Below are 144179 nucleotides of genomic sequence, written 5' to 3' on the forward strand. Positions count from 1 at the left end.
TAGAGGATCCTCCATGCTGGGCTGGCAGGGACCATGACACCTCACTCACTTAACTAAGTAGAGAACCCATCATTTTTAGGCAATCTATGTGCCAAGGAAACATCAGACCCACCTGCTACGTGATCTACTGAATCCAGTCTTCACCAATCTAAAGGCAGCTGTCATCTGGAATGGCTGGTTCTCTGAAGTGCCGCAGTTGGAAACTGATGTAGGGCACAGGACAAACCACTCAGCATAACAATTAGTGTAAGAAAACATATGCTAGGCCTAAGAAATTCACTTGTATAAAGACAATAATTGCATGATATAATTTAATTTCTTTAAAAACACTGGACCAGACATGGTGGTACACGCCTGCAATCACAGCACTTAGGAGGCAGAAGCAGGAGGATTAGGAGTTTGGGGCCAGCCTGGACTATATGAGACCCCATGTCAAAGGAAAAAAAAAAAAGATGTGGGGGAGGGAACGCTGGAGAGATAGTTTGGTCTGCCAAGTGTCTAGCATACAAGCAGGATCTGAGTCTTGTAGCTAGAGTTTTCCCGCCTGGCCCACAGTCAGGACAAATCTCTCTCACCTGCCAGTCCCACAGACGCTCAGACCCGACCAAGTAAACACAGAGACTTATATTGGTTACAAACTGTATGGCCGTGGCAGGCTTCTTGCTAACTGTTCTTACAGCTTAAACTAATCCATTTCCATAAATCTATACCTTGCCACATGGCTCGTAGCTTATCAGCATCTTCACATGCTGTTTCTCATCATGGCGGCTGGCAGTGTCTCCCTTTCCCTTCCTGTTCCCTTAATTCTCCTGTTAGTCCCGCCTATACTTCCTGCCTGGCCACTGGCCAATCAGTGTTTTATTTATTGACCAATCAGAGCAATTTGACATACAGACCATCCCACAGCAGAGTCTGGATCTCCAGACCATATGCAAAAAGCCAGAGGTGGCTGCACACATCTGTAACCCCAACAGTGAGGGAGAGGACAGGGGTAAAGCCCTGATATTCACTGGCCGGCCAGCCAGCCTAGCTGAACTGGTGACTTTAAGGTTCTCCTCTGTTTCAAACAGAGCAGGGAGAAATCAAGGTTGACTCCTACCTCCAGGTGCATCCACACTAACAAGTAGACATAAAACACACACAAACCCACCAGGGAGCAAACGAACTAAAAGCAACTTTGGAACTAGTTCTTAATGTAGAGAAACAAAGGCCTGGATTCTAGAGACCAAGAAAACTTTGGATTAAGTTCAAAATACTTTCTTGCCAGGGTGGTGGTGACTCACATCTGTAAGAATAGCATTTAGGAAGATCATCATCAATCTGAGGCCAGCCTGGGCTACAGTGAATCTTTGCCTCAAAATACATACAAGCATGTATGAGCTTTCTAGCCATCAACTCACATGTCTACAAAAAAATACTTCAGAGGATATTACACCACTGATTACTGAAGTGATTAGCATCAAGAAAGACCTAGACAAAACAGGCTAAGTCTGCACTCCCCTATAATCCTCCACACAGCCTCCATGCCTTGTCCTGCCCTCCTCTGCAAAGGAGGGAGAAAAGGACTATTAGTAACAAAATAACAACAAAAAACTCAAAGGCAAGCTATCAGCAAGGCCCTTCCTAAGGATCTACTCATGTCTCGTTAGTGTCAAATGTTTTTATCCACAGGTTCTAGCTGCACCAAGAGAAAAGAAAGGAGAACAAGGCTCCAAGTCTCCTACAGCTTACTTAAATACAGACCCGATTCACTGGCCATCAGCGCCCAACCTTCAGACTAAACTCTGTTATTTTTTCCAGAAAATATTTACCGAGTTGTACCTTCAGTACACAGCACAGTGAGTCATGTGCCTTCAGCAAGGGAAGTTATGAGAGCCAGACTGAGTCCCAGGGCCCATTCCTTTCCCTCACTGCAGTCCACCCTCCCCAGAGCCTGACAGGCCTGACCCTCAGCCACTCAAGTAAGCACTGTGGCTCCAGCAGCATCAATCCCTGAAGCCACCAAGTACCAACTATTCTAACAGCAGAGGAATGCATGAATTTCCCTGACTGAGCCTTAAGCACAAGTTACATTTGTCATAATAAATAGCATAGAGACATAAAAAAAAATCTATTTAAGAACATTATTAATTCTCTACTTACTACGTGGATTAAAATTACCAAGAGACAAACACAGGTAGCAATGACATCTTGCACTATTGAGTCTCACTGACTGGTATTTAAGTATGAATGAAAGTATATAGGCAACATTCAAAGGATGGGTAGGTATAAAAATATTCAACACACACTATTGAGTTCTACACACAGTAAAAGAGTTAAAAGTCACAATTAACTAACATTTCTCATTAATATCAAACCAGAAACCCACAGTTAAGATACGTTGAATGGGCGGGCGGTGGTGGCGCACGCCTTTAATCCCAGCACTCGCGAGGCAGAGCCAGGCGGATCTCTGTGAGTTCGAGGCCAGCCTGGGCTACCAAGCGAGTCCCAGGAAAGGCGCAAAGCTACACAGAGAAACCCTGTCTCGAAAAACCAAAAAAAAAAAAAAAAAAAAAAAAAAAAAAAAAAAAAGATACGTTGAATGGGGACAACTGTGCCTTCCTGTCACCATTCAAGCACATGTACATTTTCTTCTGTTTCTATCAAACCATGTGTGGAAATGTCATCTGACTTCAGGACCCCTTTCAGAAAGAGATTCAACACATCAGCACAAAGTTCAGTCAGAAGTTGCACATAAAGGGTTTATTTTGAATGTTTTAAGGAAGGATAGAGTTACATCATAATTATAAAAATTACTTACAGAATTAACAGAGTTGTACTGTGTATACTTCTAAATGCAGAGAACAGGGAACTGTCTACACGTTGTATAAAATAAAGTTAAAATTAAAAATGAATTCAAGCTCAAAAAATGAGGTCGTTTCTCTAGTTTTAAATGTGAACACGAAGACCTCTGAACTCTACTCATCCATTCGACCTGCACCGATGATGGAGAAGAATACAGAGAGCGCAGCATTCCCAAGGAACACACAAGTTCCAACCACGGTTATTTTGTGAGTAATTTTTCCTGTGTCATCTTTGGAGGACTTTCATCTCTTAGACAATCAATGTTTTCAGGCACTACAATCTGTGACAATCAGAGCAGTCTTCTTTCTAATGGGTCTACAGTGTTCAAAGATTCAGGCCCAATGCACTTCGGGGTTTGGCACATAAAACAAAAGAAATGAAATCTGGCTTAGAAGCAACTGTGATTTTTAGAGCGTGCACAGTCCCTTCGAATGCTGCGTGACATATACAACTGGAATCACCTTCTGTCGGCGCTACGACTGCTTCACCAGTGCGTCTTTACCCTACAACCACTAGAACAGCACAGTAAGCAAATATACAGGAAACCAAAAGCAAATTTAAAGAAAGAAAGAAAGAAAGAACCTAAGTCTCTTTAACATGCAATTTTACTTAGTTACATTGAACATTCTACTTAGAAGAGAGCATGCAAAAAAGGATGGTCTGCTTTAAGGTTCTTCTCTGAAGTTTACGTGGCAGCCTGACGTCACACACGCACGCACACACGATACGATACTAGAGCAGGTAAGTGAGGAAGGCCAATAAATTTTATACACAGATCCACGTCTTGTGTTGCCACAAGCCCCATGATAATTTTGGAAATTAATGTTGAATCCAAAATGAGGAATCAACATTCAGATACCAGAACAATGCAAGCAATGCATGCAGATCTGAACTGTGAGCCTAAGGGAAGCCCAAGGTGGCAGGCTCAGGAGGAGAGTCCGTCACCATTAAGGGTGGTGGAAGCCACCAAAAGAAAAGAGTGGGGGAGGGATGGAAAAACAATAAAAATACAAACAAACAAACATAAACCTTCCCCTTCCCTCAGCCTTATGTAAAGGCAATAAATGGAACAGTGATCAAAGTCATCACCATCATCATGTTGCATTCCTCTGGACCAGGAGTTCACGGGTAACCAAAGTAATGTGGGCTGCTTGCAGAAAACCACAATGCAAGTCATCAGATAATGGCAGACACGTCTTAACACATCCAGCCCTTGGGACATTGCAGCAGGAGCTTTACTTCCTAGTCCCCATGCCATGTTCTGCACTGTCAGTCTGTAGGACACACTTGCCCACCTGTGCTACAGATGTCAGTATGGGCTACCCGAGTCAGGCTCGGCTCTGAGATTTACATGTAGGACGATACCTGGTCAGATACGCTAGAAGCACCGAAGACTAGGGTATATCACACTGCATTGAGAAGCTTGTCCCCGGGTCCCTTTGGGAAAACTTAGCACAGGGTGATTGCAGCAAGGGACAGAACTGAGGTACTGTGTTCACATGGTGAGCAGTTGTGACCATCCAGAAGCATGAGGCAGTCAGCCTCTGTGAAGACTAAATGGGTATCCAATAACCATGCTCCCTGAACCACGGAATGATTTCTTGTATCAGGAAGAGCCCCAACAAGACAAGCAGACCTAAATTAGGCCAAAGCTCTGGTGTATGCTCGACAGAATCCAAATCTGTCCAGCCCCAGAGAGGATTTCCAATCTCTACAAGAGATTGGTTTTACAAACCATCTTTTTTCCCAGCTGACAGGCCGCCAGGGCTCTTCCAAAACCAAGTGTGAGCAAGCAGACAGATGTTTGGCTAGTCAACCAAGCACATTTTCAGTTCCATCTTAGCTTCAAACAACCTTACAGAACAAACCACAGCTGCACCCAGTGGCCAAGAGCTGCTAGCCACCCACAAGCCAGACAGCTTGACAGCCTTCCACAGTGACACATAATGTACATGCAAAGCCCAGGGCCACGGAGGGAATAAACCCGCATGAACAGCACAGCTGGAGCAAGAACACACTGCCACATCAGGGTCAAGGCAAGAAGCCCTATTTGTTCAACATTCACTGTGGGGGAAAAAGCCAGGAGGAGAGGGAGCAGGTAGGGAAGGGGAGAAGAGGCCTTCTGACCATAATCATTTATCAACAATAATAGTAATAAAAATTAAAAGCCCCAGAGAACGTAATTGAAGGCAACAATGCCATACTTAAAACTTACATTTCTAATACCAATGCACTGTTCTTGCAGGAATTTACCACATATACAAACCACTGATATATTGTTGCCTTTTAAATCCATGTACTAAAATCCTGATGACTGGATGCATAAAAATGGACCAATGTGCCATCCAAAAGCACATCTACATTATTCCATGTGAACCAAGAACCTGGGCTTTATTTTAAAAGTACTTAAGATTAAAGAGTAAACAACAACAACCATCAAAATAAAAAAGAAGAAACAAACAAAACACAGAAAACAAAGCTTAGAATTGAAGGCAGCCTTTTACCCAGATTTCTCAACAGTTTACTAAATTCTACTGTGGGTCGTTGACTGTTTATGGCTAATTTATACCTGGACTCATAACTAAAAGCCTCCAGATTGAAACGGTACTCTGAATTCTGACCTTTGAAACAACCTAAATGTCCCTGTGTGCTTCCCGTGCCCAAATTTAATTTTAAACAAAGAGCAGGCATATTATAAATATGACTGACTTGGGTCAAGCACTCCTGTTGAACTGGAGAAAACATTATTACCCCCCACCCCACTCCACAAGGAAAGGAGTGCCAGTGGTGAGTGCCTGTGTGTGTGTATAATATATACATAGGCACACAGATGCAGATCTAGACAGGTAGCTATAGATACATAATCTCTCAAAAAAGGCAGTAACAAAAATAACAAACTATGCTTGCATTGTGGCAGCAGAATAAGACAGTGTGTCAAAGTGATGGGGAAAATGGTTACACCTTATCCAGATTTAAGTGACTATGATACTAGCTTAACTTTTACCACCTTGCTTGTAACCCCCAACAGACAGCCTTCTTGTAAGAGGGAGGACCCCCTCACACAGATGCTTTGAAGAGGGAGGACTCCCCTCACAGATGCCTTGTGTTCGAATCAGTCTGCACTATTCAGAACAACACCAGCTCCGCTGGTGGAGATTGTGGGTTCGCAGGGACATCTAAGCTTTCATTAAACTGGAAAGCAATCAAGTCTTTAGTCTACAAATTATACATTTAATAGTTCCACAAATTTGGCAAAGTTTGTGATGACATCTAGGATGTTTTCACCAAATCGTAGACGTAAATATGGAAGTCATCATCAAACTTGATGAAATAGACAGAGGGTTTGGCCTCTACTTGGTGGATGACCATGCCAGTCCTTTTCGAGCCATCTTCTTTGGCATATTCCACTTGTTTGCCTACCAGGCTGTCCACAACTTCTCCTGGTTCCCTTTCTGCTGGAGGAGAATCATCTGTATTTAAAAGAAAAAAGAAAAAGAAAAAAAAAATCAAGTCAATATTGAGATATATCACTATCACATTTAGCAGCAAATACAAAGACTTTAAGATATCCTGAGTTCATCATGATCTGGTCAACACTTTCTTTATTTTTTTTTGGTTTTTCGAGACAGGGTTTCTCTGTGTAGTTTTGCGCCTTTCCTGGGACTCACTTGGTAGCCCAGGCTGGCCTCGAACTCACAGAGATCCGCCTGGCTCTGCCTCCCGAGTGCTGGGATTAAAGGCGTGCGCCACCACCGCCCGGCTGGTCAACACTTTCTTAAAGGGCCACTCTGTAAATATTTTAGGCACATGGTCAATGTCCCAATTAGTCATCTATGAGAACGCAGCACCAAAATAGCCAAGGGCAATCCAGAAATTAATAGTCAAGATGTACTTCAGCAAAGCAGCACTCACGTGGTTTGCCGAACCTCATCCAGACAGATGTATGAATGACTTAAAAATTATAACCTGAACTTCTAGGGATCATATTAAATTCTAACTGCAATGATCTAAAATTAAGTTTAAATGCCTCTGAAATACTTTCCTACAGGGCTTCCCGAGAACATGCTGCTCACTTAAAAATGCTGAGGCATCACTGGGGTTTACCTGTGAGTCTGAGAGCTCCTCCTCCTCAACTGCAATGTATTCCAACCATCTTCTACCCAGTTTCAGAATAAAAGAAATAAATTCTTCACACTTTACAAGTAAGCACTAGGTGAACTCCACCCAGACCAGGAAAACAGATCCCTGAGGAGAGCCCAGGTATCTGTACCATCCATCCACAAGAGCCTCAGGTTGCAGTTACCTCTGGGAAAACACAGAATGACAACAAGCCACCACTAACCAAAACAAAACTAAGTGGGGTGGGGGCACGAAGCAGTCACAAGACTACTTTAAAGCATTCCTTGGAGGTTCAGAAGAGCGCCAAGCTTTTAGAGGAACAGATGGCTTCAGGCTGGCCAGATGTCTCAGGTGTACAAACAGCCTCTGTGACTACAGCGTAACTAGAAGCACAGGAGTTTACTAGCACAGCTTCCTAGTGTGGCTCACGTAACATGTCTACATGAACATGTTTGCTCCCAATTATAGCAAGCCTCTAACTGAATGACAATCGGAGACCCACTACGGTGATCTCTGGTACAAACACACAACAGAAACTGAACCCCTGCACATGATCAGTTCTTTTAAACCCAAAAGTGAAAAAAAGAAGTACTTCTTCCTCAAAAATCCTCTTCCTTCAGGTGGCACTGTCCTATTACACACACTTCCACAGAAACTTCCAAGTTTATCAAGGAGTACCAAAGCATCATGCCAGCTGGTGACAAGCTCTGTGAGTTTAAATGTCTACCGGGGCTTACTCAGCCAGCAAAGGCTCTGGACTCAAACCACAAGTGATGGGGCTGCTTCAGAACGTACCAGAATGCCAGCACTATTCTAATGGGAGATCAACTTCCACACAACTGACAGGAAATTAAGAAGCTTGGAAAGGCATGAGAAGATCAAGGAGTGGTTGGAAAAGTTGCAGCGTTATGTGTGAAGGACTTGCACGTCTATTCTTAGCTCAACAGCACTTGCTCTGATGGACCTTTACCTACAGTTGGGGAATGCTTTTAAAGAATACTCTTTGGAACATAAGCCCTAGAGTATACAAATAATTTTCTTTGTAAAAAATTAACACAAACTTAAAAAAAAAAAAAGTAGTCATTCCAGGCCAGATAAGCTTATCAGTAAGTTCCTTAACTGGCTTGGCTTCTTCATAGGAAGAACTTTTAAAAAAAGGTTTTTTAAAAGAAGAAGAAATGACCGTCACACCACTAACAGTGTTTGCTAGTCACAATGTCTCAGGCCAAGGGTCCATGTGTCTGAGGAAACAGTCCTTTAGAACAGGTTTAGCTTGATGTGGAGGTTTATGCTTATGGTCCTAGCTCTCAAGAGGTTGGGGTAAGGAATCTTGAGTTTGAAGTCTTGGTTAAATATCAACACACTGTTTCAAAACAAAACAAAAACTAATTAGTAAATGATTAGGCTTATCCAAAAGTCACATTAAGAAAACAATTCCATTTATAGGAGCTTAAAATATTCTTAGGGGCAAAAGAAAGGAAATGTTTAGACTCTTAAAATTATAAAACTTGATTGAAAACCATCACAGAGCTCAAAGTTTTAAAAAGCATCCTCACTCACAGACTGGAAGGCTTGCTACTTATTTGCGAACATGAGAGGGCAGTATATTCTGCAGACACAACACCAATGCTGTCAAAATCCCAGCAGACTTCTTTATGAAATTAGCAAATTGATTTTAAAATGCATATGCAATTGCAAGACACCCAGAACAGCCAAGACATCCTGGGATGCACAAGGGAAGGCCTCATACTTCTGATTTCAATACTTCCTACAAAGCAACGGAATAAGACAGTGTGGGAGCTGCAAGGACAGACACGGAAACGGGTCAACAGAACCGGGGTCCAGACACGTGCACAGATCCACGGCCAACTGACTTCAACAAGGCCAAACCATTCTAGGCAGCAAAGACCAGTCTTTTCAACAAACGGTGCTTAGTGCAAGCAGGGCTACATGAAAAAGAGTGAGCTGACTCTTCTATACTCACTTCACGCTATACCTTGGCATGTTAATAATAATAAAAAAATCCAATATAAAACCGTAATTCTTGAGACACCAAAAGCACAAGAAACAAAGAAACTGATGAATTGAGCCTAAAAGTTTAAAACTCAGGTGTCAAAACTCAAAGAAGTGAAAAGACGGATGAAATGGCAGCGCACACCTGTAATCCTAACACCCCAGGGGCCAATGTAGAAAGATAGAGAGTTTGAGACCTGTTTAGACTATATAGTAAACTGCAGGTCAGCCTAAGCAAAAAAGCAAGACTCTGCCGCAACTCCCGGCACACTGCCAAGTGAAAAGACAGCCCAGAGAAGAACACCAGCAAATCTGATTTCTAATAAAAGATTAGTATCTAGAATGCTGACTCTAAACAATCACTTCACCAGAGATACACAAATGTCCGGTAGGCACACAAAAAGATCCCTGTGACATCAACAGTCACCAGGGAAACAAAGCAAACCACATGGGAAACTACCTCATCCTCACTAGAAGAACTGTATGACTAAATTTTAAAAACAAGAGAGTGCTGGTGAGGATGTTAGGAAAGCAGAGCCTCACCCGTTGCTGAAGGCAATGTAAAGGGGTACAGCAGAACAATACAACCTGGAGTTGCCACCAAGACCCGGCAATTCCACTTCAAGGTACACACCAAGGAAAAATGAAAACAAACACCACAGAGAATCACAGATACATATGCTTATAAAGCATCAATATCCATAGTAACCAAAACATAGTAACAACCCAAATGTGAATCAACAGCTAAACAAATGAAATATGGTATAATCTATACAATGAATTATACCTGAACATTATTTATAAAGGATAAAAAATCTTCAAGCATGTTCCAACATGAGGAAACACTGGAATCATGTGAAGCAAAGTCACAAAAGGCCCCATGAAATACATTCACATGTAAGTCCACAACAGGAAGATGTATACAGAAGTAAAATTATTGACTGCTTAGGGCTGTGAGTAAAGGATAGGGAGATCAGAAATTAAAAAAAAAAAAAAAAAAGCTGGGCACAGTAGAAGCAGGGAGAGCAGGAATTCAAGGTCATCTTGCAATTAAGAAAAATCAAGATGTACCTCTCAAAAAGCAGGGGTAGGGATGAGGGGTGGTAAGCAGCATGGGCCTTTCTGATGTAACAGTACTCTGAAGCTAAGTGCCTCAATGAGTACTCATATCTATGAATACAGTAAAGAGCACTGGGTTGACTTTCGGGTACAAAAATGACAGCACAATGAAACGGCTCTGTTTAAAGCAAAACCTGCCTGGGCACAGGGTGTACTCCTGTTAATCCCACAGCTCTGGCGCCTGAGGCAGAAGGCCAGTTTGAGTTATAAAGTAAGTTCTGGGCCAACCTCTGCTACATGAGACTTTCTCAAAGAACAAACCCAAGCTTCATAAAACCAGGTCATCCTCTGCACCACCACCACCATTTTCTACTTTGTGATCTAGCTGCTACTCAAAGTTCTCTCCTCAGTTCAGGTGTCTTGTTTGTGGGGCTAGGGATTCAACTCAGGGCCCCATCTGTGCTCAGCAAGTCCCATCTCTAGCACTGAGTTGTATCTCCAGCCTTCAATTAAGTTTTCTGAAACTAGTATTCTCTGAAGTCCAATTCACAGATTAAATTATCACCATAGATGGCCAGCTTCAAAATAAATGAGGAAAAAGTAGGTAAAAGTGTGGTGACATATTGTTTACCCTAATAAAATCTGCCTGAACATGAACATCAGAGAACTCAACAAGCCACTAGATTAAACACAGAGGCCAGGCAGTGGATGGTACACACCTTTAATACCAGTACTGGGAAGTACGCATGCCTTTAGTCCCAGGAAGTGATATGGTGGGCAGAGAAAGCTATAGAAGGTGTGAGGAGACAGGAACTAAAGTAGGCTGAGGAAGCCCTTTCGGCTGGAGCCCTTTCAGGCTGAGGAGTTGGTGAGTAAGAAGTGGTGGCTGTGGCTTGCTCTGCTTCTCTGATCTTCAGGCAAATTTTATTACGGTATACAATATAGCACCATATAAAAGCAGACTGACAATGAGAAAACAGCTGCTAAAAACAATAGAATGAACTTACTTTATTCCCTACACGATCACATACTTCCATTTATAAAAAATTCCATTGTAATATTTCTAAAAATTTAAAATAACCTTTCCAAGTAATCTAACATTTTATCATCTAAAATTCACAAGGAAAAGTTTGACTATGTTTGTACACACACACACACACAAAAAAAAACCCAACCAAACAAACAAAAAAACAAATACCCCAAAACACACCTGCAAACCCATTACTCAAATACTTTAGTTAAAATACTAATTCCTTTCAAATCACCAAAACCAAAAGCTGCTGATGGGTTAGACTTACTGGAATCGGGCATGATGCGGAGGTCGCCTTCTTTGTAGTCATCTAGGAGCTGGTACATGTACAAGACAGGGTCTTTCTCATAGGTGATGTAAAACCATGTGTTCATGACAGGTGCCCGTGCCAAGACCATCCCCCTCCACTCATCTTTAGAGCCATCTTCTGTTTCAAACATATGCTCCACTGCTTTGCCAATCATTGTGTCCGCTAAGTGTGCGTCGCTGATCCGAGATGTGGCTGGAATTGAAAGAGCAAAACACTTGAGCAAGTGTTTACTAACAGAGACAAGCTTTGCCCATGTAATACATTAGTGAACATGAGAGTGACCAAGAGATCTAAGGCGAGCAACTACCAAACCAAATGCAAAGGCTGGCACAGAGGTGAGCTAAAAAGGAAGAAATCTGGCCCAAGGTGAGTAACAATCTGTTTTGTTCTTGTTTTCTAGACTCAGTTGCTCAGTATTACAACTAAACACAGGTCTTCAGTGGTTTTGTTATTGCTTATTTAGCAGTTACTTTAAGCTATGAGTAGGTATTAGACTCACAAACAGGAAAGAACAGCAGAGTTCTCACACACAGCACATGGTGCCAGCCCCTTCCTAGTAACATCTGGTGAAGTCTTATGACTCTCCATAAGCCCACCCACCCTCACATAAATAATGCAAAGAAAATAACCTTAACATATGTGTTATTGTTTCAAGAGAAGCTAGAGTTTCACTTCTCATTCTTTTCATGTTCTGAGAGCAGTTTTTTACTCTTATGTCTGCAATCTATTCTCCGAATGATCACTATCCTATCTTAGAGAAAACTGTCATTTAAAATATTCCCACCTCGTCACCATCCTTCAGCCCCACCCCCATCCCCAAGTCCCTCCTCTCTTCAAAGCATGCCCCACCTGCCCAGACAAACTTCCTTCCCTCTTCAGGGGACAGGCTATTTCCACAAGTTCCCCAGAGAGCGCCAGGATAATGGCACCACCAGCCTCATCATGTGCTGTTCTGTTCTTAGTTAACAGTCCTTGTTACCTAAAGCTGTCTTATTTTATGGATTTGAGGACATTTCCCTGTTTCTAGCACTTAGAGCAGTTTCAGGCTGCCTGTGTGGTGTCAAGAGACAGCCCATTCGTATAAAAAAAACGGGTGAAGAATTGCCAGCCTTTCTGTGTGCTGTGTTTAATACTAGACAGGTTATAAGGAGTCCTACTGACGTTAAGGTCTCTTCAGTCCTCACATTCTGGACAACTGTCTTTCAAAATAATCAGATCTCTTTCTGGTCACTCACCCAGTTTCTCTAGTAATATCAAAAGGAAAAGAAATATAGATTTTCCAGGCAAGTATACTGTTATTCAATTTAGTTAGGACACACAACCTGTCTGTGGTGTTACATATGCAACGGCAATCAGAAACAGCACAAAATCTCCCCTGCAGGACACTTAAAACATATAGGAGCACATACTTCTTCAAGCCAGAAATCAACAAAAATTTATTAAAAGTAAAAAAATTTCTCATTTTTGCAAACCTTAATATCTAGTTCAAATGTTTTTTAAAGATATTATATATGAGCACAAGTATGTTTGAGTGTGTACAGAGGCCAGAGAAGGGTGATCCCTTGGAGCTGTTGTGATGGGCATTTGCTGGATGCCTGTCCTGTTCAATGGCTGAGGTCTCTTGACAAGCATTCTAAGTGCTAAGCCATCTCCTCTCTAGTTTCCTTAATGTGTAGTTTTTAAAAGCAATTTCATTCACACTATTGTGTTTCCAGTTATGGGAGATCCAGCCTCACAATGATGTGACAGAGTTTCCCCCCAGATAATTCTAGATACTCCCCGAGCACTACAAAGTATACAAGTGGTAGCTCCCTAATGGTCAGGTGCAACACAGTCTGAAACAATTACCATTAAGTTCTTCAAAGGGTTACACTACAGCAACTCAACAACAAGTACCGCCACAACAAAATTCTTTGGACTAAAAAACCAAACTTGAAGGAACATTTCTCCAAAGATGATACACAAATGGCAACAAGCATGCAGGGACACACAGCCTTATTAACTGTCATCCTTACACCTACAGATGGTCACTACCAAAACAGAAATCACCAGGTAATGCTGGCAGAGTTGGGGCACTGAGGCCCCTGGGCACTGCGGGGCTGTAAGACCTCAACAACACAGGGAACACGGTGGCAGTGCCATTAAGAAAGCGTGACTTAGAAGACCCCAGGGTCAGACAAAACCATTTCGGGGGGATCACCCAGAAGAACAGGAAGGTTTCAGAGAAGCCACAGACAGCCACATCCACAGCAGCTTCCAACATGAAAGGGGTCATGGATAAACAAAATGGAGTACATATGTATGTACCAGAGTATGACTTCCAGTATTCAAAGGAAAGCACTCCTGCCATGTGCTACTCTGTGGATGAACGTTGAGTACATGACACTAGATGAAATAAGTCACAGAAAAACCAATTCTCTACGACTCCATTTACGGAGTATGTATCCAAAGTAGCCAAATCCCCAAAGACAGGAAAGGAGATCACATGTACAAAATGATCCAGACAATAAATTCTGCAGTCTTTTTCTGTAATGTTTCACACTGTCCATCTTGCCCTCTGAGTGGATCTTTATCTAACTTGGTTCATGTGTGTTTGTGTGTGTGCATGCTGAGTTATGCAGACTTTTCCAATAGAAGAGGGAACTCCACACAGCACTGTGAATAAATGAGGGTGAGGGGAACAAATCTTTTCTTAATGTTAGGAAACTAACAGGCGTAGGGACCTTAAGGGTCCACAGATCTTGCCTTGAGAACCACTGACATCACAGGCTCTTCAGCTGGTTTTTTCTCCATTCCCAGTATCGCTATAACTAACATTCAACGTACACACTGAAGTGGGCTAGAAGACTTTCCTCCTACACAGAACACAAAAGGCAAGTAACTTTCTAGATTCTACTCTCATAGTGAACACTAAAGTTAAGAGTTACGTGTCTAGCCAAGTATGGCCGTCCGTACCTATAATCCCAGCCCTCCAGAGCCTGAAGCAGGAGAATGGCAGTGAGCTCCGGGTCAGCCAAAATAAAGAGCACTGAACTACTTACTAAGCATACTGGATGCACAATATCTTGCTGATCTGAACCATCATTTGGACTCCTCTCTTCAAAGTGCTTTAGTTTACAACTATAATCCATGTCCTCTGATGAACTAGACCACACAAAACTATAAAGAACACACGCCACCCTTGATGACGTACAGCCATGGTGCTCACGAGGTTTGCTCCTGTCCTATGAATATTCAGGTGAGAAGCCTTTGTCCTGGAGAGCAGACAGACTGCAATCCTGATCAGAAGATGCATCCACCACATTAACACAACGGAAGCATGCAGTTAACTGTTTTCTATGGTGCCAATAAGACATTTAACATCCACATTTCCAGTAGGAGGCCTGACCACAGTCACACGAGGAAGAGCCATCGGCCAGATGTGTGGTACATCCGCCATCCCAGCTAATTAGGAGCATCCGCCATCCCAGCTAGTTAGTCAGGAGGCCGAGACAGGAGGATTCACTTGAGCTCATGCATTGGAGACCATCCTGGGTAAGGCTCAAGTGAGCTAGTACTTCTGCTCTAGGTGTTATAGCCTTAGATCCTGTCTCAAAAAGTTGAAAACAGAGGATTAAAATGTAAAACTCTGTGAAAATGGAACAGTGCGTCACAGGAATTGGAAGACTTTCCATATCTGTGGGGCCTAATTTTCAAATGACGCAAAGCCTTAAAGGCAACTTTGAAAGAATATATACATCAGTATTTTAAGAAGTGGCAGTTACAACAGGAAAACATTTTGAAACATATATTTTAAGTAACATTAACTCGTGAAATGTCTGACTTAAAACTGCCATCAATAATCATTACCTTTTTTAAGGGACATTTACAAGGAGAAACTACAGGACATAGTATCAAAGCTTTCCACTTCCAAAATGTCCTGAAGAATGGACAGAGCGTCATCCCGGATGCTTCCACTGCAGTTCCAAGTACAATTACCATTTGTAATAGACAACAAGCTGAAACCACCTACAATCCTGAGGTGTCAATATGCCATGTCAGTGAGCCAATGACAATCACAGACAACAACAAGCAACTGGAAGACCGGAAACCTCTAGAACAAAGATCCATCTTTATATCCTTCATAAGGCCCTCAACTGTGGTTTCAGAACATCTTCTCTGGGTCAGCTTTTGTGTTTGTAAGTGGTAAATGTTTCAGAGGTGCTTGAGGTGTGATGTAAGTAAAAAATACTAATAACGAGAATCAAAAAGTATTCAATCCCCACTTTTTAAAATAATAAGGCTTTTAAAAATAATAAGTTTAAAAACTTACCAACTCTATCAGGGAGAACTTCAAGTGCAGAAACTCTTTCATCTTTATTAAGTTCTAGTCCATAAACACAGTCAAATCCATCATACTTTATAAGATACAGGGAAGGATTCACAGGCACCTGGTCCAGGACAGTCCCCTTCCACTGGGTGACAGGGCCGTTGCCCTCTCTCCACCCATGCTGAATCCTGCAGCCTACGATGTTCCGCCGGGGCTGGGACACAGGCTTGCTTGGTCCCACACTGGTCCGATGTTTTCTGTATTCACACATACAATGTATTATTCTCACAAGTATGCATATCTGGACCCAATACAGTTACTAGCTTGCATGTTCTTCATTACACATGACCCTAAGGCATGGGTAAACTCCTACTGATAAGCCAGAATGACTGTAAGTTTTAGGCCAGCCTGGGCTGCATAACAAAATCTGCTTTAAAAACAGAGTAATCTTACAGATGACCATTAGCTTTCCAGGACCCATATGGTATTTTATAACTGCCTGAACTCAGTTAAAACACCCTCTTCTGGCCTCCTCAGGCATCAGGCACGCATGGAGTGCACATACATACATGATGGAGGCACTCACAAACACACGCCTTTAATCCCAGCACTCCGGAGGCAGACAGAGGCAGGCAGATCTCTGTGAGTTCGAGGCCAGCCTGGTCTACAAAGTGAGTTCCAGGACAGGCACCAAAAGTACACAGAGAAACCCTGTCTCGATAAAAACCAAAAAAAACAAAAAATGAAAACAAAAACCCCCACAACTTGACATTTTACTCCTCTTTATGCCCTGGTAACCTTGAAAATAAACTAACCTTAAACAAGCTGAACTGTGTGTGTGCATGCAATAGAGTTCTCTCAGAAGCACAATTTTGTCACACACTTGAATAACTCACAAGCACTTTTTAACAGTTTGACAAATAATAATGTAATATTAAAAATATTGTAGCCACATCAGACTAGTGATTTAAATATTTACATGAGATGCTAATACTCTACCTATTTGTGTGTGCACACACATGCACATACAAGAATATATGTGTCCATGTAGAGGCTAGAAGTTGCTATCAAGTGTCTTCCTCTACTGCTCTCCACTTTATTTTCCAAAACAGTCTCTCACTGAATCTAGAACTTGCCATTTAGGCTAGACTGGCTGACCAATGAGTTCCCAGGATCCACCTATCTCTGCCCTGCCCCCAAATACTGGGGTTACAGACACATGCACAACCTGGGGACCCAAACTTAGCTCGTTATGTTTATTCACACAAGCATTTCACACACTCAGTCATCTCCCCAGTGCCCATCCTGGCTCCTGATATGGGGGGTGGGAGCGGCCATGACACTCTGAAATACAAAGACAAAGGATAGACTTGGCTTGGGTACAACCTGGTCTAAACCAACTTGACAGATGCTGCTGTGTGCCAAGAGCAAAACAGGGCTGAAGAGGTTTCCTTTCCACTTTAGGAGTATACAGGGCATTTCATAATTTCTTAAAAAAGTACTGTAGCTACAATAGCTCAAGCTGTAATTATATATACATATATAGTATAAACAGAAGGACATTCATTATTTACATGCACTTAGCCTTGTCAGAGGTCCTGGAAACAATGGTCTCTTGCAAACAGGAGGAAGGACAGACAGCAAAGCCAGTAAGCACTCAGCTCTGGTGGGGGGGGGGGGGGGGGGGGGGGAAGGGGGACGGGGACGGGACGACTAAAAGCTGAGGCAAAGTGGTGGAGCAAGTGAGGAACCTTGAAGCCAGGTATCCCCACACCTTCCTCCCAGGGAGGGACAGCCACGTCCCTTGGCCGCTAGAGTACAAAAGCCTAACTAAGCAGGTCTGACTAGAGCCAGCAAATGAAAGCCCAGAGGCAGATAGGGAACAGCAGATACAGGTGGCTAAAGGGAGTCTTGTTTTAAATAAGACACACAGCAGAGCTAAGGAAGCTCGGGAACTCTGAGGTCACCTCCTGTCCAGCCCTGGAATCCTGCTGGACAATATACAAAAGTAGTTTAAAGAGAAAAGAAAGAAATGTTCTTGATTGAGTTTTGATAGGTAGTAGAGGCTGGCCAGGAAAATACATCCACGTAGTAGATAAAACTGTTACTAGCATTAAGCAAGTTACACAAGCCAAGTAAGGGAAACTGTCCAGTTGATTGTGCCAAGGGGTGTCCAGATCAGATGCTTGTTTCTAGGTGTTGTCTGAGAATGCTCTGGAGAGAGATCAGTATGTGAACTGCCTGGTGAGGGAAAAGGATGTGGCCTCAGCAATGCGAACAGGCTTCACTCAATCTGCTGAGACTGAATACAACAGAGGGCAGGACCATGGCTTTCTCACACTCCTGGACTAATCTTCCACCAGCGGCTCCTGGTTCTCTGACTTTGCATCAGAACTGTACCAACAGCTACCCCAGGTCTCCAGCTCACAGACTGCAAGTTGAGGGGACTTCCTGTCTCAATACTCAACTTCTCATAATCTTGATGTTCTATCTCCTGTTGGTTCTCTTGCTCCAGAGAATCCCAATGAAGGATCATGTATCACAGAATGGAAAAGCTAAGAATGAGACAATGTGAAAAAAGCTAGGCGAGGTCAGAAACAAGACACCCTGAAGGTTTTGGTCACGTAGACAACCACAGAGGATTCTGAGGACACGGCAGCGTGGAGCGTATAGCGAAGTGAGCGGTGAAAGGCAGGGTGCAAAGCCTGAGGACTCAGCACATGCTAACAGGGGAGGGACTGCACCACAAGTGGTCTACAGCCTGCAGTCAAAGGCCACGGTACCAAAATCGAAACTCAGAAACTGTCCTAAATCAAAACACCTCAAAAACTATACCCCCTGGGAAGTCAGAAAAAGAATGGTTCCTGCTGAGACATACCCCAGTAAAACACAGTCTTTGCGCATCCAGGCAAAGGGACCAAACCACATATAAGGTCAAACAGTTAAATCTGGACAGCAACATGTTAAACCAGAAAACACCAGAACAATGAGCTTGGCACTCCTCTGGGAAACAAACCATGAGCCAGAAGGGCAGGCCGACTTCCAAGCAGAAAGACCACAACTGAAAGTTGTAAGCATGTCCAAAGGCAGGGAACACTCTTCTCATATGTATGTGTCCCTTAGATATAGCTCCCAAAGTGTCAAGTCACCAAAGGCTGACACACAGCTCAACTCAGGACTGACAGGGAGTAGTAGATAGTCACTGTAGAGCAAATGCGGAGGAAGAGACAAACCGGGACCACAGGAGATCCTTGAACAATGAAGGGATGCACATACCAACTGTGGCACAGCTGACAATCCCAAAGTCTCACCAACCTTTAATCCTAGCACTCAAAGAGGCTGAGACAGGAGGGTCAGGAGTTCTGGGATAGCCTGGACTACACAGTGAGACCCTGTCACCAAAAGAACCTTAGCCAGGAATGAAGGCACCCACTTGTAATCCTAGCATCCAGAAGGCCTAGACAGAGGAAGCCAAATCTGAGGCTAGTTTGGAGTACACATGGAGCTCCAGGCTACCCTGGAAGCTAGGCAAAGAAACTCCCACTGACTACGTTTCTAATAACACCAAAATAAACAGCATATATGCACACGAGCATGTGCATACCACAATACATTTATGGAGGTCAGAGCTGCTTCTGTCCTTACACATTACATGGGTTTAGGGACTTGAACTCAGACCACCAGGCTTTCATGGTAAGCACTTGTTCCCCCCTCTGAGCTACCTTACTAAGATCACTTTTTTACTGATATTGCTAACTCAGTGGAGACAACTACTCTCCCGGGGGGAGCAGCAACGGACTGTGGTGATTCTGGGAGAACTCACAAGATGTGAGCTCACGCCAAGAGCAAGAGGAAGGAGCTTCGATGACTGCAAGTGGCACTGCAGCTGGTCCCAACGCCATCACGATACGGTGCCACACCTTCTGGGTGTTTACACCGATCTGAAACAGCAATCCTGAAGCCCTAATCCTGATGTCCTCTGTGCAGTTTTAGTGCTGTAAGATTCATCCACAACCCCACCCCACCCCACCCCACCCCCGTCCCAAAAGTTCCCAGCTCAACTTCAGGTGTGACCCACGGGCCAGTCTCAGTATTTGAGAAGACATCAAAACGTGCACCTGTCATCTATTCTGACACAGATTTGGCACAATTCTCAATCTCTCTCTCACAACCAGCACAACAGAAGAGAAGAGAAGCTTCAATAAAGCTATCAAAAGCTTGTAACTACTAAACAACACTCAGACCCAAAAGAGGACCAGTCTAAACATGTGCAGTTTCTAGGAACAAACATCTGTCCCGTCCCACCCAACCCCCCCCACCACCAAGGCATTACACTTGTCTTAGAACACCAGAATCTTCTCAGTGATACTTTTTACCTTTGTCTTCAAGTATCAGTCAGTCACAAGCCTTCACTCAGTGTTTACAAAGCCCACATCCTAGTGAACTTCCCACATTGTATAGGAACAGGCCCACAACAAAGGCTGAGGGAGGCACCTCACTGAGGCAAGGATGCACAGGATTCTACCACACATACCACTTCTTAACTTCAAGAAGAGCCACTGGAACTTCCCAAATCCTAAGCAACAGCCATTGTTCTTTCTGTTAGGACTGCTTTGTCTACTCAGGACTCTGGTTCGCCACGTGAATCTTGAGGGTGTTTTTCCAGTTCAGCAAGGAACATCACTGGGATTTTGATGGGGATTGCTCTGAATCCGTAGACAGTTTTTATTTCTACAGTATGAATTTGTCAGTCCACACTTTAAGCAAATCACTAAATAAAACAGGAAGTCAGTATCTAAAGGTAGGCCTTTTCTACCTTATTCTATTTCACTCCAAATGTTGATTCTAATGCAAATCATGGTTGGGTACTAGTTTCTTTTCATTTTCATTAGCTTATTTTGTGTGCCCATGTGTGGGTGCATCTGTGCCATGGTTTGTGTGTAGAGGCCAGGGGACAGCTGGCAGCAATCAGTTCTCTCCTTCTACCATGTAAGTCCTGGGAACAAGACTCAAATCATCAGGTTTAGCAACAAGTGTCTCTTCTGGCTGTGCCATCTCACCTGCCCTTTTCATGTTTTTTGGAGGCAGGAGCTCACTCAATAGCCCAGGCTGACCTTGAACTCACAAAGTTCCTCATGCTTCAGAGTCTTGAGTGCTAGAGTACAGGTGTGCAATACAACTCTGTGGTCATCTGAATGAGAACAGCCCTATACACTCATATATTTGAATGTCTGGGTCCCAGTGGATTACTTGGGAAGGATTAGGAGGTGTGGCCTGGTTAAAGGAGAGGTGTCACTGGGAGTGGGTTTTGAGGTTTCAAAAGCCCGTGCCACACCCAGTCTCACTCTTTCTCTGTCTTATGCATGTGGATAAGATGTAAGTTCTCAGCTACCAGTGCACCTCCCTGCCACTACTCTAGCACATCCTTATCCACCTGCCACAACATTCCCCACTATGAAAACCATGAACCAATTCTCTGACGCTGCAAGCAAGCCCTGAAATAAATGCTTTCATTTTAAGTTGCCTTTGAAATGGTGTCTCTTCACAGCAACAGAACAGTAACTAAGACATATGCTGGATTTAGGGTACCATTTTTTTAATCTGTTTACAGAACAGAAATAATCCTTCTCCTGGACCAGTAAGGCACCACATGCCAAAGCTTCACCATGTAGAACAATTAATGCCTCAGGCAGTGCATGTCTAGGGCCTTACTGAAAGAAAATGTTCAGTAATACATCCTACTGACCAAGTAATTAAGATCTATCACTACACTGAAATAACTATATAGCTATTAAAATTATAGGAAAAGAAAGCTGGGATGGAGCTCATTGGTGGAGTGCTTACTGAGCATACCCAAGCCACAGGTTTGATCACCAACTCCATGAAAGAAAAGAAATCTAAAATTAGAAATAAGAATTTAAAGATTTTTTTTCCCCATTTGCTTGAATTATCCTTTTTTTTTTTTTTTGTCTTTTTAAATTTAAAGATGTTTTAAAAACGCAAATGTAAGCCAGGCTTCGCTGGTCACTCCAGGGTCTTTCTAGGGAAGGTGGAGATGTGTACAGCTGCTGCACGCCTTGCTTGAGAGCCACTGCCCTGCTCCAGCAATCCCATGCATCTCTGTGCTTTGTCAGCTATATAATGAACCCCAGACAAAGCAGAAACAAGGGATCCAAGAGGATGTTATATCCTGTCCCAAGAACTGAGCACGATTTAGCCATTAGATTTATTCAAAAGCCAACACTGTAAAAGAGGCTATCGCCGGGCGGTGGTGGCGCACGCCTTTAATCCCAGCACTCGGGAGGCAGAGCCAGGCGGATCTCTGTGAGTTCGAGGCCAGCCTGGACTACCAAGTAAGTTCCAGGAAAGGAGCAAAGCTACACAGAGAAATCCTGTCTCGAAAAACCAAAAAAAAAAAAGAGGCTATCAATCTGGGAGGGGTCAGAGGGAGATGGGATGGAGAGGAGATGGAAGGGGCTGGAAGAAGAAAAGGAAAAGGGGGAAGTGATGTAACTATATTTTAATTACAACTACATTGTATAAAATCCTCAAGTAATTAATAAAAATATTGTTTTAAAAAAGGAAAGACAGAAAAAACAAACAAATAAATAAATAAATAAATAGGAAAGACAGCCAGTCAGTGGTAGTGCATACCTTTAATCCCAGCACTTGGGAGGTGAAAGCAGGTGGATCTCTTGAGTTCGAGGCCAGCCTGGTCTACAGAGTTAGTTCCAGAACAGCTGGGGCTATTTCACAAACAAAATAAAAGAGGGTCAGAAAAGAAAAGGGGGGGGGGAGAGGGGAAAAACAAAGAACTCAAAATTTGGTGTGTAGGGAAGTGAGGGTAGAGAAGATAGATCTCTGGGAGGAGTAAATATGATCAAAATACATTGTATGAAATTCTCAAACAATTAATACAAACTAATAATTTTTAAAAAGTAAACACTGGAATGACAAGTTAACACTGAGATTTCCAGCTCTACAATTGTTCCAGAATCTAGTGAAATGAGAGATTACTTAGTGGGTGAGGAGCCTCCTAAGCAAGCAGGAGGAAAACGTGAGAACTAGTTGCCATTCCCAGCACTCATCCCTGGAGCCATTTGGCCAGACGAACTGAATTGGCAAGCTCTGGGTTCAAGAACTCTGTCTCAATATACAATATAAAATACCTGATGTCAAGCTCTGGCCTCTACATGCACACACACACACACACACACACACACACACACACACATGTGACTACACACACACACACACACATGTGACTACACACACACACACACACACATGTGACTACACACACACACACACACATGTGACTACACACACACACACACACACACATGTGACTACACACACACACACACAGAGCTAAAGGACCCATTAAAGGAAACTCTTTCAATACTGGAAATGAGTGGCAGAGAAACAGAGGGAAGCTCTATGAAGCTCTTAAAGGAGAAACTTTTGGGGAGAGAGTGTCTTCCAAGTGAGACAATGCGATGGCATAAAGGGGAAGGAAATACTGGGACAGGAAGGATTAAATGGGGTAAGGGATGGGAGGGCATGACAGAGAAAGGAATGTGGGTAGGAAGGGACAAGTAACATTAAAGGCCTTTAAAAAACATTTATCTTACGTGTCTGTGTGTGTGCATGCACCCTCGGGGATCAGCGGAGTAGTCAGACTCCTCAGAAACTGCAGTTAGAAGCGGTTGGTCCTAAGCTGCCACGTGGGTGCTGGGAGCTACACCTACTTTCCTGCAGGAGCATTTAGTGCTCTTAATTGCTGAGCCACCTTTCCAGCCCCCAAACCAGAACTAACTAGGAACAACTAACCCGGCAGGTGAAGACCTCTACAGCAAAAGCTTTACAAGACCAGAGAAAGAAGATACTAGAGAGTGGAAAGATCTTCTGTGCTCACCAACTGACAAAAATCACACTGTAAACAAAAGCTGTGTACTTCCCATCAAAATCCCAGTGACATTCCTTACAAAACTATAAAGAGCAATCCCAAAACTGGTATGGAAGCACCAAAGATCCCCAATAAACAGGGCAATACTAAGCAGAATAGTAAAGGACCCCAGACCACACTCTCTTTCATATGCGGTCCCTAGATTTGAAGTTTTGCATCTCTAAGGTGTACAGCTAATGCCAGGAAGTGGACAGTGAGGGGGCAAAAAAGGGTTTTGAGAGTAGGTTGGGGAGAAGAAAAAACTATACATATGTTATAAAAGCTGAAGGAGGGTTTCTGAGGGGAACGTAGTAGGGAAAGGAGGGAAAGAATCAACAAAATGAAGTATATATGAAAAGCCCACAATGAAACCCATTACTAATTCTAAAAGAAAAACAAAAAAAGAAGTCCAATTGGTAGCCAACATTTAATACACTATGTGTGTACACTAAGCCTGTCAATTATCACAGTTCCACCTGTGGAACTACACTGGTCCTACACTGAACCACCATTAGCAGTCGGTCCTACACTGAACCACCATTAGTCAGTCGGTCCTACACTGAACCACCATTAGCAGTCGGTCCTACACTGAACCACCATTAGTCAGTCGGTCCTACACTGAACCACCATTAGTCAGTCGGTCCTACACTGAACCACCATTAGCAGTCGGTCCTACACTGAACCACCATTAGTCAGTCGGTCCTACACTGAACCACCATTAGTCAGTCGGTCGGTCCTACACTGAACTTGGCTGCATGGATTAATTACTGGTGATTCTTCCCAGTCTAGTTGGTACTGTTAACATCAAAGCGATTCTTTTCCTTTGGATTCTACAAAATTTAGAAGAAAATAGTTAAATAAAAATCTTGGTCTTTTTTGCAAGATACAAACTAACATTAGAAACTTGCTTGGCTGGCAGTTTATAAAATTACTTTATAAAATTTCTAGGTGATGCTGTCATTTCCTGGTGTGAAATAACAACAAAAACCAAGATCAAATAGAACAGTATGTCCATGAAAGTCATCATCAGTTCATCTACACACTGTGGGTGGGTAGATGGTGCCTGAAGGAACACCACAGAACATTAGGGAGTTAATTCATTCAAGTATCTGTGGGCCTCTCAGATACTTTGGATACCTCTTGGAGACCTGTCCAACCTGAGCAGTTATGACTTTTAGCCCATTTTCAAGATGAGGCAAGAAAGCATGAAGCTCAGTGGACGTGGTGTGGTAGTTAGCCCACTTCTAGACCTAGTTCAATTATTGATTAGTTGTCAAACTTCAGGCAAGTTTCTTAATCTCTTTGGGCATCAGTTTTTGCATCTGTAATAAGAGCTCATGGCTCCAACTTGACAAGGGTACCATGAGAATGACGTGAGATCACACCAGAGACCAACAAGGAGGGGGAGAGACACTCTCCATCAGTGACTGGCATCTCTACCGTATTTACAGTTTACTCTTAAGAGTGTGTACATTCCTGTAGGCGATCTGCCTGTGCATGTACACGAATGTGTAGATGGAGGTCAGAAGCTGACATCTGGTGTCTTCCTCAGTCACGCTCCACCTTAATTTTTTGAGACAAGGTCTCTCATTGACCCTGGAACTCAGAAGATTCAGTGAGGTGACTGGTCAGGGAGTTCCAAGGATCTATCTGTCTCAGCACTCCCACCAGTAACCCAGCACTGGGTTACAGATGTGTACTACTGCAGCTGACTTCTAAGTTAAACTAGGGTCCTATGCTTGCATGCAAAGTAAACTTCAGTCTGTCAATCCCCAGCACTTACTCTTTATAAGCAAATTAGTGAATTGGGTGTGGCAGTGTGTGCCTTTCATCCCAGCACTTGGGAGGCAGAGGCAAAAGGATCTCTGTTGTAAGTTATGTCAGCCTGGTCTGCTTGAGTTCCAGGCTAGCTAAGGATGCATACTATCGAGACTTTGTATCTTTGAAGAAACAAAACAAAACAAAAAAAAAAACAAATAAAAAGTCCATGCAAATTAATAAAACATACGAAATCCCCCATTTTCAAGATAGTACCTTGAAATGGAGACCTATTCTCCATTCACCACTATACCTAAGTTCACTTGGATGCCGTCTCAACTATATTTTCACTCAAGACATACTTTAATCTTACAGCATCCCACACAACTTCATGGAACAAAATCCAGAAAGCCCTGTCTTGACGCCAGTCTCCCAAACCCAGCAGGTACCCAGCACACAGCAAGTACACAGATGATTTCCACTAAAAACAAAATCAAGGACATGGCTATAGCACTTGCCTGGCCTGTTAAGGCCCTGGACTAGACTCCCAACAGGGACAGTGATCAAAATTAACACATACCATTTCTCCGTGGTGAAGGTAACTCCTGAGTTCTCCTAGCACCTTTTAGGGATGGGTGTGTATGCTGACTGCAGCTCTCTTGACTACACCTCAGCATCTAACTGTAAGGGTCGCCCTGAGCCTACCCACTACTGTGGGCAACAACAGGACAGGTACTGTGGAGGATGGAGGGATGAGAGCTGAGGAGCTGAGGTTCTGTTTTATATTTGGTTTTCATTTAAAAAAAAAAAAAAAAGATCTGTTGTAGGAAGAAATCTGTGTTGAAAAGCAAAAGCTCACTGATATGGTCCAACATTTACTTCAGACATGGGCAAACTGCAACCAGAACACAAAGCAATCTGCAAAGCTCCTTAACCCTGCTCACTCCATTCAAGACCATACAAAATATTAATAGCCAGCACCCAACAAGGGAACTTCGGATTTCTTTCTCCTCAGCCCTCTGTCCACCTTCATATTTGCAGTGAAAATTCTCTCATTTCACCTTCTAGGGCACAGCAATGCACTCAAGACTCCAGACCTTAAACAAGTCTGTGAAAGCAACAGATGGAGTTCCCCATAACGTGGAACAAACAATATGAGCTCTTTTTGTTGCTTTGCCTGTGAACCCTGAACTGCTGGTTGTTTTGGTTTTTTTTTCATTTATTTTTTGACGATTTCATACATGTCTACTATATATCTCAATCAATAGATAGTTCAAGCAGTTGGTGTTTATTTCTTGTGCCTGAAGGGGTCAAACCCACGAGACAGTGAATGCTCAACATTACTCAGGAAAGGAAACAAGAAATCCCTTGCTCAAAATATATGCATAACACAACTATGGGATCAAATAAATGTAGGTGGACTTTCCTTTGGGCTGCCAGCTCACAAATAGTGACACAGAGACTTATTAATAAGTCTCTTATTAATAAGTAACTTATTAATTAGACAAGCTTAGGCTTGTCTCAACTAGCTCTTATAATGTAAATTAGCCCATTTATATTAATCTATGTTCAGGCACATGGCGTTACCTCTCTTTCATCTTGCACCTCCTGTTTCCTGTCCTGGCTGGTGACTCCACCCTTTTTTCCCAGTGTCCTGTCTCCAGAAGTCCTGCCTAACCTCTTTCTAGCTATTGGCCATTCAGCTCTTTTTTAAACCAATCACAGCAATTTATCTTCACATAGTACACAAATATCCCACAACAAATGTCTAACTTCTTAAGTCAATGAAATTTTAACCAATGGTAATCATTTAAAAATAGGTTTTTAAAAGGGAGTAGAGTGCTAAAACACTGCACCTTAATATTCTTAACTTCTTTTACATGGCAGAAATCTATTCTGAATGAGCTGCTTTGGTCTTAGAAAGGAGGTATTTCACTTGTCCCTTACCCACTGTCTAGTATCTGTGGTTTGTATTTCTGCCTTACTGTTACTCTCTATTTGAGACAAGAGACAGCTTACCATTCATGCCCCACTAATGAGTAGAGGCACCGCATAAATGGATATAGCATCACTGAATACAGCAAAAGCAGGAAGATGATGAAACAAGGTAAGGTTTATTCTGTTCTCAGGGAACAGCACACTTACCTAACTTTCAAATTTTTTGTTTTCTAGGTCACTTAAGGTGAGTATTATATTTACATCGTGCACTCATCTTAATGAGAGACAAGTCTCGTTCAATCATCAACCATTACTGAGGAAACTCTTGTTTACCAGACCTTCCATGACCAAGAGACTTCCTATTCTCTTCAGCTCCACTGAGGCAATGAAGGGACTCAAATCTCCCCTGTGAATTACTTGGGAAGAACTGCTGCAGGATGCTTATGCAGTGGCAGGAGGAGGAGAGCCTTCATGGATAACTTCCATCCTTACATTCTCAAGTCACGGTTAGAGTAGTATACCAATGACACTGGAGTACAGTCACCTCTGCATAGCAACTACAGGACTAGAACACACTTGTCACTTTAAATACATGACTATTGCCAGGCCTGGTGACATATGCTTGCACACATGTAATCTCAGCAGCTTGGAGGCTGAGTCAGGAGAATTACAAGTTTTAGGCAAGCTCAGACAATACAATGAGATGATGTTTCAAAAAAACAAAACAAAACTGTTTAAGTCTATTTTAAATGGGTATGCTTTCTATAAATTACAGGTACAGAGAGGAGCATGGCAACTGGCTAGGTGGACCCTAGCATCAGATATCTCTGTTCAGCCCTTGACTAAGGTTTTAACCTTAGCCCCACCCCCAAACACACACACACACACACACAGTTATTTTCCGCCATCCAGTGGGCTACCATTAAGACAGAGGATAGCCATGACTCAAAGGCTTTTACCAGCTGAAGTGCATACCTAACACACTTCATCCAGTCCAAGGAGAGGGAATGGACAGGGGGTGACCACACACAATTACTATGCATTAGTGGAGGTGAGCTAAGCAGCTCTGGCGTGAGAGGTGGTCCTGGTGCTGCTATCTAAAAACAGGGGTGAGCATTGCTTACTTGTGAGATGTCCTCTTCTTCATCATGCTTGCAGAGACTCCAGCATGGCCTACGAGAAAGGCAAGTTACAGTCAGCAAAAAGTGGGTTAAAACAAAACCGTACTTCACAAAGCCTGGAATAGATCATTAACCACCAACATGTTAGAGCCACTTGTTTGACTTCTGAAAAGGAGATATTCTGAGCAGACAAAAATGACAGCAAATGGCTCTTTGCTTCCAGATCAGCCATAAAAATAAAACCAGTCACACATACAAAATTAAGTAAGAAACACACCTGACCATAAAGCAGTAAACAGTACAGAACTCAACTCGTCTTCCCCTCATAATCTAGGAAACATGGGGACCATCTGGTTTGAGAGACCAGGAAGCAAAGGAGCTGAAAGCTGCCCAACAAATGAAGCAGCGCCCACCACTGGCCTTGAATTCATTTCTGAAAGCCATTTTTGGAGGATGGTATTTGAAGGGAGCAGGACCTTGCCAGGTGGAGTGTCACACTGGAGTTAGAGAGAACTGTTTGTCATTAATATGTAACAGTCAAGTGTATACAGGGAGAGCTACTTAGAAGAGAACTCCAAACCTCAGCAAGCTAGAGGTCAGCAAGGGTCCACACTCCGGCTAAACAGGAATCTGAATGTGAGTAAATTCTGAGAAATCACAAATCAATAAAGCTGTTCAAATTCCATCTAGCCACTTCTTGGACTAGTGAGGCAATCAGAAACAAAACAAAACAAAAATCTAAAAAACAAGACTCCTCAAGAAATCCACAGCAGCCTACATAAAACAGAATACCAAAAACCATCCTCAACACCTGCCTGACAAACTTAACACCTTTTAAAATGTCCAACTACTTCTCTTGAAAATTATTAGACAAGAAAGGTCTCACACACACACAGAGTAACCCAGCTTTGGTGCCATATGCCAGCATTAGGGGGAGCAGGACTGGCTTTGCAGACCAGACACCAATAACCAAATAGGTTATAATCTCAACAAAATATTTAGCACACAAGGACATTAAAAGGTAAGTAGACACATCCAACTAATCCCTAGACACAGGAAATATACAAGAAAACAAATCAAACCAGGAAACAGTAAGTCGCTAGCACTGAAGACCCACTGGGGTGACTAGTAGGCTATGTAGATCAGTAAGGTCAATCCACATCCACATCAACTCCCCAAACCTGCACAAAGACATAAATAACTGAGAATAAAACCAGCCCTAGAGACCCAGAGAGCAGCACCCACAGGCCTAACACGTGGGAAACTAGACTGTAATAAAGAGAAGAGGAGCAAGGGACAGTAACTGCCAAGTGGAAGTGTGACGAAGCGCATGAGGCACAGGTTGGTGAACAAGCACAGGGGCAGCTGTGCACAGTACCTCCTAAACTAACTGCTGAAAACCACAGGTAATGTTTTCACGAGTGCAAAACAAACAAAAACCACTTCTAAACACATAGATACAGGGAATCAAGATTTGCTGTAAGGAACAACTCAAACCAGGAGACCGTGATTCAATCTGCTACCCACCTGTTGACATGGTAGCTTTCAGTCCAGCTGCACCAAACCAGGACTGAGACAGACTTAACTTCAGGACAAATAATGTCACCATGGATCACAAAATACACTTCAAAATAGTATGGTTAATTAATCAAAAATCCACAATAACCTTAAATACACACAAGCCTAATTACAGAATACCGAAATCCATGAAAACGGGGAAAAAAAAATCACATCTACATTATGCACACTTAGTTACCTAAATGCTCTTCTCTTGGCAACTGGTATTAACAGGTGGGTAGAAAACTTTAGAAAAGACAGATACCTGAGCACCACAACAGACAGCTTGAAACCATGTCAAAACATTATTTCCTCTGGACCCCAGAGTAACACTCACCCAGATGTACCAGCCATATGCTTAGTCATAACACGAGTCTAATAATATACTTAAATATTCTGAAATCATACAAAATGTATTTGCTTACCAGGTCAGCATTTTAAATTGGGCATAGAAACAAGAAAGTTCTCCGAACAGTTAAACAGAATAAAAAACACCACCTATTGAGCTTAGAGGTTACAAAGGAAGCAGCACTTTTACCCATCAGGTACACACATAAAATGGCCAAGAATGAAGAAGTCTTCACCACAGGGCAGAATGGTTCTCTGGGAGGCAACAGGGCTGAGACTGGAAGGCTTCTTCACTGTGTGCAAACTCCCATTCCTTGTCCTTATATTAAGGTGCCTTTACAGCTTCTCAACACTAACTATAGGCACTAATCGGCCACTATAGCTCTCAACCAGAGACAAAGATGGCATGTTGGGGACCCGATTGCCAGGAGAGCCACCTGGACCCACTGAGGGAAGAACGAAGATAACAAGAAAAGGAAGTGTGTGACAGCTACAAGGTCAGCCAGAAGTGGGAGCAGTCATCCCTGATGTGTCCCTAGACACCTCTGACAGGTGCAAAGGAAGGATTCATCAAGGTATGCTAGAACTACATATAACGTACCAGGTGTTTCCACCCCCTCTCCCATCCCATAGTATCCCACTCCTCACAACCCCCACCCCATAAGCCTACTCTGGGCACACAGCCTGCTGGCTTCTAGAAACAGGTACCTCAAATGTAACAAAGCCAGGCCATTGTCTCTGATCCTTGAAGCAAAACTTCTGTAGCAGGCTTTCTTGGACTCCCAGCTCCCAAATCGTAACACAAAGACTTATTATTAATTATGAATGGTTGGTCTTAGCTTAGACTTGTTTCTATCTAGCTTTTTTTTAACTTAAATTAACCCATTTCTATTAATCTATGTGCTGCCCTGAGGCTTGTTTACCATCTATGTGCTGTCCATCCTGCTTTCCTGTTTCCTCCGTGTCTGTCTGTCCCCTTTTCATAACACCTTAACATAAACAAGTATTATGCAATACAAATATAAGAAATTTTTATTTAAACAAATATTCTATTCCAGAACACTTCACTGTGTACTAAGTATCATGTCAGTGTTGACTTTCTGACTGAGAACCTGCTATTTCACTGGGTAAGAAAAGGTAAGTAAGCATTATGCCAAAATAACTGTCTAATCCTAGATAAAAAGATAGAGTTCAAGCCATACGGTGAGACTGAGGCTCTGGAGACAAGCAACATGGCTGCCTGACATGATCTGAGGAATCAGTGGTGACTGGGAACACAGTGCAGTCAAGAGACTGATGAGACAGAGGCCATGCAAGGAGTCCCAAAGCTCCAGAAAATTAAATTGTAACCAGACAATCTCCAGTTTCTGACCCAGCTCGTCAAGAGTTTAAGTTGCTCCTCTGTCCTTATCACAAGCAAAACACTAAAAATCTCCACAGTGCTTCTTAGATTGAGCAGAGAATCAGTCACAAAACAGTAACTGCTCATAAATTAGAAAGCAGCATATAAACAGAGAGGATGGTACCGAGGCTGTCAGACCCCATCCAGGAAGCAGTGCAGAAGGAGCCTCAACTAGTGCTGCTGGAGTTCCTAGAGCCCAGTCAGACAGTGGGGTTGAGGCATACTCTTAAAAGAGGCCTACACTTTAGTTTACCTGCAAACGCTGATAATTTGGACAAGTTGTCCTGTGCCCCTAAGGCAGGGTGGCTGAGAATCACAAATGATATTCATGCCCAAGAGGTTGAGCCAATCATAGAACCAGAGAATGAGTTAATGGAAAGAGTGAGCAACAAAACCAGACAGGTAGGAGAGGAGATGAAATCATTTCAAACAAAGAAAGAAGCCAGGCATGGATGCACACCTCCAGTCCCAGAAGTGGGAAGCAGGGGCAGGAGGACCACATAAGACCACAGCCAGCACCGTCGACATGGCAAGTTCAAGGCTACCCATGGTGAGACCTAAAAAGCTGGGCTTCTTTAAACAGAAAACACTACACGCTGGCCATGGTGTCTGTGGCAAGAGAACCAAAGGCATAGGGCCAGCGTGGGCAACAAGTTCTGAAGCATTAATAATCTCACTTAAACTTTGTCACACACTTTTTCAATGTTCAAATGCCTAGAAGGTTACGTACTCAAAGGAGTTTTATTTATCAGTGTAGCTTGTTGGCAAATGCCTTGTGGTGATCCTAACATTGGGAGTCACAGACAGGAGGATCAACATGCTCAAGATCCTGTGGCCAAAAAAAAAGGAAGGAAAGAAAAGACAGGCTGGCTGGCTCATTCACTCATTTTATAAAACATTGTGTAAGGTTATTTGTTTGTTTGGGAGGAGAGGGTTTTAAAAATCAACACTTTTAAGGTGGGCAGTGGTGGCACACACCTTTAATCCCAGCACTTGGGAGGCAGAGAGGCAGATCTCCGAGTTTGGGGCCAGCCTAGTCTATAGAGCGAGTTCCAAGACAGCCAGGGCTACAGAGAAAAAAACATGTCTTACCCTCCTCCATAAAAAAAAAAAAAAAAAAAAAAAAAAAACAACGCTTTTATTCCTGTTACTTTTAGCCATGTGCCACAAAAAAATCAGAATGGGTTCCTGTTTCAGGGGGGGTGCAGGCTTGGTTTTTGGTTTAGTTTTGCTCCTGAGACAAGACTTCATGTAGCCCTGGCTGGTCTGGAACTGGCTATGTAATGGAAGATGGCCTCGAATTCCTGATCTTCTCGACTCCGCTTAGCGTGCTAGAATTACAGGTCCACAAGGCCTCCTTCAGTTCAGATCCACACTAGTAAAGCTGCTTCAAAACTAAGTAAGATTCTCCTTCTGCCCCAAAGCTACTCAATCTCCTAAATCTCTCTAAATCTTACATTCTAACATTTCAGCTTCTTCAAGTAAAAATAAAGCCTTGATTTATTATACTCTTAAACAGATACTTGGAATTCACTTATTTACCACTTACCTATAAATTGCTAGGTTATACAGAAAACAGTATTTAGCACGGGGGTTCCCTTTTCAAGAAACCAAAGCTCTTCTTTCACATGCAGCACTAGAAATGGAGAAGATCACACTGCCAGGTACTATGTGAAATCGCTGTTCTATGTTCTAAAATGTACGTCACACTGAAATACATGCAGAGCTGCAATGCTTACCTGCATCAGCTCTGGACCGCTGGCCAGGTGTCTTCCCGAATGGGGTCTTCATTCATCTGTATTTATGTGAGCAGCAGAGCTGCTGGACTAGGGTGAAAATCCAATATTTTTAGATATGAAGCTTCCTTCCCACAGATCAGTGTTCCTGTTAATCCACCATCCAGGTTGTCTCTTTCACAAGTTCAGCAAAAACATGTAGAATCCCAAGCACTCTGTAAAATGAACATCAAGACAACAAAATGCCAGTGAGCCTCTAAAGATGACACAAAATGTAAGCACAATTCTCAGCTAAAAGGCACTGATCCCTACAGCAATGCCGTGGTTCCCAGCAAAGACAACGTCTGACAGTGTGAAAGGGAAGTCTGGAACGGGTGCAGACCCAGTGGAGAGAAGAGGCTATGCAGAGACTAGAGAGCCCTTTCCTGTTACAGCCTAAAGCACCCTGCTGCTAAGCACCAGGGCCACGAACATCGGGACTGAAGAGAGCACAGCCTTTTTCCTGGGGGGAGGCAATGGTGCAGGTCACTCAGTAAGGGGAGATGCAGTTGGCATACCAAGGCTTCGGAAAACGATGACATTAATTTTGCTTCTCTCTTTCTGTTCCCAACCTCTCAGAAAAAGATTCCACTAACCCAAGAAAACTCCCAAAGAAACGTGCCCACCCATACAGATGCTAAATCGTTTCACAAAAGCAGAACCATTTATATCAAATTTGGTTCCAGGAACTCTACAGTCCAGGTAATAAAACATATCCATATACATCTCAATCAGACATTTTTCCAACTGCTATAGGGTAATAGTGTTACTGGCTTAGATAACTGCTCCTGTAGCCAGTCTTTTATTTCAGCTGGTTACTTGTAACAGCTAAATAAACAATTACAGAGATCTCTGTGCCATCACCCCTCCACGGTTTTACCATCTTCCCCTATTCAGTCTCTACCTAAGATTACAAGGAAGGTTCATCACAGCTCAATGGTCTTCCCCTGGCCCTTTCTGCTGTGCTTAGAGATAAAGCACTAAACATGAAGGTAAAACACGTAAGCTTTTATGTCAAACTTGATTCTCTTGTAACCTGAGCAGCATTCAGCACTGCCAGTCACAGCTCGGCAGACAGGCTTGCCATGTACACTACAAAGAACTTCCTACCACCCCAAGTGACAGCTGCCCAGGACCCCTTATAGGACAGAATGCACTGTCAATGGGTCAACCAATTCCAATCTTTCTCTGCATGAATTTTACCACTAGAGTATCAGTATCGGTGGCATACAATAAACATGATAGAGTGGTTCCCAACTTTGAAAGCTAACCCCTGGGGCTACAGAGATGGCTAGGCTCTGAAGAGATCTTGCTTCTTGTACAGAAGAGCCTAAATTTAGATCCCAACACCCACACAGAACCCACAATTCTAAGGAATGACACCCTCTTCTAACCTTGGGCCCCAGGTACACCCATGGTGCACATACAGGAAGGCAAAACATTCACTACACATAAAATGAAAGCAAATCTTTTTTGTTTGTTTGTTTGAAACAGCATCTTACTGTATAGTCAGCCCTGGCTGGATTCAAACTACAAAGGTACCCATAATTCCACCCCTCTTCTGCTGTGAGATGTCTTTCTGTACGCTGTAAATATGTGTTGCTCTGACTGGCTGATAAATAAAGCTGTTTGGCCTATGGCAAGGCAGCTTAGAGGCAGGCAGGAAATCCAGGAGAAAGACAGGAAGAAGAAAGGCAGAAGCAGAGCCACCATCCCACCATCCAGAGCAGCAGGTAATGGCACACAGGTAAAGCCACAGAACACACAGTGACATACAGATTAATAGAAATGGGTTAAGTTATAAGAGCTAGCTAGCAAGAAGCCTGAGCCATTAGGCCATACAGTTTGTAAGTAGTATAAGCCTCTGTGTGTTTAATTGGGTCCCAGCAGCTGCGGGACTGGGCCAGACACAGGAAAACTTCGACTACACTCTTCTCTGCTTTTATTTACAAAACTACGAAAAAAATTTAACTTGTATACATATCAACGCACTCAAGAGCCTCATTCCTGATTTGAAATTTTAGGTAACTAATATTCTGAAGTGTAGGTGTGCCCTTCTCACTAGGAGGTTTCAACTATCTTGGCAACATTTTCTGTTGCTATTTCAAGTTTAATTTAATAAGCCTTTAAGAGAAAGTGAGGAGTTGCAAACTTGGGGTCTTCTGCTTCCCCTTGTAATGTGCATGCATACACACATCACTTGTGAGCATGCAGCACCAGTATGCAGAGGCCCAAGGACAGCCTGAGGAGTCAGGCTGCACTCTGTCCTGTTCCAGTTTGTCTTTGCTGTTCTTCACTTGTGCCTGACCCATGAGCTTCCAGGGATTCTCCTGTCCCCATCTCTCTGTAGGACTGCTGGGATTACAGATAGCCAAGCTATGTCTGGTTTACATGCCAAGTACTTTTCACCACCGAGTCATTTCCCCAGGTCTACATGGGACTTTTCAAGCAAAATAATGTGCATTAAAGTTTCTAGAAAAAAGCCACGCCTATTGCTAATTAGAACTTCATGATTGTGGAATTAGCTGGAATGCTACAGATCCAATCTTAGCCTATCTTTAGTCTCTATTAACCATTCACCGTTTACCTAAGTGTCTGACCTAACACCCTTCTAACTATCAGATAAAACCCTTCTAAGAATGTATAAAACATCTTCATATAGCCTTTAACAGGCTCCTCCACTTTGCTGTTGTTTCCACTAAATATCTTTATGACTTCATTTTGTTCCCAAACTATAAAAATTCCATGAAACCATTTCCACGTTGATTTGGAGCACAGCATTCAGAATAGCCTTAATCTCAATTCCTAGGTCAGCCATAAGAATTAACTCATATTCCCTTTGAGATAAGAGTTGTATTTACTGTTAGTAACAATGCAACCAACATTTCTACATTCTTGAGTTACAATCAGTGAATACAGTCTAATTTTATTCCAACTCTTGTTTAAAACCATGAAGAAATCCAGCTGGCTTCCCAAGACACTGAGTATAGCTTCTGAGCTCTGTTTTTGTCCGAATAGATGCCACAGAGTGCTTTGAAGTCAGGTAAGGAAGAGCATTCTGAAAATGAATTGCTCTTTTGACTAGAACTAATTCAATTCATTCAAGTGTTCTAAAGACACAGATCATCTTTAAGTTTTGTATTATGTGGTTAGTTTAGTAAATAAAAGCTGAAGGAAAAATTAAACAAATCTAGTCTTTTCTAGGACAGCAGACACTATTGGTCTCCTCTCCTACCCCAGTGCTGTAGAAAACAATCCCCAAGCGGAACTTATAAGCCACTGAAAAAGAAGAGGAGGCTGGAGAAATGGCTCAGTGGTTAAGAGCACTGCTTGCTCTTTCGAGGTTAAATCCACAGTACCCACACATCACATACAGCTCACAGTCATCTGTAACTCCAGTTCCATGGGATCTGACTCCCTCTTCTAGTGTCCTCCAGCATGTGGTGTAAAGACAAGCAAAATATCCATACATATATTAAAGATAAAAGATGAGGAATGGGGAACAGACAATCCTGACACAGACAAGGGAAATGTTCTTAAGAGGTTACCTGCAGTATCTCTACCTACACACACACACACAGAGGGGTGGGGGTCAGAGAGAGGCTTTATAATGTAGACTGGGCCTTCATTTCTGGGAGACCAAATGATTATCCTTCAATAACGATCCCAAAGTCCCCTGTAAGATGTTGAAGAGATTTATAAAAACACACTGTACTGACTGGCCACACAGGGCAAACACTACTGTATGTGCTTTCCGTGGACTCTTTCAAGCCTTCTACACAACATGCTGCAGATACCACACCTCACTACTGCAAACTGAACAGGCCATCAAAGTACAATGACCTTGTCAAGGTCACACAGACTAAAGCAGACCTGCTGAAATGCTCTACTATAAAGAAAAAAGAGAGAAAGAAGCACGCACATAAGCAGGCATGGTGAAGCATGCCTGTGACCCCAGCACTGCGAGTGCTGAGGCAGGACGATGAGCCCTCAAGGCAAGCCTGGACTGCACAGCGATCATGTGGGTGGGATGGGCACAACAAAAGCCAAATGACATGTATTCTACCTTGGAGGTTAAGAAATGAGTATTTTCAGGGGAGGCTTTACCCTCTCTAAGGAGTGGATGGGGCGTTGTGGGGGGAGTGAGAGGAGGGGAGGGAGAGGGAACTGTGGCTGGTATGTAAAATAAAAAAGAAATTTAAATTAAAAAAAAGAAAGAGGTATTTCAATTTTTCAGACAGCAGGCACGATGGCTTGTGCCACCTATAATCTGAGCACTCAAGAGGCTGAGGCAGGAAGATCTCAAGTATTAGGCCAATCTGGGTTCAAATTAACAAGCAGTAATAGCCATGTGTGAAGAAGGGACATGAAAAGACTTCTGCCAGCTGCTATCACCAACACTATTCATTTATAAGAAATCTGATAATTGCTGAAGTCTTAACACCAGGTCCTCTAGTGGAGAAGCATACAGGCGTACTAACTGCCAAAAACACCACGTCAACTCAAGTTTGAGCAATCAACCACTTGCGTTAAAACATGACGTGGTAAAAGCCTTCTCACTAATGAGATAACTAAAGGCTGTAAGGCCTTGGGCAGCCTCAGGATGGGGCCTGGTTCCCAGAATGGCAACTACCAGGATGAGAGGCTTAAACCTTCAACTTCTAACCCAAACCTCCAGAGAGGGGAAAAGGGCTGAAGACTAAGTCAGTCAGCAATGCCCAACAATGTACCCAATCTCACCTAGATAATGAGGGTTTGCTAAAACTCAATAATCATTTCAGAGAGTTTCCATGTAGGTGAATACATATATCTGAAGCAGGTATCCCAAGGGTCTTTGTAATAAACCAGAAACCTAGCAAATTCACCTTTCCTGAGGCCCAAGCTATTCTAGCAAATTATTAAACTTAGTAAGGTACAGCCTATGGTTAGAAACAATGATGATAACCTAGACAGATAACACAACTTGGCACTGTGTGTGGTCTAAGGGATCCGACACTGCATCTCCATGGAGACGGTGTCAGAACTGAGTAAAACTATAAAACCAACCACCAGTCAATGTCCAGAGAACTTGTAGGTGTGAAGAAAAAGCACACACTCATTGACAGCACCATTCTATGCTGAGTGACAGAGAAAAACACACACACACACACACACACACACACATTTTTCTTTCTAGCATGGTGGGAGGAACATACATTATCAAAAACATTTACATGATAAGGGGCATGTGATTAAAAAATCTGAATACAAGATCTACCCAGACAAGAAGGAAGTTATTTTCTTAGGTCTGGCACTCATTAAAATGTCATGATGTCTGCAATCTAAGGCAACTTTCAAAATCTTTGATGAAGGTAAAGGTACACAGCAGCAAAATAAATCTTGATTAAGAGTATACAGCTTGGATCACTCATAATAATTCAACTCTTTCTGTGCAGAAAACTTCACTTTGACAGTTCTGAGTTCCAAGCCAGTCAGGGATACAGAGGCCCTACCTTAAAGACAAAATCAACACAGGTACTAATTGGGAAACACATGCTATTATTTTTGCAAAATTGCAAAAGCCTGATGATAATCTGATGACCTTTTAATAGCTGGTGTTAGCTTTGGTCAGAAGTTGCTTTTTGCAGTGGACTAGTTACCACAGAGATCCATAACTGGTCAAAGTGCTGAAATTAAGAGTACCGAACACTTACCCCTAAACAGGACATCTTTATCACTCCCTCTGCAGCTGAAAGAATGTAAAAGTGGAAGAGAGGAGTGTTATAGAACACTTCTAGGCATGACATGGGTGGTTCACTCTTGAATTTTAGTAGCTGTCTGCCTAAGATCTGAACAAGACGGAGCCAACCAGTTATGTCATAGAGGGGCAGAGGCTCATGAGGCTTGAGACGTGAGGCCTAAAGAATCTGAGTATCTACAGGCAGTTAATGTTGAAGAGGAGAAAATATTCTTCAGTGATACAGCCATTGGTAAGATGCCCATGCTCCTGTAAATATCCCTTCACCTCCTTTAAGTAACTTAACCCTCAATAAACTCAGTGAGTTGTTTTGTTTTGTTTTTTAAAAAAAGCTGGGCGGTGGTGGTGCACGCCTTTAATCCCAGCACTTGGGAGGCAGAGGCAGGCAGATCTCTGTGAGTTCGAGGCCAGCCTGGTCTACAAAGCGAGTTCCAAGAAAGGCACAAAGCTACACAGAGAAACCCTGTCTCGAAAAACCAAAAAAAAAAAAGACATGAAAGTAGAAAGGAAACTAGTTGTGAAAAGGAAGGGGGATTGAACAGAGTGGGAGAGACAAGAGAGGGTCATGGGGATGAATAAGATACCTCATATACAGATACAAAAATGTCATAATGAAGCTCCATTGTGTATAATTAACATATACTAATAAACTTTAAATACAAGAAAATTCAGTAAAGGGGGCCAGCAAGCCTGATGAAGAAATTCAGTGGTGGAAGGTTGAACACCCAGCCAAGTCTAGAACTGGCTTCAGCAACATAGGGGCTGTTTTAAAGTATGTAACTTACTCAGATTTTTTTTGAGACAGGGTCTCATGTAGCCCAGAATGCCTTTGAACTTTTGATTTTTGATCCTCCTGCCTCTCCGTCCAGAGCTGAGGTCACAGATATACACCATACCTGGTTTCATGAGAAGGAAGGAAGCCAGGGCCTCATGCATGCTGTGCGTGTGCGCTCTATTGAGTGAGCTGCATCTCCATTCCATCATTCCTAATACAGTGTTTTAAAACTGGGGCTGGCAAAGTGGTTCAGTGGGTACAGGCATGTGCTGCACAAGTGTAGCTAAAGTTTTCCTGCCTGGCCCACAGTCGGGACAAATCTCTGTCACCTGCCAGTCCCACAGCCGCTTAGACCCGACCAAGTAAACACAGAGACTTATATTGGTTACAAACTGTATGGCCGTGGCAGGCTTCTTGCTAACTGTTCTTATAGCTTAAATTAATCCATTTCTATAAATCTATACCTTGCCACATGGCTCGTGGCTTACCAGCATCTTCACATGCTGTTTCTCATCGTGGCGGCTGGCAGTGTCTCTCTGACTCAGCCTTCCACTTCCCAGCTTTATTCTCCACCTTGTCCCGCCTACACTTCCTGCCTAGCCAATGGCCAATCAGTGTTTTATTTATTGACCAATCAGCAACACATTTGCCATACAGAACATCCCACAGCACACAAGCCTGGCAATCTGATGTCCATTCCCACAACCAACATAAATATGGAAGAAGAGAACCAACTGCAAACTTGTCCTCTCACCTCCAGATGTGCACTATGACATGTGCCTCAACAGAATCTGGGGGGAGCATATACAGATATTCACCTGCTCATTTCAGTTTTCCCACATACTTGAACTCTCCCACCATAAAGACAAGTGCTCTGGAGATGGAGTTAAGAGGTCACCTAAGTCCAGGAGACTTGGATGAGAGTCCATCACTTTGGAGAACAGAAAAGTCAAGAGCAAAAGGGGTCAATGGGTCAATGGCTTTAGATTCTGTAATTCTGAGAATGAAATTCAGAACCTTCTTAGGAATTAACACTTACTAGAAAATCCAAGTAAAAATGTTCTGACAGATGCTCCCTAAGGCTAACTAAAAGCCCCTGTACATCAACTTCAAAGTTAACATGAATAGTCAAGGAAGGGATAAAGTACCTCAATGGGAGATCATTTGCATGTGCAAAACCCTGGGTTTGATCCCCAGCGCCACCAAAAAAAAAAAAAAAAAAAAAAAAAAGTAAAAAGGAGAAAAATGGTTCAATTATTTCAAGTTGCTGGAAAAAAATGTCCATACACTTTTAAGTAGTTATCCAAGTTCTTCAAAGTGCAAAACACTCCTACCAATTTAAAACAAAAATCATCATTCAGTCTAAAACCAGACACCAAATTTTAACAATGTAGCTCTTAAGCATGAACAAAAATCACAAGGACCAGGAACCCAGATAGGAGAAACTGCTACACTCATTTTAACCCCACTTCTGAAATGCAACACCTCTTCCATAAGATGACACTGTGCACCTGACTCTCAAAAGAAGCCAGATTTTACCAACCCTCTCTGCTGTAGACCTCAAAACACCTAAAACCCACAACTGTGACAGCTACCAATCTGCTTCTCCAGACAGACTAGCTCTGTGCCAGAAGCAGCAGGTGCCCAGGCACTGACCACAATCCAACGCTGGGCCTGGTCCCCGGCTACCTTGTAGAAGCGGAACTAGCGATCATAGGTAGTCAGCCTTTGTGTAGTCCTCAAGTACCCTCCACATCCTGAAACCTGACTGTCCTAGAGTCAAGATGAGCTCTCAGCTAATGAACGCTAACAAGATGATTGGGAAGGGAGGCTGACCACACCAGAAAGACCAACCAAGGGGTCAGAGGCTGGAGCTTTGAACCCTAGACAGCAGCCAAGCATCTAGGGAAAGGAAATACCAAGTATTCAACCAACCAAGATGACACATGAGCCATCAATAATCTGTGGACACACAGGCTCACGTGAGCTTTGCTGACTGACAGGTCTGTGTCAGGAGTCATCTGACGTGACTCCACAGGATGATGCCCTCACAACCTCGCCCTGAAGACCTCCTTTGGCTGTATTCTCTTCAGACACAAAGCTATAATCATGAATGACTGTGCTTTCTCTGCGGCTCCTTTGCGAATCATCAAACACAATGACACAAGGAGTATGGAGGCTGAGGATATTTCAGGACTTCTTCAACTTGTGCGGGAGAAAGTTTTCACACAACCCTGTGCATAAAGGTATAAGTACACAAATCACATTTATTAATAAATCATAAACAAATTTACTTTATAACAATTCTGATATACTCTATAATTTTATTAAAAATTAGAACAAATTTTCATACTAATGAGAATGTACTTCATTTTTACTCAAAGAATTAAATCTTAGCTGAAATGTTTGAGATTGCAGAATGAAGAATATCATCATGTTCTCACCAGTCATCACTGCTGAGAATGCAGCATCCCAGGAAAGCACAGTACAAAGAATAGGGCCATTTCAGAAATTTTTGAAGTTCTGTTCTAACCCTAAACCAAAATATGCTTAATGATTTTTTATAAAATAAAACAATTCAAACAATTTTAAAAATCAAATGCCAACACAATATAATCCAAAGCTACACTGATTTGATACTTGCAAGCTAAAAAATGATAGTAAGAAAATAGCGTCTGTTTTCTGCAAGAGCAGAAAATTTTTTTATGTACAGTGAAAACACTGTGTGATTCTTAACCTGTAGAATCTCTAATCTGTGTGGGATGACTCAAACCCAAGAGCAAAAGGGCAGTGTTCAGAACCAAGGCCACAGTGAAGCTGCAACACACAAAACAGGTAAGGACTGTCAAATGCCTCAGATTCACTCACTGTTTCACTCTGAATAGTTCTGGTCATAACACACTCAGAAATTCTTTGATGCTACTAAATTTTCCCACCCCCATGTTCAGTTATATGACCCTGTAGGAGAAGGAGTCAAACTTCTGGAACAGACGATCTTCAAAACTAATGAAGCATCTACTAGCTACTCTTCTCACATCTTGGGGGGGGGGGGGGGGGGGGGTGGTAAAAATCAGGTAAGATGAAGAAAGGCAAGATTCCATCCCTTTTAGTCCACACTTCATGGATGAAGAGGACACTAGGGCTCTGCCCCTGGCTATAGAAGCCGACATCACAGCTTGTTGCATTAAATTTCCACCAATCAGGAAACAGCTATAACTTCCCAGATCTGCCCTCTAGCAACCAACCCACTTTCCTCTAGCAAGGCCCTGCATCCTTAAAGATTCCATAGCCCCCCCCAAACAGTACCAGCTGTGGACAATGTTCAAATGCATGAGCCTCTGGGGACACTTCATACTCTAATAACCACAGATTCATTAAAAACAAAGAAATACAAGCAAGAAATTTTTTATTTATATGTTTATTTAACTGGGTATAGTGCCATATGCCTGTAATCCAGGTACTGGGGGTAGGTGGGTGGAGATAGGATCAGTTATTCAAGGACAGCCTAGACTATCGTGAGACCTTACCTACACACACACACACACACACACACACACACACACACACACACACACCACATTATAGCCCTAGTTAAGGGCACATACTTCTCTCACAGAGAACTGATTCAGTTCCCAGCACACAGGTTGGGTGACAACTGCTAGTAACTCCTGCATCAGGGGATCTAAGTCATGTTTTGGTCTCAGAGGGCAACTGCACACACAAGGACCCATACAGAGACACATACATATTCATAATTAAAAATAAAAATCTTGAAATTAAACAAGAGTTCCTGTCCACAGATCAAGTATCAACTGACAGTACACTCACAGAACAGCAGAAACTGGAGATACAATTAATTTCAGTGTCTTCTGACACTGCAGAATAATCATCAACATAGAATTCTATACACAACAAAAACATTTTTCAAGCAGAGTGTGGTGTCTCGTGCCTGCAACTCCAGCACTAGTGAGGCTGAGGCAGGAGGAGGGAAAGTTTCAGGCTAGCCTGGGCTCCATGGCAAGACTTTCTCAGAAACCCAGAAGACCACATGAATCTAACACAGAGAACAGTTCTGAAACTTGCCTTTCTCTATAAATGTTAAGCTTCTCACCCAATACATTGAGTTCTGTGTGCTTGACATTCTGTGTACTGTAATAAACTTATCCGGGGGTCAGAGAACAGAACAGCCACTAGATTGGACATAGAGGCCAGAAAATGATGGCACACACGCCTTTAATCCTATCACTTGGGAGGCAGAGATGTCTGGATCTCTGTGAGTTCAAGGCCACACTGGGAACAAAGCCAGGCGTGGTGGCACACATCTTTAATCCCAGCACTTTAGAACTCTTGTCTTGCTTGGGAAGAACACAACACATGCCTTTAATCCCAGGAAGTGATGGCAGGAAGCAGAAAGGTATATAAGGCATGAGGACTAGGAACTAGAGGCTTTTAAGTAGTTCAACTGAGACCCTGACGGGGGGCGGGGCTGAGGATTCAGAGGCTTTCAGTCTGAGGATGGGTGGAAACAGGATCGGCTGAGGAGTTGGCAAGATGAGGTTGGCTGTGGCTTGTCCTATTCTTCTGATCTCAGTTTTCACCCCAAAAAACCCTCTGAGGGGTTTTTTTATTTGTAAGACCATTTAAGATTCATGTTAAAGTTCTGCACCAACCTCACTTATGTATTTTAGACAGGGTCCCCTATATTCTAACGTCACCTTGAACTCTAAATCCTTCTCACTTCTCCCCAGTACTTGAATTAATAGATGTGCACCACCAGGCCCAATGTATTCAGTACTGGGGAATCAAACCCAGAGCTTCCCACATGCTGGGCCAGCACACTATCTTCTGAGCTACACTCCAGTCTCAGTCTCAGTCTCTCTCTCTGTCTGTCTGCCCCCCCCCCCCTTTGTTTTTGTTTTTATTTTTTCCGAGACAGGGTTTCACTGTGTAGCTTTGGAGCCTGTCCTGGAACTCACTCTGTAGACCAGGCTGGCCTCAAACTCACAGAGACCCTCCTGCCTCTGTCTGGGATTAAAGGCATGTACCACCACCACCTGGCTCCAATCTCTCATTTTTAACAAAGGCAGGAATATAATGGATATAATGACCTTTTCTTTTACTTTAACTCTCTCCACCACTGAACAACTGTCAATATTCTTCCCTATCAGAAACATGACCATGATAAAGAACCTTACCCATACTTACTTGTGATCTGTGCAAATGCCCCGGAGTGAGGCTACTGGCAAACAACATACGTGTGTGTCAAACTCGGTGAAGCCATCCTCTAAAAAGATTCTGCACCAAATTAAGATCCCACCAAAGATTTAAAGGCTCTGTAATTTATGTAAGCACTACTTCATGAATTAATATTTTAAATAAAGACTGTAGAGAAGAAAAGAGCCAGTGTTAGAATTCTTTTTGGGGGGTGGGGTGGGGGGTGTGACTACGAACTGAACCACTGAGCTCTATCACTGGGTTTCTTTTTACTACTTATTTTGAAACAGTATCTGAGTTGCCTAGGTTGGCTCAGAATACAGTTCCTCCTGCTTCATTCTCCCTCCCAGTGGCTGGGATTACAGACCAGCATCACCAAACCTGGCTTAAAATTATATTTTAATCTTTCGCTGAATCAATTTCAAGGAAAAATACACCATAGCACCAAATAATACTGGAGTAAACAAAGGAAAGGACCTGTAGCCTTCAGTCAGAGTAATTTAAAAATAAAGAAAACTTAATAGGCCTTTACCGTTATTTAACAGTCTTCCAAGTGGATTTCGGTATTTAAACAATGTTTAACTTTTTAAACTTGAGAATATTAGGAAAGAGAATACTGGAAATACTGGATAAGATTTCTGCTCAGAATGCCTTTAGTTAAAACATCAACAGCATTTGCATGCAGATCATTGTTCTATAAAAGAGGCCATCAAGATGGCTCAGAGTTTGGAAAAGCAAGCCTGAGTGAGTTGAATCCTTGGAACCCAGGGTTAGAGAGCTAACTCCCAAAAGTTTGTCCTCTGACCTCTACATAGGTGCCCAAACTCACAGACCCCTGCACTCTCTCTCGTAATGAATAAAATAAATGCTTAAAGTACCAACCATTATCAAAAGGGAATAAAGAACTTAAAAACTCAACCTAAGAACTAGATTTAGAGACTGATATTCAAAGGGGAGCATCACCTTGAAGGCAGAAGCAGAAGGAAGAGAGTTAAGGTTATCCCTGTCAACAAGGTACAGGTTCAAGGCCAGCCTGACTTACACCAGACCTTGTTTCAAAATATTGTAAGATGAAACTGATACTCACTGAGGTTCACCAGTGGGGAAAGAATGGACAGCTATACAATAAAGACATCATCAGTATCTGAAGATCTCAGTTCATTTGGCCTTTGTAGATTGATTTCTGCATAAAGCAGCTGAACAAAATATTTCAGATTTAACTAATTTCATCACCGCCACAGTTAAGAATTTTTCAGGACAAACAAATCCAAAGTCAATATTTACAGAGAAAGAGAAAATGAGAGTTCCCACTAAGGCAAAAAAAAAAAAAAAAATTGTGCCTCTGAGGGCAGGCATGGCCACACTGGGACACAGGAGAGCAGTCTGACCCCTGGCTTCCAGCCTGGCTGGTACCTTCTTGCCATACACAAGGAACAATCCTGCTCAGTAAGACAGAGCGAGGGCAAGATTCTTTCTCCCCTAAGTAACAGTGACCTGTTAGGACTGAAAGGTATTCAGGCAGCCACATTTAAGCACAGGAAGAGAAGGTGCTTTTACTTAATCTCTGCTTACCTACTCTGCCCTGAAATTGTGCTCAAACTCCCATTCCCCTCAGACAGGGGGACTCCCTCTCTGCACTAGTCCACCAAAATCTGACTTGAAACACCTTGACAAAGCCTTTCGTACTACAGAGACCTGGGCCTTCACCGGCCACCACTGAGTTTTATTCTTGCACATAAGATGCTCTTTTTAACTATTTTTCATTGCTCCTAGCCAGTAACATTCTCTCCTGGAGAGCTGGTCACAGGACTCAGGAGACACCCTTCCCTCCCAACAACCAGGAAAGAAGTAAACAGATGACCAGGGTGGGAACTCTTGGTGGTGGAGCCACAGAAGTGACCCATGCTCTAGTAAAGAAACCCAAATAAACTCCGGTTCACAAAATCCTTTCTTTGGTCTGTTGGTGTCCTTTCTTAGCTGGGATGAACCCATCTTTACATCTCAGGAAAAGCTGTGTAATACCATCAACATTCCATTTGCACTATCCCATCAGCCACCGGAACTTCTACCTGGGTTGCAGAGTTGTGCTTTTGCAGGCCATACACAAGCAAGGTCAGAGACAACCGGAAATGGCATGAACAGTGTTTGCCAGCAGCTTCCAACATGCTCTTGCTCTTCTCATTCACCTATCTTCCTTTCCTAATACCTGCCTTGTGGGCTTCCAACTCTAACCTAAGACACAGAGAGCACTGTCTCCCAGAGGCTTCTCTGCTGTCTCCCACACTGTCACCTCAACTTGCTGTAACAAACCCTGGAAACACCCCCTCACCCACCTAGACTAGTGGTGCTTGCTACTTCTGAATGGCTCCTTACCATGTGATTCTGAAATACCCTAGACCAGAGACAGGCTCAGGGGCAGAGTGCTAGTTGTATTGGAAGTTCACAGTCAATCTCCAATATTGAAAAAAATAATAAAAGCTGCAACTGTTTACTCAACCATCACCATATGGTGAATACCTGTACAGCAGACTATGACCTTAAAACTCAGCCTTGATTTTCTATCATTTAACCCTAGCTACTACATTCAAAACCTACACAGTGAACTACCAGAAAAGTAATTATGGGAAAACTAAAACAATCTCTGCTTTCATAGTGCACAACCATTTTAAGATAAATTTTATCAAGCAAACACTAATTTTGAAGAGCCAGGAGTATTTACTTCAGAGAGGCCAAGAACCACAGAAAACTGTTGGTGGCTGTAGTGGGCAAATTAACATCTCCACTCCAATTCATACACAACAATGTGAGGCTTGGGCAGAACACTCAAAGGAAGATGATGAAGAATTTAAAGAGAAAAGCATTCCAAAATACCAAGATTCCCCCAACTTCCCCTAAGTAAAGGTAGCAGTAAAGACACACATGCTTCCCACGGATTCAACCATCAATGCAACTGAGACTAAAACCACACAGTATAAACTCTACACTGCTATGAGCAGCATGATGAAATCCCACCCTGAAATGCCCAGAGCAGACATTACTCTCTTTCCCACCTACCCCTGCTGCACACTAACTACCCCACACAAGAATCATGTAGTAAGCACAGGGCTCTCCCATCTACTACTGCAGTACTCAAGAGCTCATGCTCAAATCGTATTTTACTTAGAGTACAAATACAGTGATACTTTCTGTTTGAATGTGCCAAAAAAGTCACAGGATACTTCCTTTAGCAAAAAGGTAGAAGTTCTAGGCTTAAGGGGGGTGAGGGGGACAGCTGTATGTCAAAATTGTCAGGATCTGCAGTAAGACTGAATCTTCTGGGGCTGGAGAGATGGCTGAGTACCTAAGAGCCAGTACTGCTCTTGCAGAGGGCCCAAGTTCAGTTCCCAGCACCTACATAGGATAGCTCACAACTGATTGTAACTTCAGCTGCAGGGGATCTGATGCCCTCTCAGGCCTCCACCAGGAACCACACACACATATACTACACTGTCACACAAACACAGTTATATGGAAATGAAAATAAAATCTTTTTTAAAAAATCTTCAGTAGCCGGGCAATGTTGGTGCACACCTTTAATCCCAGTACTCAAGGCAGAGGCAGGTGGCTCTCTATGAGTTCGAGGCCAGCCTGGTCCACAAAGCGAGTTCCAGAGTTCCAGGACAGCCAGGGCTACACAGAGAAACGGGGGGGGGGGGGGGGGGGGGGGGGGCCACAAGCCCTTCGGTGAACTAGTAACAGAAAAACAGACTCCTGCTAATTTTGCTGCTGGATCTCAAACTGTACAAGTCAGTCCCAATCATGGGCATGGGAAGCACGGAACCTGTGGCCGGAAGGCTAACAAAAGCAGCATTTCCATCTGCTAACAAGTCAGTGCTCCAGAAGCACCGAAGCCATAGGAAGACTTCACCATGGGTCCCCTGAACTGCTGACATCAAGCAACCACCTACAGTACTGAAAAAAGGAAATTAAAATACATGTATTTCTATTTTCAAAACTCAAACACCCAAGAAGGAACAGAAACATATTACTGGGGCAGGGGGACTGATGAAGGTCCAATGGAAATGACATTATGACTTCTGAAAATTGTCCTGATTCCTGAATTACATAAATGTTCACAAGGATATGTGACACGGACACACACACACACAAAAAAAAAAGCAAATAAAAACACAGCAAGAAAATTACAGCAAGCAGCATGTAGTGGCCCAGTCTGTAATCCCAGAATTTGAGGAGTTGAGCCAAGAGGGTCACAAGACCCTGTCGCAAAAAGCCAACCAAGCCAGGCGGTGGTGGCTCACGCCTTTAATCCCAGCACTCGGGAGGCAGAGCCAGGCGGATCTCTGTGAGTTCGAGGCCAGCCTGGGCTACCAAGTGAGTTCCAGGAAAGGCGCAAAGCTACACAGAGAAACCCTGTCTCGAAAAAAAAAAAAAAAGCCAACCAAAGGCTAAGACAGACTATGGATTTAACGCAAATAAGCTATCAAACTGGCAGCACAACTGGAATTTTCTTTTCAAGGAAGCTTTTATTTGGGGGGGGGGGCCTGATTTCTCCTTCTACTGTGAGAGCTAGGGATAGAACTCAGGTTGTCAAGTTTACCTGAAGAAGTAGTGCTTTTACACTGCTGAGTCATCCTACCAGGATGCGAATATTTTTAAGTGGCTTTATGGTTTGGAATATCAACAATACATCCTATGTAGCTAAGTTTTTAAAGACATAAAAAACTGTCAGTCAAACAGAACCTACAGTTGCACTACTTACTAATTTTATTTTCAAACATCTATGTCTGTATTGTAGATAAAGCAATTGTATTGATGTTGCTAAGACCACACATTTTAACATTAGAGAAAAAAGGATAAATTCAATGCAAAACCTTAAAATACTAACCTTGAACTGAAGGATTCCACACAGCATCAAAATATATATACACGTATGTCCCACGTCAGCCCAATGGAAGTGGGACAGTGCAAGTAGCACTAAGGACATAACAGAGCAGACAAGCCCTAAACTCCACTCCACCACTGGAGCTAAAACAACACGGCATTTGGCAGAATACAGCTTGAACCCCAGACATCTCATGTCAGGAAGCAAAAACCAAATCCGTCTAAGATTAACATGGCATGTCAGGTAAAAGCCCAATACAGTCAAGTTGGGGCAAACTGAAGAAAAAGAGTGACTATATAATTAAAACATTATATACAAGGAAAGAGAAAGAGGAGAGCGGGAGGGAGGGAGAGAGGGAGGGAGGGAGGGAGGGAGGGAGGGAGGGAGGGAGGGAGGAAAAAGATAGATCCATGAGTCTATAATAATCCAGAAGTAAGCAAGTAACCACCCCCACAAGACTGTTGCAAAGTTTCTTTTCTGTTCCTGTGATAAAATACCCTTACAAAAGCAACATGAGGGAGAAAGGTTTGTTCTGGGTCAGAGTTCAAGGGAACAAATGCAAATTAAGATAGAAGGAGCTTGAAGCCCCACGTTACTTACATGGTACCTACAATCAAGAAACAAAAAGATGAATGCATCTCTTTCTGTTCCCTTTCTCCATTTCTACAGTCCAGGATCTCAGTCAGGGACCCATGCCAGCTACAGTGGGTGGGTCTCCCCCACATCAATTAACTTAATTAAGATAATCTTGCACAAAACACAGGCAGCTCAGAAGCCTGTTTCCCAGGTGACTGTAGATTCTGTCATGGTGACAATTCACGGGAACCATCACAAATGGGAAAAAGAATATTCTTTCCCCATCACCTGTGTCAGAACCCAACTCAAGCTAGTAGTAGCAATTTCAGCATACAATGAGACTGACAAAACCAACATTACAAACATAAAGCCTGGATTTTGCAAGCATGTAACTACAGGCAGAATGCCAGGTGTGGCAGTGCGAACCTGGAATCCCAACACTCTCAGTACTTAGGACAGGGAGGCAGGAGGAACAGAAGTTTGAGACCAACCTGGCTACATGAGATCCTGACTTTAAAAAACAAAAACCCAGAGTATTTTTTGAAAACTTGCTAGTCCAACACAGAACCTAATCCTCAGAACTTAGAAAACTAACCTTTGGTTTTCCACTTACTCTGCCAAAATGTGGCTAAGGCCCACATGGAATGGACCTCCTTTCAGCATGACATGAACATGAGTGAATCCTGACCTCAGCTGGCTTCATCGCTTTTCTAAGAGGTCAACCCACCTTCCACACTGCTCTAAAATACAAGTCTAGTTCGGCCCTATGTTAAGATGGCTTCTTGACCTAATAAATAAATATCTGGCAATGCGTGGAGACTTGTTCCTTTAACTCCCACACTTACAAGGCATAGGCAGGCAGATCTCTTGTGAGTTCAAGGCCTGCCTGATCTATATAGCAAGTCCTAGGTTAACCAGGGCTGTATAGTGAGTCACTGTCTCAAATAATACCAACTACATTCTACTACAAATAAATAACTACATTCATGTGAAATACAGTGTTCAAAATCTGGCCCCAAATTTATCCTCATACAAATCAGTCACATGAAACCACAGGTAATGGATGATACATCACAGTGTCCACTGGAGTTACTATCTGCCAGGAATTGCTGCAGGACATTTGATGGCATTGTGAAACTCAGAGATTGTGTTAATAAATTTAACCTCAGGGGGCGGAGCCAGCAACTAGCTGACAGGAATTAGTCATAGACAGGAGGGAGGAGCCAAGAACAGAGACAGATAAACACACAGGAAGGAGAAGGGAGGGACTTAGAGATTCACTGTCTTTTATTTTGGGACCAGTGGAGAGATGCTTCTTTTGTTGGGTCTCTGACCAAAAAGGAAGGTCTGTTGGTTGCTTCTCGGCTTCTCTGATCTAGCAGGTTTTCACCCCAACATCTGACTTCTAAGTCTTTACTGGTAAATGGAATGATAGAGACTTAGTTAAAATCTACATTTGGTGGCAGTTGCTGAGCCAGTGCCGGCAGGACAAGAAATCCCAACCAGGCCATGGCCTGAGTGGCCAGTTGCTGTCAGCTGACTGCAGACAGTAGTTAAACAGAAAAACAAGGAATGAACTGTAATGACCCTTGGCCTATTCCTGATAAGGTACTTGTGCCTCCTCAGAGTAAAAGGTAACCTCTTCTAACTTTTAGCTGTAATTCAGAGCCTGACTAGATGGATAAATTTCTCCCACAGAGGACTATTAACTCCTATCAATGTCAACTCTGCTCTTTCTGTCCCCACCCACCATGGACTTCTTTTCTTTCCTACTTAAATACTCTTGGTCCTAGTGTTGCACATCTTTCTCTTCTCAGATACTCGTGAGCATGTAAGGCCATCACACTAAGCATATGTACCTTCTCAATAAACTATTAGAGTGGGGGCTGGAGAGATGGCTCAGAGGTTAAGAGCATGGGCTGCTCTTCCAAAGGACCCGGGTTCAATTCCCAGCACCCACATGGCAGCTCACAACTCTGTAACTCAAATCCAGGGGATCTGACACTCTCACACAGACAAACATGTAATCAAAACACCAACGTACATAAAAATAAATTATTTTTAAAAACTATTAGATTGTAAAGACACACCTCTTACCGTGTACTTAAGTCCTACAAGACTCATGAAAAAGACAATAATACTATATTGATTTCTATCTTATATTCATGGATGTTTTACCTCTACATACTTACATGTTTTACCTCTTACATACTTACATACTTACAGGTGTTTGACCAGTACTACAGTGCCCATGGAGGCCAGAAGAGGGCAGTGGAGTCCCTGGAACTGGAACTACAAACATTTTTGAGGGGCCACATGGGTGCTGGATACCAGACAGGAGTCCTCTGCAAGAGCAGCAAGTACTCCTAACAGCTGAGCCACCTCTCCAGCTTTGACTTAGGACTATTCTAAGTTAGGCACCCAATAAGGACTTAACTTAAACTAGACTCAATATTAAGATACTTTGAAGCAAGCTGTTTACTTCATCATAAAGACAAGGCACTAGTGACTGTGGCAAAGCTGGGAAGGAAGGGGAAGACCAACGCTGACTTGTCCAGCTGTGTTTCTGGAACGACACTGCAACAGGCTTCCTCCCAGTCTGCAGCTCAAGAACGGAAGGCTTTAAAGTCTCCACTCCAGGTGTTTGACCAGTACTACAGAGGTGGGTTCAACCCAGAGGGAAAGGTCCTGGCTTCCAGCCACCACACTCCAGAACAATGCTTTTCACAACACCAGGCTTCCAAACTGAACAAAACAGCTAGATAAAAACAGCATCTTGCAGCTTCTCATTTAGAAAGAGGGAAAGAATACACATTTAGCTGAAAATATTTATATTTAAATGTTCCTCAGCAAACTGAGTCTCCTAATGGGCATAAAGACATACTTCCAATCTCTACATACGCCACAATAGGTCTGTGTCGCCTGAAAATTTAATCCTCCTGCCTCTTCCATCTCTTAGTGCTGAGATTACAAGTGTGTGCCATGCCTGGCTCCCTTCATGTATTTCTAACATACTAGAAAAAAATGCTGCAAATAATTAATGACGCAGTTAGTTCAGGTGTAAATGTTTTAGTCACCCCAAAGGTCAAAGTCTATAAAAAAAAAAAAAAGTTCTTCCCTAGAGACTAACTCTTATCAAATGGTAAGGGTGAAATTCTGGACCACCCCCAAAACAAAGAGGTACACACAAATCACATCAATCCTAACACCACCATTCCCAAGTAATGGGAGGCACTACTACCTAAGATACAGCATAAAGACAGTCCAAAAAAAAAAAAAACAAAAAACAAAAAACAAAAAAAAACAGATGCCATGGTCTTGAAGCTCAATCTTGCATTAGGCTTCAGCAGAGCAGATTACAAATCAAAATGGAGTCACTCCTACTGAAGTTAGCCAAACTGAAACTAAGTTGTTATCTGACCTTCAGAAAAATCAGAAAAAAACAACCCAATTTCCCCAGCAGGCCTTTGCAATCCACATGACAATGAAGTATCCTAAGTTTTAATGCTTGGTAAACCCTGTCCTGAAGTGATCTGATGTGGGACTGGCTGTTTCTCTATTGACTTAACCAGTTTTCCACTTTGCAAGGGAAGTAACTTTAAATCCACCAATCCCCTTCTTCTTTTGTTTTTCAGCCCTTTTGTGTCCCATAAAAGGAAGTCCCAAGCCCACTATAGCAGTACTTTTCAGAGTTTCCAAAATTAAAATATAAATTGTGACCCCAAGGAGAAAAGGACAGGCAGGGCATCTCATCCTGCAGGACAGAGAGCGGCAGGCACCTCAAGCACACAGATTTCCCCAAGTGTTACTGACATTCTGTATTGTCCTCTTGCTTGGAGCTGGTAATTAAAGGCACTATCTAAACAGTCAGCCTCCTCTCTATCCACCGACTGGAGGCATGCAGGGAGGGGACATGCAGAGAGGGGGGCAGGTCAACAACAGGAAAGAAACGCCTTCATTCCCTAAGCAATCTAAACAATCTGCACTATTTGCGGAGAGTTACATGGTAGTCACTTTGTTTTAACGGAGGCTGAACCTGGAGTCCAGCATGTGCAGAGGAATTGCTCTACCACTGATCTCTACCTCCAGCCTCCTTCTGACTTCTTGAAACAGGATCTTAATTAAATTACCCAAGATGGCCTTGAATTTCCAACCCCTGCTACCAGCCCTTGGGGTTACACTCCTGTGGTTGCTAGGCCGGGTGATAGTATTGTAAGTAATCTAGGGGTGACCAAGTATAAAGACTAGATGTGGAATGCAGGACAGCAACCTCACACTATTCTCTTGGCTATCCCAGAAAGTTTAGAGTCCATTTCCCTTGAACACTAAAAGTGAAATTAACTAGACAAGTTCCAGAAATCAGAAATCAGTGACACCTATTTAAAAAAAAAAAATCTTAAGCAGGGCTCAGCGGTTAAGAGCACTCACTGGCTGCTCTTCCTAAGTACCCAGGTTTGATTCCCAGCACCCACATGGCACTCACAACTGTCTTAACTCCAGTCTCAGGGGATCAGAGCCCTCTCCTGGACTCCTTGGGCACCAGGCATACATGCAGTACACAGACAAACATGCAGACAAAGCACTCATAAACATATATTTCAAAAATTCTAAGTAGAAAAAGATGGCCCTTCATGATAGTGAGCTTGTACTCCAGGCTGAGACAGGATACTGAGTTCAAGTCCAATCTAGAGTACAAGAGACTTCATACAAATTAATTTAGACTGAAAGCCCTTTTGCCTGATCCATTTCATATGCATTTTAGTAGAATTTTAAGCTAATTCCACTTTAATTATTGTAAGGAACACTACACATTTTTATAAACGTATCAGGCAATGTTAATACACAATTACCTGATAATGAACATCCTGTAAATCAGTCACCAATTTTTCCCCTATTTTTCCATTAACTAATGCTGAAGGGGTGAAAAGGAAGGCTAAAGATGAGCCTCCTCTCTCTTTCCAAAATTTCACCACCTCGAAAGTGTGCTCAGGATGTGTAGGTAAAAACGTCTAAGATCGGGTTTCATTTTCACTGCCTAACAAAAGCTATGCAGAAGGCAATTACTCTCCATCAATCCTTTCAGGCTGCAGTTTCTTCCAGAAAATTCCAAGGAAAGTTACTGAGGTATTCGGATTTCGGTACGGAGCCCATCTTCCACACTAGTCACACTGAAATCCTTTACTCTTAAACGTACCTTGTATGGCTTTTGGATGCACACGATAAATAAACCTTTAAGCCAGGAGTAAGACTTCAAACAGAAATACCCTTACAAAACCCGAAACCCAATTCACAGATTATAAAAACCAAATCGATATAAAAACAATTGCGTAAACAAACTTTGTGATGCGCATGCAACGACGTGGATGACTGAAGCCATTTCTCAACCCGACACCCCCTCCTCCCGGAAAGGCCCAGAACGCACCATCCGTGCAGGAAGCCACCAGGGACCGCGACCTCCAGCGCTGCGCAGTACCCACACCGCACTTCCATCCCGGCGCATTCCGGGAGGCAAACCCAAGGTCACGCAGGCCCGCGCCCCGAGCCCCCGCAGGCAGGGCGTCACCAGGGTGACCCGCCGCGGGGGTCCCGCCACGCCCCTCCCCCGCCCGGTTACGCAATGCCGCCGCCCCCGCCCCCCGCCCGGCGCGGAACAAAGCGCGCGGGAAGCGGCCGCGGGGCTGGGGCAGGGACCCCGCGAGCGCCATGTTGGCGGGGGCGACGGGGACCGGGCGGGGGCGACGAACAAAGGAACTGCCGCACGCCCCGGCCCCAGCCCGCCGCGCCCCGGCCCCACCGAGCCCGGCCGGCAGGGGGCGCTGAGGGGCGCCGCCCGCGGACAATGCGCCCGGGGCCCGAGGGCTGCGCTCACCTGGGTCCGCGCGCCGTGAGGCCCACCCGCTCTTCCCTCAGTCCTGCGTCCGGCCCCACGCGCGTCTCACCTGCCGGCCGCCGAGGCCGCCCACGGGGCAGCCGTGGCTCGCTCGTGCTCCCCGCCGGCCCAGCCCGAGCCAGACGGCGCCTCCCCACCCCCGCTCCTCGCCGCGGCCGCCGCCCGCCCCCCGGCCGCCACGGCGCACGCGCACTGCGCCCGCCGAACTGCGACGGCCGCGCCGCCCCGGCGCCCGGCGCCGCCGGACGTACTGCGCAGGCGCGGGTAGGAGGCGGAGCCTTGCGGCGAGGGCGGGGCCTGGCGCTGCTCACCTGGAGGGTGGGGCGCGCACCCGTGGCCGCCAGGTGCGCGCTGGGGAACCGCGGGCCGCGCGCAGACCTGGTCTCCCTTAGGAACGAAGCAGGGTCAGGAGGGCGAACGGTGAGCCGCGGGCGCCCGGGCGCCAGCATTTGCACTTGCACAGGAGGACGGGTTTCAGGAACTATCCTCTTTGTCCTGGGACGTTACATCCGCTGTCTCGGGGCCTGGCTAGCTGCGGAGAAGCGTGGGGCTGGGTCACGTGACCGTGCGCGGCGCAGGTGCGCTCTCGACCCTGCAGAGCAGCAGCTTAGGGCTGCAGGACGCTAGCCCTTTAAAAATATGAATGGGCTCCCCAAGCTCCCTCGAAGATACACCGCCTTGCTGCACGCCGCACTGCGCAGAGGCCGGGAAGCTTGGCTCTGCTGCAAAGCCCAGGGCCTCCTGCAAACACGGCTGAGAGCACCTGCTGCAAACACCTGGCCTGGCCTCTCTGCAGCCACTGCCCTAGAAGTCACCCCGAGCTCCTCGCAAGGCTGCAAGCCGAGACTTCGCACGATCGCACGTGAATCCGTGCGACTTCGGTTCCAGTTAAGACGCCTTTTGAGGATCTGCTTGGCTGTGTGCGAAAGAGGGAGAGAGGAAACATCCAGAATGGTTTGGTTTGGGGGAGGGGGCGGGAGTCGAGTGTGGAACCTGGAGGTTCGTCTGGATCTCATCCAGCCTGGCGCGCTCCTGTCTCTTAACCTCCCCTAGCCCAGTGTCTGGAGCCAGGCGGTCACCGACCTGGTTCCTCGAGTGCTACGGCACTGCCTCATTGTAATAAGCCTCCTGCCAGAGTGTTGTCAGGTCGAATTACGAGACATTATTGGAAAGCCCTTTGCACACTCCAAACCTTCAACACGCTTGTTAGTTCGCAGTGCTCTTTGCACACCTTTTTTTTTCTTCTTCTTCAAAATAAGATTGATGTGTGCCTGCTCAAATTAAAGTGCTTGTCTCGGATGACACTCTTGGCAGAAGCAACATTGTCAACTGACCGACAAGAGGGCTAATTTCAGTAGAGACACAGCCAGCCTCGTGAGCATTGAGAGATGATTAGCTTTGGTTGTGTTTAATATTTGGTAGTGGAGGCTGACAGGAACAAGGAAGAGTGTGATGGGAAGGAGGCTGGAGTGGTAGTATGGAACACTTCCGTTTCGTTGGTGAAACGCCTGGGTTTCTCTGCTGTATTAGGGTTCTCTAGAAGAACAGAACATATGTATGTGGGGTTTATTAGAATAGTTTTCAGGCTGTGGTCCAGCTAGTCCAACAGTCCAGTAGTTGTTTAGTCCACAAGGCTAAGTGCCTCAGCTGGTCTTCAGTATACTCTGGAATCCGAAAGAAGTAGGATCTAATGTCAGTGAGGCAGTGGGCTTGCTAGTGAGAGCAAGAACAAGCAGGCAAAGACGGCAAGCTTCCTTCCTCCTTTAAATAGGCTGCCAGCAGGTGTGCCCCAGATTAAAGGTTTCTCTTCCTGCCTCAAAAGATCCAGATTCAAGTTGAATCTTCTCACCTCAAAGGTTCCGATCAAATGATTTAATTAAGCAAGAATCCCTCATGGGTGTGCCCAGCCGTTTTTGGGGGTTTTTGTTAGTTCCAGATGTCAAGTTGACCAAGAATTGACATCACATCTGCCTAGCAGTATTGATATTTGGGACCTGGTAGTTGGGAGGACTAGAGTTCTGGGTTGTTCTGCTTGAAGCAGGGTCTCACTGTCTAGCTGACCTAGATGTGTTAGGTAAGCCCAGGCAGGCCTTTAACTTAAGATACTCCTGTGTAAGCCTCCCCAATGCCTGACTGGGTGGCTGGATTTTAAGGATGATTGCCCTGTGCTCTGTAGGGTGGCATCATTCCTGGTTTCTACCCACCTGAGGTGCCACTAGCAGACACTTTCCTCAATGCTGACCAACCAAATCCTCCAAGCCTTACCTTCTCCCGTCTTCCCAATCCTTGGTTTAAATTTGCCTCTATTGATGGTCTTCAGCAAACTGTCAAAAATATGTAAGCCGCACCCTAGAGCTGTGAATGCCTAAACTGGATCTAGGGGCAAGGTTGGTTTGTTGGTTTTGGTTTGGGGGTTTTTTGTTTGTTTGTTTGTTTGTTTGTTTGTTTTTGAAACAAGGTCTCATATAGCTCTCAGGCTGGCCTGAACTTTTTTATGTTGCCAAAGACCATCTTAAACTCCTTCCTCAGCCACATGCTTCCACCTCTTAAGAGCTGGGATAACAAGAATGTACCACCGCATCCAACTCAGAATGGACTTTTGCTGGGTGGTGGTAGCACTCAGGAGGTAGAGGAAACCTGACTTTGATCTGGAACCCACATGTTGAAAAGCGAAGAACAGCTTCTGAGGGTTGTCATCTGACCACCACTCATCACTGCCACTCACACTGACCCATATCAAATAAAATTAAAAATCTAATAAATTCTAGCTTTGCTTCCTACTGGCTCTTCTTAAGTTTCTTCTCACCAGTGAAGTCAAGGATTCTGCTGTACATTCCTCAGGGCTGTTTGGGGATGAGTGAACTCCTTGGGCTGCTGGCAGCCGTTCTGGGCTGTTTGGCCTGCTGACAAGGATTCTCATGGTTAAATGATGACCTACAGTCATATCCCTGCTAGCTCTATGACCGGCACCAGCGACTATACCCCTCTCACTAGAGGATCTTGATAGGACAGTGGTCTCACAGGTACAGAGACAGTTCTGTTGGGCCTGCACAGGTACTCGGGACAGAATTCTTAGAGCCACAACCAATACACTCTTGTTAAACTAGGCATGGCCTATACCCACCTTTATGCCAAGAATAAATAAGTTTGGCCTAAAGCAGCCTAGCTTGCACCCTAGCTTGATGTGTGAACAAGGTGTAACCTAACCTGAGTATGCTCCTGTTTACAAGCGAATCTCAGTCATTCCCCAGCTGAGCTTCCACTGATTGCAGACTACTAACTGAGCACACCAAGCTCTATAAGGCAAAAGTGGACTCTAAGGTATTCTCTGTATGGCATTGCCTTTTCTCTAGCCACAAGCATAACCTGGATATATGGTAGGGCCAGACATGCTGAACCAACATTGGTTCAGAATGGTGCTTGGTTCTAGAACCTCTGTCTTGCTCATAGGCTGCTTGCTTGGTTGCCTTTTCTGACATAGAATCTCATAGTCTAAGGCTGTGCCTCAACTCATGTAACCAAGGAGGATCTTGAACTTCTATTGCAAATGCTTCTCTCTACCCTCACAGTGTTGGGATTACAGGTATACTATACCACACCAAGTTTATTCACTATTGGGCATGGCTCCTAGAACTTCATGAATGCTAGGGAACCTCTCTGTCAACTGAGCTGCTTCCCTAAAGATTTTACCTTTAGCAATTCAGAGTTTCTGTAATACTCATTACAAGGGCACCATGGGGTCTGTGGAAGTCATTGGGTCTCAAGCCACCATAGCCTGTCCAGGTGATCAAACAGGTCAGAAGGCCGCAGTGGAAGAAACTGGGATCAGACATAACTGAGCATAGCCAGCGCCAACAGGATCTTCTCCAGGTTCTTGTCACACTTGGTATCATAGGAGGCTGAAGGAGGTTAGGATGTGTGTGTGCCCAAGGCCTTGTGATGGCTAAAGTTATGTGTTAGGTTTAAACTACTGTGCTTAACAGATCTATAAAACAGAAATGCCTCTAACCTGTAAACCCCACTTGCCCAAGGACAATAACTTCCTGGAATGCTGGGGGCTGTTCATGTAAGGTAACAAGCCACCTGTTTTTGCTTCTGTAAAGAAGCTTGGTTGCCCCAACTGCACAGGATGTGCTTGAGCACACATAGGCAGAAAGTATGTCAGGATGTATGCTTGCCACTGATTGGACAAAGGTAGGAAGTATGTAGCCTTAGAGATTTGCCTTTATAAGCCTCTGACTAATGTAATTTAGTGCCATTCTCTGGGAATCCTGGGTATGGACATGGCCAGTATTTATTGTCATGGCCAGTATTTAATAAAGCTTGTTTTAAATTTGGCTCAAAACTGTGGTAGTGGTCTTATTCTTGCCTGGTAAGATTAACAGACTGTTACCTCAGTCTCCCAGGTCTTTTCCTGTAAAGCACCCTTGTTTCTGTCCTCTGTGGTGTCTACACTGTCCAGATCAAAGCTTTGCTGAGAGAAGGTGTTAACCCTGGATTTCCCCCCAGCTGCTTACTTACTTTTCTGTTGCTGTGATAAAATATTCCAACAAAAGAGTTTAAGGGAATAAGGAGTTATTTTGGTTCACAGTTTGAGGTACGTTCCATCACAATGGGGAAGTCTGAGTGGAGGGAGCCTGAAGCTGCTGGTCACAGTCAGGAACAGAGCAGTGATCCAACCAAGAAATGGTACCACCCACAGAGGGCAGATCTTCCCACCTCAGTTAACTTAATGCCTCCAGGGACATGCTCAGCGTTCCGTCCCCCAAGACTCCAGAGTCTTGTCAGTTGACAGTAACACTAACCAGCCCTGACTTTGTATATCCTTGAGAACAGAATACACTGTGAACCTGAAGTCCCTCTTCAAGTAGGCTGGCTGAAACTAGTTTCAGTCTAAGATGGCTGCCAGGGTGATATCATACAACCTCTAACTTCATTATAACCCCATCTGCATGCAGACAACATACCTCCAAAGTCACATTAGTCAACAATTGCCATGACAACAAGGAAGGAACTATAAGGAGAGAAAGAACAGGTTCTGAAAATTTCCAGGAAAGATAGATATTCTTCCCTTTACTAGCCTATCGTCCCAAGGGTTGAAAAGTTGATTTGAGAGATGTAGACACATTTTTAAACGGTCTTATTAAATAAAAAACATGGAGCCAGATATAGGGGTGAAAATGTGAGAGATCAGGGAAATGGGAAAAGCCACAGCTAACCTTATCTCACCTACTCTGCAACTTCCAAAAGGTGAGCTACTTCCTGTCTACCCACACCTATATGCCTTGCTATTCTGCCATCTGATTTGCTCTCTCTGTCCAGCTACATCACTTCCTCTTCCTGCCCAGCTCTTTCACTTCCTGTCTGTCTGTCCAGACCTACAGACCTCCATGGTTAACTAGTGTTGGAATTTAAGGCATGTGCCACCATGGCTGGCTCTGTTCCCAATGTGGCCCTGAACTCACAGAGATCCAGACAGATCCCTGATAGGATTAAAGGCATGTGCTACCATTGCCTGACTTCTATATAGTGGCTGATCTCCAGGCAAGTTTTATTTTATTGGGAGATAGAGTGTACTGGGGGACACAATACATCACCACAAGGAGAAAGTCTCTTTGCTGCTCAGTTGATCTTGAGCCACATTTCCAATTAAAGGGGGCAAAAACTGGGTAACTGAAGGGTTCATTGAAGACTACTGAAGACCACTTAGGACCTGTAGATGGATTCCTTAAATTTTAAAATTGATCCTCAGGCCTATCCCACAGAGCAGAGGCAAGATAGAAAATAAGGGACCATAGAAAAGGACGTGGGAAGGAAATGGAGCCTCCTTCCCCTGCTTCCTGAGAACCTAGAGAATGTCATGAGGGCCAATATCCATAAATCTCTCCCATCTTGTAAAACTTGTTTAGGCCTGCTGTATTCCTGGAATTTAATGGTCTCCCCATTTCCTTCATATCCTTTATGCTGATTCTTTTAAAGCTAGCCAGTCATTAAAGACTGTGAGACCCCAGCCTGTAGGAAAAAGACGCAGCCTTCACCAGCATTAGAATAAAAACCGAGTGAGCTTTCTGCCCCAGTGTGCTTGCCAGCATGGTCTGGGCTATGGAGGGAGTCGGATTACAGATTCCACCACACCTGGTATATGCAGTGCTGGAGTGAACCCAGGGTTTCATTCATGCAGTCCACACCCTGAGCTCTATCCCCAGCCCAACACAGTCATTTTCTATCATAGTTTAATATCTGGCAACTAGAGTTTCTGCAGATACAAGGTACAGTTCCCAACAGCTTCAGGCTTCCCTCCTGTGATGGTTTGAATAGGAATGGCCCCATAGACTCGTGTGTTTGAATGCTTGGTCACTAGGGAGTGGCACTCTTAGGAGATGGGACCTTGTTGGAGTAGGTGTGCCCTTGTTGAAAGAAGTGTGTCACTAGGGGTGGGCTTTGAGGTCTCAGAAGCTCAAGCCAGGCCTAGTGACTCAGTTCTCTTCCTGCTGCCTGTAGATCAAGATGTAGAACTCTCAGCTCCTTCTCCAGCACCATAGCTGCCTGCATGCCACCATGCTTCCTGCCATGACAATAATGGACTAAACTTCCATTATTAGTTAGGCCAGCCCCAACTAAATGTTTTCCTTTATAAGAGTTGCTGTTGTCATGGTGACTCTTCACAGCAATAGAAACTCTAAGACACCTCCCAACATCACTGCAGAATAGAGAGCCACAGCCCTTCCACATCCTGACCAAACATATATCAAGTGAACCACAAGAGAATTGGAGGCATCATCCCCCAGGAGGGGACACTAAGTGTGCATGTTCAAGCATGTTTATGCTGTGTTCAGGGAACATCACATGGTGGTGAGGAATGTTTACTCAGTGGAGAACTCTAAGATATGCACAGCAATAGCACGGTCAGCCCTTCCAACCACCTAGCTGGCTTCCTTCTTAGGTCCCCTGGTACTCGGCCACCACCCATCAGGTTACTTTCTGCACAGCACACAAATAAATGCTTTTAAGTGTTATCCTCAGAGAAGCTCCCCTGACCACGCATGAGTGTACCATCCTCCCCACTTCTCTCACCTGTATTGGATGGCACTGATCCTGTCTGTTAGGCCATGTTGGTTCGTTTGCTTTTCTATTTTCTGGGCCTTCACCCCCATTATAAAGGCCAAAGGGCAGGGATGAGATCCGATTTTATTGCCAGTCTATTCCGTAGACAGCACTTGGGAATCAACCCCTATTTGTCATAGATGACTGTGGGAATTGTCCTGGGAATACTCAGTCATATGCGTCTGTTAGGGCACAGAGCCTATGGAAATAGCGGACATTGGGGGGTGGGTTAGACTTATTCACTTTTAAGGAGTGACATCAAATATCAAAGTTCAGACTGTTAGTGAGATGGTTTGGTGGCCAAAGCACTTGCTGCACAAGTGTGAGGACCAGAGTTCGGATCCTCAGCACCCATGAACAAGCTGGTGGGAATGGTCATTGTCATGTGCTACTTGTGCTCACTGGGAAGCTTACCATTTCAGACTTTTTTTTTTTTTTTGGTTTTTCGAGACAGGGTTTCTCTGTGTAGCTTTGCGCCTCTCCTGGAACTCACTTGGTAGCCCAGGCTGGCCTCGAACTCACAGAGATCCGCCTGGCTCTGCCTCCCGAGTGCTGGGATTAAAGGCGTGCGCCACCACCGCCCGGCTCCATTCCAGACTTTTAAACATGTTTGACTAAAAGTGTCCTCCAAGGCCACCTGTCTAGGGATGGGCTGGCCAACCCCAGAAAGAAGAAGAAAACAGCCCAAGACTGAAAACATGTCCTTGAGAACAGAAAAAAGTGAACCATCCAACAGAGGTTACTATTGTTTGTCCCGTGGTACAAAAGTGCCTGTAGTGGAGATTTAAAAAAAAAAAAAAAAAAAAAGCCAGAAGTTCACAGCTGGGAAGCCCAGCCATGGAGGGGAAAGTTCCGATCAGAAACTCCAGCTGACTGCCTCAGCTTCCCAGTCAGCTTCTGCTGTGAGTTTGGAGCACACAGTTTGATATTATCTCTGTCTAGTGCTGTTTGTTCTTTTACTTGGCAGTTTCCCTGAGGGGACTCCTCTCTGCCTGGGGATTCTTTATTGTGAAATCCAGCTGGCAGTCTCAATGAGACTTCCTCTGTTGATTTCTGTTGGATGTTTTTAACACCCCATTTGTCTGTCTACCTGTCTATCTCACTAGCTCCTGTTATTTACTCTCTTGCTTCTGCTTGTTATATACCTAACAAACTCATTCAAAAAAGAAAGTGTGACTATTGTAGATCATTCTCCACACTGTGCAGAACACCTTTTGTGTCTCTGTTCTCAGTGCCTATTGTTTTATGTATGTGTGTGTGCATATATGTCAGGTCCAAAGGAAATTTCCCCAAATTCCAAAACACAGAAGGGACACTTGGCTATCTGTGGTGCTTATTAGCACACCAAAGCACCTGCTGATCTCCAGGCTCCCTCAGTGTCACAAGTACCTGTTACACAATTCAAAGTCCTCCTCCCCTACCCTAAACTTATGCAGCTCAAGGCCTTCCTTTCCCCCCAGCTGCTCAATCTCTTCTTACTGTTATTTCAACTATGTCCTCTTGGCTTACTTTGTCTCTCTCACTCTCCCCATCATATCGATTGAGATAAAGAAAAAGGGACTGAGGGGCTAGCTCAGATGATAAAATGTGTGTACTACAAGTATGATGACCCAAGTTCAATTCCTAGAATCCATATTTAAAAAAAAAAAAAACTGGGCATGGTGACACAGGCCTGCAGTTCTAGGGCTTGAGGGGTGGAGACAGGAGGATCCCTGGAGTTTCCTGGCCAGCCAGCCTAGACTAATTGGCAAGCCCCAGGTCCCAGTGAGACACTATATCTCCAACAATAAGGTGGATGGCTCTCCAGAGGAATGACACCCAAGGTTGACCTTTGATACCACACCCCCACACTCACTCACCCCCCCACACACATACACAAAGGAATATAAGAAATCCTAAATCAGGCTTAGCTGTGAACAACTTTCCTTCAAGCTCAGTAACATCTGAAGGTAGCCTAGATTTCAGAACTGCTAAGAAGTCCACAAAGGGAGCCCAAGACAGGCCCTGACATGCTGAAGGTGGCAATGGTATGTGAGTTAGTTAACCAACCCAAAGCTGTGAACCCTTACAGCACAAAGCTGGCCTGTCAGCACGAGCAACTGGCTGAAGTTCTTGAGGAACCGTTGGACCACCATCAGTGCCATCTTCCCATCCTGACATCGCTCAAGGACGTCACAGTAGACAAAGGTCAAGCCCTCAAGCTTCTGAAGGGTTCTCACCAGAGAAGATTTGTTAACCCCACTGGGTGAGAGTAAGACCACTACCACAATTTTTAAGCCAAACTTGAAGCAAGCTTTATTAAATACTAGCCAGGTCCCCTGGATACTGGCTAGCTCCCTACCCAGGATTCCCAGAGTATGGTACCAAATTGCATTAGACAGGAGCTTATAAAGACATGGCCCACAAGGCTGTGTACTTCCCTCCTTTGTCCAATAAGGGGCAAGCATACATCCTGACATGCTTTCTGCCTATGTGTGCTCAAGCACATCCTGTGCAGTTGGGGCAACCAAGCTTGTTTACAGAAGAGAAAACATGTGACTTGTTATCTTACGTGAACAACAGCCCCCAGCATTCCAGGAAGTTACCTGTCCTTGGGCAAGTGGGGCTTACAGGTTAGGGGTATTTTTGTTTTATAGATCTCTTAAGCACAGTAATTTAAACCTAAAACACAACTTTAGGCCTCAAACCACCCCTTCTTGAGTTGTATCCTGAATCAAATCCTTGACTCCGTGATAGGACCCTGTTGATAGTGGGATCTAATAATCAGGATCTTAATGCACAAAGACAGGAATTTATGTATCCAGTTAAGGCATTAATGATGCAAAGACCACCAGTAATTAGCAGAAACAGAAAGGTCAAAGTCTCTGTGATGGCTGATGTCAGAGTTATTATCCAGGAGGATCCTGAAAATGAGAGTGGGGACCAGTCATTTATTTCATCTCGAGTCCCCATTTTTGCACTGATTTTTTGGAGTACAACCAGATTGTCTCTAATGATTTCCAGGTGGTTTGCATAGAAATGGCATTTTTTTTTTCTTAAAACCACACAATAACTTCCTTGTTCTGCAAAGAGCAGGCTGAGTTCTCTATCATATTATAGAACTACTTGAGCTAATGAATCTACCTGTTGATAGATCTGGGTCTATTTGGTTTTAATAGGTACCTTTCGGATTATGAGCCTAGAAGCCAGCATGAGTCCTGGTATGCCAATAGGCACTATAGGTAGTCATTTTGTCCCCTTTGCCAGGGAGTTTGCTTTGGACCTAACAGTCTAACTTTTTATTGAAGATACAGGTCAATGTTCTCTCTTCTGTAACTACTTCCTGCTGAAATTAGGACATCATTGTCAGGACTGGGAAGGTTGGAATGCTAGTCAAAGGTCAGGAGGGGATTCAGGCAATGAGGCATTCATCAGAAGCATCTGGTTAGCTGACCCAGCTGAAGAGACAGGAAGCATTCATATCAGCTGGACTGGTCCACATCAGCTTTCAGCAAGTCCAGAGTTCACAGCAATTTGGAGCAGTTTGTAGCCTGCAGCTGTCTCCTGGATGGTGTCTGTCATGGTTCCAGGTAGAAATCTATTGGGCCAGATACAGACTAGGGACAGAAGTTAAAGTTTAGAACTTAAAGAAAATCTTACATTTGAAACTTCCAGGCCCATAGTCCTGGCAACTGGGGGAGGAGAGAAGTCCCAAGACCAGGGAGAGAGAGATCTCACTCTCAAGAATAGGCATAGGCAGGTGGGGAAACTGAGGCTGTTGGCCTGTGAAAGGTAGAGCCAAGTCTTACAACCCCCTCAACTTCTTTAAACTTGCAAGAATTTTTTAGTTTACAAAAAGAAATAGAGCTTTTAGGTATATTACTGTTACCACTGTTTGTAATCTGTACTGAAATCCACATTGTAGAAAAAGCAGCTAACAGGTGTCTGTAAAACAGCTGGAGTAGACTCATGCCTTTGAGTCATAGCAAAGGCTATGGTTTTGGGTTAAAAAGTATGAGCATTCTTTTCTCTGTCCAGAGGACTGGATATATAGATAGAACACAGATGTTTTTAGACCAATAAGAAGCATCTTTGAGTTCATACTTAGAAGACAACCAAAGGAAATTTGAACTTCTGAGCATTTGACTATGATGTAGTCAGTGCTCTACCGGGGTTAGATTAATAGCTTATCAGAACTCCATTGATTACTGTTAAAACTCTGAACTTTTGAAATCTCAGTATAACAGTATCATGGGGCGGGGAGAAATATGAAACATTTTTTATTACCTTAAATCACTTTCTCATACCTTTACAGCTTGCATTTACATACCTTAAAACACTTTCTTAGACCCTCAGAACTTACATAAACTTAAAACCTTCGCATACATTTACTGTGAGACACAGGTGGTTGATTATTGAGAGTAGTAATTGCAAAGCAAGTTCCTTTAAATAAAGGAATACTAAAAAGTTACACCTGAAACCTGTTTATCCTTTAATGTGAAGCCTATTAGCAAGGCAAACCTGTCTATCTTCCTCAGAAAGAGACCTAGTCACTCTAGAAAAAGCAAGCCCTGATTTTTACATATGAAATGAACTAACAAAGTAGCTGCAGCCTTGGTGAAGGAGCTGGGTGCCGTCCACTGCCAAACTCTCAAAGCTACAGTTAGCCATCAATACCATCAGAGATCTGAGAAGGATAAATTATAGCAGGAAAAAACCAAGCAACCAACCAAAAAAGCCAACAACAACAATACAAATGGACTTTGTGTAAATTAAAATGATAGAGACTTACCAGCTACCTGGATGATTACCCTAATGGGTTCCTGTGGTCTTGATGGCTTGGTTGGGGGCAGAGGTCATAGGTTTTCATCTGCTATGCGGGACAGCCTTGCATCTTCAGCTGCTATACAGGACATCATAGGCCTTCAGCTGCCAGACCCAGAAGGTTTGAGAGATTTTTCTGTGGATGAGGAACCTGGGCAAATTGGCCTACCTTGACTTAGGCAGAGTAGGGCAGAGTAGGGCAGTCCACAGTTTGTTCGGGGCCCTGGCAGCAGGCAAGGCATGGGACAGTTTTTCTCAGTGGTTAGTGTCACCACAATCCAGGTCTGTACCCCAACTATCTTCTTTGGATTTCTCTTAATAAAAAGAAATTGGAAAAAAAAAAAGAAATTGGAGAGTGGAGTGTGATGGTACACATCTATAATTCCAAGATTTAAGATGTGGAGACAGGAAGACCAAAAGGTCAGGATCATCCTGGGCTATGTAGCTTATTAGAGAGCAGCAGGGGCTATATCAGATCCTGCCCAACCCATCCCCAAAGAGGAGAGGGCTAGGAATTGGGCTGAGAATTGTGGCTGGTGGTAAAGCACTTGCCTACTACATGTAAAGCTTTAATCCTTACTACACAACACCAGCAACAACAAAATCTATTGAGTTTGGTGGTACATGTCTGTAATCCCAGCCATTGGGAGGTAGAGGTGGGAGGATCAGAAATTCATGGCTAGCCTCAGCTGAACAGTGAGTTTGAGGTTAGCATGGACTACATGAGGAGCTGTCTTAAAAGAAAAAAAAAACTACAATAAAAAGCCACATTCTTTTCATGTTTAAAAGTGGAAGTTGGCCAGCATGGTGCTGCTCACCTTTAATCCCAGCACTCAGGAGTTAGAGGCAAGGAGATTTCTGTAGTGGGTATTCTCTCTGTTCATGACCTTGGACTCTCTGGCCCGATAGAGACAGTGCTGCCTGCCTACATGACCTCTTAAAAGGGAAGAGGGAGGGGGTCATGAGCTCTCTTGGATGTGGAAGGCTTCCTGATGTGTGGTTCAGTGAGCTGGTCTGGAGCTTTCCCCATCTTTCCCTGGGAGACGAAGAGGCAACAGATCCCTTCATTTTGTATTTGTGAGTGTGTGATCCCTATTTCAACCCTTAATAAATAAGTCTTCTTCCCAGACATCTGTGGATTTCTCACATTAGATTTCTGTGAGTTTGAGGCCAGCCTGGACTATGTAGCAAGTTCATAGTGAGACCTTGTCTCAAACAAATAAACAAATAAAATAAAAGTGGAAGTCATTTGGTCCTAAGGAAGCCAATAAAAGCCACTAGAACTATTAAATGAGTCCAGCAAAGTTGAGCTGTGTAAGATCAATATACAACAATCAATTTCGAAACACCACTTGCCCCCAAAAAGCAGGCTACAAGTCTGTAATCCTAGCACTCAAGAGGCAGAGGCAGAGGCAGGAGGATTAACCACAAGCTTGAAGCCAACTTGGACTTCATAGCTGGATCCTGTGTGTGTGTGTTTTTTTAAAGAAAAAAACAAACACGGAAAAAATCAATTGCATTTCTACACAGCAGCAATGAGCAAGCTGAAAATTAAATTATAAGATAGTTCCATTTAATAATAAATTCCAAAGTAATAAAATTATGCAACAATAAATTAAACAGATGAAAGACAAGCATGGCGACTCATTTCTGTAATCCCACACTTAGGGAATGAAGACAGGAGACTTGCCCGTGTCTCAGAAACACACACACACACACACACACACACACACACACACACACACCAACCACCAAAAAAAGTGCAAAATTTCTGAAAACTATAAAACATTACAAGGACTTAAAAACCTGAATAAGTTTGGAAATCATCCCAGTAGCTGGAGAAGTCACTCATGGTAGGGCACCTTGTCTATTATTCGCAAACCTTAGATTCTAATCACAAAACCACAAGAAAGAAAAGTAGAGAGAGAAAAATCCCACATTCCTGAATCAGAAAAGAATGCATAGAGGCTGAAAACAGATTGATTGAGGAGTAGGATGTGGAAAGGCATAGATGCTTTTTGCAGAGGATGGGACACTTAAGAGTCATACAGTTTTGTGCTGTTACAATTGGTTTTTAACTCGGCTGTGATCTTGGCAAATATGGGACTTGTAACAGAGAAATTTCTAAATTTTCTTGCAATAGTAGACCTGTATTGTGTGAAGCTGGGCCTGGTGGTACAGACCTGGAATTCTAGCTACAGAGAAGGCTGAATCAGGAAGGTCAAGAGTTCAAGGCCAACCTAAACAACATAGTAATTTTGTCTCAAAATTAAAAGTAAAAAGAGTAGCTAGAGTTCAGTGGTAGCATACTTGCGTGGCACTCTGAGGCCGGAAGGTCAATACCAGCACTGCCAAAGCAATTATACAGATATGCTAACAACCACTGCACAGTGAACTGTAAGTTGGTGCAGTGTACAATACAGGAATATCCTTTGGTAGAGGCCAAAGAATCCAAAGTTCAAAGTCATCCTCAGCTACATAGTGAGTTGGGGGCCAGCTTGGGTTACCTGAGACTCTTGTTTTTTTTTGTTTTTGTTTTTCTTCTTCTTCTTAAATAAAAATTATTGAAAAAAGACCAAAGGGTATGGATCAGTGAGCAAAGTGCTTGCCAAATATACATGATGACCTGAGTTTGGATCCCCAGTACCTATGGAAAAAGTGAGTGGAGCATCCTTACCTGTAACCGCAGTTGGGGAGACAGAGACAGGAGGTTCCCTAAGGCTCACTGGCCAGCCAGTCTAACTGGTGAGCTCAGTGAGAGACCCTGTCTCAAACATAAGAGCAATGGAGGAAGACGCCTAGTATCAAACTCACATGCACATAGCAAGCAAGTATGTGTATTTGCACACATACACACACACACTCACACACACAAAATGATAAAGTAAGTTCCCCCCTTTTTTAGAGGGAACTGGACACAAGTGAAGCTGGGGTGTTCTTCAGGTTTTCCTGAGTTTTGCTTGTTTTCCTTCCCCTTTCTCATTTTTCATTTTGTTTCAAGTTTTGATTTTTCTTTTCTTTTCCTTTCTTTTCTTTCTGTCTGTCTTTCCCCCTTTCTTTCTTTCTTTTTTTCAGATAAGTTTTTACTATGCTGTCCAGGTCAGTCTAGAACCATCAATTTTTCTGCCTCAGCCTCCTCAGAGCTGGGATTATAAGTGTGCACCTGTAGATGTAACCAACCGTCTTATTAAATAAGAAACACAGAACCAATGCAAAGAGGAAAGCCAAGAGATCAGAGCTAAGAGCCTTACCCGCCTGCTGCAGCTATCCTCTTCAGTCAAGAGACCTCTCCAAAAGAGAGCTACTTCCTGTCTGTTTGTCTTTATATAGACTTTCTGTTCTGCATTCTCATTGGTTGTAAACCCAACCACGTGACTGCCTCGTCACTGCCTGTCTGTACAGACCTCCAGACACACATTGGAGCATGTGTCTCCAATGCTGGCTGTATTCTTGAACACACAGAGATCTACCTAGCTCTGCCTACCAAGTGCTGGGATTAAAGGCGTGCGCCACGAACGCCCAGCTCTGCTATGGCTTGCTATTAGCTCTGACCCCCAGGCAACTTTATTTATTAACATACAAATAAAATCACATTTCAATACAAATAAAATATCACCATATGCACCACCACACCTGACTGGATTTTCTTTGTTTTATTTCATAATCAACCAAGGATAGCTTAATTGCAAGTGTGTGTGTGTGTGTGTGTGTGTGTGTGTGTGGTGTGCCTGTATGTTGACACACTGTGTATATGTGCTCACATGTGTGCATGTGGAGAGTCTTCCTGGTCACTCTCCATCTTGCTGAGATCTGGCCTCCCAGTTGAACCCAGAGTTTACCAATGCACAATAATCTAGCACACTAATATGGGGGTCCACTGTCTCAACTTTCTGAGTGCTGGAATTACATGTAAACTACAGCATAGCATTCTTCTCCAACACTGGCCAAAATCCTGACTGTCAACTGAAGTGATATGCTTCTGGGTATGCCTTTGAGAGTGCTTCCATAGAGGATTAACTGAGATGGGAAAACCTACCCTGCATGTGGGTGGCACTGTTCCATGGGCCAGAGGCCCAGGCTGACTAAAAGGAAAGAGGGCACCAGCATGCACCTCTCTGCTTCCTAACCATGGATAAAGTGTGACCGGCGGCCCCAGCTCCTGCTCCCATGCCTTCCCCACTACAGTGAACCATAGCCTGTGAGCCAAAATGAATCACTCCTTGAGTTGCCTTCATCAGGGATTTTGTCACAGCTGTGACAAAATACACCACCTCTAGTTTCCTGCACATTTTTCTGTAAGGCAAATGAAGGAGCACCGTGTAAAGTGATTTCCTATGTAAAAACAGCTGGTGTTTCAAACAACAGACTATTCTTCACTAAAAAGAAGCAAGCTATGAAGTGTCGAGACACTGAGGATCCCCTGCCCAACTGTGGTGCTTTGAATAAGAACAGCCCCCGTAGGCTCATATGTTTGAATGCTTGGTCATTAGGGAGTGGAGATCCTTGACAGGGATTAGTAGGTGTGGCCTAGTTGGAGTAGGTGTGGCCTTGTTGGAGGAAGTGTGTCACTGGGGGTGGGCTTTGGGGTTTTAAAAGCTCAAGTCAGTCCCAGTGTCTCTCTTCCTGCTGCCTGCCTATCCAGACGCAGAACTCTCAGCTCCTTCTCCAGCACCACGTCTGCCTGCCTGCAGCCAAGCTTTCTGCCATGATGGTAATGGACTAAACCTCCAAACCTATAAGCCAGCTCCAATTAAATGTTTTCCTTTATAAAAGTTGCCATGGTCATGGTATCTCTTCACAGCAATACAAACCCTACCTAAGACACCAGCTATGCTGTGAACCTAAACTGTTCTGAAAATGGTCTTTTCTGAAACACATTGACTTCATAGCAGGGTCATTACTTGTTAAGCATAGACATCTCTGTTCAAATGTCTAGTGAAACTGTTTCTCTAAAGTTAAACATCCAAAGGGCTGTAGAGATACTAAGGTAGCTAAGAGCACCAGCTGCTCTCCCAGAAGAGCCAGGTTTGAGTCCCAACTCCCATACAGGTGGCTCACAACTGTCTGTTACTCCAATCCCAGGGGACCCAACTCTCTCTTCTGGTCACCTCAGGTACTGAATGCATGTGATGCAGAGTCATGCAGGCAGGCAAAACACTCATACACATAAAATAAAAATTAAAAACCTCAAAAAATTAAAATGAATAAATAAATTAAAATAAAGTGAAATATCCAACCATGCTGGGCGTGGTGGTCCATTCCTGTAGTTCCAGCACTTGGGCGGTGGCAGCTTAAGTGCCTGTGTGGTGTAAGCGTTCGTGCCACTAGGATGCTGGAAATGGAGCGGCCACTGAGGTGAGCATGTAGTGACAGCAAGCACCATCTTTATACACAATTCCTTTGGTTAAAGAGAGAGAGAGAGAGAGAGAGAGAGAGAGAGAGAGAGAGAGAGAGATAAAAACTGACTCTCCTTCCCATGGCAGCCATTATCTACCAATAGCTCCTCAGTCTCAGCTAGGGGTAGGATTTTATAAAGCCCTCCCTCCTCTGTGATAGAAGTTTGTCTGGCTTGATCTTGCACATGTCATGTATGCACAATCACAGCCACTATGAGTCCATGCATGCAATGGTCCTATCATCCAGAAAACACTATTTTGCAGAAGTCCTCCATAACCTCTGGCCCTTATAATCATTTTGAAAAAATATTTTAAGACTTATTTGAGAATGCCATAAATGTATGTTTATGTGTGTTTAGTTTTTGATCTTTTTGTTCTTGAGACAAGGTCTCTATGTGGTCCTGGCTGTCTTGGAACTCACTATGTAGATTAGGTCTTGAACTCATAAGAGATTCACCTGCCCCTGCCTCCTGAGTACTGGGATTAAAGGCATGCTACCATGCCAGATGCATACAATTTATTTTCATCATCTTCACCCCCATCTCGTTCACTTACTCCTCCCAGATCCATCCCTATTTCCTTACCCTTTTCAATTTTATGTCCTCTTTTTAAATTATTATTTAATAACTCATCAACTTCAGTTTTTACTGTCCATACACTTCTGGGTATGGGGCTATGCTCTGGAGCATGATTGACCTACCAGGGACTTTAAAGAAAACCAACTCTACCTTCTCCAGAGGCCATACATTGTCCGTAGCTCCTCAATTGGAGTTGGGAACCCGTGAGTTTCTTTCTATTTCATGCTAGAGTGTTGACTGTGTGGGTCTTGTGCAACCATCCACAGATGCTGTGAGTTCATGGGTGCAACAGTTCTTTTGTGTCCAGAAGAGACTGTTTGTGATTCTCTGGTCCTCTGTAATCTCCGGTTCTTACAGTCTTTCCACCTTCTCTTCTACTGTGATCCCTGAGTGTTGGGGCGTGATGTCATGTAGATGTCCCATTTGTGGCTGAGCACTCTACAGTCACCCGTTTTTGCACTTTAACCAGTTAAGCACCATTCACAACACAAAGCAACCTCTCTGACGAGGTCCGAGAGCTGCACTAATCTATGGGTAAAGAGATAAGAAATTAGAGAGTAGTGATACTATGTCTATTTAGCAAAACAACAGGAGTAGGTTCACCCCAGGGGACTATGAGCTACCTGACCATGTGTTTTCAGCCTGATTTGCAGTAGTTGGCATGCATTTTCTCCTGTGGATGGGCCTTAAATCCAACAGAAAATGGTGGGTTACTGCCATGACATTTGTGCCATTATTGTACCCATGAGCATGTCTTATCTTCATTACTGTGGTTCACATCTGGGTAAGTTTGCTGATGAATCACCCTGTCCCACAGTCTGCATATCATCTTCTAGTACTGTGAAAGTAGCCAGCAAGAAGAAAGTTCCCTGGTCAATACCAGCTTGATTTTTCCACATTCTGTGACCAGTGTGTGTGGAGTCTTCAACCATAGGGTCTTACCATTAAGTTATGATGGGCAACCAAATGTCTCCTCAGTCTTCATGTTCCTTCTGTGATGATGCCTGAGCCTTGTTGAGGAGAAGCTGTGTGATAGGTTGCCCATGCCTCAGTGGATGGCCTTATACCTCTGTACATACTGACTGTGCTGTGCAGATTTTTCATCCTGTTGCCAGTGATGTCTAGAAGCCAGTGGAAGGAAGGAATGAGGTTTATCAATGTCCTTTATGGATGTCATTAGGTGATCTTCCCATTCTTATCTATGGGGCTGGGAGTGGAACCTTGGGCCTTATGCATGCTAGGCAGGTACTCTACCACCCAGCCCTCCTCATTTCAGTGACTGAATCAGAGAGTAGAAGTCTTTCAAGTTTATTGTTTCAATAAAATAAATCCCGCTGTGATATTTTTCAGAACATTTCTCTCTCTTCTGCACTGTCCCTTTTGAATAGTGTTGGCATGGCAATTTCCTTTTTCCACTCTTAGTTTTGTGTTTAGGGTTAATAAAGTATGTCACGTCCTACAGAAAGACTGAAGTTTCTGTATATAACCCTGTCTAATCCATACTTCTGTCATTTTAATTATTGTTAAGTTCTGCTCATGGCTAAATAAGATGGTGTTAATAGAGCTGCTGTGCTCTGAGTAACCTGACAAGTACTTTGTGCAAAGTATGTTAGCCGTCTTTCTGTCAGTGTGACAGAATACCCGAGGTTATCAACTTAATGAGAACGAAAGTACTCTTTGGTCTCATGATCTTGACAGTTCTAGTTTATGGTAAGGAGCAGTGTTTCCCACAAACACTCAGCATGTTCTTGGACATTTTACTGTAAAGCCTACTGAAAGGGGTCCTGTGTAAGGTAACCTTAGATGTAGGAACTTTAGGGGCAACACTCACCTCCTGGCAGCTAGAAAGCCAAGAGAGAAATGGAAAGAGGCCATGACTCCAACTATGTAACCTCCCTCCTCAAGGTCCCATCTTCAAATGGTCCCACCACCTCCCAGTAATATCGCATATATCAATTCACTTTTAAATTTATTTTATTTAATATCATGTGCATTTATACACATTGGGGGTGCGGTCCAGCCATTCATGTGGAAGTCAGGACAGCTTTGTGGGGTTCATTCTCCCCTTCACATTTATATGGGTTCTAAGTATTGAACTCAGGTTACTAAGTTTGCATCACTGTGTGGCAAGTGATTTTTATCCATGGAGCCATCTCCCATTTTATTTTTACAGCAGCTTTATGAGTTATGTGTACTTACTGTGGCCACTTAATAATGAGTAAATCAAGGTCTGGGAGGATTGAAATACTTGCCCAACCAAAGTCTCTGTACCTGAATGCAGCAGATCTGAGCTTTCAAGTCCCAGAGCACTATGATTGGCCTTAAATCTGGACAACTGTTTTTATCTACTATCAGTACCTGGAATTATTAAGTGCTTATGATATTGATATGGTCTGAATATTCCTTTCTCAAAATCTATATGCCAAAACCTTGACCTTGAAGGATGTTAGGAGGTGGGACTGAGGTAATAGGTACTTGTATTGACTATTTTCCTTTTCTTCTTTTTTTTTCATTTTGCTTTTTTTTTTTTTTTTTTTGAGATAATTGCCTCTTATAGCCCAGGCTAGCCTTAAACTCACTCTGTATCCAAGGATGACGCTGAGCTTTCGAACGTCTTGCCTCTGCTTTCTAGTTTATTTTCCACACGTATAATGAAATACTTGAAGCTAGATAACTTATAAAGAAAGTAAGTTCTCTTAGAGCATAATCTGGAGGTCCAAGGATGTGACACAGACACTGGTCCATCTCTGACCATCATGTACCCTCACGATGGATGACCTGACAGTACTCACAGGAGTAAGTGAGAAAGGGAGAGAACTCGTGGTGAGGCGAGGGGCCACGGAGGCTAGGGAGGGGCCAGTCTTGATCTTTCATTACAGATTGCTCCAGGACTGACCTACATCGGTTCCTTCTGAGGACACACCTTCCATCATCTGATTACTTTTCACTAGGACTCATCTGTTGACAAGTTCGTGCCACCTGTATACTTCACACGAGTCTTTCTTTGTTCAACACAGTTTGTCTAACCCACACCAGTGTCCTGATGAAATAGACTCATGGTACAGGGATTATGGGTACACATTTGCAGGACCCATGGTACAGGGATTATGGGTACACATTTGCAGGACCCATGGTACAGGGATTATGGGTACACATTTGCAGGACCCATGGTACAGGGATTATGGGTACACATTTGCAGGACCCATGGTACAGGGATTATGGATACACATTTGCAGGACCCATGGTGCAGGGATTATGGATACACATTTGCAGGACCCATGGTACAGGGATTATGGGTATACATTCTTGAGAAGCTGGCCAGTCACTGGAGCCTGGGGATTCCAAGACAGCCTGGCCAATAGAGAGAGAGAATTTGTTTCAAAAAAGAGAAAGAGCCAAGAAAATTGGTTTAGCAAGAATCTTTCCACTATGACAGCTGATCAAGTCCCCCAAGTCCCACCTTTGGTGAAGTGGTATTTCTAGGTCTAAGTTCTTGTACTGGCTTTAGCAAGAATCCTTTTGGGTCAGTGTGTTATGTCAGTTTTGACAGAAACACCCAAGACAGCTAGACAGAGTGGTATATTCCTGTGATCCCAATAGTCAGAGGCAGGAAGATTGTAAGTTCAAGGAGAACCTGAGGTATATAGCCAGATCCTGTATCAAAAACCAGAGTGGGACCCATGAGATGGCTCAGTTGGTAAAGGGCTTGTTGTACAAGCCTGATGAACTGAGTCCAATCCCCAGAATCCACATAAGGTAGAAGGGGAGAACCCAGTCCACAAAGTTGTCCTCACACAAACACATTAACGACAAGCTACAATTATTATTGTTATTTAAGTAAAAAGGGTCTAGAGAGGTGACTCCATGGTTAGGAATACTAGCTGTACTTCCAGAAGACTCAGGTTTTACTCCCAACATCCACCTGGATACTCACAGCCATCTATAACTCCAGTTCTGGAGCATCTGATGCCCTCTTCTGACCTCCACAAGCACCAGGAACACACGTATTAGACATACAAATGTGCAGGCTGGAAGCGAGGGCACAGTGAAACCACTGAACTAGACCACTCTGTGGGTAGAAAGATAGGTTTGTTGGGGACCAAACTGCCAAGGCTATCTCTGGGGTGGGGAGGAACAAAATTTTGGGAGTCTACTTTGGACCTAACACAGGCAAAACACGAACACACATAACATAAAAATAAATATAAGAAATACATAAGTCAGAAAATATAAAAAATTGGTTTGGGCTGGCAAGATGTCACAGTGGGTAGAGGTACTTACTACACAATCCTGAAGACGTGGAGTGCATCCCTGGGCCCCACATGGTAGAAGGAGAGAAGCAACCTCTGCATGTTGTCTTTTGATCTCCATGCTTTCTCTGTGGGATGTGACACACACACACATACACACAATAATAATAATAATAATAAAATGCAATGAAACTTTTAAATGAAGCCCTTATAAAAATAATGAATATATATATATATATATATATATATATATATATATATATATATATATATATATATATATGTCTAAGAGCTGATGGTGTGGAGTACTTGTCTAACATTCACAAAGCCCTGGGTTTAATCCCTGATACCACCATGAACAAACAAACGACCCCCTCCAATAAAAGGGATCCAATCAACTTACAGGGAGAAAAGGGCTATTAGACTCATAGCACCAGAGGTGCTGGTCTCTTGGCTCCTTGTCTTTGGACCTGGGGCATGGCAGGGCAGAACATGGGGGAGGGCATGGTGGAGGAGGATGCTCTCCTCATGGCATCTGGGAAGCAAAGAGAAGTCACGGGTCCCCAAGTGCCCCTCCAGGCTCAGCTCAAGTGACCTAGTTTTCTCCACTTGGCCCCGTATGCTAAGCGGTTCATAGCCCCCAGCAGCACCACAGGCTGGAGAACAAACTTGTAACTCGCCAGTCTTTAGAGCATCCGAGTCATAGCAGCGCAGCTGAGCAGAAGCCTCCCACACTGGATGGCTCCTCTTAGTAATTTTCCATTCTCCTCCCCCTACCCTGAGCTTTGGCTATAAATCCCCAGAGCTCTCTGTTTCCCTGGGAGTTGAGCCCATTCTCTCTTCCTTATTGCAATAGTCTTAAATAATGATTCCATATTTGGGACTGGGGAGATGCCTCATCAGTTAAAGCGCTTGTAGCAGTGTAAGGGCTAGAGTTCTGACCCCCCAAAATCCACGTAAATGCCAGTTGGGCCTGGCTGTCTGCCTGTAGTTCCAGTCTTGGAAGGCAGAGAAGGGGATCCCCGGAGCAAGCTGGCAAGCCAGAACTCTGGGTTTAGTTGAGAGCGCCTATCTCAGTGAATAATGTGAAGGGTGACTGCAGACATCAACCATGCCCACACACATGCACCAACATGCTTACACACATGCACTCCCCTACCCCCCACATACATGAAAAATGTGAAAAGAAAAGTAAGTTTTCCTTATCCACCTGAAATCCAAATACCTAAGAGGCTGAGGAAGGACTCTGAGTGTGAACTCAGCCTGAGTTGCTTGAGAGATCCTGGCGCGCACGCACACACACACATAACACACACACATACACACACACACACACACACACACACACACACACACACACACATACTTTCTCTCTTTCCCTCTCTCTTTCATATTTGTGTATGTGTGTGTGTGTGTGTGTGTGTGTGTGTGTGCCATAGATGTATATATGTATACCTCTTAGCTATCAGAATAACATTCCTTTCACATGGCTAAGAAGGAAGTAGGAAGTGGCTGCTTGTGTCCCTGGTTCTGTTCATTCCAGTGACTGACCACCAGCAATGTGACTTTTGGGGGGAAAGCTGCCTGTTTACTTAGTAAGTGAGCACGGGTCTCAGATTTTTGTCTTTCTACTCCATGACCACAGGAGCACAACGTGTGGGGAAAGAGTATGTTTAGGAGGGCAGATGTGGTTATCCGCCCCCCCCACTCCCCCACCCCCGCCCGGGGAGGGGGGTTGGTAGCAAAGTAGGAAGTTTGAAGTGTTTACTTCTTCATTCTGAGTCAGAGATGAAGCACAGAGGTCGCAGCCTAGGGTGCCGGAGGGAGAAGAGGTGGGGGAGACTCGAGGCTGGGGGAAAGCCGTGTGCATGTGTGTGTGCACCTGTGTGTGCAGGTACACTGAACATCATGTCCCCGGGTTTACGCTGCCAGCATGCGGACATGGAGAGATTATTCCATCCCACTCAGCTAATTTCCATGCTTGGAAAAAGTTTTAACAACTCTTTTGCAAAGAGAAAGACAAGAAAAAATAAAAAGTTGGATTGATTCCTGTACAAACACATCAGGTATAGATATGTCAATGTTACATTCCTAATCCACCATCGAAATGCTGTTCAGTAATGCAGATCAGTCAATTAAGCGAAGCAGTGTGTACCAGATGCAAATATTGACACTGATTTCAGTCTCTACAAAGTCTGGGGACTCAGTGCTCACAGCTAAGGAGGATTGATCTGCTGTGCAAGCAAATTAAACTGTGTACTGCTCATTAACCTTCTTCTCTGGGAGGCGTCTCAGTCTATGTTTGCCTCACACAATCTCCATTACCAGTGAGGGATTTCCATTGCCTTCTTTGAAGCAGGGTCTCATGTAGCCCAGGCTGGCCTTGAACTTGCCAGGTAGCTGAGGACAGCCTTGGACTCTTGATCCTCCTTCCTCCTGCATGTACCGCCATGCCTGATTTTATGCAGTGTTGGGATTGAAATCCAGCGTGATGGATCAGCACTCTACAGACTGTGCTACAGCCCGGGTCTCCAAAGAGATAAGATGCTGTTGCGGCTGCTTCAGAGGGAAGCTACAGTGTTAGGACAAAAGACTTCTGAGCCATCCTCCTTGACAAGGCCATCAAACCATAAACTGCAAGGGTCATGGGACATATGCTCTCCACAGCTGAAGAAATTAAATAGCTTCCAAATAGGAAATACTATGTGTAGAGGAAAGTGAATCAAAAGGCTCTCGCGTCACACAGTTGGCGTTATTGCTTGAAAGCGTTGGGTCTAGAGTTCAGAATAAGACTGGGGTAGAAAACTTAGGGTCATTTGCCCTGTGTGGTAAAATAACTAAAGAAAATAAATACAAGTCGGAATACAAATATATGAACTAAAACTTAATGTATGCATGTACAGATGGATGAACATATGTATGGATTTAATGTGATGGATTTAATGTGATATTAAGACAGAACCTAGGTGCTCACGCATGCTAGGCAAGTGCTCTTTCACATTTTGGTGAGTGTCACTTCATTTTGACCCAGAGAGAGATCCCAACTGTCAAGGAAAAGGAAGAAAAAGAGAAGAAGAGGCAGATACGGAAGAGGCCCAGCTTTCATTTTAAAACCACAGTCTTCATGGGGCGGGGGAGGAGAGAGGCAGAGCTATAAATACCAGACTGGTTGAAACAGAACAAAGTATGGTCAAACATCCAGATGTTTCTCTCCCAGACAAAGACCCTCTTGCAGTTACTCAGAAAAGATTTCTAGGTGACTGGGTTTTCTTGCCAAGCATGGATGTGAGCTCCCGAAATCTTGATAAATGTTTAGCTTTTATAGCCCCAAGTTGTTTGGGTTATTGGGACTCAAACCCAGGTCTTTGTGCGTGCTAGACATACACTCTGCCACCGAGCTGTATCTCGAGCTTCTCTCCATCTCCCAGATCCTGACCTCAGAAATGTGGAGGAGAGCTACTAGAATATAAATAAGGTTCACACTTTTACAGCTGGTACAGTTTATGGCTTAACAGTTTTCTTTCTATTAAATCTCCCCGCGTCGTGTGTGTGTGTGTGTGTGTGTGTGTGTGTGTGTGTGTGTGTGTGTGTATGTGTGTGTGTGTGTGTGTGTGAGAGAGAGAGAGAGAGAGAGAGAGAGAGAGAGAGAGAGAGAGAGAGAGGGAGGTGTTTTCTAAGTTTGGGCATGCATGTGGTATAGGTCAGAGGAGCATGAAGCAGCTGGTTATGTTGTGTCAGCATTCAGAAAGCAGAGAACAGACAGGAAACAGGCCTAGGTTAGCACATCTCAAAGCCCAAATCACTAACCCACTTCCTCCAGTGAAGCTCCAGCCTTGGAAGGTTCCACAACCTTCCCAAACCTTGGGGACTAAGTGTTCAAACACACGAACCTGTTGGGGAGATTCAAACTACAATAGAAGGTTCCCGAAGGGCTGGCTCCCAGACGTCTGAAATCCTCCCTGGGCCGGCCTCCTTTGCTGCCCTTTAAAGAGCAACCTTGTCTTTGGAGTTGCTGTTCTGGTTGGGCATGAATTCTAACCATCCCAAGACTGGAGAGACCGTTCATTGGTTAAGTGTTACTCCTCTTCTAGAGGTGCCCAGTTCAGTTCCCAGCAGCCATGTTGGACATCTCACAAGTGGCCTTTAACTCCAGCTCCAGGCTTCGGGCCTCTGAGGGCACATGCACTCACATGCACATACACACACAGAGAAACACACACTTAAATGTAACTAACTAACTAACTAATCTATTATACCTTCATCTATCCATCATCTATCTAAATAAATAAATACATTGTAAGTACCCTGAGGATAGTTTGAGAATTTTACAAGTGATTGACAGCAGTGCTCTGCTAAGATGTTTTTGAAGTGCTGCTGGGAAAACCCAAGGTACAGATATGGGATAATGGGCATGCATCTAGATGTAGACACCAGCGCACTCCACGGTGACAGAGACACCCAAGAGAAGTTAGGAAAAACTGGGTAAGGTGCTGAACACCTTTAATCCCAAATCTTGGAGACAAACGCAAGCAGATCTCTATGGGTTTGAGGCTGGCCTGGTCTACACAGGGAGTTCCAGCACAGCCAGGACTACACAGTAAGACTCTGTCTAAAAGAATGAAAGTTAGGATAAAATGTTTGGTAGAGGTCCTCAGCTCAGCACCGTGGTTATGGCCTCTGCTTTACCCTTGCTTCCTCGGGTTCCCCATGGCTACTGAAGCCAGGGCTGTCTAGCCTTCTGCTGAAGACACAGGAAGGAGCTGTTGTTTGGCTTGGCTGGTTGACTTTTGTTTTGTTTTGTTTTGTTTTGTTTTGTTTGTTTTGTTTTGTTTTGTTTTGAGACAGGGTCTTATAGGGCCCAGGCTAGCTTCAAATTTGCAGTGTAGCTCAAGATGACCTTGAACTTCTTGCTCCTGTCTCCACTTCTAGAGTTGCAGGAGTGCACCAAGGCTTGTTTATGCCACAAGCACCCTACTGAGTTACACCCCATTACACAGTTTCAAAGTTTATATGTATCTGTCTTTTTGCAATGTTAGAGACTGAAGCCAGGACCTTGTGCTTGCCAAGCGAGTTCTCTACCACTGAGCTATAATTCCCAGGGCCATAAACCCATTTTGTTTTAAATTAAACGATTATAAAACACATGTAATATGAATGGAACCCCTGTCACCATTGTTGACATATAGTTCGGTGGTATCTCCATTTTGCAGTGTAAAGGAAGGAAGAGAGAAGTCTTGTCCCTCAGCCTTTGTAGGTTTTTCACCTGGGGCCTTGCAAATTAACCTGACAAAAGACTGATTAACAGTAGAAAAACAAGTTTATTAACACATGCAGTGTGCACACCCATTGGGAGTGTGGAAGAACTCAGAGAGTGATTTGAAATCAGGTCTATATGTTATCTTATCAAAGATAAATTAGTGAGGAAGTGAGAAGAAGGGGGGCAGGGGGCTTCTGCTGTCACGCGTGGTGTGGGAGGGCAGATAAGAAGCAGAAGCTAACAGCACATAAGGATTGTTTTCATGAGGTCCCACATTCCCTGAAGTACTGTCACCTGCTGAGGTCTCAGAAGAGAGAGGTTTCAGGCAAATAAAGGCTGTTTGGCACGGACTGTCACCAATGTCTTCAGCGCAAAATAAGAATTATGCCAGAGACATATTTTGGGGTGTCATAGTCTAATCCCCCAAAATAAAATGCTATCCTTATTAAATACTAACTGCTCATTTATCCCGGCTTTATCTTATGGTGAAAAATCTGACAAGCATGTCAGAGAGTTTTAAACCCACCTGTTCCCCAAGTTCTCATGGGTTCTCTTTTCCTCCCTGTCCGTTTATCGGTACTCTCCCTCTGTGCCTCTTGATTTTTTGTGTATGGTGATCCTTGGTTGCTTGTTAAAAGTGGGCTCAGGAGTTTATGGAGTTGTTTTGTAAGAAGGCCACCCCCCATCATTGCAGAGTGGGGTTTGATTAGGGGCTCAGGGAACCACACACTAACTGGCAGATGCCACCATAGGGTGTGTTCCCAGGGAGCCCACAAATGAACAGGTATTTCCCTGACCAAAACACCTGAATTTGTAGCCCCGATTTTGCCCGTTACTCAATGTCTGTTTTAAAAAACTGTGTCAGTCATAGGATAAAGTGTGGGAGTTGGTCCTCTCCTTTTACTGTGGGTTCCAGGAATTGAACTCCGATCTGTTACTGGCTGGGCATCTTGCCAGCCCGTACTCAATGGTTTCAGAGAAGGACTGTCTGGCCAGGAGTAATGGCAAACTCCTGTTATCCAGCATGCAGGAGACTGAGGCAGGAGGACAGTGAGTCCAAAGCCAGTCTGGATTAAAGAGCAAGTCCCAGGCAACCCAGGTGACATGCCAAAGCCCCAGTGTCAACTTCTCCTTTCTTCATGGAAGTAAGACAAGCAATTGAGAGAGACTCAGCCAGAGCCGGTGACTCTCCTACTTAGCCCCAGTTCCTGTTCTCCTGTACCCTGCATCCTGCCTCTCACGCTGAGATCACCTCACTAAACCTCAAGTCATGAACCCCATACTGGTGTAGTCAACCACAGACCCACAAATGAAGGTGCTCTCGTGAGATTACAATAGAGCTGAATATTCCCACTGCCCAGAGATCTGGAGCACCTGAGTCTGTGTAAGCACACTGTGGGATCGTAGACTAAAGAATCAACCAATGATGCTCCTCAGACCATGCCCCATCACTAAGTGGTACCCAGCTGTCAGTCATAGCATCTCTGTATCAGGTGAACACTCCTTGCAGTTCCTCAGTTTCCCACATGCTCACTCTTCCTCTGTGTCCTGACACCTCATTCTTGCTTCAATACTGTAGAGACAAAGAGGCAAGAATAAAAGGGCCTAAAAGCAAAATTCCTTACTGTCTCGTGCCAACCTTTCACTGCTCAGAGCCTGACCCCGTGACTTGTAAAGCCTGGCTCCTAATGGCCCCTGATGCCTCACCCCAAACGGCACCGTCAAGGAGGACAAGTGGCCATTATAAAGATTTACTTCCTCAAGATATCGCGTGCCCCTCTTGAACTCTCCTCACCATCCAGCCTCACTCAGATGGTCCAGAGGTCAAGCGGGGTCACTTTTCTTAACTGCTGTGAAAGGATCCATTCCTCCCCGCCCCCATCTCTCCCTCAGAAGTCACCAACTGTGTTTTCAGTCACGGCGTGTACTCAATATTAATTAGAGCTTTTATATCAATTCTGGCTTGGTAAGCATTTTTACCCCTATGCCTTGGGCTTGTTGCTCCTGTTGTGACTTAGAACTCTCAGTTTTGTGTTTGAAGCTTCAGGAAGACAAGAGATAAAGGAGGTGCTGTTTTCTGTCCTCAATTAGAATTCTTTTTCTTTTTAAATCTGTGCATGTGCGCGTGCGTGCGTGCGTGCGTGCGTGCGTGTGTGTGTGTGTGTCTGTGCCTGAACATGTGTGTGTGCACACTCGATGAAGAGATCAGAGGCAATCAGGCACCAGTCCTTACCTTCCACGGCATTTGAGACAGTGTCTCTTTATTACTTGCTGCTGTGAATGAAATGCTAGCTGGATCTGCTGGAGTCTGGGGATTCTCCTATCACCCTTTCCTCTCACCCAGGAGCCTGGGGTAGAGATATGTACTACTGTGTCTGGCTTTGTGTAGGTTCCTGGCCTTGAACTCAGGTCCTTACGCTTGTGTGGCAAGTGCTTTACCCACTGAGGAATCTCCCCAGTCCACAAATCAGAATTTTTCGTATCCTTTTAAACCATCCTACAGTTTGCCATACTATGAGGATATCATGGTTTATTTAGAGGTTCAGTGTGTGCTCTTGCACGTGTGTACATGTATGTGCCTGTGTGTATATGAATATGTAGGCATGTGCATGTGTAGGCCAGAGGTTGATATCAGATGTCTTCCTCTGTAGCTTTCTACCTTATTCTTTGAGACAGGGTCTCTCCGTAAATCTGGAGCTCACTGGCTGGACAGCCGACTCCAGGGACTCACGTGTCCCCGCCTGAGATTACAGCCACTATGCCTGGCTTTTTACGTGGGTGCTGTGAATCTGACTCAGATCCCTACGCCTGTGCAGCAAGCACTTGGGCAGCTGAGCCGTCTTCCCAGCCCCTTAGCTTCCTTTTTGATACGTATTCAGGTTTCATTCACGTGGACAGTGGTGCTGGGGCTGGAACTCAGGGTCCCGAGAATGCTAAGCACCCCATCAACTGAAACAGGGATTAGAAGCTGCGTTTGCTAAAAACCATGGACTCCTCACTTGGGTCAACAAGGTATCTAAAGCAGACAAGGGCTTGTATCTGTGGTTCATTTCATGTCTGCATTTTGGCCTAGGACACAGGGACAAATCATATATTCTCAGCAATTAAATTCCTAAAAGAAAGCCAGCCCTAAGGTGGAGTCTAGAAGATTGACTGATTAGGATGTAGTGATTGTGGAGAGTTGGAATGTTGCAGATCCAGTTCTTGGGCTATCTTAAATATCCTTAACAGCTATTTCTTATTTACCTGTGTCTGACCTGGTATCATTGTGACTACCAGATAAAACCTTTCTGAATGTCCTAACAGACTACCAGCCCTAAAGCTAGGAATATCATGGGATAGCATCTGAGGCCCCTAGCCAGAGATTTCCCTGGTTTGCTTTAATCTGCTGACCTGTTGTCTCCACCAATATACATGGAAAACACCTTCAATATGGATCCTGTTACACGCTGAAGTGTCTTCATTACTGATCTTTACATTGCTTTGTACCATCACTGTAAAATTCTCACTAACCACTTTCCTCATTGGAACATGTATTTGGGTCAACTTGAATCCATGCTCCTGGGCCATGATCGTTGGTATTGGCTCAGGAATAAACTCTGTCTCGTTCTCTTTGAGGTGAGAGCTGTACTTGGCAGGGATAGGGTATGTACACATGCACATGTCAACCCTGCGTTTGCAATAATTTTCAGTGTTTAGCCCTTTTAATTAGCTTAAATGACGTTCACTGTTTTAATGCATGTTTCTCTCCTGGCAGTTAAGGCGAGCCCATCCTTTCCTTTCCCTTTTGGCCTTTTGCAGTTTTTGTTATCTGAGCTGTTTCCTCACATCCTGGGGCATCTATTCCCATCAGGCTGTACTTTTCTGTTGTTGTTAAGCTTTACTTTGTTTAATTATATGCATGTAGTGAGATATGTGCATGTGAGTGCGGTGCCTGTGGAGGACAGAAGGGAGGATCAGATTCCCCGGAACTGGGGTTACAGAGGGCTGTGAGCAGCCATGTAGGTGTTGAGAATCAACCCAGGTCCTCTGTAAGAGCAATCTGTGCCCTTAAAAACTGATTCTATCCCTCCAGCCCCTGTAATTTACTTTTAAATTGATATCTTTTAGGACTTTGATCAACAAAATTTTTAAAAAGATTTATGTGTTGTGTTGTGTTGTGTGTTGTGGGAGTTCGATCCGTTTAGCCAGTGACACTTGGGGTGACTTCCCTATGGGCGTGGTTGTCTCTGGATATGTGACTGGATAAGAACTGAGGAGAGGGGTCGAGCTCTCTCTCTTGGGTGGTCAGAGCAGGAACAGCGGTGGAGAAGCATGGTTTGCGGTTGGTCCTCATCACCCTTGGGCAGAACAGCAGGACAGTGGCAGCTGGATGAGCAGCAGCGGCATCTACTTTGTTTTGTAATTGTGAGTGTGTTATTCTCATTGCACCCCTTAATAAATTATTGACCAGACTTTTATGGGTTATCACTTCACCTGGCACTCAACTTGGCCTAACCCATGTTGGTCTTTAGGTCTCCCCCCACCCCACCCCAGCCTAAGTGCAGCCGTGTGTGTGGGGTGTGTGGGTGCCCAAGAGGCCAGAAGAGAGTGTCAGTGGGATCCTTTGGGTATAGAGTTGCAGGCAGTTGTGAGCCACCCAATATGGGTGCTGGGAATTGAATTCGGGTTCTCTGGATAAGCAGCCAGTGCTCTTAACCACTTAGCTGTCTCTTCTGGTCCTCAATAAAAACTTCAAGGACACTAGGAGTATAGCACAGTGGTGGCATGTGCTTAGCATGTTCCAGTTCCTGGGTTTAATGTCCAGCACCAAACAAAAACAAAACCAACCAAATGAACAGAATGCTATAAGGTTTTGTTTTGTTTCCATATGGACAGACCATTGTCTCAATTCAGTTTTGACTCTGATTCCATTTTTTTCTCCTTTTTAATATGTATTTATTGGGATTCTATTGGTCCTGTTTTTCTAGAGAACCCTGGAACACACAGACACAGATGCAGACAGTTGCCAGCTTACTGTGGTTGAAGGTACAATCTCTCAACTTTAAGATGGCGGAAGTGGTATGCCCTAAATAGAAACTGGGCTTCTGATTTGGGGTTTTATTGGTGGCACAAAGGTCCTTGCACCCACAGATCACTAGGCTACCAGGAACGTTAAACATACAGGGGCTTCTTCTCAATGGAGGAGATAAAATACCTGTTTTCCCGACCAGAAGGCTGAAGGCTGAGAGTGAATTTTGTTAGCCACCTGGTGACCGGTTTGCTGTCTGTGGAGGCAGACCTCACCCACCTTTTGCTATAGAGGCAGACCTCACCCACCTTTTGCTATAGAGGCAGACCTCACCCACCTAATTCCTCAGAATGATTATACCAGACTCTTCCCTCCCTAAACCATTAGCCATTCTTAGGGTAGATGTCACATGTACTTTATGGCCTGCTGACCTCCATGCTATCAGTCAGAAACCACACTAGATTCTAGGCATTTTAGCCATAGAACCCACCCTCACAGTCACATGTACTCTGTGAAAGAATCTCTACGTAGTCACACCTTAAGCTTTATTGTGCACCTAGAATTGGACTGATTGGACTGATTGTTGCCTGGAAACCTTTCCCCCAATTGTACTGTGTTTTAACTATGCCAACAATGAGTTGCCTGGCATTAGACTCGAAGTCTGATCCAAGTTGGTGAAGTCAATCTGCCCTGGGTTTTTATTCTCATCTTTTCGAGAGGTTCGCTTCCCTGTATGACATCTGGAGGGACCCCCTCAGGATTTTGATCTCCCTAGGTTAATTAAAGATAGACTTACGATGCTCTTCATGTGCTGGACAGTGAGTCAACGCTCCAAGGCAGCCACGTGATCACAGAGGTTAACAGTGACCAATATTCTACCTGTTCCATGTTGCTATGCTAGGATACGTGCTAGGCCAGGGAGACCCAGTGAATCTTCAAAGAATGGTATTTACAACTCAGTAAAGATTTATTGGGGCAAAACTCTTTCATAAGTGAAAGACTATGTACTTATGGGGAAACTAAAAGACAATAAAGTCAGTGCTCTGTGTGAGCCAGAGAATGGCCTATGTTAGTCACATTTTTGGTTCTGAATGAGTTTATTAAATATATAGCAAGCTAAAATGAAAGAATAGATAACAAATAAGTAGACATATAGATGGATAGATGAATAGATGATAGGTAGGTAGGTAGCTGAAATGGACTAAGGAAGCCCCTTTAAGGCAGCCAGCTTGAGTTTTCCACTTAGAGTCCCAGGAGGAGCAGTGTCCCCTCAGGTGAGGCTTCCAAGTCAAACAAATCGCAGCAGAAAGGTGACATCATCCACTTACATCCAGCAGACACTAGCTAGGGAAGTTAAGGCGGTCAGTCAGAGTGCACAGTTGAGCTTTCTCCTGTGTCTGAGCCTCCCTCCCGCGGCTGAGCCTCCCCTCCCGTGGCTGAGCTTCAGGCCCATCTCTTCCTCACTGCAGGCACTTTCACACCACGAGATAAACAATAGCGACCTGTTGGGATGGATCATTTTCCAGCTGTTCTCAAGGGTGTGCTCTTTTTACTGTTTTGCTGTTCTCTTCTCTCTGTCACAGAACTAGGGGGACCAGTTCATCTCCAGATAATCTTGAGGACACTTTGAGACAAACATGCTTAGGCCTGAAGTGTCAGCAGGAGATGGGGCCCCCTGCTTCCAGAGCCAGCTTTGCGGTGAACTCAAACAGCGCATGACGATTTACAGCATGTGCACCACAGCTAGCTAAGAAGATTCACTGTGTATGTCCCTGTAATGCCATCTCCAGCTGTCTACAGTGATGAGCTTGCCCTTCTCCGAGAAGGGAAAGGACACCTGTACAAGTTTATGTCCTATTTACAGACCACAAGGAGGCAGGCAGAGAGCTTCTCCCGACTCTCTCCCTCTCTCCCTCTCTCCCTCTTTTTCTCAGTTACCTTCAGTTCAAAACATTCTTCACATCAAAGCAGCATATTCTAGGGCAACATTTTTTGAGCTTTTCCTACAGAAAGGTCTGCAAAATCCACTGTGGACCACCCCCATCTTATAGTCCAAATACATCCTTCCCAGTTCACCAATGATGCCAGGTCCTAGAACCACCTAGGAGGGGGCAAATATCAGTCCCCTTGTGTTACAGATCACCCCTGTCTGAACCTCAAGGGAGTCCACAGGGGATCAATTTGAGTCAAGAACGAGGTTCCCAGGCAGGATCCATTCCTCTCCCTGAATGGAAACACAGCAAAACCTTTCTTGTTTTCCAGGTAATGCTGCTCAGAGAATGTTCATAGCAACATGGTAAGTTTCTTCTCCTCTCCACTCATCCTCCTTCTGTCTGCCTTCTCCTTCATCCTCAACTCTTCCCTCATCCTCACTTTCTCGCTTCCTTCCTCTTCCTCCTCTCCTCCTTTCTCCTTCTTCTCTTTCCTTCTATTCCTCCTTTCCCCTCTCTTCCCCTTCCTCTTTTCCCTTCTTTTTCCTCTTCCTCGTCCTCTCCTTACCCCTTCCTCTTCTCTCTTTTCCCTTCATCCTCCCTTTCCTCCCTTCTTTCACTCTCTCCTTCCCTCTCCCCCATCTTCTACCTCTTCTTCCTCCTCCTCTTAGACAAGGATAGAGCTTAGGCCTCATGCATGTTAAAGCACACTTTGTATGTCCCTGGCAGTCATGTGGTTCAGAATTTGTAAGATGCACAGATAAGCCTGAACCTCTATGCCCAGGAATAAACTTCGTATACCTGGTGTAATGGAACAAAAATTCAATTCTGCTTTGCCTTTTATGGTGGTTCGAATAGGTATGGCCTCCATAGATGCAAGTGTTTAAATGCTTGGCCAATAGGGAATGGCACTATTAGGAGGTGTGGTCTTGTTGGAGGAAGTGTGTCACTGCAAGGGTGGGCTTTGAGATCTCATATGCTCAAGCTCTGCCCAGTGTGGCACACAGTCTCCTTCTGTTGCCTGCAGATCAAGATGCAGAACTCTCAACTCCTTCTCCAACACTATGTCTGCCTACAACCACCATGCTTCTCACCATGACAATAATGGTCTAAACCTCTGAGCTGTAAGCTAGTCCCAATTAAACATTTTCTTTTATAAGTGTTGTGGTGGTCATGGTGTCTCTTCACAGCAACACAACTCTAACTAAGACATTTTTTAAATGTTAGAGGCTTTCAAGAAATAAACTGACTGACATGTTTGGAGGAAAAAAAATGAGTTTGTGTCCATCTTTTAAAAGCAGAGATTTGAGCTAAATTCCAGCTCACCAATCTTTATTAAGGAACTGCTTAGAGGTGAACACTGTGAGGCTGTGGTGCTGCCTCAGGAAATATGTCAGCTGGGCCAGCAAGATGGCTCAGAGAGTGAAGGTACTTGCTGCCAAGTCTGGCAGCCTGAATTTTACCTCTAGGACCCATATAATGGAATAGAAAACCAATTCATGCAAGCTGCCCTCTGACTTCCACATGTGGCTTATATTGCCCAACACACACACACACACACACACACACACACACACACACACACACACACACACACGCTTTGTTTTGTATGGTCCAGAGAATGATCTGTGATAGCCATGCTTTCAGTTTTGAATGAGTGCATTTATTAAGTATATAGCAAGCTAAAGAAATAGAATAAATAAGAAATGATAGATGATAGATAGATAGATGACAGACAGATAGTAAAATATTGCTCAAAACATCAGCAGAAATCACCTGGGAAAGGCCCCAAAGGCAGCTAGCTAGACTTCACAATAGAGTCCTAGGCAGAGTGGACTGTCCCCTCCAGTGAGGCTTCTAAGGGTAAGAACAAATTGCAGCATGAAGGAGACATCCTCATGACATCCAGCGGAAACCAGCTGGGAAAGTTGAGGCAGGCCGCTGGGGTTCCTGGTTGAGTGCTCTCTCCAAGGCTGAGCTTTCCAGGGCTGAGCTCCTGGCTTCTCTCTTCCTTCAGGTTCCTTTGCATCATGGAATAAACAATAGTGACCTGCTGATTTTGAAATGCTGCGCCTTCCAGCTGTTCCCAAGGACATCCTGGTTTTACTTTTGAGCTGCTTTGCTGCTGTCTCCTCCCTGTCACAGAGTTAGGAGCAGCTCATCCCCAGATTAGGGGCCTTGGGGGACACTTTGAAAGAAGCGTGCTTGGCTCTGAAGTGGGAATGGGGAGTGCTTCCAAGCTCAGGTTTTTGGTGAGTTCACACAGCACATAACTGTTTACCAATGTAAATACACTGACACACAAAAGAAATAGATAAACATAAGAAAATTTTTAAAAAAGATGTGCCACTTAATACAGTAGAGAACATTGAATAGGGTAGAAGATTGAAGAATAACACAGAAAACAAGAGAGGCTAAAAGAAGGGAGCCAGTGCAGGAGGACTTCTCTCCTCAAGAAACATCAAAGAAGAAGGAAGGAAGGAGCGAGAAGGAAGGAGGGCAAAGCCCTGTCCCCCCATCATGCACTCAGACGTTGGGATGGTGTGGACTCTCAGATCTTAGCGGGTACAATATTAAACTCACCCCCACGCCCATTCTGAGGCCACACCACTTCTTCAGACTACATAGTGATGCCGCATGTGCCGGGATACAAGTGATCCTAGATCCCCAAAGGATGATAGGAGGAGGACTGTAAGTTTGAGGCCTCCCTGGGAAACAAAGTGAGTGAGACCATGTGTCAAAAACAGACCAACATGTAGACCCCTGGAGTAAAGAGGACAGAGATGAAACTGAGGTGTCGTGGGCCTGCAATCGCAGCTCTCAGGAGGCGACAGTGGGAAGACTATAAATCTGAGGCTCACCTCGGCTCTATCTCGAGATTGTCTTAAAACCACATGGTGGGGCAGGGCAGAGGAGGTTTGGGGAGAGGAACTAAAGCAGCAAGCTGGTTGGTGTTGTACGACACATTCATCAGGTTCTTTCCTAAATGCTAAGGCATCATAGGACCAATCAATAGCTGATGTTTCCTGATGGTGTGAATGCAGGACAAAGTGCTCCCCACCTTAATGGAAGTAGAAATCCTGCTGAGCTGGCAGGTCCTGCTCCCCTGAGAGCTGGAGCTGCCTCAGGAAGTTATTTAATTCAGGCTAAACATAAGCCAGGGGCATTCAGGAAAGCCATCAGTCAGGGGAGGCTGATTCAAAAACACTTTGAACTAGGAGAGTTCTTCCAGGTCTCAGTGGAATCTCTGAGATGCACTCGAAGGATGTTTTTTCTTATCCAGGGATTCCTCACATATGTTTTCTGAATGTTTGAAATGCTGCTCCTGAGAGATGCCTTTAAAAAGAGAGAGGACAAAAATGAAAAAGAAAAAAGGAAGAGAATTGAGTAAAAAAATGTAGAGGAGAATTGAGTATAAAAATGGGGAACTGGCCGGGCAGTGGTGGCGCACGCCTTTAATCCCAGCACTCGGGAGGCAGAGCCAGGTGGATCTCTGTGAGTTCGAGGCCAGCCTGGTCTCCAAAGCGAGTTCCAGGAAAGGCGCAAAGCTACACAGAGAAACCCTGTCTCGAAAAACCAAAAAAAAAAAAAAAAGGGGGAACTGAAGAGGTGGTTCAGTGGTTAAGAGCATGTGCTTGCTGTGGGATGGTCTGTATGTCAAATGTGTTGCTGATTGGTCAATGAATAAATCACTGATTGGCAGTGGCCAGGCAGGAAGTATAGGCGGGACTAACAGAGAGGAGAATTGAGAGAACAGGAAGCTGGGTGGGGGGGACACTGCCAGCCGCCATCAGGACAAGGAAGATGTAAAGTACCGGTAAGCCACAAGCCACGTGGCAAGGTATAGATTAATAGAAATGGATTAATTTAAGCTGTAAGAACAGTTAGCAAGAAGCCTGCCACGGCCATACAGTTTGTAACCAATATAAGTCTCTGTGTTTACTTGATCAGGTTTGAGCGGCTGTGGGACTGGCGGGTGAGAGAGATTTGTCCTGACTGTGGGCCAGGCAGGAAAACTCTAGCAACATGTGCTGTTTTGCAGAGGACCCGAGCTCAGTTCTCAGCACCCAAGTCAGGCAGCTCACAATTGTATAAACTGATGACATGATTGCTGCGTGGTATGGTTATGGGTAAGGTTTTTATTATAGATATGAGAGAGAATAGCCAGAGGCATCTGGGAGAGTCTAGAACACAGAGAAAAAGAAATAGACTGAACATGGCCAGCAGACTGGACCTGGCTAGGGCTACCTGTGAGAGAGGGGAGAATGGCAGGAGAGAAAGAAGAGAGAAAATGTAGTGAGAGAAGCAGAACAGAGGAAGGGAGAGAGGGAGAGAGGGAGGGAGAGAGGGAGGGAGGGAGGGAGGGAGAGAGGGAGGGAGGGGGGGGGAGGGAGGGAGGGAGGGAGAGGGGAGGGAGAGAGGGAGGGAGGGAGAGAGGGAGAGGGGAGGGAGAGAGGGAGGGAGGGAGGGAGAGAGGGAGAGAGGAGAGAGGGAGGGAGGAGAGAGGGAAGGAGAGATGAGAACAACAGACTATAAGTAGCTGTGGGAGGGAAGTCCATGAGCTGGATGGAGTTTTGAGCAGGGTTCGGGGAGAGAAGGGCTAGGATACAAGCAAGGACTTTGAAATGTGTAACAGGTACTTGTGATACTAAGGGATCCTGGAGCCAGCATGGGCTTTGATATGCTGATAGGAACCAGAGGTAGCCATGTCCCTTCTGCCAGAGGTAAGGGAAATGACCCCTTTGGTAGAGGGGAATCAGTTTCACAAGTTCCTGAGGAATGCTGGCTTTTATCTAACTGCCAGAAATCCTCCTGTAGTCCAGGTTGAGCATATTTCTGGATATTTGGACTGCCTTTTGGAATTTTGGAGTTCTCTTTGGACCTGACAACAACTACCTGTAACTCTAGTTACAGATGGTCTGATACCCTCTTCTGGCGTCATAGATACCTGCACTCATAAACACACACACACACACACACACACACACACACACACAGAGAGAGAGAGAGAGAGAGAGAGACAGACAGACAGACAGACAGACAGACAGACAGACAGAGAGACAGAGAGAGAGAGAGAGAGAGAGAGAGAGAGAGAGAGAGAGAGAGAGAGAGAGAGAAAAGAATTTAAAAAGAAAAATATGGTGGTATTTTGTTTGTGCTCTAACAAATAAAGCTTGCCTGGAGATCAGAGTGTGGAGCTAGCCACTAGAGGCCAGGCAGTGGTGGCACATACTTTTAATCCTAGCACTTGGGATCTCATGCCTTTGATCCCAGCACTTGGGAAGAGGAATCAGGAAGTGATACAGCTGGGTGGAGAGAGGAAGTGATAAGGCGAGGTGGAGACAGGAGCTCGGCCCTTTCAGGCTGAGGATTCAATAGAGGTAAGAAGTGGCTATGGCTTGCTTGTTTGTCTCTCTGATCTTTCAGCATTTACCCCTATATCTGACTCTGGGTTTTTACTATTAAGACCAATTAGAATTCACACTAAAGAAAAAAAATTTGTGGAGTCATAAGGAATTTTAGTTATTAAGACCAAAGTTGACTCCCCCCATTATAGTCAATACCTCAATAGGAACAAGTTAAAAGTATTAAAAGTAATTTAAAATTTCAAGTTGCAAAGCAAGCATGTTGTCCTCAGAGACCTGAGACCACACAGTAGGATTAATAAGGGTAAAGGGACACATGCCCAAAAGAGCTCGTGGATGTGACTTATGCTTGTGTCCAAATGCTTGGACTAGAATCATTGGGAGTTTGGATATTTTAGGATGTTGAAATATTTGCATATGCAAAATAAGGTCTCCTAGGGAAGAAATCTGTAGAGGGCACAGCTTACAGACAGCACTAGAAAAATCAGAATTGGGGCTGAAGAGATGGCCCAGCCATTAAAGGCTCACAACCTTTAGAGACCAGAATTGTTAGACAGGCAGGCTTTTCTCTTCAATGGAAGGGATGCGCATGCCTGTTTTCCTTCTGGAAGGCTGGGAGTGTAAGTGTTAATACCTGGCAATCTTTGCTATCCCTGTAAATCCCCCAGAACCCTGAGCAATGTCTCCTGGGCAATAGAACCCATCTTTATGCTTATTACAAATCCTTCCCCACTAGGCCCAGACTCCTGAGCTCTGTTTCTTGGTCAATAGATCCCAGCCTCATGGTAAAGGTCACAAGGACATTGCTAAAGAGATATAGGGGGGTTGCAAGGGAGTTTCAATGTGGCCATGCCTAAAGCTTTGTTGTGATAATTGTCACATGGATGCTCTTTCCCAAAGTTTTACTGTGCTTGAATGTGTAAGAAAAATAAACCACTTGATCAGACTCTGGAGTTTTTTGGCCCAATAACAGCTGTGGTAGTTCGAATGTAATTGGCCCCCATAATCTCACAGGGAGTGGCACTACTAGGAGATGTTGCTTTGTTAGAGTGGGTATGGCCTTGTTGGAGGAAGTGTGGAGGTCGGATTTGAGGTTTCCTAGGCTCAGGATACCACCCAGTATTTCAGTCGACTGCCTGTTGCCTGCAAGATGCAGGACTCTCAGCTACCCCTCCAGCACCACATCTGCCTTCACACTGCCATGCTCCTCATCGTAATGATAATGGACTGAACCTCTGAATTGTAAGCAAGCCACTCCAATTAAATGTTTTCTTTATTAGAGTTGCCATGGTCATGGTGTCTCTTCACAACAATTAAACCTTAACTAAGACACCAGCTAAAGACTTGCGAACCCGAGAATCATTCTTAATCTCACCCAGATTTTTTTAGCTGCAGACTATGGTGGGACACCCTCCCCCTCAGGAACTCAAGTTGTTTAAGTTTCACGTGCCCCTCACATATGTACCTGGAGGTGTTTCTTCGTATGATTTTTATTCATGAAAAACATATGTGAAGGTGTTTCTTCTTATGATTTTGTTTGTGAAAAAAAATTGTGTGCATTGACTCATAGGATCTGTGGTTTTGTGTCCATATTGAAAACATGTCAGAGCTGGAACATTTGGGGTTGTTGGTTTGGGGCTGGGACTGTTCCAGCTGTGGGGAAAAGAGTAGGAACGGACTCTGCTGGAGCTGCTGAGACCCTTCCTTGTCCTAGAGACACAAAGGAAAGTATCTGTTTTCTCTGCTCTTGGCTGCTAACCCCCAAACAAAGCTGTTCCTGGGATATAGGGTCCCTGGCCTTTTTGATTTCTGTGTTTTGTCTATATATAAAAGTTGGTTAAGAGGTGCAGTTCAAAGGCTCTGGGTGCTGGAATTCATGTAGGTACTGTGTGTGAGTATCTGGAGTGTTGGGAAAGGGCGGGGATGCCATTCATTTAGTAGAATACTTGCCTAGCTCTCACTCCTCAGCACCAGGAGTTTGTTGGTGCAGATCTATAATCCCAGCATTTGGAAATAGAGGCAGGAGAATCAGAAGTTCAGGTCAGCTCCATATGGAGTTCAAGGCCAGCCTAGGCTACAATGAGACCCTATCTCTAAATAAATAAAGAAGATAGAATGCTGGGAGGGAAGAGGTTTGTCTGTACCTGTCTGTCAGTCCATGTGGAGATGTCTTCTAGACATCCACTCTTGGTCCTGCGATGCCAAGCTTGTCCATCCCACCAACCTCACTTCCACTATGAGATGGAGGTGGTGAAGAAAGCCTTATCACCTCTGAGATCACCATCAGTGTGGAAGAGCTCACCAGCAGCTGTGCAGAAGGGTGACGCCCAGCTTTAGGAGGAGCCAGAGAGTCTAACGGAGCCAGTCACCACTGTCCGAGTGTTTCTGTGCCCAATGACAGACCTTTCCATATTCTTAGAGTCTCTGCTTAGAAAACAGGTTGTCAAGAAGAAGTCGTTGCCGATATCTCTGATGACTGCATGCTGTGACTGGAACATGTTCCCCTCATGTGGGAGACCATACGTTGATGATATTTGTTAAGGCCGTGCCCTTGGAAGGTTATTAGTGTTTGATGACAGCATGAGAGTGGGGCCCTTTGAGATGGCACTAGTGGCTTCGTAAGGAAAGGAAGGGACTTGAGATGTTGCATCTCTCTTTCTCCCCTTGTGATGCCCATCCCATGTTAGGATACGTCAAGAATATGCCAGCATCTCAGACTTCTCAGCCTCAGGAAACATGAGCACATAAACCTTTCTTCTCTATAAAATAATAGGTCCCAAACATTTTGTTACATCAATTGAAAACGAACTAAGACAGCGTGCTTCATGCTGTTTCGTGGGTCTGAATAATTTAATAGTTTTGAGTTCTTAAGCATTGCCTGTGTTGATGGGAATGTCAGCTTTATTACAGTGTGTGATGTCTTACTCCAATAAAATCTCATCTCTGTGTATCCCAGTGACATATTTTCATGTGCATGAATCTATTGTAGCTAGGCCTCCTCTTGTTTGGGAAAGATAATCTACAATGAGGATAATTAAATTAGATTCTGAATGTTATGAATTTAACTATGAATATTCTAGTAGGACTTTTGTTTTAGCTTAATGCTAAAATCACTCAGACATGGTAATGACGTTGGTCCCCAAAATGGGACAGTGTGGAAACCATGGAAATGAAAGGTGTGATGGGAAACACAGGTATATTGCTTGGAGACCACCTGGCACACTTCAGCTGGCAATCTAAAGGACTAAATTTAGAACGCAGGAACAAAGCCTAAATGTTACTGGAAGCTGTTTCTTCTCCAGATCCCTGGGATCAAACAGGCCATTTGGATGTGAAGTGACCAGAATTTCAGATGGAGTCTGCAGGGAGCAGAGCAAGCCTGCTTGTTACTTGACAGTGGGCTAGCCCTAAGCCTGGACCCTTCCCACAATCAGTCTCAACATCCATAAATTGAGGCATGTTCAAGATTGTGTTAAATCTAAGAATGCTCAGAAGCCAGAGAGTCTCACTGTTGGTGGGAATGTTTGGCAAGCAGCTGAAATGGACAGAAACTCCATTAATATGTTTTGAGGGTGATAGAGCAGACATCTTCCCTGACCCCCCAGTCCTCATCCTATGTGGTTCCAGGAGCAGGATAGGCTTCCAGTGCCCTCTATCACAATATCCAAACAGTCCTGGGTGGAGAAAGGAGACAGGGATTGTCTAGATCCCCTGAGCTGTGTATTCCGACGCTTATTGCTCATGCTGACAACTCCAGACATGGCTGACACGCAGAACTCAGAGGAAGTTCCACGGTATATGGCCCGTGTTGGAAGCTCACAGTCCCTCTCTCTTGAGCTCTGATGGTCAGTGTGTCCTCAACTCACATGGTCTGGTGACCATCCATGATATTGCCAGTGTAAGTTGGCTGCATGGCAGGACTTGCCTTGTAGCTGGGAGTGTTCTGTGCAAATCTGGACACCCAAGAAAACAGACTCACATCCCCCCTTCCCCACTTCATTGAGACAGAGTCTCATGTAGCCCAGTCTAGCGTCAAATTTTCTCTGTAGGTAAGGATGACCTTAAGTTTCTGATTCTACTGCCTCTACCCCCCAAGTACTGTTCCTGCAAGTATGTACCACACCCAGTGTAAGCAGTGCTGGAGGTGCATGCCAGGCAAGTGTGCTAACACTGAACCTACATACCAGGCCCATACAAGAAGGGCAGGCTACAGTGTAGGAACCCAGAGGCGGGGTGTGTGTGTGTGTGTGTGTGTGTGTGTGTGTGTGTGTGTGTGTGTGTGTGTGTGTCTGTAGCTGTCCTTGGAAAGCACAGCCCACCACATACTTTATGAATGGAAAAAGTCAACATAGGAAGTTGTGAAGGCCTAGATTCTTGCCAGGTTTCCAAAGGGGCACTGATTACTGAGAGATGAGAGGATGCCAGAGGTACAGATAGAAGTGTATGCTTGTTCCAAACAACTATAATAAAAAAAAAAATCTGGCTGGGAGTAGTTATAGTTCACACCTGTTATCCCAGAATCTGAGAGGCTGAGGCAGGAGGATCCCTGAAAAATCAAGGCTGGTCTAGGCTACATAGTGAGTTCTAATCCACTCAGGGCTAAGAGTAAAGCCCGACCTCAAAATCCAAAACATTACCCACCCAAACAAAGAGCTGTTTTAGGCTAGGTAAGATAGAATATGCCTACAATCCTAGTACTTGGAGACAGAAGAGGGAGACAGCAAGTTTTGTATCAACCTGGGCTATAGGGAGCCTGACACCCCTCCACCCCCAAAAAGAGCATTATGACTCAAGATAATCCTCCAGTGAATTTGTAAACTTCTTGTCTATAACATTATAGATACAATTGAATATTTTATGACAATTGCACAGAGAGGTTTTCAGGGTGCATAGGCCAATTGTTCGGCTTATCTCAGTGGCACCTCCCCCTACAAGCCACATTCAATACTGTCAAGGATTAGCTGAAGGAGTTGTGTCTGGATAAGCTCTTCAATACGGAGGAAGCAGGTGATCCATACCTGTAGTCTCAGTATCTAAGATGCTGAGGCAGGAGGATTGTCCTGAGTTTGAGACCAGCCTTAGCTACATAATGAGTTCCAGGCTATTCTGGTCTCTAATAGTGTGAAACTCTGCCTTGATTAAAAAAAGAAGAAGGGAAAAAAGAATGCTAGAGGAGAGGAAGAAAGGAATAAGGGAAGAGAAAAAGGAATTGAAGGGAGGGAGGAGACTTAAAAAAAACCTTAAAATCCAAAACAGACCTGCTATCTATTTCTGGGTGTAGCCAAAGGGAGTGAGGCCTGTAAAGAAAAGATGACTGCAGACTGATGTTTATTGAAAGACTATTCATCATATCCAACAGAGAGAGTCAACCTTGGTGCCCATCAGTGGATGAGCTGATGGAGAAAACATGCTATACTTATACAATAAAATATTATTCGCTCATAAAAAAGAGTGAAACTCAGGGACAGAGAGATAACTCAGCAGTTAAGAACACTGACTGCTCTTGAAGAGGACCCCAGCTCGAATCCCAATACCTACGTATGGCAACTCATAACTCTAAGTCTAGGTCTGGGGTATCTGATGCCCTCTTCTGGCCTCCGTGGGTACCAGGCACATATGTGATACACATATGTAAATTCAGGCTGCACACTGATATACATAAAATAGAAATACATAAATCATAAAAAAAATACCAAGAAGAATGAAACTGTCATTTGCAGAAAAATATATAGAACTAGAGTGTTAGGTGAAACAAACCAGTCACAGAGAGACAAACACCACACGTTCTTTCTCATGTAGAAACTAAGAAGAAGCCTGCCCAAGTGGGGGAGACTATTAGTAGAGGCTGGGGATCAGCTGGGTGAAGGGAAGTTGCATACCGCCACGGCATATTACCGGAGTTTCAGGGTGAAATCCCTGTCTACTGAGCTCCCACTGACTAGGCTCGGTCACCTGTCCCAAGACACCAGCTAAAGCAACTAGACAAGGGGAAAGGCAGAGAAAGGAAATTTAACCCGTGAGGCTGGGTGAAGAACAGCTCAGGTGTTCAGTGCTCCCAGACCTGCCTTCAAACTGCTGCCACGAGCTTCACTTTGGCCAAGTCTTGCTTTCTCGTGGAGCTGGGGCTCCCAGCCAGGGCCTCGTGCATGCCAGGCAAGTGCTCCGCCCCTAAGCTATATCCCCAGCCCTGCTCCAGGTTAGCTAGAGGAAGAATGGGGCAGAGGCGAGAGGTATGCAGAATTCAGCAGGCCAGGGCACACTGTAGTCTGCTTGGTCCTTGCCTTGGTTCTGGTGGGTCCAAGAAGTTATAAACTGAGTCCTATGAGACAATTGTCCTGCTTGAGAGTGGTCTCATCAGAGGGTGATCTGTCTGCAAGACTCTGGAATCCAAGGTGGCTGCGGGCTTAGGACGACTACGGACTCTCAAGTGCCTTTTGAGGGGTGTAAAGAGGGGTGTTGCAAAAGCCAATGTAACAGGCTTCCAGGCCTGAGTAGGCCCCCAGACATTAGCATAATTGATGCCATGATGGAGGTTCCATTCAGACCATAAAACTCAGCACGTAGACCACACCACCTGCCAAAACGAAAACAAAGAGCCAATCCATCAAAGTCCACAGTTCTGGGAAAGTCCCGACATGCACTAACCTTGCTTTTTTGGTGTCTGTAGTTCTGCTTTTGGCTAACTGTTCTTGTTAACTGAAGTGTGTCAACCCAGGATGTGGTTTTGTGCTTAAAAGCTCACCCTGAGAAAGGCTTGGGGCTACACTGGGATCCTGAACACCCAGTGCAGTTGCCGGCTGGCTAATAAAGACTTTCTATGGTCTCAAACCCATGTCTGAGTGGTCTTCTTTGCTGGATTTCCCACAACACCAACAGTGAGCTATCTCAGCTGCTCTTATTTTTATGCCTTGTGGCTTGAAAGACAATGAGACGGGTATCACACACATGCACGCGCGCGCACACACACACACACACACACACACACACACACACACACATGCAGGCATCACATACACTACACATGTGCATGCACACACACTATATACACACACTTGACACACATACTCCACACACAAACACACACACACACATGCATGTACACACTACACACACACACCACACACAATGCACATACACACAAAACCAGGAGGAGAACTCCACCCACCTTCCCAGATCCCACTGGCAGGATGATGGAGTCCCTGTGTTCTAACCCTCACGGAAAGCAGACCATCATTCCCCAACTGGTTATTTTTCTATTGTTCTCTCTGCCTCTGTCGTGTAGGGAAAGTAGTTTCGGAATTTTAAAGTGACCAGCCTACTCGTTTGTCCTCTTCTAGCTATACAGTTAGCAGAAGCTTGATTGTATTTTATAAGTTGGAATGTTGATTAATTTTAGAATCAAAAGTCAGTGACAATCTTTGAAATTGCAATTTTGCTCTTTGACATAAGAAAATGTAAGTAAAAATGTTTTCCATGGCAGCAAGTTATGGAAACCGAGGAGGGGGTTGTGAGAAGCACAGAGTTACCATCTGGTCAGAAGTGTGTGTGCTCTGTGGGACCTGCCACAGGTGCCTGTGCTAGAGTAGTCTTGTGAGGCTGGGTACTTAGCCTGTGGTCCCGGGTGCCAGAACGTGAGCTGCAATCAGAACGCGCCCTTGCTTGTGGTGAGAGGCAGAGGTGGTGGCCCCCAAAAGGAGATTGGAAGTATGCAGAGGGCAGGACCTCTACCATGATGGTACCTGCCAGGGCAGGGCGAGTGCACTCACGGAGCAAGCAAAGGGTTGGGGTGTTCACAATCCCTTCTCTGACCTGTGGGCTAGAAGCATTGCACTAATGTGTAGCTTTTAGATTTCATGAACACAGCGAGCAGCAGATCTCATTAAATTAAACACTCACATGGGGTCTGGGCAACACTTCTGAGTCAAATGGAATATTTTATTTCTCCTGAGAAACAAGGATTTCATATCAATTGAGATAAAGAAAAAGGGACTGAGGGGCGAGCTCAGATGATAAAATGTGTGTTCCACAAATATTCAATTGAACCCAAGTTCAATTCCTAGCGTTCATTAAAAAAAAAAAAAAAAAACCAAAAACCTGGGCATGGTGGCACAGGCCTGTAGTTCTAGGGCTTGAGGGGTGGAGACAGGAGGATCCCTGGAGTTTCCTGGCCAGCCAGCCTAGCCTAATTGGCAAGCCCCAGGTCCCAGTGAGACACTATGTCTCCAACAATAAGGTGGATGGCTCTCCAGAGGAATGACACCCAAGGTTGACCTTTGATACCACACCCCCACACCCACTCACCCCTCCCCCACCCACCCACCCACAAACGAATATAAGAAATCCTAGATCAGGCTTAGCTGTGAACAACTTTCCTTCAAGCTCAGTAACATCTGAGGTTAGCCTGGATTTGAGAACTGTAAGAAGTCAACAAAGGGAGCCCTCTTGAAGGGAGGCTTGTGTCCCCTTGGCGACTAGGAGACCAGCCAAGGAAAGATGGAGTAAAGAGGAGCACCTGCCAGAGCGCACATCACAGCGTGCCCAGGCTGGTTGGAAGCCCAGGGCAGTAGCAGCCTCCACACTTCCGTGGCTGGAAGACATCCAGCCATTTTGCTTTGCATTCCTGTGGTCTTTTCTGGTTCGTGTTGTTACAGTCTTTCCCACTCCACAAAGCACACTTGCTCTGAGCACCAGGAGAACTTGTTCTTTGCACCAAGCTCTTCAGCTAAGAGGTTTTTCTCGCTCTCTCCTTCCTTCCCCCCCTACCTCCTGTGTGTGTGTGTGTGTGTGTGTGTGTGTGTGTGTGTGTGTGTGTGTATACATATTTAAAGACAGGGTTTCACTGTGTAGCCCTGGATATCCTGGAACTCACTCTGTAGACCAGGCTGGCCTTGAACTCAGAGATCTGCCTGCCTCTGCCTCTCAAGTGCTGGAATTAAAGGCATGCACCACTACTGCCTGGACCAAGAGGATTCTCTTTGACCTAAGATTTCAGAGCCAAATGGGCCAGTGAGGTTCTACCTTGACTCTTGACCATTACTGATTTCCCAGATTCATTGTCTACCACTCCATATATTCTGGCAATAGCTCAGAAGTGTAACTTCATGTCATCACAGTGTTTTGTACTGAAATGGCATGTGTTCATGTTGGAAAGGAAAAATGAAAGGTTCTATATTCCTGGGTGGTGTGTATAAACGGTTTCACTTTACCAAAGTGAAGCCTGAGGATAAAGTGCTGCTTTGGAAAGGACAGGATCGAATGAGTCATCACAGCTACTGTTTGTACTCTGAAGCTCTTATTGGGGGCATTTCCTTTACAAAGCAAGAGGTTTGTTAGTCATACAAGTCCACAGGGAAATGGACTACACAGGGCTAGGGAGTGGGGGCCAGCCAGCCTTGAATTTCCTCATCACTTCTGGCTCTTCTTAGCTTGTGAACTATTGCCAAGGCAAGAATTCCTGCCACTAAAACGTGTGTGTCTGTGTGTGTGTGTGTATCTGTGTGTGTGTGTGTGTGTCTGTCTGTGTGTGTGTGTCTGTGTGTGTGTGTGTGTGTGTGAGAGAGAGAGAGAGACAGACAGACAGACAGACAGACAGACAGACATTCACCACGACAAGACTTGAACAAACTGCAAAGCTCTTTCCAAACTAATGATAAACGCATGTTGTAAGCGGGAGGCTGGACGGGCTGCATGGCATGCGGTCTTCGGAACTGGAAAGGTCTTCTTCCAGCACAGCCTCCACTGCCAGCTCCCACGTGGTGTGCGAGTCGCCAGCACTCCTGAGGAGCCTGCGCAGGAGGCTGCCCGTGCATGCGCTCCCGAGCACCCTGAGAGGTAGGAGGTGCTCTTTTGGCTAGGTTGGAATTAACAAGGCCAGATTCTAGGTGCGCAACTGTCTCTGTAAGCCCCCTAAAAGCTTAAGGGTTTCTCTTTTCAAAATTAAACTTTTTCAAGGCTAGAGAGATGACTCAGCAGTTAAGAAAATGTTCTTGGAGAGTTCCAGAGTTCTGTTTTCGCCCACGCCAGACAGTTCACAGCCCCCTGTAGCTCCAGCTACAGGGGGATCTCCGGCTCACTCTCTTCTGGCCTCTGACAGCACCTGCACTCATGTGCACATATTACCTCCCCCATACACATAATTTAAGAATAAAATACACATCTTTTAAAATGCATGCTGTGCAAGCACTCTATCAAGGAGCTACACACACCACCCTTCTTGCTTATCTTCAAGAAAAGGCCTTGCTAAACTGATGAGCTTGACCTGGATCCTGGGATCCTCCTGCTTTAGCACCTTCTAACATGTTCAATGTAGTGTTTGATATCAACTTCCTACTTTATTGTTTCTTCTGTTTATATTAATCTTAACTGTTTCTTCAATCCAGAAAATGGCTTTGCCCTTATTTTTCTCTGGTTTTGCAATACCTCATTTAGGGTAAGTGATTTATTCATTCAGTTATCCTTCTGACGTAAGGCTCTGTGGTGGGCTTTTCTTCTACCTCTTTTGAGGGTCAGTTCCTGTGGCCTGTCAGTCAAACATCTAAAAGGCAGATTTACAGGAGAAGAGAAATTATGAGTCTCTAGATATTGCTAACAGAGGTAAAAGCTTCAAATGGTTACAGCTAGAGGCAGACCTACCTAACAGGGAAAGGGCCAGGGAGAGAGGTGTCCAGGGAAGAACATGTAGGTTTGTTTAAGAAAGACAGATGAGGTAGGAGATAAAGTTTATGATGCTGTCTGTTGATGCAGGTGTGGTGGTCTTCCCTTCTTCCCTGTGGCCATGAAAGTCCCCAGAAAGGGGATTTAGAGTAGCTTCCTCTCCATCTCTTCCCTGGGAGTGGAAACCCCCATGGGGAATTTACTGCAGCCTAGAAGTGGCTGCTTTTTGCACAATGATGGGAGTGCAGAGCTGGCTTCTTTTCACATCTGCTGACCCTCAGAATCTTCAACTTAAACTAATCTTTATGCCCACTCTGGGGTTGAGGAGCTCCCCCATCAGTTTCTCCAGATTGAGGTGGAGGACAGGAGGCTTGGAAGCTTAAATCCTCTTAGCAGTCAACCATTAGAAGTAGAACCAAGGTCTGGAGAGATGGGTCAGTCAGTTAAGAGCTTGCAAGCACAGGGACAGGGACCTGAGTTTGATTCCCAGAACCCATGTTAAAAAAAAAAAAAGTGCTAGGCATGGTGGTATATGCATTGACCTCAGTGCTGGGAGCACTGGAAACAGGATCTTTGGTGATTTCTGGTCAGCCAGTGTAGCCTAATTGGTGAGTTCCATGTGATAGATCCTGTCTCAAAGGAAGTAAACACTGTTCCAGAGGATGGCATCTGAGGTTGTCTTCCAGACTCTGTGTGCACATGCACACATGTGTGCCCACACATGAACACATATGCACACATTAAGAAAATAGTCATACCTCATCTTCTGCATGCCTTGGTAGAGAAGCATGAGCCAGTACAGAGGAGACGTGAGGGAAGCCACATAGCTGGGGTAGAGGCAAACGCTGGACAAAGGTGAGTCTTTTGGTTTGGATGGGGTGAGACTACTCTATTCTGTATAGTGTGGATCCCAGAGTAGTGAGGTGCGGATCCCAGAAAGCACAGTGGTTTCAGTGGAATGACGGAGCTGGGACCCTAGCTGAGTGGTTAGAGTTACTAGAATAATGAGAGGCAACAGAAGGCACTCTTCAGGTCAATTTGGTGTAAGGATTGTTTTGAGTCAAAGGCAATTAGGTTAATGACACAAAAGGGCTCTGCCCATGCCTTTGGGCCGCAACTCAGATGGCCATGGGTAGAGCTGTCCTTCTTTCTTTGCCAACAAGGACAGAGGAGGATGTCCATCATCAAGACACTGGAGGGCTTTACCACCCTATTGAGGCACCAGAGGGACCCACCTACCCCACGAACACACCTGGGTTTCTGGTTACTCTTTCTGTCTACCTGTAATTTGCTGTCCCAGAAGCTCCAAATGCCTTCCCTTTGTCACGTTGTTTCTTGACAAATATCTATTCTTTGTTACAATGTTAAATAAACACAAATTCTAAGTGTGTCTTCAGGTTACTTCCTCTGGACGTTCTTGTGTGTATGCCCAGTGTAGCCTTTAATAAACTTGTGCTTGTCTTTCTCTAGTTGATCTGTCTTTTGTTGGTCTAATTTACAGTCCCAATCAGTGTATGTAGGAGGGTGAGGGGAAAAATTTTCATTCCTCTCCTACAAATAAATGAAGACTTGAATGTAGACAGATGCTGAAAATAACACATGTGTAGAGTCACAGACAATTGTTAAAAGACAAGAGTAGATCAGGCTAGTCAGTCAGCAGGGCTCTGACCCCAGGAGAGGGAACTAATGGGCCAGGGCAGGGACATGCCTTTGACAGGAGGGGTGGATTCTCTTTTTCCTAGGAACATTAAGGAAGTAAAATGAAGGTGGGGTTGGAAATCCAAGGTTGTATGTGTGTGTGTGTGTGTGTGTGTGTGTGTGTGTGTGTGTGTGTGTTTATGTGTGTACATGTGTGTGTGTGTTTATGTGTGTACATGTGTGTACATGTGCATGTGGAGACCAGACTGAGGAAAAACCTCAAGTGTTTTTCTTCAGGCTTTGTCCACTTGTTTTCAGACAGACTTTCTGGCTGGTCAGCGAGGTCCAGGGACCTGCCTGTCCCTGTCCCCCCAGGCACTGAGACTACCAGTGCACCACTATGCCGGACTTTTAATATGTGGGTTCCAGGCTTGAGCTCGGCTCCTCCCACTTACAAGGTGAACATTTGGGTGATTTACTGTCAGAGACACCTCTCCATTCCAAAGAGAGCGTTTCTGATGCCCCCATCTATCCTTGCTTTCCTTAGCTACAGTGACCACAGTCCCCAACTGTGGACTGTGGTGGTTTGAATAAGGATAGCCCCATACATTGTTGTTTGTTTTTGCTAAACAGTCTTATTAATAAAAACCCCAGAGCCAGATATTGAGGTTAGAACCGAGAGATCAGAGGAACAGGACAAGCCACAGCCAACCTCACCTCACCAGCCCTCAGCCTCCAAAGGGACCTACTTCCTGTATACCCACATCTATATGCCTTTCTGTTCTGACATCTCATTTCCTCTCTCATGCCCAGCTCTGTCACTTCCTGTCTTTCTGTACAGACCTCCAAACCTTTTTGGTTAACTAGTGTTGGAATTTAAGGCATGTGCCACCATGCCTGGCTCTGTTCCCAGTGTGGCCTTGAACTCACAGAGCTCTGAATGGATCTCTGCCTCCTAAATGCTAGGATTAAAGGTGTGTGCTACCATTGCCTGACTTCTATGTTTAATATAGTGGCTGGCTTTTTCCTCTGATCCTCAGATAAGCTTTATTAGGGTGCACAATATTTTGGGGAATACAATATATCACTACAGGGGCCTGCCAACCAACTCTCAAATAAATCACACACAAAGGCTTATTCTTAATTATAAACCCAGCCTTAGCTTGGCTTGTTGCTAGCCAGCTTTTCTTAACTTAAATTAACCTGTTTGTCTTTTGCCTCTGGGCTTTTACCTTTCTCTTTTTTTTGTATACTTTTCTTTCTTATTCCGTTGTTGGTTGTAAAGTTGGGATGCTAGCCCCTGGAGTCCTCCTCCTTCTCTGACTACTTCCTCTTTTTTCCCAGATTTCTCCTTCTTTTTATACTCTCTGTCTGCCAGCCTTGCCTGTCCTTTCTCCTGCCTTGCTATTGGCCATTCAGTTCTTTATTAGACCATCAGGTGTTTTAGACAGGCACAATTTCACAGAGTTGAACAAATGCAACATAATCAAAAGTAACACACCTTAAAATAATATTCTACAATACCCATAGGCTCATATAGGTGAACACTTGGTCACCAAGGGATTGGCACTACTTGAGGGATTAGGAGGTGTGGCCTTGCTAGAGGAAGTGTGTCACTGGGGGGGTGGGCTTTAGGGTTTCAAAAGCTCAAGCCAGTCCCAGTGTCTCTCTCTTTTTGTTGCCTGCTGATCCAGATGTACAACTCTCAGCTACCTTTCCAGCACCATGTCTGCCTGCATGCTGCCATGATGACAATGGACTAAACCTTTAAACTGTAAGCCATCCCCAATTAAATGTTTTGCTTTAGAAGAGTCACATGGTCATGGTGTCTCTTCACAGCAGTAGAACACTGACTAAGACACCAACTATCTTCCTACATTTTGAGTGTCCTTTGAATGTGCTCCAGAGCACCTACAGAAAGAAAAGCCCAGCCTGCTGAGGGAAGGCCTACCTTACTGACGTATCCCAGCTCAGCCTTGAGCAGTTAGAGCCTCTGGCCTTAATATTACTTTGGTCTTGGGTCCTTATGATACAAGCTAAGAGGAATCTGTATGGCATGTGGGGATTCAAAAGCCCAGAGCTATGGGTCTTCTGATTATGAACCTTAAGAAGGAGGACACAGGAGGGGGTCAAGAGGCATGTGGTCAGTGGCCAGAGCTTTCTTTTGAAGGTTGAAGATACCATTTTGTCCATACAGAGCTCAGCTGGCTCCTGACGTCCCAGTCTCCATGAATCTTCCCCACTGCATCACCCCACAGCAAAAACATTACAATACACAACCTCCTAACACACCTGGTGGTTCCAGTGTCTATCAGTGGTTACACCCTGGTGACCTTTATTCTCTTAGGACAACCTCATCTTATTTTAGTGATTCTTTTTTGTGTGCTTCCCCCAAAGATTAAAGCTTTCACTGAATTTGCTTGGGAATTGTTTTGGGGTGCTGAGATCCTGCAGGTACTGACCCAGGAGCTAAGGAGCCTCAGAAGACTGGGGAGAATGCTCCATTCTGTGTTCCCAGCGAACACAGTCAACTCCCCCACATTGTAACACTGTAGTTCTTTATTGCAGAGTGGGTGTACCCTATGTATCTGTCAACCTTCTGCCAGTGTAACAAGAGACGGAATATAAACAGTTTATGAAGAGAAAAGGTTTTCTTTCTTTTCATCTCATGGTTTTGGAGGTTTCCATCCATCCATGACCATTGCTCTGAGTCTTTGGCAGGGCAGCACAGTATAGCAGAAGTGCCTAGAAAACTGCACCCTGTGGATGGGAAGTGAAGGACAGGAAAGACTGGGGTTCCCTGATTCCCTTTTGTGAGCACATCAACTATGTCCCCTCACCCCTGCTTAAAGCCGCCACCACCTCCTATCGTTACCACCTCAGAGACCAAGCCTTTCACACACGGGTCTTCCTGGATACCTTCAGAATCCTAGCAGCCACCTATCTGTAACAGGGTGCCATGGGAAAGCACTGGGTGAGCCAACTTCACATGCCCAGAGCACTTCTACCCCTCTCTCTCCACAATCTGCAAATTCAGAAACCAGGTGGAAGAGAGCTGTTTCAGAGGAACGCGCATCATGGCCAAGCACCCTAACGGTGAAAAGAACCCCACGCTAGCGGCCTCAGCTGTGTCATTATGAACAGCAGAGTCAAGAGTGATCTCAGCAGGCAAACTGTACTCATAAACACAAGTAATCACAAAACTAATTAGTGATTATGAGAGAAGATACTAGTACTAAACTGATATGTGGTGTGGCTGGAAAGATGGCTCAGCAGTTAAGAGCGCTTGCTGCCCCTACAGACGATCAGAGTTCTGCTCCCAGCACCCACGTCAAGTGACTCGCTGCCAGTCTAGCTCCAGGGGAGCTGACACCCTCTTTTGGTCTCCACAGGGACCTGCACACATGTGCACATACACTTAGACACACGTACATAAATAAATAATAAAAATGAGGCTTAAGATATTGATGCATGAAGCCTGGCTGTGATGGCGCACACCTTTAATCCCAGCACTCTAGAGGCAGTGGCAGGCAGATCTCTGTGAGTTCAAGGCCAGTATGGCCTACATAACGAGTTCCAGGACAGCCAGGACTACACAGAGAAACCCTGTCTCAAAAAAACGAAAAGGAAAAAAAAATTGATGCATGAATCAAAAAGCAGGAAGTTAGGTATTCCCCCAGCCACACACAGTAACATCTGTAACCTATAAAAATAAAAATATAATAAAGGAGAAGCTGAAAGGATCAAAACTAGGAATGTAGAAACCATCAGAGACCAGATGAAGGGATGAGCACTCTGCACACACCCACACTGGGAACCTGGCAAAATCCTTGTGTGATGAATGACCTTCCGGAAAAAAACAACTCAAGTCGACCCAAGAAAAAGAAATACTTGCATACTGTAATAAAAAAGGAAAAAATGGAGAGAGTTCCCCAAACTTGCTTTTAAAAACAAATGGTTTCATCCCTAGATGCTTTCACCCACAGAGATTTGACAGTTTGAAAGACTGAAAATGTCTTAGTATGGGAAAATAATCTTCAAAACTCCCCAATGCAAAGGAAAAAGAGAGGGCCATGGGGAGGATGACACTCAAGGCACAATATAAAGATGAACTTAAAAAGCTCTCTGTGGGCCAGTGGAGTATGCGAGGCTATCTAGCCAGCGACTGCATGGGCTCCGTTTTGAGTATTCTGGTAGAATCAAGGAAGGAGTCAGCCAAGACCCTGACTCTGTCCACTTTTCTTTTGAAAAGATAAAAAACCCTTTAAGTGTGTGTGTGTGTGTGTGTGTGTGTGTGTGTGTGTGTGTGTGTGCACATGAGTGCACTGCTGAGAAGTCCAGAAGAAGGTGCCAGTCAGATCCCCTGAAGCTGGAGTTACAGGCAATGGTGAGACATGGGTGTTAGGAATAGAACTCTAGTCCTCTGTAAGAGCAATAACTGCCCTTAAATACCCCCTACTCCCCCACCCCACACTCCTGAGCCATCTCTCCAGCCCTGTCCTTTCTGGCTTTTAAATTGTTTTGTTTAAGGAAGTATGTGAGGGCTGAGATGGTTGGAAATGCTGGGAACAAAAACTAACAAACTTTTCTGTTTCCACACTCCAGCTTTAATGGAATGTGAACCAGACAAAGAGCTCACTCAGGAACGGGGTGCCTGTTTGAAAATCTCGCTCTTTAGCCGGGCCGGTTTCACGGCTGACTCCTCAGGTTTACAGAGCAGACAGCCTCATGCTTGGTTTATTTTTCTACTGTGGCTGGCCCTGAAATTCTCAGTGATGGTGAGCAAAGAGCCCATGTTTTCATCTGAGCCACACAAACTATGTATGGTCTCAAAACAGCAATACACCTCTGAGAACTCACTGAATGAAAGATGTCTTCTGTGGCAGCTACGAGCTGACTCCCACTCTGTGACTTTCTGGAAAATAGATAGCAAGAAGGTAAGTGGTTGTCAAGAGGTGGGCGAACACGGTGTTGTGTGATTTTCCCTGAGGGAAGTGAACAAGTGTCTGTTCACTCAGGTACGGCAACAAAGAAATAATCCTACTCAACACTAGCTTATGAATCAGAGAGTTTATCAGGGTCCTCAGAGGAGCATGAGAAACTCAAAAGCAGCTGCACCACGGGAAAGCTGCGTCCCTAGAACTCCCTGGACAACTTGCAGGCAGCGTCACCTATCCAAAGAGCAAGGGCCTGGTGAATCTTGAAACTTTTCCCCTCAGGTTTCTGAGTCTCAGGAACCTCCTTCCTCCCTCTGTGAGGGGATAAGGGGCAGAGGCTGGGAATGGAGAATGGCAAGTAGGCACAGAGGATTATTCAGGCAGTAAAACTATTGTTAGCAGGGTTATGCCCACAGAAATCCACCTGTTGCTTTGCAGTACTCGCTTGAGTTCCCTCCCGGAGGGAGAGAGACTCCAGAGACTCCCGAGTTAAACAAAATGTCTGGTGTCAGTCTGGGAAGACAGACACCAGGGAGATTCTCCAGGCTCCTCCCAGCTTCACAGAGGACTGAAAACCTGAGAGAGCAAGAGGCTCTGAGCAGCCCAGGTGCAGAGAGGTTTTCAGACTGTCAAGTTGTCTGCAGAGAGCTCCAGAGACACGGCTTTTGTGAACTGTCGCCTGGGGTGGGCTTTTCAACAGTGCAGCTGCTTCTGAGTTACCCCTGTCCCAGAAAGCAACCCCTCCCCACATGCCTGCTCAGACCCGGGGAAAAACTCATTGGTTCACCAAGTTCGACTTTGGTGCAATTGTTACTTTGTCTGTTGTGGGTTCCCTTTCTGGGATGAGTAAGAGGTGTGTGTGTGTGTGTGTGTGTGTGTGTGTGTGTGTGGTCTCTCCAGAAAAAGCAAGTTCTAACGTAAGCTATGGACTTGTTTGATAAGGATTGGCTATCGGGTCCATCAGCTGTGACAAGTGCACCACACTGGTGGAGATATTGGGAGTTGGGGAGGCAGTGGGGAAAGTTGTAGTTTAAGGAGAGCTCTGTACTTTGTTTCACTTTGTTACATAAACCTGAAACTGCTAAAAAAAAAAAATACAGTCTAAAACAAAACAAAACGAATAAAAATTGTACTCTGTGATCCCCGGAACTCACATAAAAAGCAGATACAGTGGAGTGCGCCACTCCTATGGCCAGATGGGAGGTTAAGACGTGAGACTAAGTGAGAGGCTTGCAGGCTAGCTAGCCTAAAGTAGGCCATGTGGCAAATAACAACAAACCACAGAGACCCTGTCTAGTCTCAACGGGGTGGAAGGAGGGAACCAGGGCCAAGCGAGTGGCCCTTTGACACCACCCACATACCAGGTGGTATACTTGTGCCTGAATTCACACACATCTCTTTTGTCTCTCTCTGTCTTTTTGTCTCTTCTCTCTCTTTACACACACACACACACACACACACACACACACACACACACACACACACACACACAAATAATAAATCAAAATACAACCACAATGCACCCATGAGGACCAGGGATGGCACCATAAAGTCTGGTAGACCAACATGTAAATGCTTAAGCTTGACACTTGCCAGACAAGACCTAGGGATCAGAGGGCAGAGGGCAGAGGGCTGTCACTGTGTTGGCCACCTTCTCTCTGACTCTCCAGCTGTCAGGGATGATTTAACTGTCTTCTTGGAAAGGCTCTTCTGCATCATGCTGACAGGGAAACACCAACTCTGTGCCTGCACCATGCCGCTGTCCCGACTCACTCCTTCCTGAGGGCTGGACCAGGCCTCACTGAACCATGATGGTCCCATCTGGGACACTGAAGATTCATCCTTCAGGGAGGCTCATTAAGACAGACTCATTTGAGCTCAGGCTGACCTGGAACTGGTCGTGTACCCAAGATGGCCTTGAATGTCTAGCAATAGAAGTTTTTTGTTGCTGTTCTTTTACAAAATTACCAAAGAGAAACATGATATAAATGGTTCTTTGCTTTAGCATTTTCTTTTCGTGGCTCTCATTACTAAGATGGGACATGTTTGATATTCTCATTGACAAGCAAAACTTATGCTTGAAAACTGAGATTAAATCCAGAAACCACACCATGGGAACCCACCAGTGTCTAAACATGAACGAATGACTTAAGGCCCCTGATTAAAACCTGGCTTCCACAGCATTTCCTCAGAGCTGAGTGGTTGGTCTCAGTTTCTAGAAGGCTGCGCTTCTCACCACTCAATCACAGCAATGACCTCATCCTTTCCCGTGCCAGGGAAGGGAAACAAGCTTAGCCTAGAGGAGCAGGGAGGCTGTCTCCCATTTCCTGACTTTCAGGGAATCCATTCGCTAAGCCTGGATTCTGGGCATCCCTCAAAGCTGGTGGAGCTCAATTTCAGCAGGAAATTTAGAATCAGCATGAAAAAAGGAAAAGTTCCCCAATTCCCAACGGGAAGGCTCCTGCCAAGGGCTGTCGAGCTACTCAGTAGTCCTTCCTAAGAAAGCAAGCAAGCCACAAAGAAGAGAGAGCAACAGGAGATGTTTTCAATCTGGGTGCTACATTATGCTAAAAGCTGAGTGAGAACAGGATTGTTCCGGTAACTTGGAAACCCTGAAATGACTCAAGCTGTCTGACTCTTTGCTGAGGACCCGGGTCTTTACATGTCTTAACTGTGTTCTGGGCACACTAGAGGTAACAAAGAAAAACCTGGGCTTGATTTCTTTGTGTATTGTGATTCTGAACACACTGGAGAGGCCATTATACCATGGGTACCTTTGGGGTCTATTGCATGGTGCTTGTAAACAGTCAGCTGCTTTGTTTGATGAATAGGGAGGCTGGATTGCCTTCTCCACTGTTCCATTCTTCATTTAAGGGGGGTGGGGAGGGTTCAGGGGGGACACCTGAACTCTGTGCTCTTAATCTCCATCCACATTCCCCTCTCTGGGTCCCCAGCACCCTCCAGTCCCTCCCAGCCTCTCTTGGTGGGGTGCTGTTTCCCAGACAGTGCAGGCTATGTGCAGGATCATAGGAATCACAGGCTCACTCTCCTCCTACATCAGAAGACACTGAGATGCCTGGGCCATCAGGTTGGAGCAAGGACAGTTCCTGTGGAATCCATGTGGGATTTGCTGAGTGAGGCTTGCTGGTGGCGCTGACCATCTGGGGTAGCTGCAAGCTTTCCCTGAGGCTGGTCCTCTCTTTTCTTGTCTTTGTTTTCTCAGCTTTATAGCCCAAACCACTCTGAGCACACCTAAATCTATTATTTGCCTGGTGCTTTAAATCGCAAACACTTCCATAGTGAACGTTGCACCCAAGGGAGGGTAGTTTTCGATTGGCCAAGCAGGCAGGCTCTGATTTGATAAACACAGGAGTTTGGACGGACAAGTTTGGGGACTGAGACCGGAAGTGAGGCAGCCCAGCGTTAGTACCAATGATCTCCACCACTGCGTCCCAGTGTTGTTTTCTTTGTGTCTCCTTTTTCTTTCCTGGGAAGTAGGAACCTTTTTATAGTGTCCAGAAGGTGGTTGGAGAGGGCTCCTCTAGATGGTGAGCTTGTTTGATCCTAACAGTTTTCTCCCTTCTCCCTTTCCCTCCCTCCCTCCCCTCCCCCTCCCTCCTTCCCTCCAATTCTCTAGCATAAGAGCTCAAGCATTCAATGGCTGAGTCACAAGGTACTTGAGGTGTAGTTTGCAGGAATCTGAAAATCACTTTGCAGAGCATGTGTTTCATTTTCTATTATCAACATGGATATATGAAAGGCCAAGGTTCCTTGGAACTTTGCCAGTATTTGGTTTTACGGTTGTTTTTCATTTTAGCCATTTGGATATAAGTTTGTGGTGAAATTTGACTGTGGCTTGACTGGCTAATGCTTTGAACATCTTTCTTCATGCTTCCTTGCCATCCTCACGTCCCCTTTGGTTAAATACCTGAACGTGACTTCGTCTCCTAAATCGTCTTTTTAATTGTTGAATTTTAGTGCTCTGTGTATTCTGGATACAAGGCCTTTGTTGGGTATATGATTGCAGATATTTCACATCTGTAAGCAATTTATTTATCCTTTCTTATTTTTGAGACAAGGTCTCACATATCTCAGGATGACCTTGAAATCAATATACAGCCATATCTCACTCATATGTATATTCATATATGGTGCTGGTTGATGGCAAACGTTGCAGCTCCCCACCAGCCCTCGGATGAGGTGGACTACATGGACCACTGCACAGTGTGTTGTGTGGCAGCATTCTGAGGGCACAGATATTCGATACATTGTGTAGCTGGAGTTTTCTTGGTCCTGCCTGGCCCACGGTCAGGACAAATCTCTCTCACCCTCCAGTCCCGTAGCCGCTCAGACTCAACCAAGTAAACACATAGAGACTTATATTACTTATAAACTGTATGGCCGTGGCAGGCTTCTTGCTGATTGTTCTTATATCTTAAATCAACCCATTTCTATTAATCTATAAGTTGCCACTTGGCTCGTGGCTTACTGGTATTTTAACATCTGCTTCTCATCATGGCAGCTGGCAGTTTCTCTCTGCCTCAGCCTTCCTCCTCCCAGAAGTCTCCTCTCCCCTTGTCTCACCTATACTTCCTGCCTGGCAACCAATCATCCACAGCAACATTGCCTGAGTTATTCGGGCGGGCCTTGTATTGCATGCTTTTGTCCAACTATAGGCAGACTTCCATGTTCAGAACTCACTGGTTAGGTATATTAAATACATTTTCAACTGGGGATATTTTCATCTTACAATGTGCTCATGGGGGATCCCAACCCATCATATGTCAAGAAACAACTGTATTGAGGAAATCCACAGGGATGGAGTGTGGTTCAGTCAGTAAATAGCTTGCCTTGTAAGCATGGGGACTTGAGTTCAATCCCTGTGCTGGGTGTGAGTGGCTGTAGAGATGGCTCAGCAGTTAAGACCACTGAACTGCTCTTGCAGAAGACATGCGTTCCATTCCCAGTACACCCTGGCGACTTAAAACTATTGGTAACTCCAGTTCCATGGGAGCTGATGCCTTCTTCTGACCTCTGAGGGCACCAGGCACACATGTGGTATATGCACACATGTGCATATATGTTGGTAAACACTCCTGCATATGAAACAAAAATAAATAAATCTTTAAAAAATTTTGGCTGTGGTGTTGTGCACTGTGAAACCAGCACTTGAGAGGGAGGGGGCCCAGGAGAATCCCTAGCGTCCATTGGACTTCTTCTAGCCTAAATGATGAGCTGCAAGCCAGTAAGAGACCCTGTCTCAAAAGAGGTTGCTGCGGAGGACCCCTAAGGCTGTTCTTCAGCTGCTGCATGCATGTCTGCACACACGCATAGACTCTGCCCACTCAGAGGAACAGATCACTTTTAGGACACAACATCACATTTATCACGTGGTCACATGTGCCTTGCCTTTTTGCCTGATTGTGTGTGCAGTGTGCATATGTGTACGTGTGTACACGTTTTTGCATTTGTATGGACACACAAATGTGAGTATGTGTGATGATATATTGTGTACCCTAATAAAATTTGACTGAAGATCAGAGGACAGAACAAGCCACTAGATTAAACACAGAGGCCAGGCAGTGATGGCACACACCTTTAATCCTAGCACTGGGGAGGTCGAGCTCCTTCTGGATCTCTGTGAGTTCAAAGTCACCCTGGACTACATGAGATTGACTCAGTCTAGGAGAGAACAGAGCCAGGCAGTGGTGGCACACACCTTTAATCCCAACATTTGGGAATCACACACCTTTAATCCCAGCACTAAGAAGGAAGTGATGGCTGGGCAGGGAAAGGTATATAAGGCATGGAGACAGGAACTGAAGCTTTTTCAGGCTGAGGAGTCCTAGAGGTTAAGACATGGCTGTGGTTTGTTCCTTTGTCTCTCTGATCTTTCAGTATTTACCCCAATATCTGGCTCCGGGATCTTTTATTAAAAGACCTATTAGATTCCACGCAACAGATATGCATGCACACATGTACATGCATGTGGAGACCCAATACCCAACTTGCTCTGGGAAATCCTCTCTTCACCTTCAGAGGCTATAATTGTAGACTGGCCACCATGCCTATTCAGCATTTATATGGGTCTTTAGGGGTCTGAACTCCAGCCCTGTGCTTGCACGGCCCGCACTTAACTGCAGAGCCGTCTCCATTGCCCACGTGTGTTTCTCTGTTCGTTCAGTGGATAACCGCTCGTAGCAGTCTGCGGCTGACTGTAATTATGACATCATCATGACTGTAAACACCACTTCAAAGAATGAGAGACAACTAAGCTGTCTTTCACTGACAAAGCCACAGTGTAGCACTGATAGGACTGTGGCTTGTCACCCACATTCACAGTAGGAAGAATCACTCAATTGTAGTTAGAGACTGGCGGAAATAAAAACATGGTACTTTTTTCATCCAAGTTTTTGGGAATTGAGAACTTGTCCATTAAACCTCAGGATAAGAAGCTCCAAGCCATGCAGAGTGACACAGGAAATACAGATGGAACATTTAAGTAAGGCAGCAGCATGCGCTCCTCTCCCATGTAAGGTTTCCCTGCCATTCTCAGTCTCTCTCTGAGGCCACACTGGGGCTCACCTTACCTGCCATTGGTCAGGGCATGGTCACCCTTTCTACTTTTAAGTGTGTGTGTGTGTGTGTGTGTGTGTGTGTGTGTGTGTGTGTGCTCACTCATGAGTGTAGGTGCCCACAGAGGCCAGAGGGGTCAGATTTCCCCTGAAGCTGGGTTTACAGTACTGTGAGTCACAGACATAGGTGCTAGGAACCAAACCTAGGTCCTTGTGAGAGCAGTAAGCGCTCTTAATATCTGGGCTCTGTCTCCATCCCCTCTAGCCTTGATCAAGCAAGCAGACATCGGGTGCTGATAGTACATGCTGCACAGCACGTCCGAGGGAGAAGAGCGAGCCCCAGGCCCCACCCAGCTACAACTCTGACCGATTGGAAACAGCTGGTTGGAACGGTATGAAGAGTACCAGGCCACTTGGTTGGCTTCCCACGCAGATGCATACATAATCAAGAATTCCAGAACTGTGGGAAACCCTCCCTGTTCAGGAAGACACATGTGGCAGCTGAGCATCGGACTGGCTAGGAAGACTTGGGGAAGAGAGGGATGTGACTGCCCCAGCTGAGGGAGTCCATCTCTATTGTACCCCAGCTGCACTCACAGGGTATGCTGGTGGCACAAAAAACATCAGGTAGGGCACATTCTGAAGCCCCACTTTCCTCTCACAGGCTGGAGTCAGAAGGGCCAGAAGGAGGAGCCTCAGATCAGCCCCCAAATGAACATCCCGTCATAAGACTAGAGAGTTTTCAGATGGTACCTTGATGGATGGCTGACATTCCGCCCCCTGCATTTCTAGCAATTCACACACATGGATATGAAGTGAGATAATAGAGAACAGATTGAAAGTGGGCCAGGGAGGAGGGGGAGCCCTGCAGAGGTCAGAGTTTAAGCAGTTTTTTTTTTTTTTTGAAAGAGAATACAGCACTTACTTCTTAGTTCTGATTTTCTGATTTTCACAAGCCTGAACTATGCAAGCAGAGAAGTATTTATGGCTGCCCTCCAGCAGGGCAGATCCAGTCATGGGAGCCCGTGGAGGAATGTTTCTGCATACCAGTTTGCTGCCACCTCCAATTACCCTCAAATTCACCTTGGCTGGGGAGAGGGAGAGCAAAAGGAAGACAAAGGGGGAAGAGTGGGGGAGGGTTTCCACGTCTCCTGAGGGGGCTCCAATGCAGCCTACAGGTTGCTTCCCTGCCTGGATTGTTCATGCCCCACCACTGAGGCTGCCTCAATTTTTGTTCAGAGCTGTGGGGGTGGGGACCACTGGGTTCCTGGGACAGGACATGTTGAGTCTGGTCGTCAGGCTCTGACTCTATCCTGACGGAAGAAACTTCACATATCTGTCTTCCAAGGCTCCACATGAATGATTGTTGAAGACTGGGGATGTAGCTCAGTTGGGAGAGCCTAGCGAGCAGAAAGTCCTGCCTTTGACATCAGCACCACAAAAACCAGGTGTGATGGTGTATACCTGTAATCCCCGCACTTGTGAGTTGGAAGGATGAGGATCAGAAAGCTCAAAGTTCATCCCTGACTGCATAGTGAGTTATAGGTGGTCTGGACAACATGAGGCTATCTTAGAGGGGAGACAGAGGTGGAGGAGAGAGAGAGAGAGAGAGAGAGAGAGAGAGAGAGAGAGAGAGAGAGAGAGAGAGGTGAACTCTGGTACTCAGTTTGTTTTTCCTCTTTTTTTTTTTCCTTCTTTCAGTCCAGGTGCCCAGCCATGGAACCATACCACCCACAGTTAGGGTAGGTCTTTTACTTCAGTTAACCTAATCTAGAAACCCCCTCACAGACCTGTCCAGAGCTTTGCAGGATAATAGCCATTTGTTGGATAGTAGCCTCAGGTCGTGAGGACTTGAGTCATGCTGCACTGGGCAATGGACTCTAACTATAAAGAATTGCTTGGCCCCAGCCTGGCTGATCTGCTTCACTTGCATAAACAATATGCCTGGGTATCACAATCCACCCACCGTGCTCCCAGTCTTTCTGGTAGCTGGGTGTGTGTCTGTGTCCTGGCCCCTCTAAATGCACTCAACCCTCACAAAGGTTGGGGTCCCTCACTGTTTCAATAAAACATTCTCAGCTTGTTGAGATCGAGTCTGAGTTCAGGTTTTGCTCCTAAGGAGCTGACTGGATGAAACCCAGCCATGTCATGGAAGGTCAGCTGCTTTACTTGAAATCTACTGCTATAGATGTTAGTCCCATCTTCAAAATACTATCATAGAAGGCTGGCATGAAGACTTGCCTAACATGCACAAGCCCTGTGTTCAATCACCAGTACCATAAAGTAAACAAATAAATACTGTCAGAGCAATGTCTAGACCAGTGTTTGGTCAAAGCATGGAGCACTGTGATCTAATAAAGCTGAGGTACACATTTGATCACCACAGACTGTAATGTCTCCAAGCCTCAATTTTCTAAACATTTAATGGCATTGATCATAAATCAGACACAGATGTATAAAGTGACAGCATGACTACTCCAATGTATGATTAAGGGGAAGGTTTTTATTATAGATACGAGACAGAGACAGAGAGAGAGAGAGAGAGAGAGAGAGAGAGAGAGAGAGAGAGAGAGAGAGAGAAACAGCCAGAGGTATGTAGAATAGTCCAGAGCTGAGAAAGTAGATTGAACATGGCCAGCAGAGTGAACCTGTCCACGAGAGGAGGAACAGAGCAGAGACAGAGGAGGTGGGTGAGTGAGGGCAGAAGAGGAAGATAAAGCGAGCACAGCTAAAACAGCAGGGCTATGAGGAGAATGTGGAGCTGGGGAGGGAAGCCCAGGAGCTAGAGAAGTGTAGGGTGGGGAAAGAGGTGGGAAGAGCTGAGAAGAGCCAGGATGAACTGAAGTGCGTAACAGGTGATATTGAGGGAGCCTGGAGGCCAGCATGGGCTTTGGTGTGGTCCCTTCTGCCTGCCATAAGGGACATGGCTCCCTTTGGTAGAGGGGAACCAGTTTCACAAGTTCTGGAGAAATGCTGGCTTTTGTCTAACTACTAGAAATGGAGTTTCCTTTGGATCTGACAACAACACATAAACCCAACAACTAATTTTCAACATCCTCTGCATTCCAGAAGATGTTCTTGGTGGTTGGGATGCAGTGGTGAATATCTGCTGTGTGACCACATAGGAAAAAAACAGTCATGTTGGGATTTCCCCCACAGACAATCGCCACTCAGGCCGTTCAGTCTTGGGTGTGTGTCTTGCTGTGCATAGCCAGGATCCTGCAGTCACTCTGCCTCTCAGCTTTCACCCTGTCTGGTCTTTTTGGGGGGATGCAGGGAGAGATGAGTGTTGTATGAGGGACTTTTCCTGAGTAGATGCAACACACAGGTACTCACCCCAGAAATGGACCAACACCAGATCAAGTAATGGTTACACCACAGTCCAACTGGGTGAACCAATGAGTTTTGTTTGGGGGGAGGGATGGTGGTTGTTACTAAATATAGGAGTGTGGGTAAGGGGTTACTCATGGGAGCAGGGATGACTAGAAAATGGCTGCCTCACGGAAAAGCCCGCCAGAACTTGGTCATGACTCATGACAGCTGCATTCCTGGAGTCCTCTGCACAGCCTGCAGGCGGCTGCACCCTGAATTTTCTGCATGAGTTGCAGGCAACTAGACAGGGCTAGGAATCTCTCCGAATGAAGCTCAGTTCTGATAAAGCTCAGCAACACTGGACAGGGGCTCCTCCCCAAGCAGTTAATTACTGTTTCAGGAGCCTCCTACTCCTCCTGAAGGAAAGGTTTCAGTTTGATGTAGGCCCCAAAACACAGCTCTCACCTCAGAGGGAATAAGAGAGAGTTCGTCCTAGAGCTGAGTGTGAGTGATTAAGCTCCAGGAGCATCCATTCCCCAAATTCTGTGTTCCACTGCGGATGTGGTTACACAATTTTTAAAAAAATTAATTACAGAACAAAGAAAATGATCAGTTAATGTGTTTACCAAATACATGGATGGGGGCTGCAGTAGGCAGTTACAGCAAGTGGGGAAATCCCTGCCACAGGTTTCAGATGCTGTCTGATGACATTCTTAGCTTTCGGATTGGTGAAATCTAGGGGTCTGTTAAGGACACACTGCAAGGTCTGCATAGTCACAAGGATGTTACATCAGAGACAGGGGTGAACAGCAGACGGCTTTCAAAGAGACTAAATACGGTCCCAGGTAATCTGGCTCTGCTCTGCGACATTTTAACGCATCATAATCTCCAAGTTCAGTTCTTCAGCCAGGTGCACCTTCTCTCTTTTCCCTCTGTCTGTCCTGGCTGGTTTTATGTCAACTTGACACAAGCTAAAGTCATCTGACAGGAAGAAACCCCAATTGAGAAAACGCCTCCATAAGATCGGGCTGTAGGCAAGCCTGTAGGGCAGTGTCTTAATTAGTGGGAAAGGCCCAGCCCATTGTGGGTGAGGCCATTCCTGAGCTGGTCATCCTGGGCTCTTCAGAAAGCAGGCTGAGCAAGCCATGAGGAGCAAGCCAGTAAGGAGCACCCCTCCATGGACTCTGCATCAGCTCCGGCCTCCAGGTCCCTGCCCTGTTTGTGTTTCTGTCCTGACTTCCTTCAATGATAAACAGTAATGTGTAAGCCAAATAAACCCTTTCTTCCCCAACTTGCTTTTGGTCATGTGTTTCATGGCAGCAATAGCAGCCCTAACTAGGACACTGTCATTTTGGGAACTTCAGCTCACAGCAGAAATTGCTGTAACCACAAGAACTCACAGCTGGAAATGGGGAGGGACTATCTAATTACTAAAACCATTAGGTATTGGTACAAGTCATGGGGGAAAAGCAGAGGCACTGATATAAGAGGTCCAGCTGATGTGACGCTTGTCAGGGGGCATAGTTTAGGATTAAACATACAGCAGGTGCTGAATAAATGCTGCCTGCCTTCCTGCCTTCTCCTATCAATAATAAAATATACTAAACAATTTTCTTTGCCTTAGCAGAAATCACCCCGCCCCCACTTGTAGGCATAGGTAATCTGAGGAAGTCTTAGTTATGCATATGTGTGGTGGGTGGGTGTTGACTCTTCACCTCCACGGCCTCCAGCATCTAAGCAAAGTTACTATTCTTTTTCATGGATCTGATTAAATACCTGACAAGAAGCAACTTAAGAGAGAAAGGGTTTCTTTGGGCTTACAGTTTGAGAGGACACAGTCTGTGTTGATGGAGACGGCACAGCAGCAGGAAAGTGTGAGGTGGCTGGCCCCACTTGATGGTCTCAGCAGCAGCAAGTACTTGCAAACTCACCCTGTTGGTCCCACACCCAGTGAGGGCGGGTCATACACCCCTACCCTGTGTCTATTACTTCTGTGTGTGGTAGCTAATCTTGATTGTCAACTCACTGGGATCTGGGATCAACTGAAAGGTGAACCCCTGGGCTCTAGTGGGAACTTTCCTTGATCTAAGTGTTTGAAGTAGGAAGGGCTACTGGACAGGTCGGTGGTATCTTCTGGTAGCAGCTCAGATTAAAGAAGCTAAAAGGAAGCTTTGCCTTTTTTTTTTTTTTGCATTTGTAATTTTTTTTAAATTTTTTAAAAAATTAATTAATTTATTTTTCTATTATCAGCTTGATACAGTATAAATTCTTATCCTAATAGTGAAATGTTTCACTGAGGCTTGCCCAGTAATTGAGTAAAACCAAAACTTATTATAAGCCACAGTCATCCTAGGGTCCCCCCTGCCATGTAGCCTCCCTGGTTCTGTAGGTTGCAATCTGATTGTTCTTTGCTTTATATCTAGTATCCACTTATGAGTGAGTACATACCATGTTTGTCCTGGGTTTGGGTTACCTCACTCAAGATGATATTTTCTAGTTCTATCCATTTGCCTGTAAATTTCATGCTGTCATTGTTTTTCTCTGCTGAGTAGTACTCCATTGTGTATATGTACCACATTTTCTTAATCCATTCTTTAGTTGACAGGCATCTAGGTTGTTTCCAGGTTCTAGCTATTATAAATAGTGCTGCTATGAACATAGTTGAGCATGTGTCTTTGTGTTATGATTGAGCATATGCCCATATCTTGGGTATATGCCCAAGAGTGGTATGGCTGGGCTTTGCCTTTTGCCTGCTTGTCTTCCCTCTCTCTGGCAAGTCCACCTACCCCTTCTGCTGATTCCTTCACATGCTAGAACATAGCCTTTCCAGGCTTCCAATGTGGGCCGAAGACCAGAAGCTCTCTAGGAAAGCTCTGGGCCTTCAGCACCAGGCTGGAACCCCAGATAAGTTTATTAGGGTGCACAATATTTTGGAGAACACAATGCCACCACAGGAGACCAGAAGTGGGGTGATCGAAAACTTGGGGGAGACTGTAGCATGAATCTTAGAGAGTCTTATTAATAAAATCAAACCTGAGGCCAGTTATTGGAGTGAATACTGGAAGGTCAGAGAGACAGAACAGGCCACAGCTAACCTCACCTGGCCAACTTCTCAGCTGGTCTTGTTTCCTCAGACTGGAAGCCTCTGTGTCCTCATATCCAAATGGCTCTTAGCTGAACTGCTGCTCGAAAGCCTGAAAGCTTAACCAGCCAAATGCTTCTAGTTTCTGGTCCTCATACCTTATATACCTTTCTGCTTTCTACCACCACTCCCTGGGATTAAAGGCTTGCTTTCTGGGATTAAAGGTATGAGTCACCATGCCTGTCTGTATCCTTGAACACATGGATTTCTGCCTCTGGAATGCTAGGATTAAAGGCGTGTGCTACCACTGCCTATCCTTTATGTTTAATATTGTGGCTGTTCTGTCTCTGACCCCAGATAAGTTTATTAGGGTGCACAATATTTTGGGGGAACACAATACCACCAAAGGAGACCAGCAAGCACTTCTGTCATTGACTTGCTGGGGTGAGTGGGAGTCTGCAGGACACCCCATCACGAAATCCTCCTGAGAACTAGAGATCCAATAAAGCAGCCAATTCGGAATTTGAGCTATCCAGACACTCACATAATTAGCCATCCTCATCTGGAGCCCATCTACTTTGTCTAAGAGCAGCAAGAGTTTTCAAGGAGTTGTGGAGGGCCATTGATGTAAATGCTTTATTACTGTAATACAAGCAAAAGCAAGCGCTGTGAAGCTGGGGCCCGGCCAGCCTAATTAATCACTCTTGTCTGGAAGGCCTGTCTTGGTACTGAGGGGAAACCTAAACAAGCCTGCAAGCTTCCCCAGCTCTTAGTTGACTTAAAATTAGTAACTGTCAAGGTCAGACTGCAGGCCAATGAGGCAGGAGACTCCTACAAGCTTCGTTGTGGGTACCTCCGCTATCAGCATTTTGATGATGTGGTTGCCTAGGCTACTTTTCAGGGCCGGGGGGATGCTTTGGCTCCCAATACTGATTTGAAAACAGTCTTTCCGTGGGCCTGCAAGTCTTGTGTGACTGACTGGGGAGGAGAGGAGGAAGGCTTGGTGTTCCCATCTTTGCATTTGTGTCTGTCACTGTGGTTGCTGACTTAGCCTTGAGGTCGGATCCTACTGAGCTCTGTGTGTAGACATGGTGGCCATTGGAGAAATGTTTATTCCCAAAAACTGGAATAGAGGGTTAACTTGACTTTGATTTGCTTAATCCTTCTCTTTCTCCCTTCAAGGCTTAAGTCACCCACCAGTGCCCATAACCAAAAAACCAGATTATGAGAGGAAAGAGGCGGTACTTGAGTGCCTGGAAGGTCTCTGCTTGATCCCAGAAAAAGACTTGAAGATTTCCCCCACTTTTTAGCCTGTTCCTTCTCATTCTCACCATGTATCCAAAACCTCTCAGCCTACCCTGGGGTGGAGGGGCTGGCTTGGGAGTTAGGTTCCTTTTTTCCCATTTTCTGACCATGAAAAGCTCGACTTTCTCTGCCATTGTGCACTTTCCCGCGTCATTTTCTGGAGGATAAGCTTTGAAACTCAGGTCTCCATGCCTGAGGAGTAAGTATTTCAGAAGTAAGGCCAGCTTCTGCAGTTCTAGCCATGTGGTAAAGAAACTTTAATTGGGGCTGGCTATGTGGCTAGTTCAGGTAACACTTGCTTAGGTGCAGAAAGCCCCGAGTTTAATCCCTGAAAGACCCTAACCCTTCAGGCTTACACCCCCCAAGGCCCAGGAGAATAAGGAACTAAAAAGAAAACTAGTTCCAAGGGCCACCTGACTCAGCCATTACTCAATCACCCCTGCCACAATGTAACAATGTAAAAAGATTTCTGTTAAGAGATGTGCTCAACTGTGACTGGGATAGTTGCAGGTGTTCCAGGAAGGACCACTGTGACCTTTGCGTAAACTCCACTCCCGCCCTGATACCCCCCCTTGAGGTTTCAGGAAGAATGTACATGCAGACGTGACTGTACCCACTCTGTGATCAGACCATGATCTTGTGAAACAAAATTGTATGGGAATTGTAATCTTATGGCTTTTGTGGGTTTTTCCTTTAAAAGCACTCATATGGCTGCAATAAGATGCAACTCTTGCTCTTTGGAGCTGAGTTTGCCCTTCTGTACAGACGCTGCTTCAATAAAGCTCATGCTGTTGCATCAACTGGACTGGAGTCTGGGTTCTTGGGGCGCCCACTTGAGACCCTAAACTTTGGGGTCTAACAATCCCCAGCATCCTCATAAAACCAGCATGGTGCTACAACCCTGTAATCCCATATTAACTCAGTTACCTCTTTAAAGACAGTCTCTTTGACTATAGGCCTATTCTGAGGTCCTGGAGGTTAGGACTGTAGCATGTAAACTGTGGAGAACACAATATAGCCTTCAACAAGTGTCCTTGGGTCTTGTCTGAGGGCAAATCTAGAGCTCTGTGCTTGCAGAACCCACCGTGGACCTCCTGAGGGAGTGCCTGGAGGCTTGTGTCTTTAAGTGTGCATTGGCCATCCAATGACTTGGGACACTTGGTGTTAAATACATCCCGGTGGCATGCTCAATTACCATCGTGGTCCAGGACCACAGAAGGCGTGGAAAACCAACACAGCAGGAAAGACCCAGTAGGAGTAGAGAGGAGAATGGGAAACTGGAATTTTGGAAGCCGGAAACTAGACCAGAGATGTTGCTTGAAGGGGAAAAGCGCTAAAGCTCTGGATGCCATGGAGGAGGGGAGGCTGCTGCCGAAGGAGCAGAGAAGGTGGAGAAGCTGGATGATGTCCCAGACAGCAGCTGATGCTTCTCCCTGCACCCCACCCCCACCCCATCTATGACTATGGGCTAGAGAGAGCAGGGTGGGGCACCAGGCATGAAGGAGCAGGGGATCTGAGAGTCTTCATTTAAGAAGGGTAAGGGTTGGGAGGCACATGGTTCAACTGTCTCTTGGAATTAATTGTTGGGAATTCAGTCTCCAGATTCACCTGATGATACTATTTGGAGGCATACCCTTCAGGAGGTAACAAAGGTTAGGTGAGGTCATGAGGGAGGGGATTGTTTGATGTATCAATGGCTTTATAGGAAGAGACTGGAGCTAGAATGCATTGTCTTTCTCATCATGTGCTCCCATGCATCACCTCAGACCTCTACAGAGCCTCCCTCTAGCCAGGACTCACTAGATACAGCCACCACAGCTGTCCTTTGTTTCAGGGGTCTCTGCATTCACCACAGTCAGCAGAGTAATAATCTGCAGTAGGCAAGAAGGCAGTTCAGTTCAACATGACTTAGTCGCTGGTACTGGTTCAAACTTTGGGAGTCTGACTTCAAGTAGTCTATTCGGGGCATTTTAAAGCACAACACAATTTAGTGAAAACTTTCCTGGTGATAATTAACTCAATTTGGTGTGTATAATAAAGCTTAAGACATGACTACATCAAAACCCTTTGTAAAGTACATGTGACATCTTCCATAAAGATGGGTTCTATAGATTGACTACACATGACATTTCCATAAAAGTCGCAGATTGATAAGCTTACAATAAGGTCTGGGGGAAGATCGGGTATGGTCTCAGCCACACAGTGCGAAGGTCACCAGTCTATTAACTATATCTGCTCCCAGCATCCTGGGTGGATAACAAGTTATGCATCACTTCCTTTGAAAGAACAACCCTGCATGTTTAACATCCCCGGTTCCCCTAGTGCGTATCTGTGAACACAGGGACCTCTGTGCCTCATACACCCTTGCAGAGCATTTGTTCCAATAAACATCCAGATGCAGTGCCATAGTTCAGATCTCAGGCACCCAAGGTTCGTGTGTCCCCAGTGGAGGCAAAAAAGTGGAGCAAAGTGGGAGGCCTTCAGGTTGCTAGGGCAATGCCCTTGAAGTGGAATATGGCCCAGGCAGATACCTTCTTCATCTCTCTTTGACTTTCTAGTGAAAAAATTTTATTTCTTACATATGCTTGCCATGGTGGGCCTGCCCAAGCCTCAGGGCAACAGATCGATCTTGAAGGATGCATGTAAAGAATCCTTTTCATAGCTAGGTTGTTTCAGATATTTGTTACGATGACAAAAAGCTGAGAAACGGAAAACAGACCATGTCTGAAAGCCTGGTCTCTGCCTTCTTGAAGCAAAAAGGGCATGTTAAAGGTTAAAGTTCAAAGTTCAGAGGGGGGTGAGATTAATTTGTTATTTTTACATATAGAGGGACATAAACATGTGAACAAGAAAACAAGCAGAAGTGCTGGGCGGTGGTGGCGCACACCTTTAATCCCAGCACTCAGGAGGCAGAGGCAGGCGGATCTCTGTGAGTTCGAGGCCAGCCTGGGCTACCAAGTGAGTCCCAGGAAAGGCGCAAAGCTACACAGAGAAACCCTGTCTTGAAAAAAAAAAAAAAAAGAAAAGAAAACAAAGTGTGGGTCCAGGCCCCAGTGCATCTTAGCCTGAGGTTCAAGGTCCTATGCCACCTCCCTTCCAGACTTAGGTCTGACATTCCTGTGGCACTCACAGTTCATCAACTCATATGTCACCTATCACTGTGTCACCATGAGGATCCTGCACATCTTGGTTCTCCCGGTCCTGTGCCAACACTTGTATTTGGAAGGCTTCTGTGCGGCTGCAGTATCGGGCCTGGAGTGACCATAAGGGACCCTGGTAGGAAAAGATCTAGATGCTGGCACCACTGCTCCCTTGTGCAGCCAGTTCTTCCCCCTGTTGCTGGGAAGCAGGAAGACAAAGTGGCCTTGTGGGTGCTGTGGTAGCTGCGGGGCAGGGCCCTTCGCCAGGAGACCCTGGCTGAATCCCATCCTATGGCCATGCCAACTTGTCTACGTGAGAAGGCAGGACCAGTCTCGGGGCCAGCTGTGGTGATGGAAACTTTATGGGAAAGTTCTACCTCATAAACATTACTCCATCCACCACCACCAAGTGGAATGAGCTAGTGAGGCCCTTGGAGCCTTGTTTTCCGGAAGCATTTAATTGGATTCAGTGACTTGAGCCCTTTCAATTAGGCTGATTGATTCTACAATGTATTATAGATGAAAAAGAAAAAGAAACGGTTAGTAATTGGGACAGGATGGTTGCAAAATCGGTAGACAGAAATGGGGCAGAGAGAGAATTCTGTGTCCTCTGAGGTTCCTGGTACCACACCCGAGTCTCCCAGCTCAGAAGCAAAGAAGGCTTATTGAGCAAATGCTTTTGGCACAAGAAACAGTCTGGAAAGAGTAGAATTGGGTACTATGTTTTATCATCTACACAAGTTACAGAAGGCACAATATAAATAGTGAACTGAGAGAATCTGCAAAGAAAAAAATGTATGAAAATACACGTGAACTCAAAGACCAGAGAAGCATTTCCCCCATTATGATGCAGGCATGTGCTTGGCCACGGAGCTTCAGCCCCTGCCCAGAAAGATAGCATTTATTTATTTAATATTTATTTGTATTTTTGTGTATGTGTCTGTTTGTGTGAGTGTATGCTGAATGTGTGCAGGTGCTCAGGGAGGCCAGAAAGGGGTGTCAGATCTCCAGAAGATGGACCTATACAGCGAAAATGCTGGGATCTGGACTCTGGTCCTCTTGCAGAACACGAAGCACTCTCTCTCCGGCCTCATTTATTTTATCTTATTATTTTATTTTTGTTGTTGCCTTTTTGTTTTTTTGTTTTTGTTTTTGTTTGTTTTGTTTTGTTTTGAGAAAGGTTCTCATGTAGGCCAGGCTGTCTTTGAACTTGCTATGTAGCCAAAGATGACTCTGAACTCTTGGTTCTCTTGCCTTACCTGGAGTTACAGGTGTGTACCACTATGTCAGGCTCAAATGCAAACCCAGAAATTTTAGATAAGAGCAGTGATTTCCAAAGATTTGTACATGTATACATCTCATGTATATAGAGACAATTTTTGCAAATAATATATAAGCAACCAAAGAAATCATGACTAGTGTTAGACTGGAAAAATATTTCCAATGTATGTGAAAGACAACAATTATTGCAATTTGTTACTTAAGCAGTAACAAAAAAGTAAAAAGTAAAAGATGGCAAAAGAGGGCTGAGACCATAGCTCAGTGACAGAGGGCTTCCTTTGAATGCATGGGACCTTAGGTTCAATCCCTATCACTGCTAAAACTAACTAACCAACCAAAATACACAGCTAAACAACAACAAAAAACTTAGGATGGCAGAATATATGAATAGCTTTTAAGTAATCTCAGAAGATATGCCAATATTCCGATGCACAAGTTTACAGAAATTACAGAGTGCTATCTTCCATTGATAGAAGACCTGTGCAGGAAAGGCTGTCCATTCACTAATGGTTTAATTGTGAATTGTTGTAAGCCTTTGAGAAGAACATCAATGCTTTAAAATTTAAAATATACATACTGCATTACAGCTGTCCATGCTGGAAAATGTAGACTTTTCTTCTCCATGTAGAGGTCCAGCTGTTTTACAAAACAGATGAAATGTACCTCACGTCAGCCAGGACTGGCTACTCCAGAATGATCAGTTAGTTCTTTAATTACCTATTCCCAAACGGGCAGTGGGCTCCTTTAAGTTCATCTCCCTGTCCTGCCTCTGGTCCAATCCTTGGTGAAGGGACGTGTGGCCTTTTACTTGGCTTCCCAACTCCTCCTCAGGTAGTATAGGGCACTGAGGCTCAGAGAAAATCTGTTGATAGAATTGATTCCCTAATACAAAATGCATTTATACCATCAGGAGGGGGAGGGGGCCAAGAGAGGATGATGATAGAGGAGTCAGAGAAAACATGAACAAAATACAATAAGATACATGCATGAACCCATTAGTCTTTATTCTACCTAAAAAAACTGATGAGTGAATTTAAACATGCATTTATAAAATTTCCTACATCATCACCTGCTCAAAGCTTTTCCCATGATGCTTCTCTTCCACCACAAGGCATGTGGATTAAGACCCTGTAGTTCACTTAAAAGGCTCATGCATCTAATGAACATCTTCCTTCGGTTGTATATGGCTTTTCCTGGGGAGATGTGAGCATGTCTATTCACCCCAGACAGATTTTTTTAAAAAGTAGTTCTTTCCAAGTCCAGGTTAGTGAACCATGAGTTTATTTGGGTTATTTTTAGGAGCACGGGTGACTTAAAGGCAGAAGGGGTGACAGCTCACAAAAGCTCTAGAGCTTGCTGCATGATTTGTGGAGCTCAGCTAGTGGGGATCCCCTGTACCCAGACCAGTACTACAGTTTGTCTATCCTTGGAGAGAGGTCTCATGTAGCTTGTTAAGTTCCAGGAACTTCCTGAGACTTACAAATTTGCCTACTTCCTGAGTCTTTACATTTTTCTCTCCAGGAAAGAATGCTTCAATTCAGAGGAAATAACTACAACACCGAGTTTCTACAAAACATTGAAAAACAGAAAAATCAAGCACCACACAGTCTAGGAGCAGCATTCCTTCTGGAATCGCTGTGTGTGTTTAGCATGGGCTACAATGCAGAAGAGTCAAGAGATAGGCATGGCTTCAAGAGCCTGCTGCCTTGGCTAAGCACACTGGACGTGGTCAGCTTCAAAGTAGAAGCTGGTATCTGGTGGGCTCCTTTTGTGCTTGTGGCTTTTGGTTGGTAATTTTCCTGTCTTAATCCCCCTCCACCAAGCATAGAGCTGAAACATGGTAAGCATTCCTGAGCACAAGGCAGCTGTGATCGCCTTACAGAGGAAATCTGTATTCAGAGGAAGTGTGTGTGCTCAACAAGCTGTGTTCAGGCACGATTTAGATTTAGTACTATTGGCTATGAGTTCTGTGTTCATGAATCAAAAATATGGCTCATCCAACCAAGAAAGGAAATCATGCAATCTGCTCCAGTCTGGACTGCTTCACAAAATGCACGATGAGGCTATTATAAAGGATAAGAAAGTGGCTAGACATGTGGTACAGAGTTGATGACTCCCTCAAAGGTCCCCTTTTCAAACTCAGAAACAGTGCAGAACATTGCTGCAAAGCAAAAAGCCAAAGTATTGACAGTCATATGAGCCAAGGTCAGAGGCGTGGTAGCCCTAACTTGGGGAGTGCTAGCTGGCTTACATGTTTCAAAAAGCATCGTGGTATGAACAATGTTAAACATCTTTAGACAAGGAGGCTGCAGTGGAATTGGGTTTTGGTTATTTGTTTGTTTTTGTTTTGTATGTACATATGTGTGTATTCATTTGTGTGTGTGTGTGTGTGTGTGTGTGTGTGTGTGTGTGTGTGTGTGTGTGTGTGTGTGTCTATGTGACATTGCACCCACGTAGCAGTCAGAAGAACCTTTGGAAGTCAGTTTTCTCCTTCCACCATGTACCCATGTGTGTCCTGGGGCTCAAACTCAGGTCATTAGGCTTGGTGGCAAGTGCCCTTAACCGCTGAACCATCTCACTGGCTGACTTGAAACTCACTACATAACCAGACTGGCCTCAGACTCACAGAGATCTGCCCGTGTCTGCCTCCCAAGAGCTGGGGTTGAAGGTATGTGCCATCACATCCAGCTGGCCCTAGAATATTAAAAGCTTCTAAGTTACATGGGAGAAGGCTTGCTTGGGAAGAGCAGCTTTGGCACTGATGAGCGTGCCATGAGCCTCTAACTCCAGTGCTCTAGAAGGAGGTGTGCAGGCAGGAGGATCCCGGAGCTTGCTAGCCATAGCCGAGTGGTGGTGAGAAACAGATCTCTGTTCAGTGAGAAGCCTTGTTTTAAGGGAATCAGAGCAACTGAGGAAGACACTTCTCATCCAGCCCTGGTCCCTGCGCCTGTGCTCACAGACACAAGCACCTGCTCTGAAGGTTTTTAAAGAGTGATGGCAAGAGAAGTTGATACACATTCAGTAGAGACAACTTTGGTTTCCTGAGGCAAGGCCTCACATTATAGTCCAAGCTGGCATGGAATTTACCATGTAGACCACGTGGGCACAGACTCCCAGTCATCCTTTTGCCTCAGCCACCAGGCCTGGCCGCAGACGTAATTTTCTACTTTGATTTGCGAGTGGTTAAATATGCTGCCATAGCATAATGTCCCAAAGCCACCTGCGCTGGGACAGTGAAGACAGAATAAATTCCAGGAGTCAGCATGTGAGACACAGGGGGTATTGAAACTTGATGGAAAAGATGAACTTCCCAACAGGAACAGCTCTTAAGGAGACTGGAGGGGCAACAGGTCCAGTGGTAGCTGGCAGGACCCAGGGGGCCTGTCCTCAATGGGTGCTGCTTTGCTGCCCCTGGCTACCATGGGAGGAGATTTTGTGTTGTTCGATGTAACCCTTCACCTCCGTTTTGGTGCCAGCCGGTTCCTGAATGCTTCATCTATTCTTTCGTGTTATTTTTCTTTCCTCATGTCAGCTGGAGACAATGGAATGGAAAATTGGTGGAGTTTGTTTTCTTTTAAACTTTTCACTTCTCAATGTGCTCCACCCCCTTCATTCTCACACTTAATTCATCTTTGGCTAGGGAGAGAAAAGCAATTTGACCATTGGAATGTTGATGACGCTTCTCTCCTCTTTCCCTCTCTCCCTCCACCCCGCATCTCATGTAGCTCAAGCTAACTTAAAATTCACTATGCGGCTGAAAATGACTTTGAAGTTCCTCATTCTCTAGTCTCTACCTTCCAAGGTCTGGGATTACAGATGGTGCTGGAATTACAGATGTGTGTGACTCTGCCCAGTGTTCTGTTGCAAATCAAATCAAATCCTGGAGTTCACATATTCTAGGCAAGAACTCTACTAGCTGAGGCTGGCCTTGAACTCCTGACCTTCCTGCCTCTGCCTCCTGCTTCCATGGTATTTCAGTTTCCATTGCTGCTGATAAGAAAGGTGGTTGTGGATCCTTCTCTTTGTATTTGACCTACTTTTTTCCCCTTAGGAACTTGTAATGTCATCTTTTTCTCCCCAGAATCCTGAAACTATGTGATGAACTCTGATGGCAGAATACTCTCATTTAATATGACCCATATTTGGCACATTTCTTCTATCTGGAAACTCAAATTCTCAGGTTATCAGTTTTTTGTTACAGATAATTCTAATTTTTAAAGTTGATTTATGCTAGCATGCAGAATGATGACATTTTCATGTATTTCTGTCATTATACTTTGTTCTAATTCATCCCCCTCTCCCATTGTCCCCTCCCCTGTCCCCTTGCAGGTTCCCTTCTGTTATACAGCAGTTTCCTCTGAATAGAAACTCTCCTTCCAGGAGGGAGGAGGGAGACTCAGGAGTCTCAAGAGGTGAACAAGTGTCACATGTCTGGGAAAGCAGAAAGGGGTAAGAATCTCAAGTCCCCTCCCCAGCTTTATAGCAACAGTAAGCAGCTGCTGGGGGTGGGGAGACTGGGGGAGACTGACCATTTAAGCTGCCGAGAAGAGGTTCTCAAACACGTGGAACTGCCTGTAAGTTGTGCAGAGATCTGGGGATGCCACGTTTGTAAGTTGTCACCCGTGCTGGGGTGGGCTTTCCAGTGGTGCACACCTTTGACTCATCCCTGCTCCTGTAAGAAACCTTCATCCATATTCCTATTAGTAACTGCAATAAAAAGCAGTTGGCACCCCAAATCAGACTTTAATGCAATCATTATTTTGGTCTGGTTGGGATCCCTTTCTGGGGATGAGTAGACGTGGGTGTGTGTCTCCTTGGGAAGGGTTTCTCACACAACACCTTCCTACTGCCAAACAGTCTCTCCTGCTTTCATGTACATGCATTCTGTTACTTTTTAGCCCTCCCTTAGGATCTTTTCCTCCCTTCTCCAGTTTTGTGACCCCCCCACTGAGATATACATACTCACAGACACACACAGATACACATATACACACAGATACACATACATGAAGGCACATACACACAAATTCCCACAGATACACATATATACACATAGAGATACACATACACACAGATACTTTTAAACTAAGGTTCAGCATATGAGAAGAAAACACATTTGTCTTCCTACATCTGGCTTATTGTGTTTAACACAATAATTTCTCCATTCACTCTTTTCTATGCAAAGGTCACAATTTTTTTTTACTAATTTTTTTTACTAATTTTTTAGCTGAGTAAAGTTCCACTGTGTATATGTACCATATTTCTTCTATCTTTTCATCCCGTGGTGGACATTTAGTCTGATTCACGTCTTAGCTATTGTAAATGATGCAGCAATAAGCATGGATGTGGATGTGTAAGCATTTCTGTATGTTGACTTTAGAATTCTTCATTATACACTTGAGAGTGGCTATGCTCAGTCATGTGATTGTTCTATTCTTGTTTTTTCTTTGTGGGACCTCCGTGTTGGTTTCTATTGTGGTTAGACTTTCCCTCTGCTGCCTTGAAGCGCAGCTTCTGTTAAATAATTTTCACCTATCACAGTGTTTCCTAGCTTCCAAAAGTTTGGTTGTCTCTTTGTAGGTTCATGCATTAAAATCCCCAACTCATCACCAGAGACTGTCTTCTGATTGAGGTTTGGGAGTGGAGGGAATTGTCTACCACCTTTGAGTGCAAGTCACTGTATTTCATTCTTCAATCCATTAAGAACTTCTTTTGGTGTACGTGGTATAGGGTGAGATAAAGCTTACTTATGTTTCCATTGTTAGGGTCATTTGTCCGCAAAGCACTTTTTGAATCAGCCCTTCTCTAACTGCACCTTCATAATACTCAGATATACAATTCTTGCTGTGTCTCGGGTATGAAAGGACCTGGCCAATTCAGGGAGGTGCTTGCTGCATGACTACCTGTGGCCCGAGGGGTTCTAATCTCATGCGTAGCTGGGAGAATCCCAGACAGCACCTGTACATCCCATTCTCCTTCTTCCTGTTTTTGTTACAGTGTCTCCATCCTCTTGTCTTCTAGGTCACTGCGCATCTATCCTGGCTGCCAGCCTGCTCTCCTACACTTGACTATAAGATCTGATCGGTCTGTTTTTGTTGTGCTATGTACATATCTGCCACCCAGTAAACATGTGTAGAGTGAGTTAACATACTACATCTTCAAACAATCAGGCCACTCCTGTAGACGCTAATCTGTTCTACTTATTAAGCCATTTATTCTTGCACAAATTCCACTCTGCTTTTTGTTAGCAATTTTATAGTATAGTGTCACAAGGGCATCACCATTCATTTGCCTCTTTTTCAAAATATTCTTGCCTATTTTAGGCATTTTAAGAAGTTGGCATATTAAGTAGAATGTTTATCTTCTCCCACTTTTAAAATATCTAGGGATCTGCAGTGGTTCCACAGGTAAAACGCTTACTGCACATGTATGAGGTCTTAAGTTAGGATTCCCCAGCACCCACAAGATAAAAGCTAGGTATGGTGGCACACATGTGTAACCACAGGGAAGTGATGCAGAGACTGGCTGATCCCCAGGACTCACTGGCCAGCCAAGAGAGCTGAAAGGGGGAATTCCAGGTTTTGAAACCTTGTCTCAAAAAAAAAAAAAAAAAAAAAGGTAGAGAGTGATAGAAGGCAGCTCATCATCAACCTCTGTCTACCTGTGAAGGGGTTGTCACACAGGAAAGTTCATTTGTGCTCACACACATGTACATAACACAAACTGAACATAAATAAATAACAAATAAATAGAGATATATCCCAGATGTGTTTATGAGGCAGACTTTTCTGTCCTGCCAGCCAATTCCTAAATAACCATACAGAGACTTAATATTAATTATAAATGCTCAGCTGATAGCTTAGGCTTGTTTTCAGCTAGCTCTTATAACTTCAATTAACCAATTTCTATTAATCTCTGTGTTGCCCAAGGCTTGTTTACCTCATGTACATATTTCCCATCCTGCTTGTTCTGTGTCTCATGGCATCTCCTCTGACTCTGCCTTTCTTCTTCCCAGCATTTCTCTGCCCCAAAAATCCTACCTAGCCATTGGCCAATCAGCTTTTTATTAACTCAATCACAGTGACATATATTCACACAGTGTAAAAGAATATTCTACACATTTATGTATATCTATGTGCATAATCTATTTATGGAGTACAAATACTCATATATATCCATACAATTAGGAAATACAGTACATCTATTTTCTGGTCATTCTTTTCTATATTAACAAATTTGAATAGCATTCATGTTTCCTCACTCTGGTCTGAGCTACCTCTCCCCTGTTGCACTGTGCTGCACTCCGTGGATATAGCATCATTCATTCATGCACACGCTAACTTGTGACTTCTCCAGTTTCCTGTTGTTACACCACTGCCATTCTGAACATTTACAAGGAAATGGATAGAGCTAAAACCCCAAAGTTGCTCTGTTAGAATTACTGAAGAGCTGGGGATGGCTATATCTTTTGAGACTACGTATGGATGGAGGGGACTTAGACACACACATTCTCCCCTGACTGCAGCACTCTTGGAAAGCAGCTCAGCATTTGTCAAAATTAACCCCATTAAAGCGGAGCTGTGCACATGCTAGGTCAGCGCTTTACTGTCGAGCTGCTTCACCAGTGGAATTAACACGTCATTTGCCCACTTGCCTAGGAACTGCATCGATTCCCTAATGTTGCACAGACAGCCAAGGACTTTAGCATCTTGGTTGAGAGTTAGTTTAGAGACAGTTGCATCTTCACACTTTTACTGATTTTTTTTTCCACGTGAAAAATTGCATAGTACAGTTTTCGTTTTCAGTTTTCAGCAAGTGTATCTTTCACGTTTCCTAGTGTACTTAAAGGTATTGCATATTTTTTGCCATTATTACCAAGACTATCATTATACTGAAATTCCTAATGGCTGATGGGGATGTGTAGAAAGCTATTTATTCATCCCCTACTTAATCACCACTACATAGAAATAAAATATGATTTTAGTTTCTAGTTATTGTTTATTCATTTATTTAAAATTGACAACTATTTTAGTTATTATTATTATTATTATTATTATTATTATTATTATTATTGTATTTTCAGTCCTGGGAGTTGAACCCAGGACCATAAGCGTGTTCAGTGCGTGATCTACCATTCATCTACCCTCTTGTCCCTGCTTCTTTTTTTTTTAATGGAGGTTAGTAGGGGTCAGATATTTAAAAATCTTGTACATCTGAAAATGTCCCTTGTGCCTGGGTAAATGTGAGTCAGGGATGGAAATGTAGCTTTAAATCCTTCATTCTGAGAGTGAATGTGGTGTTGTTCTATGGGCCTTCTCTGAGATTCCTGCTTCTGTGAGCTTTCTGGATTTTCTCTCAGAATGCTGTGAGGACTTTCCCCCCTTTCTTTCTTGAGAGTTTGGAAATCTCATCAAGAAGTGCCTAAGATTCCTCACCTTCAGCCCAGAGACCTGCATAGTTTCTTTTGTTTTGTTTTTTAAGTTTATTTTAAACAGAAAATTGACTTCAAAGTACATTCTTTTTAAAAAATTTATTTACTTATTCTACGTGTCTTTTACAAATGTATCTTGATCCCATTCATTTCTTCATCCCTTCGCATCCACCCTCTGCCCTGGTACCTCCACCCACATAAAACAAAATTTAAGAGAAAAAAAAAAAGGAGAAAAATAAAATAAAAAAGGAAAAAAATTAAAAAGCTTGTCATAGAATCTGCACTGTGACACAGTGAGTCACGCTGTAAACGCCTTTTCTATACATCTTTACTTGCAAGTGTTCATTGCAAAGAGCCATTGGTCTGGTTTGAGACCTGATTTCTACTTACTCTATCAATGCTGGACCCTCACTAGATTCTTCTTGGATATCCTGTTGTTGCCCTGTGTTGTGAAGATCCTTCAGCTTTGGGTCTTCGGGTCAGGTCCCTTCATGTGGTCCAGCAGATCATAGATGGGGTGGAAGATGGGGCGGACCAAGTCATAACACTGAGTCTGGGCCTGGGCAGCTATAGGGTTGGACGCCAGATGTGAAATGGGAACAGCTGTCCCATGCTCACACTTCAGGGCTGGTTCTCCTACACCTGCACTACCAGGGTTGGCTCTCCTGCTCTTATGACCACAGGGTCAGCTTTCACACCTGCCCCAGACACTGATGGGGGTGGGAGAGGGCAACTCTCCCCTGCTCATGTTACCACAAGGCAGATGGGTAATGGGGACAGCCCTCCCATGCTCACAACTTCGGGGCTGGCTCACCCACAACTGTGCTGCCCTGGTGAGGTGCAGGGCCTGCTCTCCTGAGCGTTACAGCTGGTGGGGGTCAGGAACAGCTCTCCCACCCTTATGGCCAAAGGGCCAGCTCTCCCACCTGCCCTCCCAGGTGAGAGTTGCATAGTTCCTTAATTCATTATTCTGTGCATGCCTTTCTCACAATGCCTACCATTTCTCTTCTGCAGAGAGGGAGTTTTTGAGCATTATGTTTTTGTCTTTGGGTACTCTATAGTCCACGAGAGATTTCGTAAGGAGGGGGCTGGTAAGATGGCTCATTGGGTAAATTGCTTGTCACACAAACATGATGACCTGAGTTTTTTTGTAATCCAGGTGGAAAACATTGGATGGAATATAATCCCAGTACTCCTACAGTGAGATGGGAGGGGGAGACCCTAGAATCATCTGGAAGTCTGTGGGCCAGCTAGAGCACAGAGCAACAGAAGCAAGAGAGACTCTGCCTCACAGGGTGAGGGAGGGAACCCACTCCCAAAAGTTGTGACTGACCTCCACAAGTACGTCTCAGGAGAGAGAGGGGGGGGGGGAGGGGAGAGGCTATGATAATAGTAATGAAATAAAAATTTTAGACTAATTTAAAGGGGCTTAGGATGGAGGTGGGGGTAGAATAAGTCTGAGAAATTCCTAATAAAGAAGTCTTCGTATGTTATTTTAACCCAGTTTCCTCATTGTAACTGACCATAAACAAAAATCCCAATTTCTCTGATATTTTGCATATCAATTTGAAGACCCTGTTTTCTATAAGCACCTTCTGGAAAAGCAAAACATTTCTACAGGTTCCCAAACACTTTTAAAGAATAAAGGAGAGACGACTGCTGTGGTTATACCTATACTCACATGCTTGGGAAGCTGAGGTGGGGACATCATTTGGGTGAAGGAGTTTGAAGCATTTTTTAAAAAGCCTTGTCTTCGAGGCAGGGTCACACCCTGAACCTGGAGCTTGCCAACAGGATAGGATGGCTGGCCAACAAGCCCCAAGGAACCACTTATCTCTGCCTCCGTAGCACGAGGATTACAAGTATGTGCCACCATGCCCAGCTTGAAGAACACAGAAGCAAAGCCAAACAAAACAAAGCAACAAAAACCTCCAAGCCTGGGCTCTGGGGATCAAACCCAAGTACAACCACTTTACCAACAGAGCTATCCCCCAGCCCCTGTCCTTTCCTCTCTCAACATGAGTTTCCCATGTTCCCTAAAAAGAAGGTGGATGGCTCTTAAGGAACAATTCCCTCTGCATGTATATGCAAATGCATTCAGGGGCAGCCACTGGCCAACACCCGGGGGGGGGGGGGGGGGGGGGGGGGGGGGGGGGGGGGGGGGGGGGGGGGGGGGGGGGGGGGGGGGGGGGGGGAGTGAAGGGGGAGAAAGGGACAGAGGGAGGGACGGAGGGGAAGGAAGGAAGGAAGGAGGCAGGATGAAGACTTCAGAAGTTTCAAGTCAAACTGAGGATGGCTCTGAGAAAGGTGGATTCCGACTGTGAGGGCAGGCAGGCAGGGCCCAGCTAACAGTCACAGTCATGCTCTGTGTGCGGGAAGGAAGCATCTTCATCCTTCATGCTTCCAGGCTGAAGGAAACTCACATTCGAATCATGGGTGGTGGACGGCTTCCCTAACTTGGTATTCAGGTTTTTATTTTAATTTCAGAAAAAAATACTTTACTCTTTAATAATGAAAGTTCTGAATTTTAAACGTTTATTTTTATTATAACCAGATGGGAGTTACAGATTTTTCTGATCTATAACATAGACTTCACATTGGATGTCTGGTTAATCTCTTAGGTAGACGGCATAAATCTCCTGAAGGAGAAGAAATGAAATAAATTGAATCCAGTTGTGTACTGTTGTGTTAGACTTTTTTAAAAAAACTTAAGTTCCAAAATTTATAGTTTTTTAAAAATAGCAAAACTAACATCTTGAGAAGCTGAAGTTTCTATATTGGAAAGCTAATGGATATTAAAAACAAAATAACAAACCAGTATGTGGCGTTGGCAAATGGTTTTGTGTTGATTTATTCCTCTGGGAAGTGAGCTGTATTTGAAATATGAACTATGTATGGCCTTCTTGACTCAAGCTGATACGGAACCCTTTACATGGCTGCCCTGCTGGCAAATTCACCCTCACTGGTACTGACGTGATCATATGGGTCTAGTATAAATACCATCAATTTTTTTTTGACAAAAGTTCACTACCAGCCCGGCATGGTGGCAGTAGCCTGTGCTCCCAGCACTCAGGAAGTGAGAGGATCAAGAGAGCACGTTGGACTAAATACTGAGACTCCATCTTTAAACAACAAAAAGTAATTACGTAAGCGTAGCAGTGGACACACTTTAAAATTCTAATCATTTTTCGTTGGAATGAGGATCAGAAGACTATAGTACGATCCTTTCTTCCCCATTTCTCATATGGAAGACATTATAGCAACTCTCTAAGCAGGTCATGGTGGAATGAGATTTTCCACATAGTTTCCCTGGCTTTCTAAGAAAGATGCCAAATTTGTGACAATTTCCCCAAAATGGTTGCCAGTGTTAGGATGGAGTTCTGATCACACAGAAGTAAACCATTATCACAAACTCAGCAGCATCCATGAGATCTCTGAAATAACAATTTCAAGAGAACAGTTACCAGAACCCTTCTTAGGAAACCAGCTAATGGCAGACACCAGGACAAGAAGCCCACACACCT

At 44.6% G+C, this 144179-nt stretch overlaps 1 protein-coding gene and 1 long non-coding RNA gene across 4 annotated transcripts; one reads left to right on the top strand and one right to left on the bottom strand.

The window, feature by feature from the left end:
• Positions 1-2715: 2715 nt before the first annotated feature.
• Positions 2716-56781, bottom strand: Spin1 (spindlin 1). 3 transcript variants are annotated; one of them, XM_052727866.1, is made up of 6 exons: positions 56655-56781; positions 33496-33707; positions 28453-28501; positions 15688-15941; positions 11334-11567; positions 2716-6314 (listed from the first exon to the last, which is right to left on the bottom strand). In XM_052727866.1, exons 2-6 carry the CDS (start codon positions 33545-33547, stop codon positions 6115-6117), a joined length of 789 nt encoding a protein of 262 aa, XP_052583826.1. In that variant the 5' UTR covers positions 33548-33707; positions 56655-56781; the 3' UTR covers positions 2716-6114. The 3 variants fall into 3 exon arrangements, with proteins under 3 accessions (XP_052583826.1, XP_052583827.1, XP_052583828.1); XM_052727867.1 differs by having other exon boundaries at positions 56585-56710; XM_052727868.1 differs by lacking the exon at positions 56655-56781 and adding an exon at positions 56138-56288.
• Positions 56782-56839: 58 nt separating this feature from the next.
• On the top strand, positions 56840-95243 carry LOC128103943 (uncharacterized). The gene is made up of 3 exons (XR_008215802.1): positions 56840-57492; positions 91267-91300; positions 92953-95243. It is a non-coding gene; the product is annotated as an uncharacterized LOC128103943 (long non-coding RNA).
• The last annotated feature ends 48936 nt before the right edge of the window (positions 95244-144179 follow it).

This window comes from Peromyscus californicus, unplaced genomic scaffold (genome assembly GCF_007827085.1).
Source record: "Peromyscus californicus insignis strain IS unplaced genomic scaffold, ASM782708v3 Scaffold_8__1_contigs__length_139910024, whole genome shotgun sequence".
NCBI lineage: Eukaryota > Metazoa > Chordata > Mammalia > Rodentia > Cricetidae > Peromyscus > Peromyscus californicus.

What these genes read in the sequence shown, in the direction of transcription:
- Spin1 (XM_052727866.1), bottom strand. Translation starts at nt 33,547, where the DNA reads ATGAAGACCCCATTCGGGAAGACACCTGGCCAGCGGTCCAGAGCTGAT. An exon ending in AAGAAGAGGACATCTCACAA is followed by an intron (nt 15,942 to 28,452) that starts GTAAGCAATGCT and finishes GTGTGAATACAG; the next exon opens with AAAACATCGGACCAGTGTGG. An exon ending in AGTTCTCCCTGATAGAGTTG is followed by an intron (nt 11,568 to 15,687) that starts GTAAGTTTTTAA and finishes TTTCAATTCCAG; the next exon opens with CCACATCTCGGATCAGCGAC.